The sequence below is a fragment of the Acomys russatus genome, chromosome 25 (genome assembly GCF_903995435.1).
Source record: "Acomys russatus chromosome 25, mAcoRus1.1, whole genome shotgun sequence".
In the NCBI taxonomy this organism is placed as follows: Eukaryota; Metazoa; Chordata; class Mammalia; order Rodentia; family Muridae; genus Acomys; species Acomys russatus.
This window is the reverse complement of record NC_067161.1, coordinates 40,221,499-40,359,662: the sequence shown is the minus strand read 5'-3', so window position 1 is coordinate 40,359,662 and position 138,164 is coordinate 40,221,499. Positions and strand designations below refer to the sequence as shown.

Genomic DNA, 138,164 nt, shown 5'->3' with positions numbered 1-138,164 from the left:
TTGGGTGCTTTCTCTGCCTATATGAACTAAGTTTTTAACCCAGCATCTGGCTCCTGAGTCTTTGTTGGTAAAATCAAATGATTTGGGATTTTAATTCTTTATAACAGCATTGACTTTATAATGTGAACATGTCTCAATGCCTTTCCTCTTCACTGGCTAAGCAAGTAACCACCTTAAGAATAAGGATGGGGAGGCCGGGCGTGGTGGCACACGCCTTTAATCCCAGCACTAGGGAGTCAGAGGCAGGTGGATCACTGTGAGTTCCAGGCCAGCCTGGTCTACAAAAGCGAGTCTAGGACAGCCAAGGTTACACAGAGAAACCCTGTCTCAAAAAAACCAAAACCAAAACCAAAACAAGAAAAAATGAGTATGGGAGCCGGGCCTGTGGTGGCACATGCTTTAATCCCAGCCCTTGAGAGGCAGAGGCAGGTGGATTGCTGTGAGCCTGGTCTACAAAGTGAGTATAGGACAGTCAAGGCTACACAGAGAAACCCTGTCTCAAGAAAAAAAATAATAAGTATTGGTCTCCACAGTTGTGGGGAGAGTGGGAACTGCCTCAGACAAGAACTCTGGGGCCCCATTTGATCATTCCCCCTTCGTGGGAAGGCCCAGAGGCACACACAGAAGGGGAAGCAGGCAATGGGAGGTGGGGGTCAGAAGACCAGACATTCAAGATAATTTGGGGGAGGTCAGCCTAAACTACATGAGACCTGCTCAAACAAACACACAAACAAGAAAGCAAGTCTGTGTAATCTATGACCTTCACCAAGTAGTCAAAGAATATTCACACATAATGACCCGTGGCCCAAGGAGCTACTCGCCTATCCAAGGGTCAGCATTTTCTTATACACATACTCAAAATGAAGGCCGGTTGCTATTCAACCTTTGATTTGGAAAAAGTCTTGCCATCTTTTAAGTCTTAAAAACAGAGCTCATTCCAAAGAGCCTGCTAAGACCCCTTGGCCTGTCTGCCAAAATGCACTTGGAATTAATTAATACTGCCCACACTGAAAAGACATCCAACAGCTACTAGGCCTGCAGACAAAGAAATCACAGCGCTAGCCCTCCAAGCAATAATACCTCGAGAATATTGGTAGCCCCTTTTCTTTAAGAGAGGGATTGAAGTAATTAAACAGCACTGCACACATTCCATACAACAGGATGGAAAGAATGGAGCTCGTGAAGTCTGGCCAGGCATTAAAAACAGTTGTTCCCTCTGTGGCCCGGGATGACAAGCTGTCTAGTCATCAGCACATAATGCTGCCAGCCTCTGACATACACGGGCCCCTTGATGAGCCCTCCCTGGCTGTGAGGCAGAGACCTGGCTCCAGTGGATGTTCCCACAAGTCCTGCATAGGCAACAGGCAGCAGAGTATCCAGACAGCTTCACCTGTGGGGACTCCCTACCCGGAAATGCTCAGCCCATGTTGGACAGGCATGACACATGAACACGTGCAGCCATGTGCCCAGGAAGGTCTGGGAAACCGAGGGCTCTCCTGCTAGGGAAGGTACGGATGCACCACAACATGGCAGCAAGTGCCACACTGTCCCTGAGTCACAGCAGCTCCTTGCAGTGCCTGAGGGAGGAGGAGGGAACAGTTTAGTTGGCTCAACAGGAAGTAAAGAGGAGCAGGGAACTTCACAGAAGGAAACAGACAAGGGACCCTTCAAATCTGTGTCCTCAGGGCAGCACTAACACAACTTTACAAGAGGCCATTCCCTGGGAATCCTTGGCCCCAAGGCTGCTCTGGACAAGAACTCACAGGTAGGTGGTAGGTGACGTGTGGTCTATCTGCACAAAACTGCCTGGACTGGAGACAACCACCAACACAGTCCTGGCTGCAGCCATGTCACACCAGGCACACCAGAAGAGCAAATACAGAGACCCCCGCCTCCTCGCCATTTCTACACCGTCCTTAATGTCAGCGCATTATGGAACCAGCACGGACTACAGCAGTTTAGATGCGCTGACCACGTGGCTGAGTCTCCACACGCACACTCAAGGGCTCTTGGCCTCGTGATGGTGGTGATGGACAGCTGTGCTGTCAAGACACCTAGCTTGGGACACACTCTGTGTGCCCACTCGTGTTGCACCGCACTGGCTGCTGTCTTCATACAGATCTGAGAAAAGACGATGCTGCGCGGCACGCGGTCATATGACCCCGGGATCTGGGGTGGACACGGGAATATGAGCACTTACAGTCAGTATGAGCAAGGCTGTGTGCTCTGAACTCGTCTTACACTGACTCACCCAGAAACTGCGAATTTTCCTACAGTGAGAAATTAGCAACCACTTCAGAGCAGAGCTGGGATAAATCAAGCTGTCTGCGACTTTGAACAGTTCCTCAGGCTGAGCCATTAACATGCTGCGGAGAAGGTAAAGGGGAAAGTTGGCTTTACAACAGCGATGCTCTGGGGGCCGCAGGAGCATGCTCGGCTGCAATCCATCACACGCAGAGCTCACAGACCACCCTAGTCTCAGGGCCCAGTTGCTGCATTCCTAGGGGCTCCCAGTGGTCTGGGGCTGGCAGGGAGGGTGTGTGTGAGACTCTGGTCTCATGGTCCACACACACTGTGGTGTGCATGGGCTTGCTTGTGTCACTTCTGAGGCAACTTAAGGGTAACTGAGCCAGGTTCTCAGGTATCTGTGGGCCTTGAACTACATCTGGCAGCTAGCTGCTGGTGACAAATGGCTGTCCTCAGTTGAGGGCTAACACTGGTGCTTGACTACACAGGTCCAAGGCTGGCCCAGGACTCTGCTGCACAGCTCAGTCACAGGTGACCACAAAGTGAGGCAAATGTTGGAGGCAGATGGATCTTCACGACACACGGAGGAGACAGAGGGAGGATGTGCTGAGGACATGGCTCCCAGTCTCAGCTGCCATGTGAGAGTCACATGCTGCTTCTCAAGCCACCATCTATTCCAATGCAACCTTAAGTACAACCCTGCTGTGTGACGGGGGACAGTAACAATCGCACTACTAGACACCATGACTAACATGGTAAGGATGTAGCATGTGCCACCTTCATGCTACACACAAACAACAGACAGACAGAAGGACAGGCAGCCCCTAGGCTGACTCTCTTATTCCTCTGACATGATCCAAGGGCACCAGCTTCCCAGCCGAGACCGAAGCTACTTCATACTTGCTTCCCACTATGACAAGGTAATAAAGGTGCACTGTGGAAGACACTGTCTGGAGAGATCACTTAAGGAAGGGCAGGGCTGCAGCCAACTATACCTGGCCTGAGAACACGGGAAGAAGAGCACAGCCTCACTGTACCAACAACACCCTCGTCACACCAGGAGTCTGGGGCCCTCTCCCCACCAGCAAGCAATCAGTTCCTCTGCAGGGAGTCCTCTGATTCAGCTCAGCTCTGATGTCTACTGCCCTGAGACTGTCAGATCCCAAGGATGGGGGCTCAGTCCTCAGGTGTGTCCACTTCAGTGCCAGACATAAGGCCCCTCCTGGTGACCAGCTGTGCCACCTTCCCGGTGACAGCAGTTATGTCAGGTTCCTACACCTCCCCTGTGGGTTCTATGGTTTGCTCAAGTACTTCCAGGAACATAGGGAACACTAAGTGGTGGTGACTGGGTCATCCTGGGGATAATTACCAAGGATACAGACACAGAGACACAAGAAGAGGTCAGGTATGGGCCCAGGGGCTTCCATGGCATCTGTGGGCACCCATCCCTGGGAGCCTCCAACGCTTCATCTCTCAGCAAGCTACTTGAAAATGTCCCTAGGGTTTTATGGGTTCTTCATTAACGTGGGAGCAGTGATTAAACCACTGGCCATCGGTGATCCATTCACCCTCCACCCTTCCTCTGATGAGAGGCTAATGGTCCTCACATTCCGGTTTTGCCCTGGCTCTTCAGTAACCAGCACCACCTGAAGCTATGTTAGTGGCCGTGGCTACTGGCCACAGAGGCACTTGGGGAATCGCTTCATTGTGGGATTCCCAGGGTTGGAAGAGTGAAGCAAATGCCCTGTGCCTCAGTGACTTTCTCCAGCATACATCATAAGCCAGGGAACGAAGCTCATTAAATGCACAGTGACTGAAATAACAGTTTCTCTCTGACCACAGTGGAGTCAGAATAGAAATGTGGAAATCCACAACATTCACAGATGTATACAAATTTATCAGCACGCTCTGAAACAACCAATGAAAGGGGATTAGTAAATTCTTAGAGACAAAAAGAATGAAAACACTACACAGGAAACAAACTGAATCCCCATGGGACAGATCCCAGAGTCTAGGTGTTTACATGAGATCAGGGACTTGTCATGTTAGGAACACAGTCAGAAGATCGACCCCTGACACAGCAAGGGCATAGGCCAAGTCCATCATGCCCTCATGATCAAATGCTCAGAAATAAAAGAGAGAACCTTCTTTAAACAGGCAACCCAGTTCATAGGATACACACAGCACCTAACAACAGGGCACCCATATCACGGAGGCCATAATAGTGAAGGAAGGGGCTGCAGAGATGGTGCAGTGGTTAAGAGCACTGGCTGCTCTTCCAGAAGATGTAGGATGGATTCTCAGAACACACAGGCTGGCTCACAACTGTCTGTAGCTCCAGCTTCAGGGTATCAGATCCCCTCTTCTGTCCTTGAGGGAATAGGCCATGCACACGGCTCCACAGACATACAAGTGCCTAAACACTCATAAACATAAAATAAAATTTAAAGAAATATTTAATAGAGAAGGCAGGAAAGGAAAGAAATGCAACCGTCTTGGAAAGGATACACTGAAATGACTCCTGCATGCTGAGGATGTTACCTGACAGCAGAAACCTGAGACTGAGCTAATCAAGTGGGCAGGTCTGAGCCCTGAATGCAGCGCAGCTGAGCAACCAACATGACAAAACCCTGTAGCTCTCTATAGCAGCAGCAAAGGCCTGCAAGAGGAAGCTGAGAAAACCATCCTGTTTATGACTGCATCCGAGACAAGGAAACAGCAGCCTACCAAAAGAGGTGACACGGAAAATGCAGTGTTTGCCTGAATGAATTAGAGACTGAAATACACAGAAAGATTCCCTAGGTGCCAGGTCAAAAGGCTTCCAGCTGTCCTGGTCACAGAACCTCCCAAAGGGACGCAGAGCCAGTGTAGGCTCGGTCAAATGCAAGCTGTGGTTGGTAAACAAAACGCACAATCTTCAGTCCTTATGGAAGGGACCCTGAACACCCAAAGCGGTTGTCCCTCACACTGGGAGCTCGGGGTGGTGGTGTACACCTGGGATGCCAGCACCTGAGAAGACGGACGCTCAGGAGCCCATATTGGCTACTCATTGAGCTTGCTGGCAGCCTGGGCTACCTGCGCAGAAACTTAAAAACTGAACAACTGTGGTATGTCACACTTACCAACTTCACAGCTTACTATGGAGCTACAGTAATGAAAACACAGACCTATAGACGAGAAGAAACAAGAAAAAAGAGAGAAACCGAGACCTCCTTGGCTAATGGAGGCTTGACAGGGCTTCAAGAAGACCCAAAGGTGGAAAACAGTCGGTTTACTCGCCGTGTGGAAGCCACCTCATTTCGCATGCAAAGTGCACTCAAAATGCACTAACTACGTAAGATGTAAAAGGCAGAAGCGTAAGAAGAAAAGCAGAGCTAAATCTTCAGGCCCTGCGTTTGCTGATTTTTGTTGTTGTTCGTTTGGCTTTTTTGTTGTCTTTTTTCTTCGAGACAGGGTTTCTCTGTGTAGCCCTGGCTGGCCTGGGACTCGCTATTTACGTCAAGTTGTTCTCAGTCTCGTAGAGATTCTCTTGCCTCTGCCTCCTGATTTCTGGAGATTAAAAACACAAACCACCATTGCTGGCCTAGGACAGTGTGAGCCTTAGTTCTCTCCTTCTACCAGGTCGTCGCGAGGATCCAACTCAGGCCGTCAGGCTTGGTGGCAAGTGACATTACACACTGTGCCACTTCAAGACCAACATGGCTGCAGGCCGCAGCTGTGCAGTGTGAGGAGCTGCACCAGCCTTCAGAGCAGGACATCACATCTTACACACAGCAGTCTCCATTCTCCACCACAGTGTGTGTTAGGGCCAGCTGTGCCTTCCTGCACACAGTCCGCCAGACCTGATCGCCTGGATTTCCACCGCTAGCTTCCCAGTAAAAGGCAACGTGGAATGAAGAGCCTCCCACCTCAGGTCAGGACACAGAAACACAGACAGGAAGAAACCCTGTATGGACCCAGCATACCTTGCTTTCAGACAGCAATCTGCACTTCCTGTTTTATCCTGTCAAACCTTTACCACCAACAATGTGTGCTGTGAAGATCCCATGAGCCAAGTGCAGCCACAGTTTTGAGGGAGCAGACACCATCCCAGTTGTCAGTTGAGAGCCTTGCCAATCTGCCAGGGGACTGGTTTCCTTCAGCCTTCTGGGCTTTCTTCCCCTAGCCGCAGTGACGCGGCAGCTGGTGGCCACAGACTGAGCACCCACTCAGCTCACTCCCACCCCTGTGGATTCCTGGCCACTCCCCATTAGCATCCCCAACTGCAATTCACATCACCAGGACACAGCTCAACATAATGGCTTTAATAGCGTCTGCAACCAAAACCACAGTGGGATGGAAGAGGATTTCTTGCATTTTTGTTTTCCTCAGAATTTAACTCGTTCCTACTTGGGCTAGAGCTTCAACTGCACAGCCAGGGACTCTTCTCTAAATAGGAAGCGTGTGTTTTCCCTTGAAACCACCGTTGCATGTAATCTAGGCTGCACCTCCTGACCAGAGCTGAGTCCCCACCTGCCCTCAGGCCCTGCTGGCTTCACAGACTCCGTTCCAGCACCTCTGCCCTCAGTGTCCCAATGCCAAAACTTCCACATGAGGTTCTCAGTGTTGCCATCATGGACCACTCCAGGACGTCTAGGGACTGTCAAAGACAGGCACTGTGCAGCCCTACCACGTTCTTGGCTTGAACTGTGTTCAGCCTGACATCGATGCTCTGGCCTTTTGGCCTTTAGCTGAGGGACGACAGAGATTCACAAACAGGAGGTGCCTCTCGGACTACACGAGCATCTTTGCAACTAACAAGAGAAATTCACCTAAGTACAACTGGGGGGCTCAGACATTGTCATAAAGGTGGGCATGGATAGCCCGCAGACCCAGCCTCCCAAGGCCAATGCACTCTTGTCCCAGTGCTCAGGAGGGTACTAAGAGGAAACTCAGGGATGTGAGCCTTGATGAACTAGGCTTTCTCAAAATCATACAGGAATAAGACCACAGCTGGAACATCTTGAGAACACTGTGACCAGTGACCTGCAGAAGACGTTGCTCACAGCTGGCAGTGTGCTTAGGTCATGCTCACCAAAAATGTTGGACCATGAAGAAAAAGGAAAAGGAGTCTATGTTTAAAGTATCTCATAGAAAGGATGGTTGGCCGTTCATATCTACCTCCCAGTGCAGACAGATAGTCCTGTGCTTGAGGCCTGTCCCCCACAAATAGAACCCCACAGATGAGGAGCAGAGCTGTCCCATTTCTGAATATGGATACAGGTCCTGGTTAGAACAGACAGGCATTATGGGAGGTCCAGGGCAGTGTGAAATAGACTTGACATTTTATTTTGTTTCTTGGGTTTTGTTTTTTGTTTTTTGGTTTTTTTTTTTTTTTTTTTTTTTTGAGACAGGATTTCTCTGTGTAGCCTTAGCTATCCTGGAATTCTCTTTGCAGACCAAGCTGGCCTAGAACTCACAAAGACCCACCTGCTTTTGCCTCCCGAGTGCTGGGAATAAAGCCGTGCGCCACCACTGCCTAGCAGACTTGACATTTTAATGTTTTAATTTTTAAAAGAATTAATTAGCTTCATGTTATTTGTATGACTTCTTTGTCTATGTGTGTGCATGTGCATGTGTGCATGCAGTACCCCTAGAGACCAAAAGAAGGCGCTCCAGATGATTGTGAATCACCATGTGGTTCCTGGAAACCAGCCCAGGCCACAAGGAGGAGAGCAAGGGCTCTAACTGTCACGCTGTCTCTCCAGTGCCCACTTCTCATTTCCTGAATTATTAACTACTCTTGTCTGGGTGTTACTTTTGTTGTTGTTTTGTTTTTAGGGTCTCTCTCTCTTCAATCCAGTCTGGCCTTGAACCTGTGGCAGGCAGTTTTGCCTCAGCTTCCAGAGTGCTGTGATGACAGAGACAAGCCATCTCATCCTACAGGTACTCTTATCTTCCAAGAGAGCAGACTGAAATATCTGCAAGGAAAGTGACACACTGCTGAGGTGCTTCTTCCCCAACGAAAAGAAAGGCACCGGCACTGTCGTGCAATACTATGGAGAGGCGAGTGGAAAATATGTGTGTGGAATATTTCAATTTTCTCAGGAAAAGTAGAAAACTTCTTTCAGAATCTGATGTTGAACATGAGAGATCTGAGCAAAATAGTTTACCCTTAACTGTATAGTGTACATACATATTTGCAGAGCAGAACATGTGTTCATGTACAGCTCCACAACATACAGTAGCTGTATAACACACAACGCATGGACACAGACAACATGCATACTGCACAGAATAGACACCTAGTGTACAGAAGAGACATAGCCCATGCAGTGCACACACACACACACACACACACACAGCACACACACACACACAGTGCAAACTCACATGCACACATGCATATTCAATGGGTGGAGGTGGCTAACAAGGCAATTGCATTGCAGAGGGTGCGCACACTATGAGTCTATATGCTATGAAACTAGGGAGCTGGGATGTGCACAGCAAACCCCAGGACCAAGAGGCTCCTTTTAGCACAGTGGTTCTTAACCTTCCTAAAGGTACGACCTTTAATACAGTTCCTCAGGTTGTGATGATCCCAACCATAAAATTCTTCTCTCTGCTACTTCCTAACTGTAACACTGATACTGTTATGAGTCATAATGTAAATGTCTGATAGGCAGACTATCTGACAGACAAGCCCCAGATGGGCCGTGACCTACAGGTTGAGAACCACTATTTACTGGTAGGCACTGCAATCCAATGGGACCTGTCTTCAGGCAAGACAAGGATGAGACTCGGGCGGAGAGGACAGAGATGCTGAGCTGGACTGCTGACACGGTGAGGACCTGTGTCAGCTCCTGGGCTTCCCCCTCAGACAGTAGTGGCCAGTTCCTCTGCAGCTGCAGCTGCTCGCCTTCCGGGCCTCCCGTGGGCAGCTCTTGGGGTGATATGAAGCCCATCAGTCTGGAAGCTGGAACGGAAAGCTGAGGTCAGTGATGAAAGCTTTCGGAAGGCGCAAACCACACACAAGCCTTCAGAGCATCAGAGGGGCAATTGAAGTAGGCCACCGGCTTTGGCCTGAGGTGCATGTCCCAGTGACCATACGGGTATGAATGGGCCTTGGTACCTGGGCCCCAATTGAGCTGAATGGCCCACATCAAGGTGAGTTTGCAATGCTGCAAGCATTCAGGGCTAATTCTCTAAGTATCCCTTGAGAGAAGGGCCTTTAATCCTCAAGTGATCTATTTCTTAAAGATGTGGCAGACAAAACGCAAGAACGGGTGAACCCTGGTGAGCCACACAGCACCAGGAAATGTAGGGACACTGGAGCTTGTCCACAAAACACTGTGGTTCCAGAGAGCACAGGAAATGGCCAGTTCCTGGAGCCATGTGGAGCTACATGGACAAGCCTGCCCTAGTCTTCGTGAGTCAGAACCACCCACCCTGTGGTCAGGCAGGACTCAGCTCAGTGGGGCAGCTCTGCACCTCTCCCAGACCACAACACCTGCATGCTGGGGACTCCCTGTGCCCAAGGTAGGACAGCTAGCAGCAATGGTGCAACTGGCCCAATGGACTGGCTCCTGGAGGCTGCCAGGTGTCACCTGTTCTTTATGTACAGAGCAACTCCAGCCACAAACCCTGAACTTCATAGCCCAGGTAAGGTCTGCTACTGAAGTCTGAGCTTTGCCCCTCCCTACAATTAGGGGCACCTGGAGATACAGCAGCAGCCAAGTGCATTTACCAGGCTGGGAGGACACGGGAAGAGCAGAGTGTGACAAGCAGCCCCTCCTATGGCTTTCATGCCTCTCTTAGCTAGATAAGATAGAGCAGCCTGGGGGTCGCTGCAGCAGGACAGAAGAGGAGAGGAAAGGAGGCACACCAAGCAGAGCTCTCACTGGGCCTGAGGGGCGGAACCAAAAGGAGCAGTGACTAGGACATGCCTGTGGGCCCCAGGAAGGAGTCAGGTGCTTCTAGCACAGCACCGCTTCCTTCTCTCCGAATCTCTTCCAACAGCCTTAAAGGAACCTACTGAGAGAGCAGGGATGGCTGAGAACTGACTACTCTCTGAGGAGGAGAGCAGGCAGGGTGAGGTCAGGCCCACAGGCTTGGTGGATGAACTAAGGTAAACATCCTCTACACACACACACACACACACACACACACACACACACATACATACACACACACACACATACATACACACACACACACACACATACACACACACACACACTGCACACTTCAGTGTGTAAACCAAGTCTACCAATTAGCAGCATCAGGACCCATCACTGGGACAGTGGTTTTCCTAACATTCTAAACAAAACTGGCTGCAACAGCCAAACTTACAGGATTATAAACCTGCACTTGCCAGGTGCTGACATGGTGCTGGTGGGTATCAGCCTGCCCAGCCACAGCCCCCAGGGCTCATTGCTGAGCTCCTCTTCCATGGGAGATCCCGCTGGTATAGCACTTCCTTATAGCGAGTGCACACAGCTAGCTGGGCTGGACGCTACAAAGGGCAGAAAAGGCAGCTCATCCATCCTCAACCTCAGGAGCTTATGGTAGGCAGGCTTGGGGCGAGCACTAAGCCCAGTACGAAGAGGGCTCTTCCAGGTGGGTGAGAGGGCAGAGCATACCCAACCAAGGGCCCAAAGAACCCCACCGTGTGCACTTGGGTTCCTGTGCCCTGTGCCGTCTGGCTCCGTTATCTGGGGCACAGTGCTCCTCTCAGCCTGTTAGCTGTGTACACCGTCTGTGGTGGTCACACTGCACACAGTGGCCCTGTGCTGCTGAGGCCTTCCTCATAGCGTCCTGGGATTCTCAGCTGCAGCATGGACAGAGGAAACAGAACTCCAGAGCTGCTGACTATGGCTACCACACTTTTAAGTTACAGGGACTTTGACTGAAGCTACAGGAGGCACCCAGACTGACTGACTGACTGATGCAACAGGAGACCCGGGCTGACTGAAGCTACAGGAGACTCTGATTGACTGAAGCTACATAAGACAGCCAGACTGACTGAAGTATTCCCAGTGACTGAATCCTCAGGACAGATCCTGCCTGATGCTGCAAAGATTCTGCCTGAGAGGACTCAAGAGCTTCAGTAACTGGGACTTTGCTTCACCAAACAGAAAGCTGAAGCAAGCCTCTCCTCATCGATGTGACTGAAGCCCCCACAGACACACGGGGTCTGGGATGTTCTCCATGAGCTGTGGGATCAGCTGGAACCCATCTAAGGCACACAGCTCAGCCACCTCAGGCTGGTTCCTGACTCACTGTGGATTCGTGTTTTGATACATCTGAGAAGAATTTCTGTGGCTCTGGACAGCATGGTTTCTGTCTCTTTAGTCTAAGGATCTGTTTATTAACAGCAGCAAGAATGGTTCCTGCTGAAAGGATGTGAGACTGTACGTACCAGGAGGCATTAGATGGTCTCAAGGGAAGTCAGTTGGCAGTGGGGACAGACACTGCTCCACAGACAGCCCTAGGGCACACAGCTCAGAGTAACAGTACCAAGCCCGACCCAGGCAGATCTCTCCTGTGGGGCCCACCTGGCCTCACATTCCACATCTGCACTTGGAGAGCCGCTCCTCTGACAGGGCTGCAGGCTCTATGAGGCCTGAAAAGCTAGTCCACAGGTCAGAAAACAAAATGCACATTAGAAGTTGATGACTGAGCAGATTTGGGGTTGGGGCAGCATAGCACTCTAATGCTAAAATCCAGAGTTCATATGCTGCACACTCCAGACACTCTGAAACTGTCTGTGACAAAATCATTGAAGAAAATGTATAAAATCACCCTTGGCGTTTGTGCATCAGACAGGCGTGAAGAGCAGTGACTCTCACGTGTAGACTTGTGCTCCATGATTTCAATACTATTCACAAATATTCCATGATCTGAAACTCAGAGTCTGAGGCGCCTGTTACCACGTGACTACAAACAAGAGACCCTGGCCTGCACCATCCTCAGACCTTCATCACTGCAAATCTGAAGAGACTCTAAGCTCACATGTCTTTAGATGCAGTAATCGAGCTGTGTCTCCTTGTGACAAATGGCCAATCTTCCTGCTCTCCTGGCCTGGACCCTTGATACAGGCAGCCTCTGGGGGCTACAGGAAGCATTCACTACAGAGCCTCTGGGGAGCTTCCCTTTGTAAAGTTTAACTCCCAGCAGCAAGAGATTGCCATGCACCAACACTGCCCCCGTGTGGCCGCATGCACACAGCACACTTTCAGAAAAGCTGGGGCCAGGGGCCTCAGCCAAGGCTGCCTTCCACCTACACAGTTTCCCCCTCCCAGTGGTAAGATAGAAGCTAGCTGAGTGCTGCAGCACATGAAGGTGTGGGCAAGGTGCCCACCCTCCCACCAAGCTGTGGCAAAGAAAACCACTGAGTTCCCACCTACTTGGAAGCCATCTTCCCCGCTAAACCTCAGAACTTGTGAGCTTCCTGCCCAGACCAGCCAGCTGGAAGGCACACCCGTGCACTAGAAATGAGGTAGTGTTTCCCACCAAGCACACTCAGACACTTCCGGGAGTCCCAGGAGACATCCAACAGCATGGACTGTCATGCTCCAAGGGCTCCATTCATCCCACATTGTGTCCTGTGATGCCACTTACCTGTGCCCCTCACAAACGACAGCCCCCAGTAACTCAATCAAATCCCAGCACGCTTTTGCTAAGACTGTGGATACAAAGTCATCCCTGATGCCAACGTATATAATAAGGGGGGCTGGCCTGCTGGAATAGGGTACTGATCAGGAGAGAGAACAGGAAGCACACCGTTGCCTTCCTAAAGATGATGGTCTCTGGACAGCGAAACACGGGCAGCTTGTGCACCAGCCTAGGCCTTCTGGCACGGGGTGCTCAGCAGAACTCTCATCAAACAAGACCCACTCGATGCGTGTCTATCTCTCAGTGAGCCTATGACTTCAGGAGTTATGGAAAACACCTACCCAGTGAAGTCATGAAAACCCCCAGGAATCTCTTTAGAAAGTTACCTCACTTGTAGGCCCGTGTCACCTCCTCAGTCCTCCCTCTACTTGGATAGCTGCCACCTGTGGTGGCGGACACCTTTAATCCCAGCACTTGGGAGGCAGAGGCAGGCGGACCGCGGTCTACAGCCTAGTCTACAAAGTGAGTCCAGGACAGCCAGGACCACACAAAGAAACCCTGTCTTGAGAAAACAAAACAAACAAACAAACAAAAGACATTATAATGTCTCCTACCTACAGCCCACATACATACACATACATGGATACATTTACACACACAACATTTGCTTCCTCCACTGGATAGCTGCCATATTCCCATGATATTATAATCTCCTCTAACCGAAGCCGGCCCCTCCAAACCCAGCAGGCACGTGTGTAGACACATCATTTCCCCCTCACTGATCCTCCCACTGGACAGCTACCACGTGGCCACCATATCACAAGCCTCCTCCTCAACATCGTGTACGGCTACATGCGTCATCTCCTCACTCTGCCTCCACTAGGAGAGATCCCACTTCTTGCTTCTCCTCTGCCTGTGCGCACTGGACACTCTAGTCTTGAGCGCCTCCCTTGAAGGGCAGTTTGGTCGCACACTGACAGATTTCCTGCTTCATATTGTATTATGAGAAAAACAACCCGCTGAACTAAAACAGTCGTTTTATTTTAAGGGTGTCTTAAAATAAACAGAAAAAAAAAGCTATGGATTCCTTCAAAATTAATAAAGATTAGATATGACCAAGGGAGACCTCCTGAAGAACTAGGCTGCAGACGTAAGGAAACCAAGAAAAACAACCAAGCAGGTAACGGAAACTGCTGATTCTCCTCATGGGAACGGCTCTGAGGCTGCTTGAGACGTGGGAAAGTTCCTGCACAGCCAATACATCTTGTTGATTACAGAATCCTCAGAATTTACCATACCATCCTTTCACATGGCATGGATGAAAACTTATCATAGTTTGATTATACAGTCCAAACTAACTGATAAAGTGAAGACCAAAACTCAACAAATGGAAGTGGGGAGAAAAAACTGGTCTGGGAAGATGGCTCTGTGGAAGACAGCCACCAAGCAGGAAGATCTGAGTTTGATCCTGGGAACCAATGTGGTGGTGCACACGTTTAATCCCAGCATTCGGGAGACAGAGACAGGCTGATCGCTGTGAGTTCAGGGCCAGCCTGGTCTACAAAGTGAGTCTAGCACAGTCGAGGCTACACAGAGAAACCCTGTCTCAAAACAAAACAAAACAAAACAAAACAAACAAACAAAAAACCAAAAAGGAAAAAAGAAAAAGAAAAAAAGAAAGAAATGATCAGAGATACCTCAAAGTTGCAGAGCCCTAGCCAGGCCTCTTAGCAACCAACCTGTCCTTGCTCACACCAAGGGGAACCCCCTCATTAAAAATAAAACACCTCACACTTATACCTCTGGAAAGCTCCACAAGAAACAGCCAGGAAGTTTACAGCCTGATGTCACTGGAAAAGTGAGGGAGATTTTCTCAGCTGCAGGAGACACTTCCTTCTGTACAGAAGGCTGCTTTGTCTTTCTCAGGGAGGGCTTCAGCAGGACAGTCTGCGTTAGGAGCCCCTCCCTGGCACGCCAGGGCCATCCCAGGGGCAGTGTCTTCTACTTGGATAAACCACAGTGGGGCATAAGCAACAAGTTCCTGAACTCTAGCCAATGATGAGCCTTCCACCATAACGCCAGGAGACACAGGAGCAGGTACTGATCCCTCCATGACTCAAAAGACCCACCTATACCCCAGTAAGACTAGAGTCACAGGCTAGAGCAGCTCCAAGCCATGCATGTGACCTCTGAACCCTGGAAAGTCACAGGTGGGGCTGGAACATGGGCTCAGCTGTCTAAGAACACTGGACCCAGGGGACTCAGGTTGTGTTCTCACCACCCATATCATGGCTCACAACTGTCTAGAACTCCTGTGCCAGGGGATGTGATGCCCTCTTCAGGCCAACAAGGGCGCTGCATTCATGAATTGCACAAACATGCAGGAAAACACACATACACAAAGCAATATCTTTAAAAGCTCTTGTCTTGTACCTCTCAGAATTAGAGGAACCCCTCAGCCCAGCCATGGTTTCTAAGGTGACAGTTACAGTCAGGGAGTCATACAGAGCACTACTCAACTCTGAGGACGGCCGTGTCTCGTCCTCCTGGACAGAAGGGGCTTCCTATGACTCAGCTACAACCTGACCTGCTCAAGTGACAATAGTTTGTTCAATGCCTGGGTCCATGTAAGGAAAAACCCAACCCCAGTTTCTCCTATAGTCCTGTCACACGCAAACGCATTTGTGTATGTGGACACTAGCTAGGTGTCTCTGGTCCACTTACACTGCAACCTTATCTACTTGAAGACAGTCAGTTCCTAAGACGCCTTCACTTCAGATGCCAACCCCAAGCCCAGGCTACACATGACCCATTGCCCAGAGGTCAGGGGTCACCATCTTCTCAGACTGGATTCATTTTCTTAACCTGCTTACAGAACTCAGGGAAACACCTATGTTTACTATTTGATTATAAAGGGTCTTTGAGGGCTGGAGAGATGGCTCAGAGGTTAAGAGATTTCAGAAATCATATATGAGGCAACAGGGTAACACACGACTGCATTGCGAGACTCCACAAAAAGTCTGTGTCATCAGTCACCTGCTCCACAAGGTTGTTCTCTGAGCAGAGCACTGGCAGGTACTCCATGAGTGGGCAGCGAAATTGTCCCCACATTCCCCAGAAAGTCCCCACGCCTAGCAGCCCAGAAGCAAAGAAAGAAGCTGCCATGGTTCCAGCAGCTGCTCCTTCAGCTCCACCACAGCTTTACCTCACCTCCTGGACCTCTGTGTACCTGCTGGTGAAATAACAGACCTCAGATCAGTACCAGCTCTAACTCATTCTACCATACAAAGAGACTAGGACAGAAAACCAAAAGCTGAGGGAAGGAACAGCAAGCACTTGTCACCATGACACCACAGACGATAAGTACAAGAAGTGTGCCCGTGTTTGACAAATTCAAAGGAGGAACATATGGCCACATCTGTTCCCACACAGATTTCCAGGATGTCTTTTACAGAAAGCCAAAATAAACAGATATTAAGCGGAAGGGCAGAAAGGAGAAAACCGTTCCCGCCCATGCAGCAGAAGCTGCCCGTTCAGGGTTGGCCCCCATGGCCTTCCCACCTGCTTAGACGGATACTGTTCCCAATGAGTCCTAAGGAGGGGCTCTTGCTCCTTGAAGCCAGACCCTCCACAGGGACTCCACCCATCCCCATCCTCAGCATCACTGACTTCACTCTTTTCTGCACCAGGCACACGCACCTGGTGTGAGGGCCATATGGTGACTGCTTCAGGCCTAGGGCTGTAGGTCTTTGTCACTGTCACTAACAACCACAGATAACTCATAACCAGCGTGAGTGAACTTCACCTACAAAATTCTGTCAACTGGGCAAAGGCTACAGTTTGTAGCCAATCCCATTAACTTTGTCAACAAGCACATGGGAGGCTCGGGTTCTGGGAGAGTGGGAAAGGACACTGCAAAACAAATCATAAGCAGCAGACCCTTCCACATAATCAGAGCAAATCCCAGCCACGCCCACTCCAGTGCCTCATTCTGAGGCTCCTCGCTGTCCTGATCTGAACTGCTTCACCACCTTAAACCGTCTACTTACAAGCTCCTTTACCTTCCCAAATGCTGGCCACCCCAGCTCTCTGGAGAGCCTCCCGAAGCCAACTCAACCTGTGTACCAAGGTGGCCTTCCCAGAAGTGAGCCTTGTGCCCGCCATGGACACACAGTGCACACACAGAAAATGAGCCTGACTGATGCACGGCTTCTGAGTTCTCTGTGTGGCGTCTGCCTTTGTCAGGCTGTAACTGGCCTCCACTAGGTCAGGTAATAGAGTAGTAGCCCCGAGGGGACCCTACAAGTAACAGGCACAGTTGCTTTGGGAAGGCATGGCAGACACCCCTGCCTGTCAAGCTCATTCACATAAATGACGTTCTCCGGGAATAGGCCCACGTCACTGACTGTGACTCCTAACACACTGGGGTTGACATAATGGCTCTCTTTCAGCATTTCCATCACGCATGTGCCCTTGAGAAAAACTCAACAGCAAGTAAACAGCCTCCTTTTAGTTAATTTCCAAGGTAACACAACACGTGACGCTGCACACCTTCCACTACAGGGCTGAGAAGGGAACAGTGGGGCAGTGTGTGCGAGCGGGGGCGGCAGGACTGGCTTTTTCCAGCACCTGCCCCTGCTCTGGAGCAGACCCTCTTTCCACTCCCTCACAAGTTCCCATTCCTTCCCTGGGAGGCGCAGCCATGCTGTCTGAGGGGGTTTCAACCAAACACCACAGCTAGCTTCAGGGCAGGCTCTAGAGAGAAGTAAGACCGTCCTCTGTTTCCACCTCATCTCCTCCACAGTGCCAACTCCAGCCTTTCCTGTTTGCTTCTGGGGTGGTTCTGCCCAGGATGCGCAGTTTCCATAGGTCTGTGTGTGGCTGAGGATCTGCATCACCTCACTTCCCAGTTGGGGAACTCCATGGACACACACCTTGTTTCAGGCCTCTTCCCAGGCCTCATATATCTGACGCTCTTAATAACACCCAGAGGCCAGCCATCATGTGAAGAAGAGAGTTAAGCACTCATTCAAACAGGGCACCGGAGGTCATGTTCTCGTGACTGTATCAGGGGCAGGGTTGCCCCAGTGATCTTGAGAGCATATGTCCCTGCTGACCCTGACCCGTTTCTTAGGGACACCAAGTAAAGAAGAAATTGCTGCGAGGGAGTGTGGGACTGGGAAGAGAAGTGGGCGGTATGCTTAGGATATAAAATAAATAAATAAATAATAATAATAATAAGAGAAGCAATCACTGTTTGGGTTTCATACTTTTATGGAATGACAAACTACCTCTATTCTCACATTAAAGCACAGAATTCTGGGACCCTAAAAAGTCCTCAGCAGTGGACAGAAGAAGAACATCCTTTAATCCATTCAGTCTGATAATGTCAGCCTTAAGATCACCTCTCATCCCAAGGTTGGGGTTCAATCTCTCAACATATTCCTACTTCAGTGCAGATGCAAGCCCAGGTTGTGTCACCCCTCTTTCTGATGACCAGCAACTATAAATCAGGGTCCCAGGGATCTTCCTGGACTTGGGTTTCCCCTAGAAGCTCATGTTACTCAGAGAAGCACCAACTGATATTTACTATTTTATTATAAATGGCATTGAATGGGGTCTAGAAAGACCCAGCCATCGCTCTCCCTAGGCACCACCTCCAGGATCCCCTGAATGAGTCTTCTACGAATGTTATGGACATTCTCTTCTATAGACACGACTGATTAGACACTGGTCATTGATGACCCACTCAGCCTTCAGTCTAGAAGCTGAGGGCTAGGCTGAAAGTCCCCAGCCTCTGGTCCTGATCATGCCTTTCAGTGACCAGCTCCACCAGGAATCTACCCTAGAGGTTGTTGGAATGGTGCTGGGCTCATAAGCATGGAAAATAGCATTTATCACATAGACAAATAATTTTAAGAATTGTTGTTTTTTTTCCGCCCGCTCCGCCCTCCCCCCGAGCGCCGCTCCGGCTGCACCGCGCTCGCTCCGCGCTGTCAGGCTAGTGCTGCTGTCCCCTGCCGCCACCATGATCATCTACCGGGTCCTCATCAGCCATGACGAGCTGTTCTCCGACATCTACAAGATCCGGGAGATCGCGGACGGGCTGTGCCTGGAGGTGGAGGGCAAGATGGTCAGTAGAACAGAGGGTAACATCGATGTCGCGCTCATTGGTGGAAACGCTTCCGCCAAAGGCCCGGAGGGCGAAGGTACCGAAAGCACAGTAGTCACCGGTGTTGATATTGTCATGAACTATCACTTACAAGAAACCAACTTCACAAAAGAGGCCTACAAAAAGTACATCAAAGATTACATGAAATCACTCAAAGGTAAACTTGAAGAACAGAAACCAGAAAGAGTAAAGCCTTTTATGACTGGGGCTGCGGAGCAAATCAAGCACATCCTTGCTAATTTCAATAACTACCAGTTTTTTATTGGTGAAACCATGAACCCAGATGGTATGGTTGCTCTCCTGGACTACCGTGAAGATGGTGTGACTCCCTTCATGATTTTTTTTAAGGATGGCTTAGAGATGGAAAAATGTTAACAAACTGGACCCGTCACCATGACTGGCTGCTGCTTACCATCTGTACCATACCAGGACTAGGACAAATGCGACTGATGGCATCTTGAGCTTTTATTTTGACCATGATTTATTCGGAGTGGAGGCATTGTTTTTATAAGGAAAAAAAAACATGGCTTGTAGGTTGTCTAAAAATAAAGTGCATTTAAATTGAAAAAAAATTTTAAGAATTGTATGTCAGGTAGTAGATAAAGTTCTAAAAAGATGTTTCCATATATAGCATAGTCAATGTAGGAAGAGAAGGCAGAGAGCCCTAGAGAGAGGGAGGACGGAGCAGCAATAACATGCACAAATGAACATGTACCTGGGAAAACAGGCTCAAAAACAGATCTGGTGATTACATGGACATGGAACTTTCGATGAGTTTGGGTTTTACTTTTGTAACTCAACTTCTTTTCTTTTTTCAGACAAGTCTTGCTTTGTGGTTCATGTTTGCCTATAACCTCCGCTCTTTCTGCCTCAACATCCCCAATGCTGAAATTACAGGTGTGCACCATGAGTCCAGGCGTGAGTAAGAGATTGTCTCCATTTAAATTTCTCCATGAGCTGTCATCTCTACTGTGACCTAGCCTCAACAGAGTTTCATACTTCGACCACAAGAGTCATAGTGAGGTCCACCATGGGTGGCTTAGATCAAACAACCCTCCGACTCCTGTTTCTACCCCGCCCCTCTTCCCAATGCATACTCTCTATGTGGACCTCAGAATTTCCCAAAACTCATTTTGCTCCCTTTTAATTTGACCCGTGGTTATTTCTAGGTAAGCACCATAACCCTAGAAACGTGCCTCCTATTATTATTATGTCTGGGTGGCACAATGAGGTAAGATAGAGATGACTGGCCAGGAACTGGAACTGCTCTCAGACAGAACCCCACAGTCCACAGGTGTGTTTCCCCTTGATCAGGAAGAAAAGGTGGATTATTGTATTTCCTTTTAGAAGTATTTTTATTGGTTTGAATTTTTGAATATTGATAGAAATTTTAAAAAAGATTTTAAAAAAGATTTTAAAAAATAAGAAATATTTAAAAAATATTTTATTAAAAAATGATAGAAATATTTAAAAAATAAAATTAAAAAAATTTTAATTTCTGTGCATTGGTGTGAGGGTGTCAGATCTTGGAGTTACAGACAGTTATGAGATGTCATGTGGGTGCTGGGGATTTAAGGTTATATTTTGCTACCACATACTGTGTATGTTTTTTTTTTTTTTTTTTTTTTTTTTCGGTTTTTCGAGACAGGGTTTCTCTGTGTAGCCTTGGCCATCCTGGACTCACTTTGTAGACCAGGCTGGCCTCGAACTCACAGCAATCCGCCTGCCTCTGCCTCCCGAGTGCTGGGATTAAAGGCGTGCGCCACCACGCCCGGCCTATACTGTGTATGTTTTAACTCTGGTTTAAGCTATTGTATATATGCATGTCATTTTAAATGCAATGTGAAGTTCTGGTCCTTAAAAGCTACTATTGCAAACTGTTTAGGACAACTAAAAGATGCAACTTAGTTGTCAGTCACCTATAAATAATCACACTTGTAGTCATGTTAGGTACTAGTTTAATTAATTACAGAAATAAGCTCTATTTAGCCTCCTGTATGTTTTCAAAGTTAAGCTAGAAACAAATAGCTAGAAAAAAGCAACATTTTTCTATTTGGATATCCTGAAATAGAGAGGTGGTCTTCAAACACTTTAGAGATCTGCAGACCTTAGCGTTTAAGATGTGTTAGTAACAAAAGGCTTTCCTGACAGAGACGCATGAGCTCCTGGCAGCACTTCATCCTATTCCAAAAACGATGATGGGCACCAAAGAACGACCACATGGAGGTGGCTTCAAATACAGCAACAACACTGGACCAAACTGTCTTTTACCGCGACTGCTCACAGCACGCTGCCTAAACCTAGTCAAGCAAGACACTGGAAAGTGCATCGCTCCACTTTGGCAAGACAAGGTACGACAGTTCTTCAAAATTCCTGCTTCAGAGAAAAGTCTGTCAGATCTTCTTGCTTGGCAGCTGAAGACACAGGAACCTGGGCTGACTGACCAGGTAACCACCAATCATTTCTTCAGTTTTGGAAGAGGCTTGCTCTGCACTTCCTGTTTACTCAGGTAGAGTTTATCCTTCTCAGGTCTCTGATAGTGATGAAGACTACAGAATTACGATCTTTTTAAAAAAAAAAATTTTTTTTTAAATGGAGGTGGGGTATGTTTATTATAAAAGAACAAAACTCCATTTTTGTTGTTGCTGTTTGAGACAGGGTTTCTCTGTGTAGCCTTGGCTGTCTTGTACTCACTTTGTAGACCAGGCTGGCCTCGGACTCACAGTGATCCGCCAGCCTCTGCCTCCCAAGTGCTGGGATTACAGACGTGTGCCATTATGCCTGGCCCCTTCCATAGGATTTTTAAGGAGGAAAAGTATTATTCTGCTGGGAGAGAAGATACTAGGTCACAAAATGACAAGTTTAAACTCCAGGTCTGTCCTCATTTCCTCCAGAAGAACACACTGAAGCAAGCAAACAGGCAATTCTGTAATGTTAGAAACCCTATGGAGTTGATTAAAATCTAAACCTGTTTTGCTTTTTAAAATTGAACATATCAAAAATTACCTACTAGGCTGGGTGTGGTGACTCATGCCTTTAATCCCAGTAGTCGGGAGGCAGAGACAGGAGGATCTCTGTGAGTTCAAGGCCACCCTGGACTACAAAGTGAGTCTAGGACAGCCAAGGCTACACAGAGAAACCCTGTCCCAAAAAAGGAAGAGTGACCTGCTTTAGTGACATGCTAGTCCCACCAAAAAATAACCCCAATAACAACCCCCCAACCCCAATCAGTAACCATGTTCAAGTTGACCAGCCAACTCATACTTGCCACTCATCTTGTGTGTGGTTAAGTATGAAACTTCTAAACCTACGCCCAGGGACAGGTGGCAGGAAGCTGTGCCATCCCACCTGCTACCTGCCCAGAACCTGCGGAGTGGGCAGGAGAACCCTAAGTAGTAATGAAGAAACTGAGCCCCAGATAACCAACACTCCCTCCTCAAGAAAGCCTCGCCAAGCTCCTCACTCCTGCTTGGCACTCAGTGGCTAGGATGGTTTTCTCAATTAGAAACACATATATCAGGCTGGAGAGATGGCTCAGAGGTTAAGAGCAACAACTGCTCTTCTAGAGGTCAGTTCCCAGCAACCACATGGTGGCTCACAACCATCTATAATGTGATCTGATGTCCTCTTCTGGACTGCAGGTGTACATGCAGGCAGAGCACTGTATACATTAAAAAAAGAACACACACACACACACACACACACACACACACACACACACACACATCTTTTTTTTTTTTTTTTTTCGAGACAGGGTTTCTCTGTGTAGCCCTGGCTGTCCTGGACTCACTTTGTAGACCAGGCTGGCCTCGAACTCACAGCGATCCGCCTGCCTCTGCCTCCCGAGTGCTGGGATTAAAGGCATGCGCCACCACGCCCAGCTACACACATCTTTTTTAAAAGTTTTTTTTTTTTTTTTGATACAGGGTTTCTCTATGTGTACCCTTGGCTGTCCTGGTATCACTCTGTAGACCAAACTAGCCTCCAACTCACAGAGATCTGCCTGCCTCTACCTCCTGAGTGCTGGGATTAAAGGCAGGCACCATTACCGCCTGGCAACTTTTTTGTTTTTACATTTAAATATAAAAATACTACTTACTCTGCTTTGTGTTATAAATGGAGGACCAGGAAATAGAAACCTTTTCTTCCTTTATGATAGGGCCATCATCTACCAAGTGATACACTGAGCTGTGTTCATGGAGGGGAGCAACTCCCCTCCCCCAGGCAAGGGAAGCATGGAACAAGGGACGAACCTCCAACTCCTTCTCACAGAACTTCCATTTGGAATAGAAAGTTGGTTTCACCTTAAGAAATAACAGCTCTCAAGTCTCATCTTGGTGTGAAAGCAGGAGAGAGGAATGGAAGGATACAAGTGATGGGATAACAATTGAGTTGTAATCCAAATAAATTAATAAAATTAAAAATTAAAAAGAAAAAGAACTAACAGCTCTCTACCAATGGGGGAAATGTCAATCTGAGCGGTTGGACATATCCTTTCAACTCTCCTGAAGAAAGAAGTCCTCTACCTCACAAATGCACCTGTTTTATGACAGCTATGCCTACCGGACGTGCATTCCTGATGAGATGAAGTTGTGTGTTACCTTTCCCTACCCGCCTCCCTTAGAACACTAGATAAGAAAACAACAACAACAACAACACAACAACAACAACGCAAAACAAAAAACAAAGGGTTGGATGACCCCTCTACTCTGACCAATAAAAGCAAGATTAACTGGGCATGAGGAGTAAAACGAGCTTGATATTCCATCCTTTGAGTTACAAGGGGGACAACTGGGAGAGGGAAGGGTACAGTGGGTGAACTAGGAAAGGCTCAAGTTCACTAGAAGTCTAATCTACTTAGTGTTTTTACTGGAAGGGCTTGTCACCAGTCTCTTTAAGAAGACACGTACAAACGATGGCTTCTGTCACCGCAAAGGGGTCACAATTGGCAGAAGGGCGGGAGTCTTCAAAGTAACCCTCTTCTCCTGCTGACAGTCTGAGGAATATGGATGCTGGCACTGCAGTTGGCAATGCCAGCAGAAAAGCCATTGGCGTTGGAGGTTTTGTGGAATCAGTCAGACGCAGGGCATTGCCCAGGCCTCCCTTGGGATCGTAGGCGCGAATGTGGTTCTGGTGCCGCTTGCTTAGTTTGTCAATGGCTCCCTCAGTATACTTGAGATCATTTTCTTCCCGCATGACCTTGGTGCTAAAAAGTTGGTATGGCAGCCTGCACCATTCCAGTTCCCAGGAATGGGCTTGAGGTTAGTAGTTGCTGTCATCCCGAAGTCTCCTCACACACAATTCAAGATGAAGCAGGCCGCCCAGAGATGCTCTCCCACGCGGACTCCTTCACAGGGTCCCATTTGACATTCCTACTGGGCAGGCATGACCTCAGTATTTGTCCCTGTGATCCTACTCCTGCACACAAGCAAGCCGGGTAGTGAGCCTTGGGGCCCAGGGAAGCCATTGGAAGGCCATCTGTTCCCATGAGAGTATATTCCTGTTCCACTCCAAACCAGGGATGCTGGTTACGCACCATGTCCATTATCCACTCAGGTGTGCCTTAAATTGGTCTCTGCAGGCTTCCGGTTATACCTGAAAACTTCACAGACCACCACCTTGTTGGGTTCCTTGCTGAAGGGGCCCCTAAACATGGCAACAGGGCTGAGATACATGTCACTGTTAGAACCTTCAGACTGAAAGGTGCTAGAGATGTCAAAATCCCACTCAGGTAAACTCTTCTACACACTTGGGCGCAGAGTCGAGGGTGCGGTCTGGCAGTGCAGTCCTCCTGTTTCATCAACCCAGATATACATGGCGTGGACTTTCTCACCCTGAGGCAGGGACATGTACACTTGCTTGATGTCTTTGTTCAGTGGGAACTTGCTGAGGTGGCCATGGTGGAAGGTGTTCTGTGCAGTGGCCAGCAGGATGATGGGCGTGTGGACAGGCAGCAAGAGGGAGGTGACGAGAGGAGATTGGTGAGGTAGGTGTTCAGAAGGTCCCCTCTACTCCCATTCTTGATGCTCTAGATAATTATAGTCCTACAGTTTTCCTTGTTATTAGATTCAGAAAAGAAAAGCTGATAAAAGTGAAGAGTGCAGACACACATGCGGACAAAGCATCCCCATCCATTAGCTAAACAAACCTTTAATATATATATTTTTTTAATGAAGAATTTTTCTGAGTTAAAAAACAAACAAACAAACAACAACAACAAAAACAGAAAGAGCCAAGCAGTGGTGGCACATGCCTTAACCCCAGTTCTCAGGAGGCAGAGGAAGGCTGATCTCTGAGCTCCAGGATGGCCAGGGCTACACTGAGAAGCCCTATATCAAAAAACCAAACCAATTAATCAATCGAACAAAAAGCCCAAACCAAAAAGGATTGTGGTGGTTCTTTTTTCCTTTCTTTTTTCTTTTCTCTCATACACCTGTCTTTTCTGCAGGGCTCCCTGCACTTCTGCTTTGGGTCTGGCACTATGCCCTCTCAGGCCGCAGATGGGTTAGCACAGCAAGCCAGGCCTTGAAGGAAGGCTGTGGGGAAGAAGACGACTTGGCCCTCAACCTGCAGCAGCCATCTCCATCCTGGACCAGTGCCTGGGTTTTCAGCCACTGAGCACTGTGTTTCCAGCCACAGGGGAACAGCACCCATTTTAGGAAGTCCCTGGTTCACTCCTTCTAGTACAGTTGGAGTCTGGAGCTCCCAGGACAAAAGTAGAAGACAGAGAGGCTTGGAGTGTGACTGCAAATGTACATATATATTTATGTCCCAGGTCACACAGGGACACCTCCAAGGTAAGCAGATCGGATGTCCATCACTCAGGAGTCCTAGAAACACTAGGAGAGACAGGAACGGTCCAAGGAAACCTGGTTTCATGATCACTACTCAATTCAAGTTCTTGGCAGGCTTGCTATATGCCAGACAGATGAACATCCCTCTAGCCACCATTTTGTCTGGACCATCCTCAAGATTCAGGGCCTAGATACTGGGAAACAGCATAGGATGGGCAAGACTATGTCTGCCCACCCTGCTGAGGTGCACCTACAGGCTTGAGGCCCATCCTAGGCCTGAGGGGAGCGCACCCTGCATTTCCTGGGGCAAGAGGCTGCCCTCTGCTACCTTTCTTCATCTTGATCTGCAGCTACTAAAAAGCCTCGGCAGCAGCCACAGCATCCTCGAGTTGCTGCAGCAGCTCCTTGGGCTGTGGTGAGAATGCGCTGGTGTCCACCCTCTGAAAGTCAGGATGTGCAACCACAGAGGCCAGCACATCTGCAAGGCGGCCAACATCAAACGCAGCCTGCTGTAGGCCCAGTCCTAGGCTTGTGCTGTCCCCTGTCCCCTCCTTCACTCCTTGCCTCAGGACCAGGAACCTCTTCTCAGCGATGACCTTGAGGAAATGGTAAAACTCTTCAAAACTGATCCCGGTGCAGGACTTCATGATGACCTGGGCCAAGAGGAAAGGGCAGGTAAGGCCTGGGGCACATCCACTCGGACTGCTCTGTGTACACGCTCCCTCCCACACACCCGCGGGTCAGGGGCTGAGACGGACCCAGAGACAACGGTACTAAGCCAGGACAGCGGCCAGGAGGACCTGAGTCCTGAAGCCTGGCCCTGGCACCTGTACCGGACTTAAAGCTGACTCAGCGTGAGCCAGCTGCTTCCCACCTGGCAGTGTTGGTGCCAATCAGGCATGGTGTCTTTCCACTCTGCAACCTCATGCTGCACTGCCTGGAGCTCTTGCTGCAGGAAGTGCCACATGTTTGCCACGTTGCAGCCATTGACCCAGTTGTGGTTGATAGAGATGGTGTCGTCCTGGAGGGCAGAAGACAAGCTGAGCTGAGGCAGTAGCAGGCCTCCCCTTGGGTGAGCAAATCAAATCCCATGCCATGCTCACGGATGGGAGTGAGCACTCTGGCAGCGGGACATCATCTAGAATGATCTGAGAAGATAATCACTGAGGAACTGTCTACAGTGGATAGGCCTGTGGGGAGACTGTTTTAATTGATGAGGGAAGAAGACCCAGCTCATGGCGTAGCACCATTCCCTAGGCAGAGGGAACTGAACTGTGTAAGAGTAGGGAAACTGAGCCGAGCAGTAAGAAAGGAAATGTGTGTATTCTTTCTCTATTCTTCACTGTGCATGGGATATGGTTTGTCGTTTCAAGTGCCTGCCTTTACTTCCCCTGTGATAGGCTGTAATCTGGATGGAGTAAACCCTTTTTCTCCTAAGTTGTTCTTCACCAGAATATTTTATCACAGCAATGACATAGTAGGCAAAGGCAGAAAGCAGACACTCAGCCACTGTAGCCAGGAAATGTGGATCACAAGTTGTGATAGCCTAACACATTGTATGAGAGCTAGACCCTCATAGACCCATGGCAGGAAGCAGGTTTGAATAGGGCAAGGGGATAAGTTCTCGTTAGGCTTGAGAGGCCTAAAATATTTTTTTGTTTTGTTTTGGTTTTTTTTGAGACAGGATTTCTCTGTGTAGCCTTGGCTGTCCTATATTTGCTTTGTGGATCAGGATGGCCTTGAACTCAGTGATCCGCCTGCTTCTGCCTCCCAAGTGGTGGGATTAAAGGTGTGCGCCACCACCACTGGCCTAAAAGATTTTTAAAATTGGCTAAACTCTCGATATAAGAGACAAGCAGTTAGACAGACCCAGGGAGTGACCGGGGCTGCATTCCCTCCTGAGCTCTCACGATAGGGTTCCCTAGCAACCCATCCAGATGGCCACTGAAACTACAGTCAAAGGCCACATAGCTGGATGGGCCGCCACTACATATGATCTCAGTGCCTATGTCAGGGTCATAATGCTCTTTGAAGAAACAGACTTAAAAGGTAGGAAAACTGCTGTAAGAAGATTTGAACTCACAGCTGCAAAGAAGAGCCCCCTGAGATATCACCACCTAGTGACCGATGCTAAGAGACTCGTTTTATGGTAACATTCCTTGCTACCCACCTGAGACAGAGTTACTAAGAAACCAGACACTTACCTGGACAAAGTGGTGAATAAAGAGAACAAAGAAAGCTAAGCCATGGGTGGTCTTGGTGCCTTCTTTCTATAGCCTGTCACTTTTGGACATTAGACCCCCTTATATCAGTCAACCATTAGAAGACTTCCAAGCTAGGTCTCCCTGCGTTAGGGGCTTTGGGAGTAAAGGCACTTATAAAAGGCCCCAGATCAACGGCCCTGTGGTTGCTTCTCGATACTATTGAATTTGGTGTCAGGTGCGGCCCAGCACTAACTGAAACTTTAAAGATTCCTCTTGCAATTACAGTGCTTTTGAGTCTTAGTGGTCTTTTGGGGGTCTCAAGATCTGGGCAGAAGAGGCTCATTGCGGCTCTCCCACCCTATCCTAGCCTAGCAACAGAGAGGGAGGGAGCCTGGCAGAGGAGGGTCATGTGCACTGCCTTACCAGGTTGTACACTTGATGGTGCCACCCGCTGGGCACAAACACCATCTCACCAGCCTCCTGTATGACTTCAAGGGGTAGGCTGTCGTGTTGGATCCTGGGATACAGGCGCGTGTCCAGGAGCTCAGGGGAAGTCACATCATAAGGCAGGCCACCATGGCAGTCCCGAAGGGCTTCCTCATGCCCTGGCGGGAAGAACAACCATTTCTTCCTCCCACAGATGTTGACTGACCAGCTATAGGAGCGGAAGATGTCTGCATGGAACGGAGACCTACAGCGAAGGCTTTTGGTTTGTGTCTTGTGGAATGCTGCATGGACCCTGGGTTTTTTGTTTTGCTTGTTTGTTTGTTTGTTTGTTTGAATATGACTTTAGGCAATGCCCCAGGTGGTCACACCTCCCACCTCCCCTTCACCCGGTGCCCAATTCCCTTCGGTCATTACCAGGTGCCTCTGGGGCCCGCATAGACAAAGCGGTAGTCATCCACATTGAGGACGTCCCAGAACTCATTCAGCCAGTCTGAAGAGAAGTACACAGGCAGCGTGAATATGTCTTCCAAGTCATCCACCAAAGAGTCTCTGAAGAAAGCACAGGAACTACAGCACTAACCCACCCTGTGCCCCACCCGAACAGACCCACCCACATTTAATGTGGCCACCTAACATCACCCAGAAGTTGTGGGCTTCTTGACAGCTGCAGATCCTGAGCTGACCTTCAAATTGTTCAGATCAGAATGCTGAAGGCAAAATGACTCAGAGGCACCCTGATAAACACTCCACTCAGGCAGTGGTACTGGGCCTCTGACACCTGGTGAACAGCATCCTAGTTCATACGCACGCGTCTCCTGCTTTTCTTCACTAATACGAGAGAGTCTAGAGGTGCCTGGCAACTCCAGGCTGCAGCCCCAGGTGTGAGAGCCCTAAGACCCATCAATGCGCCCCCAAACACTGGATCATATTAATACCACCCTCAGGGAAGGCAGAACTCAATCAACATCATGCTGGAAACACTTCTAGTCTCATGTGCCCATAACTCCCAACAAGAGACAGAGAAAGCAACAAGTTATCTGCAGCTCCCCAAACATGAGGACCCCCTGCCATGGAGACTCTGCTCAGGCTTTGCTCCCCCTGTGGCCTCCTGATTATGCCACTCCAGACATTCTGCCCTTTTTGGTTCCAGGGTATTCCAGAGAAAAGTACAGTCAAACACTGGGTTTCGAATGAATAATTTCCTAGCATAAATGTGCCAGTGTAATATTTGGGGAATACTCATACCAACATAAAAAGAACAAACAAACAAACAAAAAGGACGAAAGAAATGTTTACCTAAAATTCCAAACTACTACACACAACAGAGTGGACCCATCAGTCTGTTTCTGCCATGTCCAAAACCAGGACCACTGTCTGGTCACACTTCACCCAGCTCTTGCTTAAGTCAGCTCTAGGCCCAAGGAAGGAGTACGGCGGCGTAGCTGGAGGCTGGTGGAGCTCTTGCACCTGGTCAGTTGTGGGAACCACAGGGGCCTGAATCCCATCCCACTCTACAGTTCTGGGCCTTATTTTGCACCCAAGCGATACAAGAACTCAACTGTTCACGGCTCACTCAGTGTTACACTGTGCCTTCTGCTGGGGGTCTAAATACAACTGTCTGTGTTGGGAAAGCAGACCAGGCAGAGGAAACTCACACACCTAGGGTGAGCATCACGTGAGCCAGGTGGTAAGCGCAGGCAAAACCCTTGAGATGTAGGAGGTTGCCTGTTTATGATGGGCTTATGTACGGACATGTTCAAGTGGAAAATACACATTTTAAAAAGTATAAACAGCACGTGTTTGGATGCTCAAGGCCTTAGCATTCCCAGTTCCAAAAAGAAAAGAGCAGCAGTGTGCCCAAGTGCATGACAACCCTTTCTTAGTACACCAGCAGAGCACACTGTACAGGTGTGATCATGTCAGTAGATCCATGGGTTGGATGGGGGTTAATGGCTTCATGACGCTGTCCATCACTAAGACAGAAGACAAATCACATATGGCTAGCCTGGGAAAACAAAATTCAAATTTCCAAGTATTTCTGACCAACTAAATGAGCCATTTCAAGCCAAACTAGAGTATAAATTCAGGTTTATTGAGGGCATCTCTTAGGAGGGTTCACCCACCTCACAGGAGGGGGTCAGTGAAGTCGACATGCAGTGAGAGACAGAGAGATAGGAAATGCAGAGACAGAGGGGAGGCAGAGTAGGAGAGGAAGAGAGAGAGAGAACACCAAAGCCATACACCCGCCTGCCCTATTACCTGCACAGGTGCCAGTCCTTGAGGTAGAGGCAGCCCCGCGGAGAAGAGCAGCCTCCACGGTTGTACTCTTTCCAGTAACTGACATAGTCACGGAAGGACATGTGCTCCTTGGGGTTTGAATTGTATTCCCGCACTCCACAGTTAGCAACCGGTACAACGACATCGCCTGCACCGACAAGTTAAACACAGAAGTGGCAGGGTCTTACGTAGAGTTCACCCTCTTGGGCTCCGACCACCCTCTCGACGAATTACCCAGATGCCACTCGTCTGTCCGGCCCTGGCCGCCCTCCCATGCCGGGTTTAAGCTTCCTGTCTGCGCCCTCCTACCATACTTCTGCAGCAGGTAGTCGAAGTCAGGCTTTCCCTCCGACGTCACCCAGCGCCGCCGGCTGCCCCAGTCCTCGGTGAAGGAGCTGGAAAACACGCAGGGCAGGTTAGGCAGCAGGAAGCCCTTCACGAAGTCGGCGTAGGAGAAGGCAGCCGGCGCCTGAATGAAGGTCACACTACTGGGAGCGGGCCCACCAACGCCAGGAACTCGGCCTCCGAGGTCCCGGTAATGCTGCTCCGCAAAGGTGCGCGTCTTCCGATCCATGCACGGGGGAACCTGACCCCGGACGTCAAGTCCCGCTTCTCACTCCGCTCCAAATGGGGTGGGGTGGAGGACGAGAAATCCCCTAAAACCAGGTCGGAGCAGAAACCACGGTGAGGGAGCCCGGAACCAGAAACCCAAAGGAGCGACATTCCAGCAGGAACTCAAGCCTTGGCGCTCCCAGGATGTGCGCGTGCGCCCTACGTGTGCCCGCCCTTCTGCACAGGCGCAGTGGCGCTCGCTGAGTGGCGGAGAGGCTTTCCAGCTTCTGGCGTCAGTGTTTGGTGGTCCCGTGGCGCGTGGCAGTGCGTCTTCTGCGCGCTCCTCCTGCCTCAGGTGAGCGGTAGTGCTAACGCGCTCTTAGGCAGTACGCCACACCAACCCGGAATGAGGAGGTGGACGTGAGTCCGAAACCTCAAAAGATGACAGGGTTCTGAGGGATGGTGGGGGATAAGGGTCCGCGGGAAGTGGTGAGATTCCGGAGTCTCAGGGATAGGTTGAGGAGGAACCTTTACAAGGATTATGGTGTTAACCTAGAAATATCACGGGGCAAAATAAAAGGGAGCAAAGTGAGTTTCGGGATATTCTGAAGCTCATATAGAGAGTATTGAATTAGAAGCTGGGCGTGGTGGCGCACGCCTTTAATTCCAGCACTTGAGAGGCAGAGGCAGACGGATCGTTGTGAGTTCGAGACTAGCCTGCTTTGCAAAGCGAGTCCAGGACAGCCAAGGCTAAGAGAGAGACCCTGTCTCGAAAAACCAAAACCAACCAAACAAACAAAAGTATGCATTGGGAAGAGGGGAGGGGTAGAAACAGGAGGCAGAGGGTTGTTTGATCTAACTTCCCCATGGTGGACCTCACTGTGACTCTTGTGATCAAAGCATGGAACTCTGTTGAGGCGAGGTCACGGTAGAGATGACAGCTCATGGAGAAATTTAAGTGGAGACAGTCCCTTACTCACACCTGGACTCATGGTGCACACCTGTAATTTCAGCGTTGGGGATGATGAGGCAGAAAGAGCGGAGGTTATAGGCAAACCTGAACCACAAAGCAAGACTTGTTGAAAAGAGAAAAAAGCCAGGTTACAAAACCAATAAGACCTCAACTGATCCAAAATTCCATGTACAGTTAATCACTAAATCTGGTTTTGAGCCTGTTTGCCCAGGTATGCTAGGTCTTACCATTTTATTCCTGTTGCCTCCTCCTTCTCTCTGGGGTTCTTTTCCTACCTTGACAGTATGCTATATTTGGAACAAGGTTTTAGATGTTTAATCTTCCTGGCATGTAATTCTTAAATATCTTTGACTGTTTGAGCTTGTAAGTGCCATTTTCCATTCTAATGAGGCCAGAGCCATTCAACAACCACTACGGTTAATTCCAGGTGGAGGTGGTCACTAAAAGACATGATCAGGACCAGAGGGTGGGGACTGTCAGCCCAGCCCTCAGCTTCTAGACTGAAGGTTGAGTGGGTCATCAATGGCCAGTGTCTAATCAGTCATGCCCACAGAATGGAATGTCCACAACATCCCCAGAAAACTCATTCAGGGGACCCTGGAGGTGGTGCCTAGGGAGAGCGATGGCTGGGTCTTTCTAGACCCCATACAATGCCTTTTATAATAAAATAGTAAACATAAGTTGGTGCTTCTCTGAGTAACATGAGCTTCTAGGGGAAATCCAAGTCCAGAAAGATCCCTGGGACCTTGATTTATAGTTGCTGGTCATCAGAAAGAGGGGCTTGCATCTGCACTGAAGTAGGAACATGTTGGGAGATTGAACCCCAACCTTGGGATGAGAGGTAATCTTAAGGCTGACATTATCAGACTGAATGGATTAAAGGATGTTCTTCTGTCCACTGCTGAGGACTTTTTAGGGTCCTAGAATTCTGTGCTTTGATGTGAGAATGGAGGTAGTTTGTCATTCCATAAAAGTATGAAACCCAAACAGTGATTGCTTCTCTTATTATTATTATTTATTTATTTATTTATTTTATATCCTAAGCATACCGCCCACTTCTCTTCCCAGTCCCACCCTCCCTCGAGCAATTTCTTCTTTACTTGGTGTCCCTAAGAAACGGGTCAGGGTCAGCAGGGACATATGCTCTCAAGATCACTGGGGCAACCCTGCCCCTGATACAGTCACGAGAACATGACCTCCGGTGCCCTGTTTGAATGAGTGCTTAACTCTCTTCTTCACATGATGGCTGGCCTCTGGGTGTTATTAAGAGCGTCAGATATATGAGGCCTGGGAAGAGGCCTGAAACAAGGTGTGTGTCCATGGAGTTCCCCAACTGGGAAGTGAGGTGATGCAGATCCTCAGCCACACACAGACCTATGGAAACTACGCATCCTGGGCAGAGCCACCCCAGAAGCAAACAGGAAAGGCTGGAGTTGGCACTGTGGAGGAGATGAGGTGGAAACAGAGGACGGTCTCACTTCTCTGGAGAGCCTGCCCTGAAGCTAGCTGTGGTGTTTGGTTGAAACCCCCTCAGACAGCATGGCTGCGCCTCCCAGGGAAGGAATGGGAACTTGTGAGGGAGTGGAAAGAGGGTCTGCTCCAGAGCAGGGGCAGGTGCTGGAAAAAGCCAGTCCTGCCGCCCCCACTCGCACACACTGCCCCACTGTTCCCCTCTCAGCCCTGTAGTGGAAGGTGTGCAGCGTCACATGTTGTGTTACCTTGGAAATTAACTAAAAGGAGGCTGTTTACTTGCTGTTGAGTTTTTCTCAAGGGCACATGGGTGATGGAAATGCTGAAAGAGAGCCATTCTGTCAACCCCAGTGTGTTAGGAGTCACAGTCAGTGACGTGGGCCTATTCCCGGAGAACGTCATTTATGTGAATGAGCTTGACAGGCAGGGGTGTCTGCCATGGCTTCCCAAAGCAACTGTGCCTGTTACTTGTAGGGTCCCCTCGGGGCTACTACTCTATTCCCTGACCTGGTGGAGGCCAGTTACAGCCTGACAAAGGCAGACGCCACACAGAGAACTCAGAAGCTGTGCATCAGTCAGGCTCATTCTCTGTGTGTGCACTGTGTGTCTATGAGGGGCACAAGGCTCACTTCTGGGAAGGCCACCTTGGTGCACAGGTTGAGTTGGCTTCGGGAGGCTCTCCAGAGAGCTGTGGTGGCCAGCATTTGGGAAGGTAAAGGAGCTTGTAAGTAGACAGTTTAAGGTGGAGAAGCAGTTCAGATCAGGACAGCGAGGAGCCTAAGAATGAGGCATTGGAGTGGGCGTGGCTGGGATTTGCTCTGATTATGTGGAAGGGTCTGCTGCTTATGATTTGTTTTGCAGTGTCTTTTCCCACTCTCCCAGAACCCGAGCATCCCATGTGCTTGTTGACAAAGTTAATGGGATTGGCTATAAACTGTAACCTTTGCCCAGTTGACAGAATTTTGTAGATGACGTTCACACACCCTGGTTGAGTTATCTGTGGTTGTTAGTGACAGTGACAAAGACCTACAGCCCTAGGCCTGAAGCAGTCACCACATGGCCCTCACACCAGGTGCGTGTGCCTGGTGCAGAGAAGTGTGAAGCCAGTGATGCTGAGGATGGGGATGGGTGGAGTCCCTGTGGAGGGTCTGGCTTCAAGGAGCAAGAGCCCCTCCTTAGGACTCAGTGGGAACAGTGTCCATCTAGGCAGGTGGGAAGGCCATGGGGGCTAACCCTGAATGGGCAGCTTCTGCTGCATGGGCGGGAACAGTTTTCTCCTTTCTGCCCTTCCGCTTAATATCTGTTTATTTTGGCTTTCTGTAAAAGACATCCTGGAAATCTGTGTGGGAACAGATGTGGCCATATGTTTCTCCTTTGAATTTGTCAAACACGGGCACACTTCTTGTACTTATCGTCTGTGGTGTCATGGTGACAAGTGCTTGCTGTTCCTTCCCTCAGCTTTTGGTTTTCTGTCCTAGTCTCTTTGTATGGTAGAATGAGTTAGAGCTGGTATTGATCTGAGGTCTGTTATTTCACTAGCGGGTACACAGAGGTCCAGGAGGTGAGGTAAAGCTGTGGAGGAGCTGGAGGAGCAGCTGCTGGAACCATGGCAGCTTCTTCCTTTGCTTCTGGGCTGCTAGGCGTGGGGACTTTCTGGGGAATGTGGGGACAATTTCGCTGCCCACTCATGGAGTACCTGCCAGTGCTCTGCTCAGAGAACAACCCTGTGGAGCAGGTGACTGATGACACAGACTTTTTGTGGAGACTCGCAATGCAGTCGTGTGTTACCCTGTTTCCTCATATATGATTTCTGAAATCTCTTAACCTCTGAGCCATCTCTCCAGCCCTCAAAGACCCTTTATAATCAAATAGTAAACATAGGTGTTTCCCTGAGTTCTGTAAGCAGGTTAAGAAAATGAATCCAGTCTGAGAAGATGGTGACCCCTGACCTCTGGGCAATGGGTCATGTGTAGCCTGGGCTTGAGGTTGGCATCTGAAGTGAAGGCGTCTTAGGAACTGACTGTCTTCAAGTAGATAAGGTTGCAGTGTAAGTGGACCAGAGACACCTAGCTAGTGTCCACATACACAAATGTGTTTGCGTGTGACAGGACTATAGGAGAAACTGGGGTTGGGTTTTTCCTTACATGGACCCAGGCATTGAACAAACTATTGTCACTTGAGCAGGTCAGGTTGTAGCTGAGTCATAAGAAGCCCCTTCTGTCCAGGAGGACGAGACACGGCCGTCCTCAGAGTTGAGTAGTGCTCTGTATGACTCCCTGCCTGTAACTGTCACCTTAGAAACCATGGCTGCGCTGAAGGGGTTCCTCTAATTCTGAGAGGTACAAGACAAGAGCTTTTAAAGATATTGCTTTGTCTATGTGTGTTTTCCTGCATGTTTGTGCAATTCATGAATGCAGCGCCCTTGTTGGCCTGAAGAGGGCATCACATCCCCTGGCACAGGAGTTCTAGACAGTTGTGAGCCATGATATGGGTGGTGAGAACACAGCCTGAGTCCCCTGGGTCCAGTGTTCTTAGACAGCTGAGCCCATGTTCCAGCCCCACCTGTGACTTTCCAGGGTTCAGAGGTCACATGCATGGCTTGGAGCTGCTCTAGCCTGTGACTCTAGTCTTACTGGGGTCTAGGTGGGTCTTTTGAGTCATGGAGGGATCAGTACCTGCTCCTGTGTCTCCTGGCGTTATGGTGGAAGGCTCATCATTGGCTAGAGTTCAGGAACTTGTTGCTTATGCCCCACTGTGGTTTATCCAAGTAGAAGACACTGCCCCTGGGATGGCCCTGGCGTGCCAGGGAGGGGCTCCTAACGCAGACTGTCCTGCTGAAGCCCTCCCTGAGAAAGACAAAGCAGCCTTCTGTACAGAAGGAAGTGTCTCCTGCAGCTGAGAAAATCCCCCTCACTTTTCCAGTGACATCAGGCTGTAAACTTCCTGGCTGTTTCTCATGGAGCTTTCCTGAGTTAAAAGGGAGATGTGTTTTATTTTTAATGCGGGGGATCCTCTTGGTGTGGGCAAGGACAGGTTGGTTGCTAGGAGGTCTGGCTCGGACTCTGCATAGGACCTGGATGTTCTGCAACTTGGATCCTTTCTAAAAATAACTTTTCCGTATCTTCTTTTACCTGTGATGATGACAGAGTTCTCGTAGCTGGTCAGGCAGCTGTCTTTAAGAATGCCTGACCTTCAGTCCTGGAGCTGCTGGACCTGAGATTTGCTGGTTTGGGAGCTGGTGTATGACTTGTGAGAGCCATAGACATATACTGGGAGATGTGGGTCTGCTCTTGAGGCTGTGGTGGAGTAAAGCTCTAAGGTGTGTTTGTGAGGAACCTCAGCTTTGTTTTTACCTAGCATGTCCATGTTGTGTATATTAAGGATTGCACAAATAAGTTTCCTTGTATATAGTAAGCGTGACACACATAAGTTTCTTGTTTACATTTAGTGTGACACAAATAACTTCCTTTCTGTATATTAAGTGTGACATAACTAAATTTCCTTGTGTATATTAAGTGTGACACAAATAAGCTTCCTTCTGTAAATAAGGGTGACTCAAATAAGCTTCTTGTGTATATTTAGTGTGATACACAAGTTTCCTTTCTTCCTTGGCTTCTCCTGCCTGTTATGTCTGCTGGTTTCTACCTCTGCTTCTAACCAGGTGCTAAAAGCTAAAGCCAGAGAACGTTTTAGGTGTGGATTCCCTTGAGCAGTGTCCTCAACCTTCCCAATGCTGTGACCCTTTAATACCGTTCCTCTGTTGCAATGCCCCCCATCACTATTGTGTCTGCTATTTCTCTTGTTATTCCATAACTGTGATTTTGCTACTGCTGTGAATCCTAATATAAATATCTGATATACAGGATATTGGTTATGTGACCAAGGGCCTGTTGACCCACAGGCTGTGAACCAGTGACTTAGAAACCCTAGGAAAGGTGGACTCGAGTCACAGCAGCAGACTTCTCACATCCCTGATGGGTGAGCTTCCATGTCACTGTGGTCTACTCAGCGTCTTTCATAAGTGTTTGATGAAGGTTGCCATCAATAGGACTCCATGTGGGATGGGCCCTCCGCCATGTCCACTGTGTCCAAGCTGAACAAAAACGTAGGAGTGTATCTTACAAGGAAGCTGCTGTGTGTCAGAACCTTGAATGGAATGTAGTTTCTTGTCCTCCAAGAGCCTCAGTCAAACAAACAAGATGTGTCATACTGTGTCCTTGTCATCAGCTAGCCAGAAATTGTGACTAGGAAGGAGAAGTCCTTCTAGTCCTGAGCCTGCAGTGCCCAGGGTCTAGAGGGCTGCACTGCAGGGCACATCAGAGATGTTTAGTTCCGAGCTCTGGGAAGAGGGGCCTGTTGCCCTATTAGAAGCCAGGCTTGTGGCTCTGCATATTCAAGTTGAAGGCTTGCTGCTCTGAGCTTTACTTGGCAGCTCTTGTAGCCTGTGGCCTCTGCTGCTCATGGTCAGATCTTGAATAGGCCTCAGGTCTTGAGATGCTCTGCTCCAACAGCAGCTTGTCATCTCGGTAGAAGGCGTAGAGTGTTGGGGCCCTTGCTTGCCTTTGAGAGGCCAGCATCACAACTTTCCATCCTGCAATTTGGGATCCCTGGCTGCTAAGGCTTGGCAGCTCCCGCACCTCTTCCAGGGACCAAAGCCTTCAGCTGCTCACAGTCTTTGTCATTTTTGCCACCTCTGCTCCCCACCACAGTCCCTTGCTGGTACTCCCTACTTCCCTTCCTGCTGTTGCTGCCTTTGCCATTGTTACCACTTTTCTCTTTATGCTTAGCCCACCTTCACAATAGAGACCAAACATAAGCTAAAATGGGCCAATGAGATGGCTCAACAGAGAAACATGCTTAGTGCTAAGTCTGACGACCTGAATTAATTCCCCAAGGATGCACATGGTGGAAGGACAGAACCAACGCTTACATCTCTCTTTTATCCACCATTCAAACTAAGGACACTTGCTTACTTCATTTGCCTTAGTGGCCTACAGAGGGAACTCTGGGAAGGAACTGCCTTCATGGAAGGCCCTTCTCTTTGTTCCTAGCTGTGTGCTTTTACATTTTCCTCAGCCTGCTGTCCCCTTGGCTTTCTTTTGCCTGCTTGCCTTTTATAAAATAGTCTTCCCTTTTGATGGACTTCTGTTCTAGTGAAATTTGTTGACAGTACCTCTCATGGGATAGCTGTTCATATAGTACTTTTATTTTCAGTTGTATGGTCCTCAGGAAGGCCTGTACTAGTTAGCACTGCCAGCAGTGTGTGTAGGGTTGCCATTTCTCTGCTTGCTCTCCAGCACTCACTCTCCTCAGCCCTCCACCACAGACACTAGGGATTGAACCCAAGCCTCACGTGTGCTTGGCAGTGCTCTGCCCCTGACAGCTGTGCCCTGCTTCTCAAGGATGTTCCTTCCTAGGCTCTTTAGTCTCTCGCTAGCCATTCTTCCTGGGGTGGTGTAGCCAGAGTTCTCTTTCCTGGTCATTCGTATAATTTGTGAAAACATTCATTCACATTTTAGCTCTTGTTAATTTCATTTTTGGTGTTGTAGAATCATTGTATATTTTGATATTAATCTTTATTTAAGAGTTATTTGTTTTATGTGTTTGAATCTTTTCCTGCAAGAGGGTATGCAAGCGTATGCAAGTATTGCCCAAGAAAGCCAGAAGAGGCTGTCGGATGCCCTGGGACTGGAGGTATAGCCCGTTGGTCTGTCATGTGGGTGCTGGGAATTAAACCCAAGGTCTCTGGAAGAGCCATAGAGTCTTCCCTCTAGTTCTGAAGGCTATTGATCTTTTAAAATTTTGTATGCATTGTTGCCAGGTGGTAGTTGTGCACACCTTTAATCCCAGCACTTGGGAGACAGAGGCAGATGGATCTCTGTGAATTTGAGGCCAGCCTGGTCTACAGAGTGAGTCCAGGTCAGCCAAGGCTACACAGAGAAACCCTGTCTCAAACTATAAGAACAACAGCAACATTTGCATACAGAATAAAACACTGAACTTCCTGGTTCTTCTTCATGCATTCATAACATGTATTTTCTTTCTTGATTACGGTCATTTTGACTGTAATGAGATGAATCTCAGTGCAGTTTTATTTGCATCTTTTCCCCTTTCCTTCCACTCCCTTCCCTTCTCTTCTCTCCCCTCCCAGGAAGGTCTCAAACCATGTAGTGAAGGATGATCTTGAACTTCTGGTCTTGGGCTGCCACCTCCTAAGTGCCTGGATTACAGGTGTGTTTGCTGCCAACCTCACTTGATTTGCATTTACTTGGTAGCTAAAGATGGTGGACACTACTATGCATCCCTCGGCCATGCATGTGTTTTATTTTTTGGTACTGTTTGAAACAAGTTCTTTCTATGTATACTAGGCTGAAAGCTCTCCTCCCTCAACTTCCATGTCCTGGGATTGCACCGGCTGTTTTTCACTATATTTAGTTGAAAGTTTTCTTTTGTTGTTATATCTTTGTATGGGTTTGGTATTCCTTGACCTCATAAAAAGAATTTAGCAATATTCTTTCTTTTTTAATGTTACTTAAATTTTGAGAATTGAATCATTCATTCTCTAAATGCTTTGTGAAATTAAGGTAAAAAGTCATCATGCCTTTGATTTTTTTTTTTTTTTTCTTCTAAATACGTGGTTTCACTATCTAACCTTGGGCGGCCTGAAGCTTGCTATGTTTATGGGAGACTTTTAACTTCCATCTTATCTCTTTTTTATTTCTTATTACTGGTATGTTTGGTTCTTTTTATTCTTTTTGGTCAGATTGTATTTGTCTAAAAATTTGTGCATTTCCTTTAGGTTTTCCAGTATGTTAACCAAGTAATTTTTGTAGCAATTTCTTTTTTAAGTAGATTTATTTTTGTTTTGTTTTGTTTTTTTGAGACAGGGTTTCTCTGTTTAACCTGCACAGAGTTTTGACACAGAGTCAGCTTTTGTGGGTCTGTTCCAGATGGTGCCGTGTTTAGTACAGTGCTTATCTCTAAGACTGGCTCCTCAGAGGGGGGTTCAGTGAGCGAGTGAAGGAAATTCCCAATGACTCCACATCACAGGGCCCGGGGTTCCTGCCCCTGCCACCTTAGTATGCCTCCTGCCTATCGTGGCATTTACATATCAGGGACTTATAGACCTGGTCACTGATAGCAGAGCCCCTGTAGCCTACAGCTCAGTTCAGTGTTTCAGGGATCATGCTAAGATATTTCCTAAGGAGTCAACTCATATCATGAGAAAACTGTATTTGAGAGAGACAGACAGGGCTGGGGGAAAGACACACATAGAAAGACAGAGTCAGAGACTCAGCCACAGAGAAATACAAGGGCAGGGAAGGTGTTTTGTACTTCACAGTGCAGAAGACTTTCCTGGGCACTGTCAGGCCTAGCTTTTGCCCAGTCAGTACCATATAGTGTGGAGCCTCCTTTCCTGACTAATACTTGGTATCTGTACAAAGAAGGTTGTGTAGCATATCTGATAAGGGTTCATTTAACCTTGTCATCCATGGCTTATGACTGCCCTGATGAATATAATTATAAATATCAAATTTCCAACAATAGCCAGGTATGATGGCACATGCCAATACTCCTAATACTGGCCAAGAACAGCATGGGAACTTGAGGCCTCCCTGGGCTACATAGCGAGTTCAGAGCTGGTCTGAAGTGCATGTGGACCCTATTACAAAAACAAAACAAATAAGAAACCCAAGGGCCAGGGATACAGCTCAGCAGCAGACCACTTTCCTAGATGCACCTGGGTCTGATCCTCATCCCTCAGGGAACACAGAAGTAGAACAAAATGAAACTACAACAGTCCACTGTTCACGGCCACACAACACCCTCTGTGTATGAATGCCTCCATGTACATGTGACTCTAGGTAGCTCTGAGGTGACTGTCCAGGAGGGGAACATGTGTCTCTAAGACTTTGCTGTAAGCAGTTGGACACACAGAGAGTGAATTCCAAGACAACTCTTAGGAGGTCTGTAGGAGAACTTGTATGCATAGACAGCGATAGGGACATCACAGCCACGTGGCCATGTGCATGGGAAGAGGCCGTGCCTTGTCTACAGCACTGCTCCTCATGGTTTGTGCAGTGGGCATAGGACTGGAGGATCTCATGTTGGGGGTGATGGCACAAGCACAGTGTTTGGTTCTGATCTCAGTCTTCTCTGCCCTTTAGTGGCTGGGCAGGGCCCGGAACTCCCTTGAGGCTCGGCTTTCTGTCTCGACCACCCTCCTACTGTCTGTAATCTAAAAGAAACTGATCCTTCAGCATCCTCTGCCCACTCATTGTTTCCTTTTGCTCACAGACAGATACTACGGCCTCTGTAGCCCAGCTCCCTAGGGGCAGATGAGCAGTGATGTGCATGTCCACTCCTGGCCTTGCTCCTACTACCTGGACGTTGAGAAGCGATGGGTTCCCGGGAAACTGACGTTGACACCTCACTCACTGAAGTTCAGTGCAGACAGAACTGAAGAGGTCCTTGTCGGCCTGCCCCTCTCCAGCATCACTGAGATCAGGAAAGAGGCTTCTCTCTTTCTCTTCAGTGCCATCACCATCCTGGAGAAGGGCCAGGCCAAGCACTGGTTCAGCTCACTGCGGCCCAGTCGCAATGTGGTCTTCAACATCATCGAGCACTTCTGGAGGGAGCTGCTGCTGTCCCAGCCAGGCACTGCTGCCAACACAACCTCCCCCATGAGCAGGGGGCAGGAGCTGATGGGACTGATGGCTACTTCCCAGAGACGCATGGAAGACACAGCGAAGGTCCTTCACCACCAGGGCGAGCAGCTAGACAGCGTGATGAGGGGCCTGGAGAAGATGGAGTCAGATCTAGATGTGGCTGACAGGTGGGCAAACCCCAGGGTCTGCTCTGCCTCTGCTGGGAAGGCAGAGCGTCCTCTGGACAACGTCATGGTTACCTCATTCCCAGCACCTAGCGAAAAGGCTATGTACCGACCATGTGCACTGTACTGTAAATAAAGAACATCCCAGTTGTTTGATTTTACCAGTAAAGACTCAGGAGCGAGATGCTGAGATAAAAACTTGCCACCTCAGAGAGGCAGAGAAAGCACCCAGCTGAGCTTCCTACTCAGCTCACATCCTGAAAGCAAAAGCCAGAAACCAAAAGCTCAAAGCCCAAAAAGCCAAAAGGCAAAGCCCAAGGCCAAAAGCTTGCTAGCTCAGCTGGCAGCCCAGGAGGAAAAGGCCAAAAGCTCTGTCTTAAATACCCTTCAACTCAAAGTCCCTCCTTTCTGTTTAATCTACGCCAAACAAGAAACAGGGTTTTACAGTTTACAATCCCTGCGTTCACAGTGGCATCAAAAATCCTGCAGCAGTGAGCGTGAGACTCATCCTAAAGAGCCGCTGCTGTCATTACCTGGATCCTGTTGGTTCACAAAGAGGAGTGTCCATGCTGTGATGGGCTGCGTGAGGGAGGGTGTTGCTCTGTTACTGCGTGTACTTCCTGTGTGCTGATCAGTCCTGTCCCCAACTCTCAGGTCATGAGTGTGACCTGTGTTCCCTCCTGGTGGTGCTCTGCTTTGATGGGGACAAATAGGCTTTTTGCTTTTGCGTGCTTTTGTGTGTCTTTGAAGTATGTTTGTGATCCCATCATTGTCCTCACTGAGCTTCTCCTACAAGATCGGCTTCTTTCTCACATCACACTTAAAAAATGCGACCCTTTTGGAGCTGCCGCTTTGTGTACCTGTGTCCTTTCCGGGTGGCCTTGTGTTTGCTCTTCCTTTTGCCTTCATTCTGGTCTGTACTCTTGAGCTTTTATTTGGTAGATTTTAATTGACTCATACTGCAATTCTGCTTCCTGTCTGTTGCTCTCATCTCAGCATTTCATGTGCCTTGTTGTTTCATTTTCTTTATTTACTTATTTATTGGTTGTTCAAGACAAGGTTTTACTGTGTAGTGCTGGCTGGCCTGGAACTCAGTTTGTAGACCAGGCTGGCCTTGAACTCACAGAGATCCATCTGTCTCTGCCTCCCTGGTTCCTGCGATTATAGGTGTGCATCACTGCTGCCGAGCCTGCTTGTTTGTTTGTTTGTTTGTTTGTTTGTTTTTATATTGACAGGTCTCTTCTAAGTTTTCTCTTTTTCTGCATTTCTTTATTTTCTGTTTTTGTTCAGACACATTTGTCCCAGGGTCCCTGTGTAGGAGGACTCCAGGACCCATTGTCAATAAAACTTCATCTCGGGTCCCTGCCTCCCTCCTGTAATGTGAGCCCTGTAGGCCTTGCTTGCCTTGGAATGAAGGATCCAGCTCCTTCTCCCCACTCTGCCCCTGCTAAGCAGTGTCTCCTCTCAAGTGCCGAGCCTGGGTGCAAGGTCGCAATGTCTTCCTCCAAGCCAGCATGCCCTGTCACTGACCCATTCCACCCCTGTTCTTAATGGTTGCTGGTACCACCTTTGTGGCTGCACCTAGATTTTCAGCTTCTCCCACCATTAGTTTCCAGGCTCTTATGGCTGTCTCTCCCTGTCCTAAGGAAAGTGATTTCAGCTTGCCATTCGTGTACATCACTCCCTGGCCACTCTTCCCGAGGCCCATCTTTAGGAGTGCCCTTTTTCAGCATACCATGTTCCGACTTGTTTCAAATTTTGGTGCTTATTTCTCAGGAATTAATATGGAAATGTACTCTTTGTGGGTTTTGCAATTATAGCCCTATTATCCACAGTTCTACTTTCCTGTTTCAGTTATCCCACAGAGTTTCTCTGCAAATATTAGGTAGAAAAGTGGACCTCTTTGATAACCTGTAATGCCAGTGTCACTCTGAGTAGCCAGATTGCCCAAGCCTCTTAGGATGGGAGCAGCTCTTTGGCTTATCTGCACTGTTCACTCCCCGTGTCAGTCACTAGCAGCCACTTTGACTGTCAGATGTGTTAGGTGTCTTAGTACTGTGGTCAGCAATGTTAACAATGACCACAGTTAACAACGCAGAAGTAGCCGTACCCACAGTTACATATGCCAAGGAGAGGCCATGGGGCAAAGCACAGGAAGATGTTCTGTAAGGAGACTCACATAATTCCTAGTGCAATGTAGTAATATAACGTGGTCTGTAAATAAGTTCATCCTAAGTGTATGTGTTAGAAAGGCAGCTAATAGAGGGTTTTAAATTGCCCTTTGTTTCTGGTGTTTCTCGGGGCCTGGGACTTATGTGTCTGTGGGTGATGGGCTGGGACTGAAGAGCACGCAGCGTTCCCTAGCCACTGTGTGGTGGCATGTCCAGGCTTTCTCAGTGCTTCTTAGGCGTGATGGCCTTTGCCATAGGCCACAGTTGGTTAGGGACATGCTCAGAGAGGTGCGTGGACACATCCTCCTCTCTTATCAAGAGTAAGTGTGAGGTAGGCGTGGTCCAGGAGCAGAGACAGCAGAATCCACAGTGTTCAGTGCCAGTGTCCTGTTCTCTTTGGCCCCTGCTTAGTTTTGTCCTCAGGATGAACTGGGAGAAAGTGGATATGGAGAGTAAACTCTCTCTGTTCCAGGAATGGGGTTTTTCACAACGTCTCCTCTTCTTGTTGACCATGCCATAGCCTATTTCTGCTCTGTGCACGTGAATACATACTTTACGGGAACTTGGGGATAGTTCTGCATATTTCCTAGTCTGCCAAGTTAAGAGTTCTGTTGTTTACTTTTGGTTCCTGTGGGAAATGAGGCTTAATCTGGACACACTGGATACAGCCAAGCTCCTATCTTCTCCAGGAAAGGTCAGCAGACGACTCAAGGGGAGTGAGATTCTGATGGTTCAGGGCCAGTCCCAGTGGGTGCTGGCTCAGTGCTTGGCTCTTCTCTGAGGTCCATTCAGTGCCCCTCCTGACAGTGCCCACTCTGATAGAGCCATTGCCATCACTATCACCACTCAGCTCCTGCTGGAGAGGCCGCGCCCCTCCCACTGCTCTCTCCTGCACTGTTGCCAGCAGCCCCTGGCTCAGCTCTGAAGGACACCTCAGCAGAACCAGAGCTTTTGTACTTTCAATGTTAAAACAGATGTCATCTCGGTGTGAAGCCCCAAGGTACCAGCCTCTTGTGTTTTCAGTGTTCCCTTGCTTGTCAGTATCACAGAGCCTGTTTCCATGGTAGCCTAGACAGAGGGTGTCTGCCCTGTCTGAGAGCAGTGCTCTGTGGTATGAGGATGTCTGATTACTTTCCCACCATGGTACCGGAAATGCTCCTCACAGAAAGGGGCCTCTAGCTTCAGAACTTACAGGGAGGGACCTGTGCCTAAAGGAAGTACTGCTAATGTTTACGTTTTTGTTTACCAACTTGTTTGCTATGGTATCATTCCTAGTAACCAAACTAGGAAGTGGCCCAAGTGCCCATTAATAGATGGACAAATGAAGGAAATGTGAGAGATACATAGAACACACAGTGGAACATTACTCAACAGTAAAAAAGGATGAATTTTATCATTAGCAGAGGAATAGAGGGCCTGGAGATCAGTGTGCTGTGCTAAGTACCAGAGTCAGAAATACAGAAATGCACTGCATGTTCTTTCATGTGCGGAAGACGGATGTGGGCATGAAAGGCGGCAGTAGGACAGTTTGGAAGAGGAAGGAGACCCAGGGGCCGAGAGTGGAGGGACAAAGGAGTATAATAGTGATGGAGCTGTTGCCTTTCTAGCCATGTGACCAGACACCTAACTAGAAGTAACTCCTGAGAGCATTATGGCTGACAACTTAAGAGGGCACATCCCTTAGTCAGGGAGAGGGCATAACAGTAGTAGCATGGGGCTGTTTGCATTTCCCTTCCAGGACCCGAGCGGGAGCACAGGGGCTCTTTCTATGTCTGGGCAGTTGTGAGTAGAGCTGTGGTGAACACTTGGAATCACTAAGACACAGTGATAATGGTCTCTGAATAAAGAATAATCTAGTCAGAGCAGTCAGTGTCCTTCATAGATAAGTGGATAATGAAAACATGGTATATCTATGCAGTGAAGTGCTGTTCAGCCAAGAATCAAATCCAGCTATTTGTAGCCATACAGGTGAACCTGGAGGCGTGATACTCACTTAAGTAACCGAGACATGAAAAGAAAAATGCTGAATGTTTTTATTTGTGGGAAGTTTAAGAAGTGGGGCTGTGCATGTTTGCAGCTTATGCCTATTGGGTTGATGAGTTCATGGGTGGATTCAGAGTCAGTACTCTCTAGGTCTAGGCACAGTGTGGGAAGAACACTGCAAGTCATGTGCGCATGTTTGCTGTGTCTTCGCTTAGCTGGATCCCCTCTAGACAGGTGTGCTTACCACCCGAAGCCTCAGGTGTCCACCCTTTGCTCTTTGTGTTCGTGAGTGCTTATTGGGAAAGATCGACTATCAAGTGGCAATATGTCTACAAAGAGCACAGCAGTCTTCTGAAAAACAAAGGCAGTATTCCTTAAAACTAACTGTTGCTGCTTTCTGTGTTTTCTCTCCTCTTTTAGATTACTGACAGAATTGGAGACTCCTTCCTGGTGGCCTTTTAGCTATAAGCTTTGGAAGACGCCAGCAGAAGCGAAGTCCAAGGAAGTTGTGTCTGAGGCTGCATGTGAGCCTTTCGGAAAGGACAGGGTTGTGATCAGAGTCCCGGCTGTTGTTTCTCAGAGAACAGAGTCTCATTCCAAGCCAGGAAAGCTCACCGTCCTGGTTTCCGGTTTGGAAATCCATGACTCCAGTTTATTGCTCCTGCACAGGTTTGAGAGGGAGGATGTGGACGATATCAAGGTTCACTCTCCCTATGAGGTCAGCATACGCCAGCGCTTCATTGGGAAGCCAGACGTGGCTTATCGGGTGATATCTGCCAAGATGCCGGAGGTCATTCCCATTTTAGAAGTGCAGTTCAGCAAGAAGATTGAGCTCCTGGGAGACGCCCTAGTGCTCAGGAGCAGAGGCAGGGCTTCTCCTGCAGAGAGTAGCTGCTCCCTTGGGCATGCAGGTGAGCGGCCAGCAGGGCAGAGCGTGTACAGACTTCGAAAATTAGAGCCTCACTCAGCACGCTGTGGTCTGTGTTCAACATGCCCATCAGTCAGCAGCTGCTGGCTCCAGCGCGCAGGCAGTCACGGGCTTGTTCAGCCCTTCCACACTGCCAACTTACACCTGCCCTTGACAGTTAATTGAGTTTCAGAGTAGGACAGTGCCAGCGCTCGGTTCTTGAATGTCTCCCAAAGGCTTTCCTCTCAGGGTGGCACTGTTGGGGGACAATGTGGCCTTCAGAAGGAAAAGCCTTCTTGGAGGGGCCTTGGGTCTTTGGAGGCTTGCCCGCTCTTCCTGTATGCTAGTGATACAGTGAGCAGTTCTGTTCTTGTGGTGTCCAAAACATGAGGGACTACTTGACCTTGGACTTGGACCCTCTAGAACCATGGCTTAGGGTAAATCTTTCCTCTTGATAAGTGGATGGCTGAGGTAGTTCCCTGTGGTCTAGAAAACTGACTAGTAGAGCCAGAAAGTATTATGAGCCCATTTGGTGTTGCTTTAATAAAATATGAGAAGCTGGGTGTTATATAAAGAAGATATTAGGGAGCTCACCCTTCTGAAAGCTTAAAGTCCAAAGGGACAGCTCCATTTGTTTGGCCTGTGGCGAGGGCCACAGGGCAGATAGCACAATGGTGAGAGCACTTGATAAGACAAGATGTTGAGAAATTCATGGTCCAGGCTTGCTCCTTTACAACACCTAGCTCTCTCAGAAACTTACTAGGATCCCATAAGCTCTTCCTAAGACAGTCTCTTGTGAGCTGATGGCCTCTGCCTAGGCTCTACCCCTCAAAGACAGCACCCCTTCTCACTGTCAGCACCCACACCCATGAGCCCTTGGGATACGCAGAGCATATCTGAACAACAGCAAAGGGTTTTGGGTAAGTCAGCCAAAGGAAGCTTCAAGTCCTCAGCCTTTGCCTCTCCTCAGCCTAATTTAGGGAGTGCACTCTGAGATAGATTCTGGTGTGACCCACATCTACCCTGACCTGTTCCCCACCAGCCTAGCACCATCCTTTGGCATGGATTTGAGTCTTTCCAAGCACTAGCCTGGGGTGCACTGTAGGGGTCTGCATCCTTGAATTCTTGGACACAGAGCTGAGTTTTCAGGTTCAGGGACTGTGCTCCGGGGCCAGGATAGGGTACTACGTTTGGGCTTGATGCACGTGCATTCTTCAGTTGGGTTCAACTTCCTTGCACTAGGATTCGCAAAGGGAGGACCAAAGTGTAAAAGATGAGATGCTGCGATGTGAAGCAGGAAATCTGTCAGTGTGCGACCAAACTGCCCTTCAAGGGAGGCGCTCAAGACTAGAGTGTCCAGTGGGCACAGGCAGAGGAGAAGCAAGAAGTGGGATCTCTCCTAGTGGAGGCAGAGTGAGGAGATGACGCATGTAGCCGTACACGATGTTGAGGAGGAGGCTTGTGATATGGTGGCCACGTGGTAGCTGTCCAGTGGGAGGATCAGTGAGGGGGAAATGATGTGTCTACACACGTGCCTGCTGGGTTTGGAGGGGCCGGCTTCGGTTAGAGGAGATTATAATATCATGGGAATATGGCAGCTATCCAGTGGAGGAAGCAAATGTTGTGTGTGTAAATGTATCCATGTATGTGTATGTATGTGGGCTGTAGGTAGGAGACATTATAATGTCTTTTGTTTGTTTGTTTGTTTTGTTTTCTCAAGACAGGGTTTCTTTGTGTGGTCCTGGCTGTCCTGGACTCACTTTGTAGACTAGGCTGTAGACCTCGGTCCGCCTGCCTCTGCCTCCCAAGTGCTGGGATTAAAGGTGTCCGCCACCACAGGTGGCAGCTATCCAAGTAGAGGGAGGACTGAGGAGGTGACACGGGCCTACAAGTAAGGTAACTTTCTAAAGAGATTCCTGGGGGTTTTCATGACTTCACTGGGTAGGTGTTTTCCATAACTCCTGAAGTCATAGGCTCACTGAGAGATAGACACACATCCAGTGGGTCTTGTTTGATGGGAGTTCTGCTGAGCACCCCGTGCCAGAAGGCCTAGGCTGGTGCACAAGCTGCCCGTGTTTCGCTGTCCAGAGACCATCATCTTTAGGAAGGCAACGGTGTGCTTCCTGTTCTCTCTCCTGATCAGTACCCCATCCCAGCAGGCCAGCCCCCCTTATTATATACGTTGGCATCAGGGATGACTTTGTATCCACAGTCTTAGCAAAAGCGTGCTGGGATTTGATTGAGTTACTGGGGGCTGTCGTTTGTGAGGGGCACAGGTAAGTGGCATCACAGGACACTATGTGGGATGAATGGAGCCCTCGGAGCATGACAGTCCATGCTGTTGGATGTCTCCTGGGACTCCCGGAAGTGTCTGAGTGTGCTTGGTGCGAAACACTACCTCATTTCTAGTGCATGGGTGTGCCTTCCAGCTGGCTGGTCTGGGCAGGAAGCTCACAAGTTCTGAGGTTTAGCGGGGAAGATGGCTTCCAAGTAGGTGGGAACTCAGTGGTTTTCTTTGCCACAGCTTGGTGGGAGGGTGGGCACCTTGCCCACACCTTCATGTGCTGCAGCACTCAGCTAGCTTCTATCTTACCACTGGGAGGGGGAAACTGTGTAGGTGGAAGGCAGCCTTGGCTGAGGCCCCTGGCCCCAGCTTTTCTGAAAGTGTGCTGTGTGCATGCGGCCACACGGGGGCAGTGTTGGTGCATGGCAATCTCTTGCTGCTGGGAGTTAAACTTTACAAAGGGAAGCTCCCCAGAGACTCTGTAGTGAATGCTTCCTGTAGCCCCCAGAGGCTGCCTGTATCAAGGGTCCAGGCCAGGAGAGCAGGAAGATTGGCCATTTGTCACAAGGAGACACAGCTCGATTACTGCATCTAAAGACACGTGAGCTTAGAGTCTCTTCAGATTTGCAGTGATGAAGGTCTGAGGATGGTGCAGGTCAGGGTCTCTTGTTTGTAGTCACGTGGTAACAGGCGCCTCAGACTCTGAGTTTCAGATCATGGAATATTTGTGAATAGTATTGAAATCATGGAGCACAAGTCTACACGTGAGAGTCACTGCTCTTCATGCCTGTCTGATGCACAAAGGCCAAGGGCGACTTTATACATTTTCTTCAACGATTTTGTCACAGGCAGTTTCAGAGTGTCTGGAGTGTGCAGCATATGAACTCTGGATTTTAGCGTTAGAGTGCTATGCTGCCCCAACCCCACATCTGCTCAGTCATCAACTTCTAATGTTATTGTGCCTCCCTGTAACGTGCAGGAAACACCCATGCCGGGTGCCTAGTCTCCTGCCTCACCTTACCTCCACTGGCCTCCTCTGTCCCCGGAGCCCCAGGGTCCTGTGATTGTGGCTCCTGGGCTCCATGGCTCTGACAGTGCCCTGAGAGGCCTGGAGGAGCACTCCCTGCTGGAGGACACGCCATGTGTGTTCATGCTTTGTCTGGGTGGAATCAGCAACGAGGCGCCTCACTTCTGTGACCAAAGCATGCACAGCGTTGTCTCAGCCATTTGTTTGCTAACTGTCCTTGCTGCTTGCTGTTGTCACGTGCCCAGCAGGGCTATCCACCTCAGGCACTGGGAGCCACCCCCAGAGCGCTGCTACTGACCCGCCCTCAGCACTTGTGCCTGAAGCCACTCACTACATTCCCAGCCTAGAGCACAAGGCACAGTGGAGGACAGGTGATGGCATCTGACCAACCTGGTCCAAACAGTCTTTTAAGACAGAGCTTGGAAGCCCTTGAGGGTCCTAGGATACAGGCACCCATCGTAGTCAGGGTTTCTCCTGCTGTGATGAGACCCTGTGAGCAAAGGTGAGTTGGGGAGGACAGGGCTTCTTTTGTGTCCACTCCCATAGAAGAGTTCATCATCAAAGGCGGCCAGGACAGGAATCAAACGGGGCAGGGTCCTGGAGGCAGGAGCCATGCAGAGGCCATGGAGGGTGCTGCTTCCTGGTTCTTCCTGTGCTTGCTTAGACTTCTTTCTTTCTTCTATAACCCTGAACCACCAGCCCAGGGTGGCCCCACCCACAATGGGCTGGGCCCTCCTTCATCCATCACTAATTAAGAAAATGTCCTAGAGGCTGCCTCCAGACCAATCTTCTGGAGGTGTTTTCTCAATTGAGGTTTTCTCCTCTCCAATGACTCTAACATGGCAATTTGATATAAAAACTAGCCAGGATGGCACCTCAAGGATACAGTCACTGTGCTGTTTGACTGAGCTCTCACAAGGGGTCGCTGGTCACACAGACCCTGCATTCTTCCTGATGGTGATGTCTGGGCCCAAGGGCAGCATTTGTGGGGATACAGATGTGGGTGGCACAGTGAAGGATGATGCTCCTGGGGTGCAAAGACGGGTCCTCTAGGTTGCACTGTGCTGATCTGGGTTGGCCTGGAAGCTGGTTAGGGAGAGTGGCTTGGCCCTCAGGCACCTCTGGTCTTCATTCCTGAGTGTGCCATGTGCTACAACGTCACTGTGGAAGTATAGGTGTCTGCGGAAGCACAGTATGGCCTCCTGTTTCCCCTTCCTCCCGCGTCCTGCCCTTGTGGACGAATGTGCATTTTGTTTTCTGACCTGTGGACTAGCTTCTCAGGCCTCATAGAGCCTGCAGCCCTGTCAGAGGAGCGGCTCTCCAAGTGCAGATGTGGAATGTGAGGCCAGGTGGTCCCCGCAGGAGAGATCTGCCTGGGTGGGCTTGGTACTGTTCCTCTGAGCTGTGGGCCTGAGGGCTGTCTGTGGAGCTAGTGCCTGTCCCCTCTGCCAGCTGACGTCCCTTGAGACCATCTAATGCCTCCTGGTTGGTACAGTCTGACATCCTTTCAGCAGGAACCATTCTTGCTGCTGTTAATAAACAAATCTTTAGACTAAAGAGATAGAAACCATGCTGTCCAGAGCCACAGAAATTCTTCTCAGATGTGTCAAAACACGGATCCACAGCGAGTCAGCAACCAGCCTGGGATGGCAGAGCTCTGTGCCTTAGATGTGTCCCAGCTGGCCCCACAGCTCGTGAAGAACATCCCAGACCCCATGTGTCTGTGGGGGCTTCGGTCACATCCATGAGGAGAGGCTTGCCTCAGCTTTCTGTTTGATGAAGCAAAGTCCTAGTTACTGAAGCTCTTGAGTCTTGTCAGGCAGGGTCTTTTTAGCTTCAGCCAGGATCTGTCCTGAGGTTTCAATCACTAGGAATTCTTCCGTCAGTCTGGCTGTCTTATGTAGCATCAGTCAGCCTGGGTCTCCTGTAGCATCAGTCAGTCAGTCCGGGTGCCTCCTATAGCTTCAGTCAAAGCCCCGGTAGCTTAAAGTGTGGTAGCCATAGTCAGCAGCTCTGGAGTTCTGTTTCCTCTGTCCATGCTGCAGCTGAGTATCCCAGGACGCTGTGGGGAAGGCCTCAGCAGCACAGGGCCACCCTGTGCAGTGTTACCATCACAGACGGTGTACACAGCTAACAGGCTGAGAGGAGCACTGTGCCCCAGATAACGGAGCCAGACAGCCCAGGGCACAGAAACCCCAAATGCACACAGTGGGGTTCTTTGGGCCCTTGGTTGGGTATGCTCTGCCCTCTCACCCACCTGGAAGAGCCCTCTTCGTACTGGGCTTAGTGCTCGCCCCAAGCCTGCCTACCATAAGCTCCTGAGGTTGAGGATGGATGAGCTGCCTTTTCTGCCCTTTGTAGCGTCCAGCCCAGCTAGCTGTGTGCACTCGCTATAAGGAAGTGCTATACCAGCGGGATCTCCCATGGAAGAGGAGCTCAGCAATGAGCCCTGGGGTCTGTGGCTGGGCAGGCTGATACCCAGCAGCACCATGTCAGCACCTGGCAAGTGCAGGTTTATAATCCTGTAAGTTTGGCTGTTGCAGCCAGTTTTGTTTAGAATGTTAGGAAAACCACTGTCCCAGTGATGGGTCCTGATGCTGCTAATTGGTAGACTTGGTTTACACACTGAAGTGTGCAGTGTGTGTGTGTGTGTGTGTGTGTGTGTGTGTGTGTGTGTGTGTGTAGAGGATGTTTACCTTAGTTCATCCACCAAGCCTGTGGGCCTGACCTCACCCTGCCTGCTCTCCTCCTCAGAGAGTAGTCAGTTCTCAGCTGTCCCTGCTCTCTCAGGAGGTTCCTTTAAGGCTGTTGGAAGAGATTCGGAGAGAAGGAAGCGGTGCTGTGCTAGAAGCACCTGTCTCCTTCCTGGGGCCCACAGGCATGTCCTAGTCACTGCTCCTTTTGGTTCCGCCCCTCAGGCCCAGTGAGAGCTCCCCTGGGTGTGCCTCCTTTCCTCTCCTCTTCTGTCCTGCTGCAGCGACCTCCAGGCTGCTCTACCTTATCTAGCTAAGAGAGGCATGAAAGCCACAGAAGGGGCTGCTTGTCACACTCTGCTCTTCCCGTGTCCTCCCAGCCTTGCAAATGCACTTGGCTGCTGCTCTATCTCCAGGTGCCCCTAATTGTAGGGAGGGGCAAAGCTCAGACTTCAGTAGCAGACCTTACCTGGGCTATGAAGTTCAGGGTTTGTGGCTGGAGTTGTTTTGTACATAAAGAACAGGTGACACCTGGCAGCCTCCAGGAGCCATTCCATTGGGCCAGTTGCACCATTGCTGCTAGCTGTCCTACCATGGGCACAAGGAATCCCCAGCATGCAGGTGTGTGGGAGAGGTGCAGAGCTGCCCCACTGAGCTGAGTCCTGCCTGACCACAGGGTGGGTGGTTCTGACTCACGAAGACTAGGGCAGGCTTGTCCATGTAGCTCCACATGGCTCCAGGAACTGCCCATTTCCTGTGCTCTCTGGAACCACAGTGTTTTGTGGACAAGCTCCAGTGTCCCTACATTTCCTGGTGCTGTGCGGCTCACCAGGGTTCACCCGTTCTTGTGTTTTGTCTGCCACATCTTTAAGAAATAGATCACTTGAGGATTAAAGGCCCTTCTCTCAAGGGATACTTAGAGAATTAGCCCTGAATGCTTGCAGCATTGCAAACTCACCTTGATGTGGGCCATTCAGCTCAATTGGGGCCCAGGTACCAAGGCCCATTCATACCCGTATGGTCACTGGGACATGCACCTCAGGCCAAAGCCTGTGGCCTACTTCAATTGCCCCTCTGATGCTCTGAAGGCTTGTGTGTGGTTTGCGCCTTCCTAAAGCTTTCACCACTGACCTCAGCTTTCCGTTCCAGCTTCCAGACTGATGGGCTTCATATCACCCCAAGAGCTGCCCACGGGAGGCCCGGAAGGCGAGCAGCTGCAGCTGCAGAAGAACTGGCCACTACTGTCTGAGGGGGAAGCCCAGGAGCTGACACAGGTAGAGGGTCCTCACCGTGTCAGCAGGCCAGCTCAGCATCTCTGTCCTCTCCGCCCGAGTCTCATCCTTGTCTTGCCTGAAGACAGGTCCCATTGGATTGCAGTGCCTACCAGTAAATAGTGGTTCTCAACCTGTAGGTCACGGCCCATCTGGGGCTTGTCTGTCAGATAGTCTGCCTATCAGACATTTACATTATGACTCATAACAGTGTCAGTGTTACAGTTAGGAAGTAGCAGAGAGAAGAATTTTATGGTTGGGATCATCACAACCTGAGGAACTGCATTAAAGGTCGTACCTTTAGGAAGGTTAAGAACCACTGTGCTAAAAGGAGCCTCTTGGTCCTGGGGTTTGCTGTGCACATCCCAGCTCCCTAGTTTCATAGCATATAGACTCATAGTGTGCGCACCCTCTGCAATGCAATTGCCTTGTTATCCACCTCCACCAATTGAATATGCGTGTGTGTGTGTACTGTGTGTGTGTGTGCATGCGTGTCTGTGCACTTCGTGGGCTATGCCTGTTCTTCACAGTATGTGTCTATTCTGTGCAGTATGCATGTTGTCTGTGTCCATGCGTTGTGTGTTATACAGCTACTGTATGTTGTGGAGCTGTACATGAAACAAATATTCTGCTCTGCAAATATGTATGTACACTATACAGTTAAGGGTAAACTATTTTGCTCAGATCTCTCATGTTCAACATCAGATTCTGAAAGAAGTTTTCTACTTTTCCTGAGAAAATTGAAATATTCCACACACATATTTTCCACTCGCGTCTCTATAGTATTGCAGGACAGTGCCCGTGCCTTTCTTTTCGTTGGGGAAGAACTACCTCAGCAGTGTGTCACTTTCCTTGCAGATATTTCAGTCTGCTCTCTTGGAAGATAAGAGTACCTGTAGCATGAGATGGCTTGTCTCTGTCATCACAGCACTCTGGAAGCTGAGGCAAAACTGCCTGCCACAGGTTCAAGGCCAGCCTGGATTGAAGAGAGAGAGACCCTAAAAACAAAACAACAACAAAAGTACCACCCAGACAAGAGTAGTTAATAATTCAGGAGATGAGAAGTGGGCACTGGAGGGACAGCGTGACAGTTAGAGCCCTTGCTCTCCTTCTAGGGGCCTGGGCTGGTTTCCAGGAACCACATGGTGATTCACAATCATCTGCAGCATCTTCTTCTGGTCTCTGTGGGTACTGCATGCACACATGCACATGCACACATATAGACAAAGAACTCATACGCATAACATGAAGCTAAGTAATTCTTTTAAAAAGTAAAACATTAAAATGTTGAATCAGTTTCACACTGCCCTGGACCTCCCATAATGCCTGTCCGTTCTAACCAGGGCCTGTATCCACATTCAGAAATGGGACAGCTCTGCTCCTTGTCTGTGGGGTTCTATTTGTGGAGGACAGGCCTCAAGCACAGGACTATCTGTCTGCACTGGGAGGTAGATATGAACGGCCAACCATCCTTTCTATGAGATACTTTAAACATAGACCCCTGTCCCTTTTTTTTCATGGTCCAGCATTTTTGGTGAGCATGACCTAAGCACACTGCCAGCTGTCAGCAACGTCTTCTGCAGGTCACTGGTCACAGTGTTCCCAAGACGTTCCAGCTGTGGTCTTATTCCTGTATGATTCTGAGAAAGCCTAGTTAGTCAAAGCTCTCATCCCTGAGTTTCCTCTTAGTACCCTCCTGAGCACTGCGACAAGAGTGCATTGGCCTTGGGAGGCTGGGTCTGCGGGCTATCCATGCCCACCTTTATGACAATGTCTGAGCCCCCCAGTTGTACTTAGGTGAATTTCTCTTCTTAGTTGCAGTGATGCTCGTGTAGTCCGAGAGGCACCTCCTGTTTGTGAATCTCTGTCGTCCCTCAGCTAAAGGCCAAAAGGCCAGAGCATCGATGTCAGGCTGAACACAGTTCAAGCCAAGAACGTGGTAGGGCTGCACAGTGCCTGTCTGTGACAGTCCCTAGAAGTCCTGGAGTGGTCCATGGTGGCAACACTGAGAACCTTGTGTGGAGGTCTTAGCATTGGGACACTGAGGGCAGAGGTGCTGGAACGGAGCCTATGAAGCCAGCTGGGCCTGAGGGAGGTGGGGACTCATCTCTGGTCAGGAGGTGCAGCCTAGATTACATGCAACGGTGGTTTCAAGGGAAAACACATGCTTCCTATTTAGAGAAGAGTCCCTGGCTGTGCAGTTGAAGCTCTAGCCCAAGTAGGAACGAGTTAAATTTTGAGGAAAACAAAAATGCAAGAAATCCTCTTCCATCCCGCTGTGGTTTTGGTTGCAGACGCTATTAAAGCCATTATGTTGAGCTGTGTCCTGGTGATGTGAATTGCAGTAGGGGGTTCTAATGGGGAGTGGCCAGGAATCCACGGGGGTGGGAGTGAGCTGAGTGGGTGCTCGGTCTGTGGCCACCAGCTGCCGCGTCACTGCGGCTAGGGGAGGAAAGCCCAGGAGGCTGAAGGAAACCAGTGTAGGCCACCACCCCCAGCTCCCAGTGTGAGGGACAACCGCTTTGGGTGTTCAGGGTCCCTTCCATAAGGACTGAAGATTGGGCGTTGCGTTTTGTTTACCAACCACAGCTTGCATTTAACCGTGCCTACACTGGCTCTGCATCCCTTTGGGAGGTTCTGTGGCCAGGACAGCCGGAAGCCTTCTGACCTGGCACCTAGGGAATCTTTCTGTGTGTTTCAGTCTCTAATTCATTCAGGCAAACACTGCATTTTCCGTGTCACCTCTTTTGGTAGGCTGCTGTTTCCTTGTCTCGGATGCAGTCATAAACAGGATGATTTTCTCAGCTTCCTCTTCCAGGCCTTTGCTGCTGCTATAGAGAGCTACAGGGTTTTGTCATGTTGGTTGCTCAGCTGCGCTGCATTCAGGGCTCAGACCTGCCCACTTGATTAGCTCAGTCTCAGGTTTCTGCTGTCAGGTAACATCCTCGGCACGCAGGAGTCATTTCAGCGTATCCTTTCCAAGACGGTTGCGTTTCTTTCCTTTCGTGCTCCACTATTTAAGATTTAAAAATTTTTTACTTCATGTTTATGAGTGTTTAGGCTCTTGTACGTCTGTGGAACCGTGTGCATGGCCTATTCCCTCAAGGACAGAAGAGGGCATCTGATACCCTGAAGCTGGAGTTACAGACAGTTGTGAGCCAGCCCGTGTGTTCTGAGAATCCATCCTACATCTTCTGGAAGAGCAGCCAGTGCTCTTAACCACTGCACCATCTCTGCAGCCCCTTCCTTCACTATTATGGCCTCCGTGATATGGGTGCCCTGTTGTTAGGGGCTGTGTGTATCCTATGAACTGGGTTGCCTGTTTAAAGAAGGTTCTCTCTTTTATTTCTGAGCATTTGATCATGAGGGCATGATGGACTTGGCCTATGCCCTTGCTGTGTCAGGGGTCGATCTTCTGACTGTGTTCCTAACATGACGAGTCCCTGATCTCATGTAAACACCTAGACTCTGGGATCTGTCCCATGGGGATTCAGTTTGTTTCCTGTGTAGTGTTTTCATTCTTTTTGTCTCTAAGAATTTACTAATCCCCTTTCATTGGTTGTTTCAGAGCGTGCTGATAAATTTGTATACATCTGTGAATGTTGTGGATTTCCACATTTCTATTCTGACTCCACTGTGGTCAGAGAGAAACTGTTATTTCAGTCACTGTGCATTTAATGAGCTTCGTTCCCTGGCTTATGACGTATGCTGGAGAAAGTCACTGAGGCACGGGGCATTCGCTTCACTCCTCCAACCCTGGGAATCCCAAAGTGAAGCGATTCCCCGAGTGCCTCTGTGGCCAGTAGCCACGGCCACTAACATAGCTTCAGGTGGTGCTGGTTACTGAAGAGCCAGGGCAAAACCGGAATGTGAGGACCATCAGCCTCACGTCAGAGGAAGGGTGGATGGCCAGTGGTTTAATCACTGCTCCCACGTTAATGAAGAACCCATAAAACCCTAGGGACATTTTCAGGTAGCTTGCTGAAAGGCGAAGAGTTGGAGGCTCCCAGGGATGGGTGCCCACAGATGCCATGGAAGCCCCTGTGCCCATACCTGACCTCTTCTTGTGTCTCTGTGTCTGTGTCCTTGGTAATTATCCTCAGGATGAACCAGTCACCACCACTTAGTGTTCCCTAAGTTCCTGGAAGTACTTGAGCAAACCATAGAACCCACAGGGGAGGTGTAGGAACCTGACATAACTGCTGTCACCAGGAAGGTGGCACAGCTGGTCACCAGGAGGGGCCTTATGTCTGGCACTGAAGTGGACACACCTGAGGACTGAGCCCCCATCCTTGGGATCTGACAGTCTCAGGGCAGTAGACATCAGAGCTGAGCTGAATCAGAGGACTCCCTGCAGAGGAACTGATTGCTTGCTGGTGGGGAGAGGCCCCCAGACTCCTGGTGTGACGAGGGTGTTGTTGGTACAGTGAGGCTGCGCTCTTCTTCCCGTGTTCTCAGGCCGGGTATAGTTGTCTGCAGCCCTGCCCTTCCTTAAATGATCTCTCCAGACAGTGTCTTCCACAGATCACCTTTATTACCTTGTCATAGTGGGAAGCAAGTAGGAAGTAGCTTTGGTCTCAGCTGGGAAGCTGGTGCCTTTGGATCATGTCAGAGGAATAAGAGGGTCAGCCTAGGGGCTGCCTGTCCTTCTGTCTGTCTGTGTGCAGCGTGAAGGTGGCACATGCCTTACCATGTAAGTCATGGTGTCTAGTAGAGCAAGTGTTACTGTCTCCCGTCACACAGCAGGGTTGTACTTAAGGTTGCATAGGAATAGATGGTGTCTTGAGAAGCAGCATGTGACTCTCACATGGCAGCTGAGACTGGGAGCCAGGCGTCAGCACATCCTCCCTCTGTCTCCTCTGTGTGTCGTGAAAATCTGTCTCCAACATTTGCCTCACTTTGCAGTCACCTGTGACTGAGCGGTGCAGCAGTGTCCTGGGCCAGCCTTGGACCTGTGTAGTCAAGCACCAGTGTTAGCCCTCAATTGAGGACAGCCATTTGTCACCAGCAGCTAGCTGCCAGATGTAGTTCAAGGCCCACAGATACCTGAGAACCTGGCTCAGTTACCCTTAAGTTGCCTCAGAAGTGACACAAGCAAGCCCATGCACACCACAGTGTGTGTGGACCATGAGACCAGAGTCTCACACATACCCTCCCTGCCAGCCCCAGACCACTGGGAGCCCCTAGGAATGCAGCAACTGGGCCCTGAGACTAGGGTGGTCTGTGAGCTCTGCGTGTGATGGATTGCAGCCGAGCATGCTCCTGCGGCCCCCAGAGCATCGCTGTTGTAAAGCCAACTTTCCCCTTTACCTTCTCTGCAGCATGTTAATGGCTCAGCCTGAGGAACTGTGCAAAGTCGCAGACAGCTTGATTTATCCCAGCTCTGCTCTGAAGTGGTTGCTAATTTCTCACTGTAGGAAAATTCGCAGTTTTTGGGTGAGTCAGTGTAAGACGAGTTCAGAGCACACAGCCTTGCTCATACTGACTGTAGGTGCTCATATTCCTGTGTCCACCCCAGATCCCGGGGTCATATGACCGCGTGCCGCGCAGCATCGTCTTTTCTCAGATCTGTATGAAGACAGCAGCCAGTGCGGTGCAACACGAGTGGGCACACAGAGTGTGTCCCAAGCTAGGTGTCTTGACAGCACAGCTGTCCATCACCATCACGAGGCCAAGAGCCCTTGAGTGTGTGTGTGGAGACTCAGCCACGTGGTCAGCGCATCTAAACTGCTGTAGTCCGTGCTGGTTCCATAATGCGCTGACAGTAAGGATGGTGTAGAAATGGCGAGGAGGTGGGGGTCTCTGTATTTGCTCTTCTGGTGTGACATGGCTGCAGCCAGGACTCTGTTGGTGGTTGTCTCCAGTCCAGGCAGTTTTGTGCAGATAGACCACACGTCACCTACCACCTACCTGTGAGTTCTTGTCCAGAGCAGCCTTGGGGCCTATGAGAGTTCCTAGGCCATCAAGATGCCCTGGGAATGGCATCTTGGCATCTTGGCATCCAATGGTATCTTGGACAGTTGTGTTAGTGCTGCCCTGAGGACACAAATGTGTGACCCCCTTGTCTGCTTCCTTCCCTGAACTTCCCTGCTCCCCGCTACTTCCTGCTGAGCCACCTAAACTGTTCCCTCCTCCTACCTCAGGCACTGCGAGGAGCTGCTGTGACTCAGGGACAGTGTGGCACTTGCTGCCATGTTGTGGTGCACCCATACTTTCCCTAGCAGGAGAGCCCTCGGTTTCCCAGACCTTCCTGGACACATGGCTGCACGTGTTCATGTGTCGTGCCCGTCCAACATGGGCTGAGCATTTCCAGGTAGGGAGTCCCCACAGGTGAAGCTGCCTGGATACTCGGCTGCCTGTTGCATCTGAGGGACTTGTGGGAACATCCACTGGAGCCAGGTCTCTGCCTCACAGCCAGGGAGGGCTCATCAAGGGCCCGTGTATGTCAGAGGCTGGCAGCATTATGTGCTGATGACTAGACAGCTTGTCATCCGGGCCGCAGAGGGAACAACTGTTTTTAAGGTCTGGCCAGACTTCACGAGCTCCATTCTTTCCATCCTGTTGTATGGAATGTGCGCAGTGCTGTTTAATTACTTCAATCCCTCTCTTAAAGAAAAGGGGCTACCAATATTCTCGAGGTATTAGTGCTTGGAGGGTTAGCGCTGTGATTTCTTTGTCTGCAGGCCTAGTAGCTGTTGGATGTCTTTTCAGTGTGGGCAGTATTAGTTAATTCCAAGTGCATTTTGGCAGACAGGCCAAGGGGTCTTAGCAGGCTCTTTGGAATGAGCTCTGTTTTTAGGACTTAGAAGATGGTGAGACTTTTTCCAAATCAAAGGTTGAATAGCAACCGGCCTTCATTTTGAGTATGTGTATAAGAAAATGCTGACCTTTGAATAGGCAAGTAGCTCCTTGGGCCACAGGTCATTATGTATGACTGACTATTCTTTGACTACTTGGTGAAGGTCACAGATTGCACAGACTTGCTTTCTTGTTTGTGTGCTTGTTTTTTGTTTGAGCAGGTCTCATGTAGTTTAGGCTGTCCTGCCCAAAATGACCTTAAATCTCTGATCTTCTGACCTCTACCTCCCATCGCTGAGAGTACAGGCAGACAGCAGCACACCTGGTTTATGTAGTTCTTGGATCTGAGCTCCAATGAGCTACCTCCTCAGCCCCCACAAAGTCTTTTGCTACGCATTCACTGTGTACAAGGGAGAGGCTATTGATTTGTTTTTTCAAGAAAATGGCAATGGAAAATGTATGTTTCACAGAGTCTGCCATGGAGGTGGTCTTTGGGGACAGAAGATCTGTGGCCCCTTGATCCTGTTTTCATGGCTAATATTCATGTTTGTCCTGGCTGAGGTGTTTGTTAAGGCTAAAGTTCGCACTGACATATTAGCACTTCTGAATTGTGTACTTAACCAACCATGACTTTTGTTCATGTAGTTTTTGAAGTATATTTTCGATATATTCACATTTCACTCCTCAGTATTGGTTGCTTAAAAATTCCTTGTTTCTTCCTGACCTGCAGCTTTATGGCCACTCCAGGCAGTGAGAGCTGGTGTGGGTCCTGCAGCCCAGCATCCAGGATGTGATGGTGCCTCCTCCAGGCCTGGAGGACATGTTTTCAGGGACATGCGATTTCTCACAGTGCCCTGGTGCTGTGACTGAGTCATCCTCCTGTGGTTGTTAGTGTCAGGCCAGTGGTTGTATCTCTAGTCAGCTGACTCAGTCTGGATCCAGTGAGGCCCAGAGCTCATGGCCTGTGCTCAGCTTTCTGGACCTTATTTAAAAAAGAGTTTGAGGTAAAAAGTGACAAATTCCTAAACTTAAGTTCCGTGTGTTGCATGAAGTGTGTGTGTAGGCAGGGGGTGGATCGTCCTATAACTCAAGCTTTTGTTTAGGATAACCAGGGAATGGAAAAGTAAACAACAGGAAACAAAACTGGAAGTGTCCTTTAATCATGTATTTTTAGTTATTATGCAAGCATGTGGATGTAGTAATAAAATCCAGCTCACATGAGGGAAATGTGAATATATCACAAACACACTTCCAAAGCTACAGCAACAAAAGCCATGATTGGTTATGTACACAATCCAGAAGTCCTAATATGTCAGTGTGAATGCATCTGTTTTATGAATCACTTGGTACCCTACTGGTTTTCAATTGTTATGGGTTTAGAAATATTTCTCAGACATGAAGTAGCCTCAGGCTAGCTCCCAGTCTAAACATGAAATTCCCTCATTTCATGTGCACCTTTGACACATACCTGAAGATGATCTCAGACAGTAGTTACAGCGTACCTGCATTGTGGAGATGATTGTTTTCATTTTTGTTGTTTTGAGATAGGGTTTTGTCTAATCCAGGCTGGACTCAAACTCTTTATGTTGCTTAGCCTGGCCTTGAACTGCTGGTCTTCTGGCCTCTACCTTCTAAGTCCTGGGGGTGCAGGTGCGCCCCTGGATGCCTGACTAGTGTGCCTGCAGTTTGGCATGGCCTGTCCTGGGGCTCAGATGGGCTGGTTCTGCACTGTTGTCACATCAGCTCAGAGAGTCTGAGGGTTGGGATTTGGGGGTAAAAACGCCACCTTCCTTAATGCGATGCATAATGGTTTGAGTCGTGGACAGCTCTTGTGTTCTTTTTGAATTCTCTTCTTTCCTATAAGCATGGGTCTTCTTAAACATGAACAAGACAAACAGTTGTATCTACTAAGTGGGCTAGTGGCCAAGCGGCTACAGGACCCACCTGTGGCTTGGCTGGAAACTCGTGCCCAAGTTCTGGCAAGACCTGGCCCCCAGCTTCCAAAGAGATCACAGTAAAAGGCATGTGTATTTCAGACAGTCACGTATAGCTTAGAGACGAGGGTGTTGGCTGAGAATTGCAGTGTCAATGCAGCACAGTATACTCACACTCCTGGAGAGACATGTGCTTTTACAGGACCCCTGTGTACACACATCAAGAGACTGTAGAGAGGGCCTGTGTGTGGCCTGACTGTGGGAGGCTAAGGGGCCTTGTCAGATGTGACAGGCAAGTGGGTGGCACAGTCCGATAACCTTCCTACCACACCAGGCAGGTGAGAGAAGATACTGACCAGAGAGAGGGGTGGGACTGGGTATCATGGGGCTCAGTTCCTTGTTTGACTCTGCTGTCTGCTGTCCACTATGTGAGGTCAGAAGTATAGGACATGGGAAAGACCTACTGTGTGATGTCATCACTCATCTCCAGGGCCCACTACCCACAGTATGCTTTCCAGAGCTCCAGCCAGATTCGGGGGAACAGATCTAGAAGTGCAGGCAGTGTGCTGTCTTGTGATGTCAGTGTTCATGGGGAGACTCAGGCTATGTCTAAAGAGGAACCCCTGAGCCCCGTTGGTGGCCCCAGCACAGGCCTTCAGTTTGCAGTTTATCATGTGATGGTTCATGTGACTGTGGCTGTTGGGAAAGAATTTAGTCCCTACAGTCCTGGCTTCTACTGCTTGTGTTTTCTCTTGTCAGTCAGACGCAGAGCTCTTGGCCAGGTATCCAAGCTGGTGGAACTGCCAGCCTGTGAGCACGGTGCCTCTGTGAATTAGAGCTGAGCACTTAGTGTGTGCCCGGGGGCACCAGCTGGGCCACCTGAGGTGTGTGGTAGTAGCTTTGCCCAGGCCCTCACAGGACACTTCTGTGTGTGTCAGGGAGTAGGGTCAGGGATCATCTTGGGATGGGATGCAGTCACCAGACAGGCTTTGGGGCCCTCCGAAGTCTCCACTCAGCCCATCCCTGCCATAAGCAGCTGTGGGAAGGCAGTGGTCATGGCCAACGCATCCTGATGACTGAGATTCCGCAATTCCTCTTCCTTGGTCCCACTGGGATGTGAGGCTCTCCCTGAAAGGTGTGCACAGTTCTCGAAAGTCGTTCCAGGTTTCTTTTAGTTTGCTTTCCTTCTTGTTGTCTGCTGGAAAATGTAAAAATATTAGCTGCTTAAACCAGCTTCATGAAAATATAGTTAGATCCACCACAGTGTGAAGAGCTCAGAACTTCAAGAAAATAAAACTGCCTTAAATACAGCATGCACCACAGATCTGAGTAGAAGAGATGCTAAAAGAGATGGGCCTCCCCAGCCTGTCTGTCTGCAGTGACCTGTTGCGCTCTCCCCTGGCCCTGCACACACATACCTGTCACTCAGCCCTCAGTACTCTGCACCACCCACCCTAAGCAAGTATGGCCAGCCATAGCTGGGCACGGTGGTGCATGCCTTTAATCCCAGCACTCTGGGAGGCAGAGGCAGGTGTATCTCTGTGAGTTCAAGGCCAGCTAGGTCTACAGATAGAGTCCAGGACAGCCAAGGCTACACAGAGAAATCCTTTCTCTAAGAGAGAGAGAGAGAGAGAGAGAGAGAGAGAGAGAGAGAGAGAGAGAAATTACAAAACTGGTCACTTAATAATGAGGAGACATTTCAAGAGGGGCTCCTTGTGAGGTGACAGGTCTGAATCTTTGGATCCCCTGCTGGTATGAGAGTCGTGAGCACAGACCCACACAGCTGCTGCAGCATGACATGCAGACTGCTGTTCTAAGCATGAGGTTCACTCCAGTATTTGTCTAACAGTGTGAACCATGTAGCCTAGTGACTTCAGCCCAGCCTCACTGTCATCAAGGACTTAGTGCATGTGTGATTATATGTACTATGGTTTGTGTAAGTGGCCACATAGTGAGTGTGTTCAGACAAGGTCACTGTACAGAACATGTGAGGCTGTGTCAGTGGGGTCTGTTCATACCTGGGTCACTGTACAGAACTTGTGAGGCTGTGTCAGTGGGGTCTGTTCACACCTGGCTCATCATACAGAATATGTGAGGCTGTGTCAGTGGGGTCTGTTCACACCTAGGTCACTGTACAGAACATGTGAGGCAGTGATACTGTGTCGTGATTATCACTAGGCAGTTGGCATTTTTCAGCTCATGGAAGTCAGAGATACCTGCTTGGCAGAGCTTTGCTCTATGGCAAATACTAGTGTTTTGCTATATGTTTGTGGTTGAGGGTGATGCCTTCTGCATGTGTGAAAGAGAAATGACTCTGTTCTTTTCAGTGTTATGCTTGTGTCTGGATGGCATAATGGGGTGAGATACAGATGACTGGCCAGGAAGTGGTACCCCCGTCACAACGTTTCCACAGTCTGTGGGTGTGTTCCTGGCCAGGTCCACATGGGTTTCACCTTGCACCTTCCAGGGGATGGTCATGCGCACTTACTGCTGGAGGCAGCTTCATCCTGGAACTCCAGCGTCAACCCTAGTGCTGAGGCCAAGGCCAGGCAGCAGCAGTAGGTGTATCATCCCCACTCAGAAAACCATCTCCCTTAGGCTACTCAGCCTTGTGATACTGTGATAAGGATGCAAACAGCGCATGCTTCTCATTTGTGCTTCTCCCAGATCCTGAGCAAACTGAAGGGACTGGCCCTGGATACCGAGGCAGAGCTCGAACGTCAGGATGAGGCTCTGGATGGCATCACGGGAGCTGTGGACCGGGCAACCCTGACTGTGGACAAGCAGAACCGGCGTATGAGAAAGCTGATGTAGTGGGGCAAGCAGTGGAGCAACCACCCCCCGCATGGCTCTCCTGATTCTGCTGTTGCTACCTTTGTGTCCTGTGTACGGGAACCTGGGACGCCATTTGTGGTGCTGCGATGCCCTATTGGGAGCTACACCTTCCTAGCATGGGCCCAGAGGAGCCATGACATGCATGAGCATGATGTGTTTTCTTGGTAGCCCTAGCATGTGGGCCAAGTTCTGTTCAGACGAGGGTGGCCACCACGTCATGACCACCCTCCTGTCCACATAGACACCCGAGCTTTCTGCTGCCACTGCAGGGCCAGAGCTCCAGTTACCTTACACAAGTCACATTATATGGTCATCCTTTCACCATTTTAGCCCAACAGTAAACAAAATGTCAGTCATTCTGAGGAAGATGTGAGTACTTGGTCTAGCTCCACCATTCACTTGCGACAGCCTTTGGTTTCCCCTCAGAAGCTGCTGTAGCCTCTGCCATCCTATCCTTGTCATCAGTTAGAGTTCTAAGAGGAACAGGACCAGGAGCCTCTATGTGTGTCTAATAAAAGAATATTTATTAGATCGCTTGCATCACAGGGACTGGGTCCACCTATAGCCACTGCACACTGGAGAGACAGAGAACACTGCAGCTGCCCAGTCCAAGAATCTGAACCCTCAGCAGCCCCAGTGCTGAAGGCCTCAAAGCTCCTGGAATCGCTGCTTCTGGTGCCAGCAGAGGATGTTGGCAGCCATGGCTCTCACTCAAAGAGAGGGGGCCTACCCACTTAGCACACACAGCCTTCCTCCACCTCCCATTCAGTCTGTCCACAACAGGACAGCCCCTTTTCCTTAGTCACTGTCCCTCTGGAAGCGCCCCATAGACACACAGGCATGTCTCACCACTCTTCAACATCTCTTCGTGTAGTAGATTGATAGCCAAGACCAGTCATTCCTAGCGGCCTGGCGGTGGCAGACAGCCCTTTGTCTCTACATGCTTGGTGACTGCCTGAAGTCAGGATGCAGCCCACTCCAGCGCAAGTGCCTCAGCAGCAGAGGTCTCTGCTCTCACCTGAATACAAATGAGGTACCCATTTCCTAGTTTCCTGACCCTGTTCAGAATGTGACTAGGTGCATGGTCAGAAGTGCCCCAAGCCATGCCTTGCTGTTGCCCTTGGCTTAGTCTTGTGTGTTTTCAGTGAGGACTCTCAATGTTCTGGTCAGAGCTACGTCCCAAGCTCCTGTACACTGGGCCACTAGGACTCACTCATGGGCTTGCTTAGTTGGGGGCAAGGGTCCCGTGGGTTGTTTGTTTTGTTTTGTTTTTTGAGACAGTTTCTCATTCTGGTCCAAGCTGGCCTCAGACTTGCAATAATCCTCCTGCCTCAGCCTTCCAAGTGCTAGGATTATAGGTGTTTGTCACCTCACATAACCTACTCCTGTATTTATATACTGGCTACAGGATCCCTGCCGTGTGGAGATGGCTGTCCGTAGAGTGTAGCGATGTCCATGTCCTGGCGCTTCAGTGTTGGCTGTGCTGCACTGTGTGGCTTCAGCAATTACTTCTATCTTGGACCTTTTGCTTCTGTGTTTATAATATGGAGCTGTCTCTATTCCATATGAACAGTGACGGAGTCAGGCATCCCAGCCAGGTAAAACTCTTGACCTAGGCCCAGTGCATGCAGCCTTGAACTCTCTGCAATCCCTCCCTGTCCTCATCTGTGAAGCACTTGGTGTTGCCTCCTATTGCTGCTCCTATTCAGGGACTCCAGTTCCATGTAATACCTAACTGAGACAGAAAGGACACAGTGATGCTATGGGGAGAGAGACCTCTCTCTCCTTATCTTCAGTCCTTCCCACAAGATAACCAGCACCTGTCATCCCCATGGGCTCCTTTCAGCATAAACATCTCAGCAGGGTAATGGCAGCTTGGCATCCAGCTTCCAAACCCAGGGAAGGGCCTGGGTGAAACAGCCACAGCAGCTGCCACACCCAGGGGGATGGAAGGCGTTTTGTTTTTGCTTTGTTGACTGACAGTGTAAAGGCTGGGTGTAGGCATAGCCCATTCACAGAGCTGTTGGGATTTGTTCTACATGTGAGATGTGATTTTTATTTAATGGTTTATATTGTGGTGGATGGTGTTTACAGCAGTGAAGTCAGTGAGAGATGGAAGCACTGTGGGCCCTGAAATCTTGTTTGGCACACAGGCTAGTGAGAGAGCATATCGTGTCTGGCTTAATGGTCATAGGTACAGGTCACCTGGGGGGGCATAGACCTGTACTAAGGGAGAAAAAGCCAAGAGACAGAGGGGCTGGGCTCTTTGCTCTCACTGGTCTCCACCTTAGAAGCCCTCAGCCTTCACCAGGTGCAGGAATCAAGACAGTTGGTCTGTAGCTAGCCCCAGTTCTACACACTGTGCTGTGCAACTGGGCACCATGAGGAAAGAGAGATTCCAAGAGTCAAGAGGAACTCAAGAAGATCGCCTCGATCCTGTGGGGAGATGAGCAGGGTGTCCTGGATCCTTTGTAACACTGCGGTCCAAAATCCTGTGTTCCTAGTCCCATGTACCATTAGCCCTGCCCTCCAAGAAGACAGCAGAAGAATCTGGCTCTCCTGGCTGTGGCATCATTCAACAACCCCTGGTCCCAAGGAAGGAGAGCTTCCTGGAGGCTGGAGCCAAAGAGGGAAGGAACAAATCAGCACAGCAGAAAAAGACAGGGTTGTTTGTGGGCAGGGCCTCAGTTTTTTCTGGGAGAGGGAAAGATGGCCGGGAAAGGGAATGTTACACGTGGTGTGTGCAGTTGAACGGGTGTGGGGGCGAGAAGTGACAATATAGTTGGCACTGTACCCTCATATCTAGAGGGAATGCCTTATAAGGGGCCAGTGGTTGCCTGAAGCCTCACACAGTATCTGGCTTGACTACTGTTCTTTTGTCTATGATTTTATAAGGTAAAGTCCAATGTCTTTAGATTGTGCTTGCCTAAAGTCAGGTATCAGACTGGGGAGACTGCAGCTCTTCATCCATTTCTGTCGGTGAGTACCCACCCAGGCATCTGGCCTGGTAGGTGGATTGACTGATTGCACTCTGGACCAGGGCTCCATCTCTCACCAAAAGCAGATGTTCATCTCTGGATCCCTGTCCCAGCTCGCAGCCTGAACAAATACAAGAATGACCACAGGTTCAGAAGAAAGAGGGGCGGCATCACCTTTCCCAGCTTTTCAGAGGAGAGGCTTCCAAAACAAGACTCTTTAGATTTGGAATCGTACCTCCTAAGAAGCTAATTCTTTCCTTATGTCTGGAGCTTGATAAAAACAAGCTCCTTTGAACACAGTCCCGTGGCGCTACATGTGTGACGGGAAACAGTTCCCAGAAAAAGTTCCCAGGGTCGTTTGTGGGCAGTGCCTGTTGTGAACTCACTGGTGCAGCTCTTGCTCATGACACCCAGACAGGGTTGAGTGGTTTGGGGGAGTGTGGTGGGAAGGAACAGAGAGAGGGTGACACCCTCAAATCCTGAGGGTGACAGTGAGGCCCTGAGGGGCAAGGGGCATTTGTGAAAGTGGGAAACAGGGTGTGCAGGGGAGGGGTGGATAGAGTCGAGGCTTTGGCTCCTAGAAACAGAGAAAACCTGGGTAGGGGTGGGGAGATAAGGGCCCCCTGGGAGGAGGTAATCAGAGGGAGTGTGGGGGTGATTAGAGGTGGGCAGGGCAGGGGTGAGGGGCAGGGCGGGGAGACCCAGGGTATAGGGCATCAAAGGGAAGGATGGTAGGAAGATGGGGCTCTGAGTATCAACAGAGACAAGGTAGGAAAAGCCCTATCTCAAAAAACCAAACGAATCAAACAAAAAAGCCCAAACGAAAAAAGATTATGGTGGTGGTTCTTTTCTTTCATTTCCTCCCTCCCTCCCTTTTTTCCTCCCTTTCCTTCCTTCCTCCCTCCCTTCCTCCTTCCCTCCTTCCCTTCCTCCCTTCCTTTAGTGGTGTTTTGAAGACTTGAGAGGTCTGAGAGATGCACTTGCCATGTGGCTGCCCAGGGAAGGAGGGGTTTACAACACCTGGAATGTATCTGGTACTGAGGAATTCAGAAATATTAAAATGCAGAGTAAATTTCAAAGAAATTAGCAACAAATAAGTAGATGCTGTCTTAATTAGGGTTTCATTTGTGAAGAGACATGACCAAGGCAGCTCTTATAAAGGAAAACATTTAACTGGGGCCGGCTTACACTTTCAGAGGTCTAGTCCATTATGGTCTTCTCAACCAAGGAAGATTATGATATCTAAAGTTTAAAAACAAGGGCTGTGGCTCAGTTGGCAGAGTCCTCACCTAGCATGTAGGAAGGTCTTAGCTGGATCCCTAGTGGTGCATAACCTGCAAAGTGGCACAAGTGTCCTGGCATTCAAAAGGTGGAGGAAGGCAGATCAGGGGTTCAAGGTTGGCCTGAACTGTATTTAAGGCAAGCTACATGAATCCCTGTCTCAAAGTATTCAAAATAAAAAATTTAAAATAATTGTCATATTAGGAATTTTCAGTTGTGAATAGCATGTATACATAAAACCCATGGATATGTCTTCTGCAGAATAAATGCAAGTGCTTCCTGGCAGGGCCATTGCTGAAGTGCAGACAAAACTTGTCCCTTAGGTCTCTCTCATTCAGTGATTGGATTACTTATCAAGGCTGTGGGGGCGTGATTTAGCGCCTGTCTATCATAGTGAAATTGTCCAATCGGGCTGCAGCTGGAGCTGCTTTACTCTCGCGGTGTTTGGTTCTTTTCAGTGTTCTGTTCCATTGCTTCAGTATACAGTTGTTTATGGTGGCTTCGCTGTAGTTAGTGTCCCTGTGAGGTGCTGACGACGCAGGACAACAGAAATTCGGAAATGGTGAGCGTTCTGGCCGATGCTGGCCACATCCAACCAAGACCAGGCACGGGGAAGGGCTCCGTAGCTGGCGTCTGCAGCCCGATCCCAATGCTGTCCCTCTGTCCTGTGTGGCCTGCGCGGCGGGTCCCCGCAGCGCCCCATCGGCCCCCGCGGTGTCCTGGCTAACCCACCTCAGACTTGGGGCGCTGGCTGGCTTCTCGTTGTGCATTCCCGCCGGTCAGCCCGGCTGAGCTTTCCTGAGGCATGCGAAGCGGGGTCTCACTCCAGTTTCTCTCGATCTGGGTGCTCCCAGGGTTCACAGTGAATCCCCCAAATTCCAGGCTTTTCTAGAGTCTTTAGGGCAAACTCCCAGCTACTCTGTGGCCACCCGACTCAGTGTGCCAGTTAGATGAGATGGGTAGTGGGGAAAAGCCGAGTGGAGATTTCGTCAATGTGGGCACAGTGGAAGAGGGACAGATAAAGAGTCCAGTGACACCTCCGACCATTGTTCATCTTCGGACAGACGTTTTAGGCTTAAAAAGAGAAAGGCCGGACCAGAAACAAGCTTAAACAGCAGCCTCCTGCAAAGAGGGCCCCCGCCCATCATTGTGTCAGCTCTTTAAGACCTGGAGGGGACTAGGTGGCTCACTAGGTAACTTCTGCTTCTGTGAAGGTCTGTTTTTCTGACTCCCGGGTGCCTGCGTGTCTGCGTTGTATACACACGTGGAGGTGTCCATGGAGGTCAGAAGAGGGTGTCGTATTCCCCGGAGCTAAAGGGATAGACAGTTATGAGCCACCCCAAAGTGGCTACTGGAAACTGAACTCCAGGTCTCTCCAAGAGCAGCAAATGCTCTTATCCAGCGAGCACCCCACCCCCACACAAAGCCGCTTCTCAGTGCCAGCTTCACTCCCAGGATTTTCAAATGCCAGTTTCTCGTCTGAAAGGTTTAAAAACTCAAAATTGTCAGTTTGTTTTCCTTGCTAAATAAGTAGAAATGGACACAATGTTTTTCATCTCCTCTGAGTATGGTCACAGGTTTCAGAACTGCCAGGTGCTGACAAGTTTCTTATAGCAGCATACGTTAATTTGTGGCTGCTGCTTAGACACCAGTGTGAGGTCTTGGGTGAATGCTCTCCGGGGAGCAGCAGGGTGGGGGAATCTGCTGGAACAGTCCCCTTCTCAAGAGTTAAATCCTAGGGCCATTAAGTGCCCCCAGCTTAGCTCCTAGGAATCTTGTTTAGTGAGATGCTGAGTGAGGGACTGAGGAGGAGGGCTTGTCTTTCACTCATTAGGGAGAAAACCAAAACTCCGCTACAGCACAGTGGGCCAGAAACCTGACAGGAAAAGTCATGAGCTGGAGTCCACAGCCTAGTGTCTCCTGAGGTGATGATTGTTGAGTCTTTCAGCAGCACTAGGGTGAGAGGATAGCTTTGTTTGACTTGATCCCGACAGGTCGGTGTTCTCTTCAGAACTGCCCCGTTCTATATTCATCACCTTGAAATGTTTGCTCATTTATTTGAACCTCAGCTTTTCATTAAGTATGAAATGTGCTCCGAGCTGAATAAAGTAAAATGTTCTTTTAAGACAGGGTTTCTGTGTAGCCCTGGCTGTCTTGGGACTCCTCTTGTAGATCAGGCTGGCCTCGAACTCAGAGATCAATCTGCCTCTGTGTCCCGAGTGCTAAGATTAAAGGCATGTGCCACCATTGCCTAGCAATGTAAAATATTCTTGAAGATAGAAATAGGTTTCAACAAAAAAGTAGAGTTTCATTTCCACTGATTGATTTTTTTTTTTTTTTTAATTCTGTGCTTCCCTGGAGCATATATAAAAAAATTTCTGAGATGTCATCTTTTCTTTTTACTGATTTCAAATAGGCCTAGACCCAAATGTTAAGAAAACCTTAGTTTTCCATTATTGCTATAGAAAATGAATACACTTCCACAAAGTATGATAGATGAACATGTGAATTAATGGATTAGCTTTGTTGTTGTTGAGACAGGGTCTTGCTATGTAGCGTTGGCAGACCTGGAATTCACTATGTAGACCAGGTTGGCCTCCAACTCAGAACCACCTATCTCTGCCTTGAGAATGCTGGGATTAGAGGTCCAGCTGAAACTAGAATTCCTGAAGACAAAAGTTCCTCTCCTTTACAGAGCAGTTTGTGAGATGTATGCTACTTCTGTTTTGTTTCCTGTTAGTTACAGCTCTGTCATCTGAAAAGGTCTGATACCCATCTCTTCATAAGAATACTAATCCTGCTGGGTGAGTGCTGTAATCCCAGCACTCTGGGAGGCAGAGGCAGGCAGAGCTCTGTGAGTTCAAGGCCAGCCTGGTCTAAAACCACGAGTCCAGGACAACCAAGGGTACACAGAAAAATCCTATCTCAAAAAACAAAAAAACTAGTCCCATAATAATAGATATAAATGGGTTGGATGGAGGAATGCTGGAGAGATGTCTCAGCAACAAAAAGCACTTGCAGCTCTTCCAAAGGATCTGAGTTTGATTACCAGCACCTACAATAGATATCTCACAACTGTGTGTACACACACACAGAGTCCTATCTAAAGAAGTGGCCCACTGGCTAGGATGGCTTGCTCATCTCACACAACCATATGCGGCTTCAGTCCCAGAAGGCCTTCTTCTGACCTTCAAGGGCATTAGGCTTATATAGGTGACATTGTACATGTGGGCGAAACACATGCATAAAATATTATCTTTAGACAAGATCTTACTATGTAGCCCTGGCTGGCTTGGCACTCTTTGTGTAAAACAGTGCTGGCCTCAAATTCAGAGATCCTCCTCCTCCTGCCTACCCAAGCGCTGGGATTAAAGATGTGTGTCACCACACCCAGCCCTAAAATTTTAGAAATAGTAATAATAGCAATATTGTTGTTGTTGTTGTTGTTGTTGTTGTTATAGAAACGAAATACTAACCGCAGGCCTGGGGGCAGCACAGCTAGTAGGTGGAGCCCTGGGTGGATTATCATCAGCACATGGAGTGGGTGCAGTGGCAGGTGCCTGCTGTCCCAGCAGGTGGCAGGATGAGGAAGGGGTTGAGCCTACACAGGACATGGGAGAACCTAGTCAGAGTCCCTAAACCCCGTGGGAGACTTTGACTCTCTGATCTCCACACACGTCTGCCTTCGTATAATGTACACACACACAGACAAAAGTAAATAGTAGACAAAGTTCAAGGTCATCCTTGTCCACACAGGGCTTTTGGGTCTGACCTGGGCTGTGTGAAATCCTGCACTCACAACAAAAAGAAGGAATCCTATTTGTGAACATTCACTCATGATCTCAGCTAATTCCATTTGGTTCTCAGAGATTCCACCCCTTAATCCTATGCCATTGGGATTTGGCATTTCAGCATGTGAATTGTGGGGGCAGTGCCTTTTGTATATGATATCACCTAACTTCTTTCTGTACAGCATGTTGCTATTTTAAAACACTTGTCTACTATTTCCTCTTTTAGGAAAAAGTAGCCTTTTCTTCTTCTTCTTCTTCTTCTTCTTCTATTTTTTTATTTTTCTTTTTTTTTTTTTTTTTTTTTTTTTTTTAAGTTTTAAAGGCCAGGAATATGTAGGCTTGATGGTAGAATGCATGTCTCTAGCATGTTATCTCTCCAGCCCCTCATTTGATTGACTGCAAATTCATTGTTGCTGCCTTAGTTTCTCTGAGTCCATACAGCGCTACCTTGCTCTTCATGAAGTTCCTGGAAGTGAATTTGATGCTTTAACCTTCCCCTATGTACTGCTTGTGCTATATTCCACAAAGTTCCATATGATAAACTTGTTTCTTTCTTTCTTTCTTTTTTTTCTAAGACAGGGTTTCTCTGTGTAGCCTTGGTTGGTCTGGACTCTCTTTGTAGACCAGGCTGGCCTTGAACTCATGAAGATCCTTTACCTCTGCCTCCTGAGTGCTGGGATTAAAAGCGTGCACCACCACACCCGGCCGAACTTAAGTTTCATTCCCTTGATTATTTAAGTTCCTTCAGATGACTGTCTTTGATCCACAAGTGGTTTTGCATGTTGTGATTTAATTTCCAGGTGTTTGGAGGTTTTCTAACTACATGTCTGTTCTGATTTGTCCGTCATGCTTACATGCTCTTGGAGTGTACTTTGCAGACTTGCTTATTGTGGTCACTCAGAACATGGTTGTTGATTGAAGTGTTCTGGGAATATCACTGAAGTCTTCTGGTTGCCGTTGCTGATAACACTATTAGCATTACTGCTTTTCTGGCTACTGGATCTGTCAGTTACTCATGAGGAGTATTTCTAACTGTAATTATGAATTTCTCCATTTTTCATTTCTAGAAGTTTTTTCCTATGTAATTTGACCTTCTGTTTTATGTTACACATATTAAAGACAGTTGATCATTTAAAAAGACCTACTTAGTGAGTAGTCACTTCCAACAACATGAACAACAGTTCAGGAGTAACGCCATCTGTAGAGCAGACAGTAGGATCTGGCTAGTGACATGGACTGGAGATGTAACGCCATCTGTAGAGCAGACAGTAGGATCTGGCTAGTGACATGGACTGGAGATGTAACGCCATCTGTAGAGCAGACAGTAGGATCTGGCTAGTGACATGGACTGGAGATGTAACGCCATCTGTAGAGCAGACAGTAGGATCTGGCTAGTGACATGGACTGGAGATGTAACGCCATCTGTAGAGCAGACAGTAGGATCTGGCTAGTGACATGGACTGGAGATGTACTCTGCAATGATCAATTACAGGTAACCAGGAAGGACATCTTACTCCCTGGATTTACTAGTGAGAAGGGTGTTTTTACTCTGCTCTTAGCTTTCCTGAGTGCCTCAGTTCAATTATTATTAATACACTGTATGTGATAACAAACTGAATACATAAGAAAGTAAACTTCAAGATGACCAAATCCTGGAACAAATATTTGGAAATCACTAAATCATGTGAACATCTACATGCAGAGTAGAGGTTCCTAGTGGTGTCAGTCTTTCCCAGCCGCCAATACACATTGTGGGATATTTTAGAACTCAGTGGCCTTTGACGATGTGGCTATAAACTTCACCCAGGAAGAGTGGGCTTTGCTGGATCCTTCCCAGAAGAATCTCTACATGGATGTGATGCAGGAAGTCTTTAGGAACCTGACTTCTATAGGTAAGAATGATAACATTTTATTTACTTAATTAAAACAAAACAAAACCACCCTGGGTTGTTTTGTTTGTTTCTTGTCAATTTGAAATGTGGAAAAGGACTACTTTTATGAGTATATGGGTAGGGCTGGGGATTTAGCTCAGTGGTAGAGGCCCCGGTTTCAGTCCTCAGCTCTGAGGGGCGGAAGTGACAAAATGAATGAATGGGTATGATTTTTAGTGTACAGTGAATCTCAAAGCTGCTATTAAGTTTTTGAAGTTCATAATTAATAGTGCTTTTCCTTAATCTGTATTTTAGAGAGCATGTGGGAAGACCAGAACACTGAGGATGAGGACAATAATCCTGAGACAAATCCAAGGTAATTTGTATTCATAAAAGGTATGATATGCCTTGAGGGAAGCCTAGCATGTCATGTGAACTTTGGCAAACAAACCAAACAGATAAGCACAACTTTAAACATTTGTTACTAATTTATTTGCTTTCTAATCTTTCTCTCTCTCTCGCCACAGTAATAGACTTCTGTGTTTTTAAGGGACCAGTAGTTAGTTGACTTCTACTAAGAAACTCTGAACGTCACTGTTTTGATAATAGATTTGGGGAAGCCATGTTTCACAGAGATCATTCCATTTACTTTCTAATAATTAAGACATGCTAATGCCAGGCGTGGCGGCACATGCCTTTAATACCAGTACTTGGGAGGCAGTGGCTGGTGGATCTTTTTGAGTTCTATGCTAGCCTGGTCTACAAAGTGAATCTAAGACAGCCAAGGCTACACAGAGAAACTCTGTCTCAAACATCCCCCCCTCCCCCCAAAAGAAGACATGCCAAGACACTTGGACTTTCTCTGATATTGGTGATAATGTAAGTCCAAGACATTAGAATAGAAAATCAGCAATAAACCAACTGTTGGCCTTCCTGATTGGGTAGGAAGGTGTCTAGCAAACCCATAACTCCAAGGCGGGAGGGAAGGTATCCCAGCTCTGAGGTAGGACAGTGTCCGGAGAGGAGCCCAGAAACCACACAGCTCTGAGAGGAGGTAGGAGGAAGCCTCCTCAATGGAGTTGTTGCAGCTCCCAGGGGGGCCTATTAACTCATGCCCTAAGGGGTTTACAGATGCTTGACCTCTAAACTAAACAAAACAACTTTCCTTTACTAAACTATGAACTTATAGTAAGGGGTCAGACTTTTAGTTCTGGTCCCTGGCTGGCAGTGCCAGACCACGTAAAGCTCCCTGCCTTGGAAGAATGGCTAGTGTATACTTTGTTGCCACAGAGATGGCGGGAGCTTACAGACTAGCTCCAGTTGAACACACCTCCCTCCCTCTGAATTCCCTGTCAGCAGCAGCCATAACTGAGGCCTCAAGTGCTGCTGCTTTCTCTGCCGTGTCAGCGTCTCAGTATCTCCGGGCTTCTGATCTCAGGTTCCAGGGCTGTGGAGATTTAGCCTCAGCTGCTGTGGAGCCCTGAGGTGTTGCTGCCCAGAGGTGTAGAGAGGCCAGCAGCTCAGCCTGAAGATCTGTGCACCCCTTTGAGGGACCACAGGCGGTTGCACCCAGGGGAGCTGAAGAGCTGAAGGGGGTGGGGTAACCAGGGAAAGATGTAGGGGGAGCCCAGAGGTGAAACGTGAAGCATCTCAGCCTGGAGGCTGGAGCTCCTCGGCCTGGACACTTCCCTGCAAAGTACACAAAGATTACAAAGTTTGCAAAGTAAACACAGGGAGTCTGGCAGGGAAGGCTTTCCCTGTGAACAGCTAACACTAACCATCCGTAACATGCTTGCCTTTTTGTACAGAAGCCATGAGGTAGATTCTGTAGACGTAAAGATTATCAAGTCAGTGGGGGCAAGCTTTCAGTGAGATTCCAGATCTTAACCTGAAAATAATAATAATAATAATAATAAGTTCTTAGTTGAGTAAAGCTATGTAAGTGTGACTTGCCTGGAAAAGTCTTCATCTGTTGTTCATTCCTTAGTAGGCACATCCTAACCAACTCTGGATACAACCTATACGAAAGTGAAGAATATTCTGAGAAGCCACAGAAACACTATGGGAACTCCTTCATTTCTCTTATGAGCATTCAAAGACACATGATAATGGAAACCGGAAGTAAACCTTATAAGTGTATGCTATGTGGGAAAGCCTTTCACTTCCCCAGTGAATTTAGAATACATTTAAGAACTCATACAGGAGAGAAACCTTATGAATGTAAAGAATGTGGGAAAGCTTTCAGTCATTCCAGCTCCTTTCGAAAACATGAGAGGACTCATACAGGAGAGAGGCCCTATGTGTGTAAACAGTGCGGGAAGGCCTTTAACTGCTCTGGTTCCATCCGAAAACATGAACGAACTCACACTGGAGAGAAGCCCTATGAGTGTAAACAGTGTGGAAAGGCCTTCAATTGTCCCAGTTATGTTCAAATTCATGAGAGAAGTCACACTGGGGAGAAGCCCTATGAGTGTAAACAGTGTGATAAAACATTCAGCTGTTCCAGTTCCCTTCGAAAACATGAGAGAACTCACACTGGGGAGAAGCCCTATGAGTGTAAACAGTGCGGGAAGGCCTTTAGCTGTTCCAGTTCATTTCGAAAACATGAACGAACTCACACTGGGGAGAAGCCCTATGAGTGTAAACAGTGTGGGAAGGCCTTCTTTTCTCTCACAAGTGTTCGAACACACATGATAAAGCACACTGGCAATGGGCCTTTTAAATGCAATGTGTGTGAGGAAGTGTTTGCTTTCTCCAGTGTGTTTAGAAGACATCAAACCTCGCATGCTGGAGAGAAACCCCATGAGTGTAAACAGTGCAGCAAATGGTTTAGTTCTCCCACTTCACTTCAAATACACGAAAGAACTCATAACGGGGAACAGCCCTACACATGTACACAATGTGGTAAAGCATTCCGTTGTCCCAGTTACATTCGAAAACATGAACGAACTCACACCGGGGAGAAATCCTATTCATGTAAACAGTGTGGGAAGTGGTTCAGTGCTTCCAGTTCCCTTCAAAAACATGAGCGAATCCACACTGGAGAAAAGCCCTATAAGTGTAAACAATGTGGTAGAGCGTTCCGTCGGCCCGCTTCCATTCGAAAACATGAAGAAACTCACAGTGGGGAGAAACCCTGTGACTACAGTGTGGGAAAGCCTTCACTTCAGGCTGATATTGATTGCTAGATAGTCTTATGAATCTAAGTTCTGGTAAATCCTTATTTTCTCTCACATATTTTTGAATAAAATTATGAAGCACACTGGAAGTGGACCTTGAACGTGAGGCATGTTAAAAAGCCTTTCACGGTGCCAGTATATTTAGAGCACATCAACTAACTCAGGCAGGAAAGAAACCATGTGAATGTAAACAATGTGGAAATCCTTCACTTCTTCCAGGGATCCTCAGCACTGTAAGCGAATTCATGTTGGAGAGTATCCTTACTAACGAAAGCATGGAGAATCATTATGATCGCCTTTGTAGGGCTGGAGAGATGGCTCAGAGCTTAAGAGCACGGACTGCTCTTTTGGAGGTCCTGAGTTCAATTCTCAGCAATCACATGGTAGCTCGCAACCATCTATAATATGATCTGATATCTTCTTCTGGCTTACAGGTGTACATGCAAATAGAGTGCTCATGTACATAAAATAAGTCTTAATAAGAATTGCCTTTGTACACATGAATGAGCTTGTACTGGAGAAATGTCCTTAAGTACAAATAAATATAGTAAATGTCACATTTTCCCATTTGCCTTCAAAGAAAGTAAATACTCCTGGGACAACAAATCATCTGAACGTGATTGTAAAGAATATGAAAAAGGTTTTCTTGATTCTTTTCATGGACACAGAAAGATTCACACTGGATGATAATTCTATGTATATGAGAAAAATGATAAAGGCCTCAGATACTGCAGTTCTCTTAGATTATATGAAAGAATACACACCAGGGAAAACACTGAATAGGAATGTGGGGAAAACATCTGATTTTCCACTTTTCTTCAAACACTTAAAAAGGACTGAGAGGGAAAAAATGCCTATATTTGTAAGTAATGTGGTTAGGCTTACAAATTTTACGGTTCTTTTTGAAAAGCATAGAACAACTCGAGAAAAATCTGAGTGTAAGAAATGTCAGAAAAGCCAGGCGTGGTGGTGCACGCCTTTAATCCCAGCACTCGGGAGGCAGAGGCTGGCGGATCTCTGTGAGTTCAAAGCCAGCCTGGTCTACAAAGTGAGTCCAGGACAGCCAAGGCTACACAGAGAAATCCTGTCTCAAAAAAACAAAAACCAACCAAACAACCAAACAAACAAAAAACAGAAAGAAATGTCAGAAGACCTTCAGGGTTTTTTTTTTCATTTTCATTTCAAAGACATGAAAGAACTCATTTAGAAAAAGACAGTTGGTTACACAGAAAGTCTACTGACTTCATTTCTCATTGAAAGGTACATGATAATGCACACTGGACATGGACATGCATTACATTGACTTTACAATGTGAAATACTGCTTTTCTGGGTTAAAGCATGGAATGTGTCTTTTATATTAGATACAGTTTTGTAGTATTTTGTTGAGACTTTTTACAACTGTATTCAGAGAGATTTGTGTATCTTGGTATAATATTATAACATAGCATTATTTAGTACATACAGTGTATGCACGTGTGTATGTGTATCTGTAGGATACAGCATAGTTTGTACATGAGCAGTATATATTATATAACTAGTTTATATGGTATGTAATTAAAATATATGTAACCACTATTTTACTACATGGTATACTACATTGGCTATGCTATAGAAGTCTTATCAATGTGTATGTAGAATAAAGTATTGCAGTTACCCAACCCACCCCTCACCTCCAGCTACTTCTTGCTTCAGGAGCATGCCTACCAGGGTCCCACTATTCAGCATCAACTGTTTTCACCAGGTGGAACCCAGAGATGATTTCCTTACCAACCCCAAGTCCCAAGATTTGGGACTGCAGCTGATATCAAAATCCTCAGCAGCATCTGGGTGTGGTGGTATACGCTTTTAATCCCCCAAATAGGGAGGCAGAGACAGGAGGGTCTCCGTTAGTTTGAGGCCAGCCTGGTCTACATAGATCCAGGACAGCCAGGGATATATACAAGGAGGTCTTGTTTAAACAAAGAAACAACAAAAAACCTACAAAATCTTCAGCATCACCCATTCTTGCCCCTGCGGACTAAGGTCCTATTTTGCCACTCTAGGAATGTGGCTATTCAAAGCTTTAGACCAGGTACCCGCAAAACTATCAATATGTGATGTGCGGACATCCTTTCCCACATCCCATAGGATTGCACATACCAAAATTACAAGGCTTAGCACCTTCTTTATAGGTCAGTCTCATTTTACAACTGCAAGAGATTGGACACCAGAACTGTAAATCCAAATGTTACCTCTAAATATACATACTTCTTAGGGAAGGTTTTTAGAGCAAATCAGCTTCAGAGGTTGCCGGAGTCCAGCTCTGGATGAGGGTCGGGCCCCGAAGAAGGGTGTATGTATGAGTGACAAGGGAAGAAATAATAAGACACAGGACACCATTCAATTCTTTTGATGAGAGATGGGACAGAGAGGAAGGCTTTACCTGCTCTGACAACTTGTGTCTCTTGTAAGTTTTATTTATACACAAAATCATTTCCTTAAAAACTTTAATCATTGATGACGCAGCTTGAAATCTTTTTGGTTACATAAGTGTATAGGAACAAGGGGAACAAAGCAAGCAAACAGCAAATTTCCTGAGAACTCAAAATTAGCTTTAGGATAAAATCAGCTTTCTTTTAACTTAAAACTTTCTTCCTTGTGATTGGTATCATAAAGCCTTGTGGTTACAAAAGGTATTAAACAAAGTGACTCTATTTGATTTTGTTTTAAGGTGGCATATCCTTAATAGATCAAAGATCAATCCCTCTACTTGGTACCCTAAACTTGTCTTCCTGACCCTTAATTAATCCTTTCTTTTCCTATTTCATATTTAAAATAAATCTATCATTTAAAAATATTATATAGCCTTTTTACTTGGAAACAGCTTGTTCTTTTGTCTTTCCATAACATCAGGAAAGTCCTGGCCTGTCAATGCTTACTCAGAAGTTCACTGAGACAACATGCCTGGAACTTGCTCTGTAGACCAGGCTGGCCTCACATCCAGAGATTCCCCCTGCCTTTGCCTTCCACAAGTGATGGGATTGAAGGTGTGTGCCTCCACCACCACCTGGCTAAAATTACTTTTAATTATGTGTATGTGTGTGTCTACGTAAGCACATGTACCCTTTGTGGCCAGAGGCCAGGGGACTAAGGTCCCCTAGAACTGGATCTACAGTCAGTTGTGAGCCACTGTGTGAGTGCTAGGAATCCAACTTGGGCCTTCTAGAAAAGCAGAACGTGCTCTTAGTCACTAACTCACCTTTCTAGCCCCTGCCAAGTGTTTTTTTAAATATGTGCCTTTAAAAAACAAACTATAGTCATTGATGTGTTAATAACACAAATGGATTTTACAGTAACATTTCCATCCACACATCATGAATTGATCTTGTCATCTCACCCTTCTAACCTCTCTTCCGGCACACTTTCCAGTCCCTAAGAATCTTGCTTTCGGGTCATTTTTTTGTTCTACTGCCCATTTATGAGAGAAAGCATGAGATGCCATTTGGTTTAATGTATGGCTTTTTTCTTTTCACTTAACTGTCTTCTGGGTTACATTTACTTTCCCCCAAATGAGAGGATCTTAGCCTTGTCTACACCGAACAGTACTCTGTTGTTTACCTGTACCTCTCCTGCAGAGGCCCGACTTTCTCCCTTTCTCTTGTCCATCTCCCTTCTGGCAGCTGCTGAGAGTTACACTTTGATCATCCATCCATCCATCCATCCATTCATTCATTTATGCTTTTTCAAGTTGGAAATTGTCACTCCTGTCAGAGAAACTGAACAAATTAAAAATGAACAATTTCCCTGAGATTCTTCCTCTCACTCAGTGAACTGTGGTCTATACCATCATAGACACAGGTAAGAACACCACCTGCACGTCAAGACGAAGCCCAAGAGAAGGGCCCCAAATACAAAGTAAGGCGCCTAGCCTGACTCTGACTCATGACAACTCATGCAAACAAACGGGAGATGCAAAAATTACAGCGCTCACCTCAAAGGAAGAGATCATTCACCCTGCAGCTAAGTGAGTGATTGTGGCCCGAACAAATGGACTCAGGTCACCCAGAATGCCATGTTCCAGTGTGGTGTCAGCGAGTTTTTATAGCAACAGCACAAAGGGAACCACACACCAAGACTCTTCATAAATAAGTCTGGGAGAGTACAGAGTTCCACATAAATATAACTGATAATGAGAGCTATTTAGGAAAGGCTACGAGGACTACCACCCTGCAGAGGCCACAGCAGCCTTACACAAAATGCAGGTGCCACAAAAGGGCTTGCTCCAACTTTTTAATCTTTGACTCACACTAATCATATTAATCCTTATAGCCATGAATTGTTTTTACAAACTGTCATACATTAATTCTTACCCTTTTGTCTTTAAAAAATGCATTGTCTTGGGAAAGCAAGTCCTCAATAGTTCCTGCTTCACAAATATGTCGGTCAGAGTGAGAAGGCCAAAGATGATGTGCAAAAACATTTTAGAGTTATGGGTGACTCTCCAAGCAGCAAACTGTCTTTTTTTTTTTTTTTTTTAATTTGGAAGCTGTTAACCTGCACTTCCTGTTCACTCGGGTAATTAATTTTACTCCTTCTCAAGTCTCTGATGGGGTTGAAGACCAAATAGTTTAGTTTCACAATTAAACTTAGTTGTTTAGGGCTTATGATGTTTTTAGGTCTGGATAGATGTTTCAAGTTGATAGAGATGAGATGTGATAGATATTGAGCTACATTCAGAATTTTAGACTCACAGAGACAGGAAAATGTTTTCTTCAAGGTTGCCAAATACAAACAGTCAAAACACTATGAATGTAACATGAATACAATTCCTGGTTGTTCTGTGGTTCTTGCTGCGTGTAGTTTATTTTATATATGTGTAATGTATATGTAAAAAAAGAAATAACTAATAAAAAGTAATTTTTAAAAAGTGCCTCGTCTCACATGCACACCTAGCTTACATGGCAGGATCAGTCCTCTGGCAAGTCTCTGGTAGTCCCATGTACTTGTTATTCTTTGGAGAATGTCTGTTATTTAGGCTGACAGCTGTTTACGAGCCCAGCATTCCTGAAGGAGCCCGACTTTGATCGTGGAGTATTTCCTTATTCTCTATTCGCATGGCTCTGCAATCTCAGCAACTGGTAGAATGAGTTGGGCAGTGACTTTAGCTCTGGTTTCTTGAGTTCAAGTTAAGATATCTCTGAAAGTTTGGTATAAATTACTGGCATCTTCAGAAGCTTTATATAAATTACCAGTAGTTTCTAAATATGAGCTTCTGTGTACAGATGTTTTATTTTAAGCAGTTTTACTTGCAGGTCATTTTACCCTATCTTCCTCTGGTCAGCTTTGATAACAGATATGATCCTCCACGTTTGCTGACTTCATGTCAGTTGTCTGCTCGGCACTGCTCACAGGACTGTCTTCTAAGCTGATGGCGATGACCTCTCTTTACTTTCTGATACGGTTTCTTTCATTTTTAAAAATCTCAGCCAGCCTAACTGTAAGTTTTCAATTTTGCTGCTCTTAGGAAAGAGGCAGTAGGACAGGAGTGCCTAAGATAGGCAGACTAAGCCTATTTTCTGCAAAAAGGCCAAAACCATAAAGACTCTGCTGTGGCTTGAGTGTGTTGGGCCTAACTACTGATCTAAGGGAGTGCTGGCTACTAAGAGACATTTCAACTGGAGTAAGAAGGGAGAAAGCAGCCCAGTGTGGTGGTACATGCCTGTAATCTCAACACTCAGGGAGATCTCTGTGAGTTCGAGGCCAGCCTGGTCTACAACATGAGTCCAGGACAGCCAAGGCTACTATCTTGAAATGAAAAACCATCTCAAAAGAACAAATCAAGGACTAGGAGGGGAAAGCGGGGTGGGGAAGAAAGAGCCAAGTGACTCACTTCTAAGCTGATTGTTACAGACACAGCCCATGGACATTCACTACAATAACTAATTACATTTTCCTTGAGATAGGCTTACAGAGCCTAGCTTGTGCTAGTATCCTCCCCCTGCCCAAAGTGCCAGGGTTACAGATGTGTGCCAGTGTTGACAGCTCATTGGGTTTTTATAAACCAACCTTTGGCTTTACTGTTATTCTCTATTGCCTTTTATTTCAAAGATTTCTGCTGGTTACTTCTTTCTTACTGTGTAGATTCTGTTTCTTGCTTACTGATTGAAGACCTGTTCTTTCTGAAGTACTGCCAGCTTGTCATTTTCCCCTAGGTACTGCTGCAGCTGCCTTACTAACAGTTCCTATATTGTCTCTTCATTTTCAGTACTCTCTGGCGTATTTTTTAAAAATATTTATTTACAGCAGCTGGAGAGCTGGCTCAGCAGTTAAGAGAACTTGTTGTACAGGGCCCAGCTTCAATTCCCAACACCCACAAGGAGGCTCACCACTTCCTTAAGCACCAGCACATGTAGTGTACAGACACACATACAGGCAAAACACACATACACATAAAATAATAAAATCGAAAATAAGTTTTAAAAGATGTATTTACTATGTATACAATGCTTTACCTACATGTATGCCTGCACACTAGATCTCATTGTGATCCACCTTGTGTTTGCTGGAATTGAACTCAGGACCTCTGGGAGAATAGTCAGGGCTCTTAATCTCTGAGCCATCTCTCCAGCCCCAAAGGTTTACTACTACCACCACCACTACCACCACTATTATTATTATTATTAGGTTTTTTGAGACAGGGTTTCTCTGTGTAGCCTTGGCTATCATAGACTTGCTTTGTAGATCAGGCTGGCCTAGAACTCACAGTGATCGCCTGCCTCTGCCTCCCAAGTAAAGTGTATTTTTTATATTTTACATATACATTTATATCATTACACTTTTATACCCTTAGATGTTTGTTCTAATGTCTGTCTTGATTTATTATTTTACCCTCACATAACTGGGGTGTTCATCTACACGTGAGTTCTACAAATATCTGTTATCTAGTTGCAGGCTTAGCTAAGGATTGTGCCATGTGGCGATCATCCTACCATGTGGGAGAATGAGGTGTGAGGATTCCTTCAATGCAGAGTTGAGGCCTTTCTTGGGCTCAGATTAGGATGCTTTCCTGTCATAAATGCTTTACAAGTGTTGGGATAACTAGGTGGAGGATACTTAACTGTCAATCCAAATCATCTTTCAAAAGATGCTATTTGTTGCGAACAGCAGTGTCACAATGGGCACACATGTGTCAGTAAACTAAGGCTGTGCCCATGGCAGCTCAGGAAACAGGAAGTTGCAAAGATAAAATAAGGAGATGATAGAAGATATCAAGAAACACTAATTTTTGGTTACAAGGATTAGCAACAAGAGCAGCACCAACCCAAGGCTGGACAGCCAGCTGCCTTAAAACGTGGCAGCCCTGGTACAAGCTAGGGTTTTGGCACTCTGTGAGGTACTCACGCAGCCTGGAGAAGTTCCTCCACTTTGACATGGATTCCAGGGTTCAAGCTTGTGAACAGATTTGCACAGCAAGCACCTTTACCTGCAGAGCCTGTTAGCACGGGCCCTCTGTTTTGTTAATCTGGCTGGGGACTGTATTGTTTTTTTCTAATTATGATGGTCACAGGACTATAGTAGCTAGTGTCTGTCACACATGGACCAGGGTGTTAACTTTTCTGAATCCTCTCTGGAGTAAAGGAGGTACATTAAGTTGCTGGGCCACTTGAGTGAAATGTCTCCACATAGATAAACCAGGGCCCCAGATACTACACCCCTGGCCAGGAGCTCAGAGGAGCCTGGGCAAGCTTATCTGCTTGGCCATGTTTGAGGACTCCTTGGGATGATGCTGGTATAGATCTGAAATACCAGGTGCTATCACTATTTAGCTGGCAAATGGCTTGAAGGTATTCATAAATAAATACTTTTCTTTCCATTGAGTCTACGTCTAACACCAAGAGCTTTCCTCCTGGCCACTGAGCTCCAACAACTCCCCAGGAGTCCCAACCAAGAGCAGACCTGCTCCTTGTGGCAGGCAGGGCAGAAAGATAGGTGTCTCTGCCCCAACCCAAGTACTTACACTTACCTAGCCTGTGTAGAACCTGCAGCTCACAGGGTAAATTAGCATTAGTGCCACTCTGCAGATCACCACCAGTTGTGTCTTGAAAAGTGTCAGCACTCTAAGCCTCAAGTGGCTCCTCTGGAAACATTTACAGGCCGTACCCAGAGGGATTTCTTATGAGTGACAGGGTGTGTCACTGGCACCAGGCCCTGCATAAAAGCAAGGCTGTGGCCAATTCTGTTTATAATCTCTTTCTCCCAGAGTCCTCACCTCAGACCATGAAGGCTGCAGGTTTAGGCTAATCTTTCTACAAGGATGTCTACAAGTCCAGTGCTACTTACAGCTGTGCCTCATCGTGGTGGTCTATCCTGGGGCCCGGAGCAAGCAGCTGGCTCTCACACAGGCTGCACACCCGTGCCCTCATCTGCAACTAAAAACAGCACAGAGAACACGGTGACATGCTGGCCCCAGAAGTACAGGGGATCATGTGGACTCACGCAGCCCATTGAGCAATGGCTAGTCTCCATCTCAGACTCAGAGCACATTCAGGGGCAGTGAGTGCAGCCATAGGAGGCACTGATTAGCCAGGGCCTGCAGGCGACTGTGTACACCTGTCTTTTCTGCAGGGCTCCCTGCACTTCTGCTTTGGGTCTGGCACTATGCCCACTCAGGCCGCAGATTGGCTAGAATAGGAGGCCAGGCCTTGAAGGAAGGCTGTGGGGAAGAAGACGACTTGGCCTTCAACCTGCAGCAGCCATCTCCATCCTGGACCAGTGCCTCAGTTTTTCAGCCACTGAGCACTGTGTTTCCAGCCACAGGGGGATAGTACCCATTTTAGGAAGTCCCTGGTTCACTCCTTCTAGTACAGTTGGAGTCTGGAGCTCCCAGGACAAAAGTAGAAGACAGAGAGGCTTGGAGTGTGACTGCAAATGTACATATATATTTATGTCCCAGGTCACACAGGGACACCTCCAAGGTAAGCAGATCGGATGTCCATCACTCAGGAGTCCTAGAAACACTAGGAGAGACAGGAACGGTCCAAGGAAACCTGGTTTCATGATCACTACTCAATTCAAGTTCTTGGCAGGCTTGCTATATGCCAGACAGATGAACATCCCTCTAGCCACCATTTTGTCTGGACCATCCTCAAGATTCAGGGCCTAGATACTGGGAAACAGCATAGGATGGGCAAGACTATGTCTGCCCACCCTGCTGAGGTGCACCTACAGGCTTGAGGCCCATCCTAGGCCTGAGGGGAGCGCACCCTGCATTTCCTGGGGCAAGAGGCTGCCCTCTGCTACCTTTCTTCATCTTGATCTGCAGCTACTAAAAAGCCTCGGCAGCAGCCACAGCATCCTCGAGTTGCTGCAGCAGCTCCTTGGGCTGTGGTGAGAATGTGCTGGTGTCCACCCTCTGAAAGTCAGGATGTGCAACCACAGAGGCCAGCACATCTGCAAGGCGGCCAACATCAAACGCGGCCTGCTGTAGGCCCAGTCCTAGGCTTGTGCTGTTTCCTGTCCCCTCCTTCACTCCTTGCCTCAGGACCAGGAACCTCTTCTCAGCGATGACCTTGAGGAAATGGTAAAACTCTTCAAAATTGATCCCGGTGCAGGACTTCATGATGACCTGGGCCAAGAGGAAAGGGCAGGTAAGGCCTGGGGCACATCCACTCGGACTGCTCTGTGTACACGCTCCCTCCCACACACCCGCGGGTCAGGGGCTGAGACGGACCCAGAGACAACGGTACCAAGCCAGGACAGCGGCCAGGAGGGCCTGAGTCCTGAAGCCTGGCCCTGGCACCTGTACCGGACTTAAAGCTGACTCAGCGTGAGCCAGCTGCTTCCCACCTGGCAGTGTTGGTGCCAGTCAGGCATGGTGTCTTTCCACTCTGCAACCTCATGTTGCACTGCCTGGAGCTCTTGCTGCAGGAAGTGCCACATGTTTGCCACGTTGCAGCCATTGACCCAGTTGTGGTTGATAGAGATGGTGTCGTCCTGGAGGGCAGAAGACAAGCTGAGCTGAGGCAGTAGCAGGCCTCCCCTTGGGTGAGCAAATCAAATCCCATGCCATGCTCACGGATGGGAGTGAGCGCTCTGGCAGCGGGACATCATCTAGAATGATCTGAGAAGATAATCACTGAGGAACTGTCTACAGTGGATAGGCCTGTGGGGAGACTGTTTTAATTGATGAGGGAAGAAGACCCAGCTCATGGCGTAGCACCATTCCCTAGGCAGAGGGAACTGAACTGTGTAAGAGTAGGGAAACTGAGCCGAGCAGTAAGAAAGGAAATGTGTGTATTCTTTCTCTATTCTTCACTGTGCATGAGATATGGTTTGTCATTTCAAGTGCCTGCCTTTACTTCCCCTGTGATAGGCTGTAATCTGGATGGAGTAAACCCTTTCTCTCCTAAGTTGCTTTTCACCAGAATATTTTATCACAGCAATGACATAGTAGGCAAAACCAGAAAGCAGACACTCAGCCACTGTAGCCAGGAAATGTGGATCCCATCATGTGATGGCCTAGCACATTGGGATGAGAGCTAGAACCTCATAGACCCATGGCAGGAAGCAGGTTTGAATAGGGAAAAGGGTTAAGTTCTCATTAGGCTCATATGCAGCTCTCCCACCCTATCCTAGCCTTTACAGGAGAATTTTATTGCCTCTTTCTAGAGGCAGCTGGAATGGGAAGGGAGGCAACGGAGAGGGAAGGAGCCTGGCAGAGGAGGGTCATGTGCACTGCCTTACCAGGTTGTATACTTGATGGTGCCACCCGCTGGGCACAAACACCATCTCACCAGCCTCCTGTATGACTTCAAGGGGTAGGCTGTCATGTTGGATCCTGGGATACAGGCGGGTGTCCAGAAGCTCAGGGGAAGTCACATCATAAGGCAGGCCACCATGGCAGTCCCGAAGGGCTTCCTCGTGCCCTGGTGGGAAGAACAACCATTTCTTCCTCCCACAGATGTTGACTGACCAGCTATAGGAGCGGAAGATGTCTGCATGGAACGGAGACCTACAGCGAAGGCTTTTGGTTTGTGTCTTGTGGAATGCTGCATGGACCCTGGGTTTTTTGTTTTGCTTGTTTGTTTGTTTGTTTGAATATGACTTTAGGCAATGCCCCAGATGGTCACACCTCCCACCTCCCCTTCACCAGGTGCCCAATTCCCTTCGGTCATTACCAGGTGCCTCTGGGGCCCATATAGACAAAGCGGTAGTCATCCACATTGAGGACGTCCCAGAACTCATTCAGCCAGTCTGAAGAGAAGTACACAGGCAGCGTGAATATGTCTTCCAAGTCATCCACCAAAGAGTCTCTGAGGAAAGCACAGGAACTACAGCACTAACCCACCCTGTGCCCCACCCTAGCAGACCCACCCACATTTAATGTGGCCACCTAACATCACCCAGACTTCTTGTGGGCTTCTTGACAGCTGCACATCCAGAGGACCTGAGCTGAACCTCAAATTGCTCAAAGAGAATGCTAAAGGTAAGATGACTCGGGGGCACCCTGCATAACTACTCCCCTCAGGCAGTGGTACTGGGCCTCTGACACCTGGCGAACAGCATCCTAGTTCATACGCACGCGTCTCCTGCTTTTCTTCACTAATACGAGAGAGTCTAGAGGTGCCTGGCAACTCCAGGCTGCAGCCCCAGGTGTGAGAGCCCTAAGACCCATCAATGGGCCCCCAAACACTGGATCATATTAATACCACCCTCAGGGAAGGCAGAACTCAATCAACATCATGCTGGAAACACTTCTAGTCTCATGTGCCCATAACTCCCAACAAGAGACAGAGAAAGCAACAAGTTATCTGCAGCTCCCCAAACATGAGGACCCCCTGCCATGGAGACTCTGCTCAGGCTTTGCTCCCCCTGTGGCCTCCTGATTATGCCACTCCAGACATTCTGCCCTTTTTGGTTCCAGGGTATTCCAGAGAAAAGTACAGTCAAACACTGGGTTTCGAATGAATAATTTCCTAGCATAAATGTGCCAGTGTAATATTTGAGGACTATTCATACCAGAATAAACAAAACAAAACAAAACAAAAACGACCAAAGAAATGTTTATCTAAAATTCCAAACTAATACACACAACAGAGTGGACCCATCAGTCTGTTTCTGCCATGTCCAAAACCAGGACCACTGTCTGGTCACACTTCACCAGCTCTTGCTTAAGTCAGCTCTAGGCCCAAGGAAGGAGTACGGCGGCGTAGCTGGAGGCTGGTGGAGCTCTTGTACCTGGTCAGTTGTGGGAACCACAGGGGCCTGAATCCCATCCCACTCTACAGTTCTGGGCCTTATTTTGCACCCAAGCGATACAGGAACTCAACTGTTCACGGCTCACTCAGTGTTACACTGTGCCTTCTGCTGGGGGTCTAAATACAACTGTCTGTGTTGGGAAAGCAGACCAGGCAGAGGAAACTCACACACCTAGGGTGAGCATCGTGGTAGCCAGGTGGTAGATGCAGCCAAAACCCCTGAGATGTAGGAGGTTGCCTGTTCATGATGGGCTTATATACTGACATGTCCAAGGGCAAAATACATATTTTTAAAAGTATGAACAGCAAGTGTTTGGATGTTCAAGGCCTTAGCATTCCCAGTTCCAAAAAGAAAAGAGCAGCAGTGTGCCCAAGTGCATGACCACCCGAGATTAGCACACCAGCAGAGCACACTGTACAGGTGTGATCATGTCAGTAGATCTATGGGTTGGATGGGGGTTAATGGCTTCATGACGCTGTCCATCACTGCGACAGAAGACAGGTCACATATAGCTACCCTGGGAAAACAAAAGTCAAATTTACAAGTAGTTTCTGATAAATTATGTGTGCCAACTACATGAGCCAATTGAAGCCAAACTAAAGTATGAATTCAGGTTTATTGGGGGCATCTCTTAGGTGGGTTCACCCACCTCACAGGAGGGGGGTCAGTGAAGTGGACATGCAGTGGGAGACAGAAAAGCTGGAGGGGGAATATGCAGAGAGATAGGAGAGAGGAAATGCTGAGACAGGGGAGGGGGAGAAGGAGAGGGGGAGAAAGAGATCACCAAAGCTCAATGGCTATACACCTGCCTGCCCTATTACCTGCACAGGTGCCAGTCCTTGAGGTAGAGGCAGCCCCGCGGAGAAGAACAGCCTCCACGGTTGTACTCTTTCCAGTAACTGACATAGTCACGGAAGGACATGTGCTCCTTGGGGTTTGAATTGTATTCCCGCACTCCACAGTTAGCAACCGGTACAACGACATCGCCTGCACCGAGAAGTTAAACACAGAAGTGGCAGGGTCTTACGTAGAGTTCACCCTCTTGGGCTCCGACCACCCTCTCGACGAATTACCCAGATGCCACTCGTCTGTCCGGCCCTGGCCGCCCTCCCATGCCGGGTTTAAGCTTCCTGTCTGCGCCCTCCTACCATACTTCTGCAGCAGGTAGTCGAAGTCAGGCTTTCCCTCCGACGTCACCCAGCGCCGCCGGCTGCCCCAGTCCTCGGTGAAGGAGCCGGAAAACACGCAGGGCAGGTTAGGCAGCAGGAAGCCCTTCACGAAGTCGGCGTAGGAGAAGGCAGCCGGCGCCTGAATGAAGGTCACACTACTGGGAGCGGGCCCACCAACGCCAGGAACTCGGCCTCCGAGGTCCCGGTAATGCTGCTCCGCAAAGGTGCGCGTCTTCCGATCCATGCACGGGGGAACCTGACCCCGGACGTCAAGTCCCGCTTCTCACTCCGCTCCAAATGGGGTGGGGTGGAGGACGAGAAATCCCCTAAAAGCAGGTCGGAGCAGAAACCACGGTGAGGGAGCCCGGAACCAGAAACCCAAAGGAGCGACATTCCAGCAGGAACTCAAGCCTTGGCGCTCCCAGGATTTGCCAGTGCGCATGCGCCACACCTGGGCCGGCCCTTCCACGCAAGCGCAGAAGCTCTCTACCCCGGGGGGCGGCGGGGCACCGGCTTTCCAGCTTCTGGCGTCAGTGTTTGGTGGTCCCGTGGCGCGTGCCAGTGAGTCTTCTGCCTGCTCCTCTTGCCTCAGGTGAGCGGTAGTGCTAAACGCGCTGTTAGGCAGTACTCGACATCGTCCGGGAGAGGAGGTGGACATTAATCCCAAACCTCAAAGGATGACAGGGTCCTGAGAGTTGGTGGGGCGCCAAGCGGAAGATAAGGGTCCGCGAGGCGTGGTGAGGTTCCGGAGTCTCCAGGAGGAGGAACTTTTCCAAGGATTATGGTGTTTACTTAGATATATTACAGGGCAAAATAAAAGGGAGCAAAGTGAGTTTTGGGAAATTCTGAGGTTCACAGAGAGAGTATGCATTGGGAAAAGGGGCGGGGTAGAAACAGGAGGCTGAGGGTTGTTCTAACTCGCCCATTGTGGACCTCACTGTGACCCTTGTGGTCAAAGTATGGAACTCTGTTGAGGAGGTCAGGGTAGAGATGACAGCTCATGGAGCAATTTGAGTGGAGACAGTCCCTTACTCACACCTGGACTCATGGTGCACACCTGTAATTTCAGCGTTGGGGATGTTGAGGCAGAAAGAGCGGAGGTTATAGGCAAACCTGAACCACAAAGCAAGACTTGTGATAAAAAGGAAAAAAAACAAAACAAAACAAAACAAAACAGGTTACAATAGCAGCAACAATAAAACCTCAACTCATCCAAAATTCCATGTACTGTTAATCACTAGATCTGGTATTGGGCCTGTTTGTCCAGGTATACCTGGGGATATACATTTTATTCCTGTTGCCTCCTCCTTCTCCCTGGGGTTCTTTTCCTACCTTGACAGTATGCTATATTTGGAACAAGTTTTTAAATCTTTAATCTTCCTGGCATGTAATTCTTAAAATTGTTTGGCTGTTTAAGCTAGTAAATGCCATTTTCCACTCTAATGAGCCTAGCACCATCCAACAACGTCTAGGGTAAATTCCAAGTGGAGCTGGTCACTGAAAGACCCGATCAGGACCAGAGGGTGGGGACTGTCAGCCCAGCCCTCAGCTTCTAGACTGAAGGTTGAGTGGGTCATCAATGGCCAGTGTCTAATCAGTCATGCCTATAGAAGGGAATGTCCATAACATCCCTAGAAGACTCATTCAGGGGATCCTGGAGGTTGTGCCTAGGGAGAGCAATGGCTGGGTTGTTGTATACTCAACTTCTTGGGTCTTTCTGTATATACCCCATGCAGTGTCATTTATAATAAAATAGTAAACATAAGTTGGTGCTTCTCATGAGCTTCTAGGGGAAATCCAAGTTCAGGAAGATCCCTGGGACCTTGATTTATAGTTGCTGGTCATCAGAAAGAGGGGTGACACAACCTGGGCTTGCATCTGCATTGAAGTAGGGACATGTTGGGAGATGGAACCCCAACCTTGGGATGAGAGGTAATCTTAAGGCTGACATTATCAGACTGAATGGATTAAAGGATGTTCTTCTTCTGTCCGCTGCTGAGGACTTTGTAGGGTCCTAGAATTCTGTGCTTTAATGTGAGAATAGAGGTAGTTTGTCATTCCATAAAAGTATGAAACCCAAACAGTGATTGCTTCTCTTATTATTGATTTTATTTACTTTATATCCTAAGCGTGCCCCCCACTTCTCCTTCCAGTCCCACCCTCCCTCATAGCAATTTCTCCTTTACTTGATGTCCTTGAGAAACGGGTCAGGGTCAGCAGGGATATACGCTGTCAAGATCACTGGGGCAGCCCTGCCCCTGATACAGTCACCAGAACATGACCTCCGGTGCCCTATTTCAATTAGTGCTGTAACTTTCATCCTCACATGATGGCTGGCCTCTGGGTGTTAGTAAGAGCGTCAGATATGTGAGGCCTGGAGAGAGGCCTGAAACAAGGTGTGTGTCCATGGAGTTCCCCAACTGGGAAGTGAGGTGATGCAGATCCTCAGCCACACACAGACCTATGGAAACTGCGCATCCTGGGCAGAGCCACCCCAGAAGCAAACAGGAAAGGCTGGAGTTGGCACTGTGGAGGAGATGAGGTGGAAACAGAGGACAGTCTTACTTCTCTCTAGAGCCTGCCCTGCTCTAGCTGTGGTGTTTGGTTGAAACCCCCTCAGACAGCATGGCTGCGCCTCCCAGGGAAGGAATGGGAACTTGTGAGGGAGTGGAAAGAGGGTCTGCTCCAGAGTAGGGGCAGGTGCTGGAAAAAGCCAGTCCTGCCGCCCCCGCTCACACACACTGCCCCACTGTTCCCCTCTCAGCCCTGGAGTGGAAGGTGTGCAGCGTCACGTGTTATGTTACCTTGGAAATTAACTAAAAGGAGGCTGTTTACTTGCTGTTGAGCTTTTCTCAAGGGCACATGCGTGATGGAAATGCTGAAAGAGAGCCATTCTGTCAACCCCAGTGTGTTAGGAGTCACAGTCAGTGACGTGGGCCTATTCCCGGAGAACGTCATTTATGTGAATGAGCTTGACACCCAGGGATGTCTGCCATGCCTTCCCAAAGCAACTGTGCCTGTTACTTGTAGGGTCCCCTCGGGGCTACTACTCTATTACCTGACCTGGTGGAGGCCGATTATAGCCTTACAAAGGCAAACGTCACACGGAGAACTCAGAAGCCGTGCATCAGTCAGGCTCATTTACTGTGTGTGCACTGTGTGTCCATGGCGGGCACAAGGCTCACTTCTGGGAAGGCCACCTTGGTGCACAGGTTGAGTTGGCTTCGGGAGGCTCTCCAGAGAGCTGGGGTGGCCAGCATTTGGGAAGGGTAAAGGAGCTTGTAAGTAGACGGTTTAAGGTGGGGAAGCAGTTCAGATCAGGACAGCGAGGAGCCTCAGAATGAGGCATTGGAGTGGGCGTGGCTGGGATTTGCTCTGATTATGTGGAAGGGTCTGCTGCTTATGATTTGTTTTGCAGTGTCCTTTCCCACTCTCCCAGAACCCGAGCCTCCCATGTGCTTGTTGACAAAGTTAATGGGATTGGCTACAAACTGTAGCCTTTGCCCAGTTGACAGAATTTTGTAGATGAAGTTCACTCACGCTGGTTATGAGTTATCTGTGGTTGTTAGTGACAGTGACAAAGACCTACAGCCCCAGGCCTGAAGCACTCACCACGTGGCCCTCACACCAGGTCTGTGTGCCTGGTGCAGAGAAGAGTGAAGTCAGTGATGCTGAGGATAGGGATGGGTGGAGTCCCTGTGGAGGGTCTGGCTTCAAGGAGCAAGAGCCCCTCCTTAGGACTCAGTGGGAACAGTGTCCATCTAGGCAGGTGGGAAGGCCATGGGGGCTAACCCTGAATGGGCAGCTTCTGCTGCATGGGCGGGAACGGTTTTCTCCTTCTGCCCTTCCACTTAATATCTGTTTATTTTGGCTTTCTGTAAAAGACATCCTGGAAATCTGTGTGGGAACAGATGTGGCCACATGTTTCTCCTTTGAATTTGTGAAACATGGCACACTTCTTGTACTTATCGTCTGTGGTGTCATGGTGACAAGTGCTTGCTGTTCCTCCCCTCCGCTTTTGGTTTTCTGTCCTAGTCTCTTTGTACGGTAGAATGAGTTAGAGCTGGTACTGATCTGAGGTCTGTTAGTTATTTCACCAGCGGGTACACAGAGGTCCAGGAGGTGAGGTAACTTTTCCCACGTCGTAAAGCTGTGGTGGAGCTGGAGGAGCAGCTGCCGGAACCATGGCAGCTTCTTCCTTTGCTTCTGGGCTGCTAGGTGTGGGGACTTTCTGGGGAATGTGGGGACAATTTTGCTGCCCACTCATGGAGTACCTGCCAGTGCTCTGCTCAGAGAACAACCTTGTGGAGCAGGTGACTGATGACACAAAGTTTCTATGGTGTCTCACAATGCAGTTGTGTGTTACCCTGTTTCCTCATATATGATTTCTGAAATCTTGTGTCTTCTGTTGTTCAGCAGCCCCTGGGTAGCTTCAGGGTGGAGTTGGTCATTGAAAAACTAGGGCAGGATGAGAGGATGGAGAGTTCAGTACTATCTGTCTATCTATCTATCTATAATTTATTTATTCAGTATTGTGCCTGCATGAGTGCCTCCACATCAGAAGAGGGCACCAGATCTCATGTGTAGATGGTTATGAGCCACTATGTGGTTGCTGGGAATTGAAGTACTCTTAACCTCTGAGCCATCACACCAGCCTGGGGAGTTCAGTCTTATTCTCAGGCTCCAAGCAAGGAAGAGGGCAGAAGGCTGAGCGGATTCCAATGGTGTAGTGGTTGAGTCCGTCACTCCATGTAATGAAGCCTCCATGGGCCGATGTCACCTAGCCAGCCAGGCGTCCTCGTTCCAGGGAGGCCAAGAAAGCCTCATCCCTCTTCATCCCTGGCCCTGGGTATTTCTTCAATTACGTAATACCTTTTATTATTTTTAAAAAATAATTATTTGTTGTGTATATTGTGTTCTGCCTGCATGTATACCTGCACACCCGAAGAGGGAACCAGATCTCATTATAGATGGTTGTGAGCCACAATATGCTTTCTGGGAATTGAACTCAGGATCTTTGGAAGAACAGCCAGTGCTCTTAACCTCTGAGCCATCTCTCCAGCCCTGAAAGACCCTTTATATTCAAATTGTAAACGTAGGTGTTTCCCTGAGTTCTGTAAGCAGGTTAAGAAAATGAATCCAGTCTGAGAAGATGGTGACCCCTAACCTCTGGGCAGTGGGTCATGTGTAGCCTGGGCTTGAGGTTGGCATCTGGAGTGAAGGCGTCTTAGGAGTAAATAAGGTTGCAATGTAAGTGGACCAGAGATACCTAGCTAGTGTCCACATACACAAATGCATTTGCATGTGACAGTACTTTAAGAGAAACTGAGGTTGGGTTTTTCCTTACATGGACCCAGGCATTGAACAAATTATTGTCACTTCAGCAGGTCAGGTTGTAGCTGAGTCATGGGAAGCCTCTTCTGTCCAGGAGGCCGAGACATGGCTGTCCTCAGAGTTGAGTAGTGCTCTGTGTGACTCCCTGCCTGTAACTGTCACCTTAGAAACCATAGCTAGGGGATGGAGAGATGGCTCAGCGGTTAAGAGCACTGACTGCTCTTCGGGAGGTCTTGAGTTCAATTCCCAGCAACCACAACTATCTATAATGTGATCTGATGCCTTCTTCTGGCCTGCAGGTGTACTGGCAGGCATAGCACTGTATACATAATAAATAAATAAATATTTTTTAAAAAGAAAAAAGATCCATGTCTGAACTGAAGGGGTTCCCCTAATTCTGAGAGGTAAAGGCCAGGAACGTTTAAAGCTTTTTGTGTGTGTATGGTGTTTTCCTGCATGTTTGTGCAATTCATGAGTGCAGCACCCTTGGAGGCCTGAAGAGGGCATCACATCCCCTGGCACAGGAGTTCTAGACGGTTGTGAGCTATATTATGGGTGCTGAGAACACAACCTGAGTCCCTTGGGTCCAGTGTTCTTAGACAGCTGAGCCCATGCTCCAGCCCCACCTGTGACTTTCCAGGGTTCAGAGGTCACATGCATGGCTTGGAGCTGCTCTAGCCTGTGACTCTAGTCTTACTGGGGTATAGGTGGGTCTTTTGAGTCATGGAGGGATCAGTACCTGCTCCCTGTGTCTCCTGGCGTTATGGTGGAAGGCTCATCATTGGCTAGAGTTCAGGAACTTGCTGCTTATGCCCCACTGTGGTTTATCCAAGTAGAAGACACTGCCCCTGGTGTGGCCCTGGTGTGCCAGGGAGGGGCTCCTAACGCAGACTGTCCTGCTGAAGCTCTTCCTGAGAAAGACAAAGCAGCCTTCTGTACAGAAGGAAGTATCTCCTGCAGCTGAGAAAATCCCCCTCACTTTTCCAGTGACATCAGGCTGTAAACTTCCTGGCTGTTTCTCATGGAGCTTTCCTGAAGTAAAAGCATGAGGTATTTTATTTTTAATGTGGGGGTTCCCCTTGGTGTGGGCAAGGACAGGTTGGTTGCTAGAAGGCTGGCTCGGGCTCTGCATAGGACATGGCTGTTCTCTGCACCTTGAAGTTATCTGTGATCCTTTCTAAAGAATAACTTTTCCGTATCTTCTTTTACCTGTGATGATGACAGAGTTCTCGTAGCTGGTCAGGCAGCTGTCTTTAAGAATGCCTGACCTTCAGTCCTGGAGCTGCTGGACCTGAGATTTGCTGGTTTGGGAGCTGGTGTATGACTTGTGAGAGCCATAGACATATACTGGGAGATGTGGGTCTGCTCTTGCGGCTGTGGTGGAGTAAAGCTCTAAGGTGTGTTTGTGAGGAACCTCAGCTAGGATATTAGAGAATTCAGTCCCCATTTTGTTTTTACCTAGCATGTCCATGTTGTGTATATTAAGGGTTGCACAAATAAGTTTCTTTGTATATAGTAAGCGTGACACACATAAGTTTCTTGTTTACATTTAGTGTGACACAAATAACTTCCTTTCTGTATATTAAGTGTGACATAACTAAATTTCCTTGTGTATACTAAGTGTGACACAAATAAGCTTCCTTCTGTATATAAGGGTGACTCAAATAAGTTCCTTGTGTATATTTAGTGTGACACACAAGTTTCCTTTCTTCCTTGGCTTCTCCTGCCTGTTATGTCTGCTGGTTTCTACCTCTGCTCCTAACCAGGTGCTAAAAGCTAAAGCCAGAGAACGTTTTAGGTGTGGATTCCCTTGAGCAGTGTCCTCAACCTTCCCAATGCTGTGACCCTTTAATACCGTTCCTCTGTTGCAATGCCCCCCATCACTATTGTGTCTGCTATTTCTCTTGTTATTCCATAGCTGTGATTTTGCTACTGCTGTGAATCCTAATATAAATATCTGATATACAGGATATTGGTTATGTGACCAAGGGCCTGTTGACTCACAGGCTGTGAACCAGTGACTTAGAAACCCTAGGAAAGGTGGACTCGAGTCACAGCAGCAGACTCCTCACATCCCTGATGGGTGAGCTTCCATGTCACTGTGGTCTACTCAGCGTCTTTCATAAGTGTTTGATGAAGGCTGCCATCAATAGGACTCCATGTGGGATGGGCTCTCCGCCATGTCCACTGTGTCCAAGCTGAACAAAAACCTAGGAATGTATCTTACAAGGAAGCTGCTGTGTCAGAACCTTGAATGGAATGTAGTTTCTTGTCCTCCAAGAGCCTCAGTCAAACAAACAAGATGTGTCATACTGTGTCCTTGTCATCAGCTAGCCAGAAATTGTGACTAGGGAGGATAAGTCCTTCTAGTCCTGAGCCTGCAGTGCCCAGGGTCTAGAGGGCTGCACTGCAGGGCACATCAGAGATGTTTAGTTCCGAGCTCTGGGAAGAGGGGCCTGTTGCCCTATTAGAAGCCAGGCTTGTGGCTCTGCATATTCAAGTTGAAGGCTTGCTGCTCTGAGCTTTACCAGTGGGCCCTGTACTTGGCAGCTCTTGTAGCCTGTGGCCTCTGCTGCTCATGGTCAGATCTTGAATAGGCCTCAGGTCTTGAGATGCTCTGCTCCAACAGCAGCTTGTCATCTCAGTCTAAGGCGTAGAGTGTTGGGGCCCTTGCTTGCCTTTGAGAGGCCAGCATCACAACTTTCCATCCTGCAATTTGGGATCCCTGGCTGCTAAGGCTTGGCAGCTCCCGCACCTCTTCCAGTGACTAAAGCCTTCAGCTGCTCACAATCTTTGTCATTTTTGCCACCTCTGCTCCCCACCACAGTCCCTTGCTGGTACTCCCTACTTCCCTTCCTGCTGTTGCTGCCTTTGCCATTGTTACCACTTTTCTCTTTATGCTTAGCCCACCTTCACAATAGAGACTAAACATAAGCTAAAATGGGCCAGTGAGATGGCTCAAAAGAGAAACATGCTTAGTGCTAAGTCTGACAACCTGAATTAATTCCCCAAGGATGCACATGGTGGAAGGACAGAACCAACGCTTACATCTATCTCTCTTTTATCCACCATTCAAACTAAGGACACTTGCTTATTTCATTTGCCTTAGTAGCCTACAGAGGGAACTCTGGGAAGGAACTGCCTTCATGGAAGGCCCTTCTCTTTGTTCCTAGCTATGTGCTTTTACATTTTCCTCAGCCTGCTGTCCCCTTGGCTTTCTTTTGCCTGCTTGCCTTTTATAAAATAGTCTTCCCTTTTGATGGACTTCTGTTCTAGTGAAATTTGTTGACAGTACCCCTCATGGGATAGCTGTTCATATAGTACTTTTATTTTCAGTTGTATGGTCCTCAGGAAGGCCTGTACTAGTTAGCACTGCCAGCAGTGTGTGTAGGGTCGCCATTTCTCTGCTTGCTCGCCAGCACTCACTCTCCTCAGCCCTCCACCACAGACACTAGGGATTGAACCCAAGCCTCACGTGTGCTTGGCAGTGCTCTGCTCCTGACAGCTGTGCCCTGCTTCTCAAGGATGTTCCTTCCTAGGCTCTTTAGTCTCTCGCTAGCCATTCTTCCTGGGGTGGTGTAGCCAGAGTTCTCTTTCCTGGTCATTCGTATAATTTGTGAAAACATTCATTCACATTTAGCTCTTGTTAATTTCATTTTTGGTGTTGTAGAATCATTGTATATTTTGATATTAATCTTTATTTAAGAGTTGTTTGTTTTATGTGTTTGAATCTTTTCCTGCAAGAGGGTATGCAAGCGTGTGCAAGTATTGCCCAAGAAAGCCAGAAGAGGCTGTCGGATGCCCTGGGACTGGAGGTATAGCCCGTTGGTCTGTCATGTGGGTGCTGGGAATTAAATCCAAGGTCTCTGGAAGAGCCATAGAGTCTTCCCTCTAGTTCTGAAGGCTATTGATCTTTTAAAATTTTGTATGCATTGTTGCCAGGTGGTAGTTGTGCACACCTTTAATCCCAGCACTTGGGAGACAGAGGCAGATGGATCTCTGTGAGTTTGAGGCCAGCCTGGTCTACAGAGTGAGTCCAGGTCAGCCAAGGCTACACAGAGAAACCCTGTCTCAAACTATAAGAACAACAGCAACATTTGCATACAGAATAAAACACTGAACTTCCTGGTTCTTCTTCATGCATTCGTAACATGTATTTTCTTTCTTGATTACGGTCATTTTGACTGTAATGAGATGAATCTCAGTGCAGTTTTATTTGCATCTTTTCCCCTTTCCTTCCACTCCCTTTCCTTCCTTCTCTCCCCTCCCAGGAAGGTCTCAAACCATGTAGCGAAGGATGATCCTGAGCTTCTGGTCTTGGGCTGCCACCTCCTAAGTGCCTGGATTACAGGTGTGTTTGCTGCCAATCTCACTTGATTTGCATTTACTTAGTAGCTAAAGATGGTGGACACCATTATGCATTTATTGGCCATGCATACTTTTTTTAAAATTAAGATTATTAGTCTCGTGTGTTTTATTTTTTGGTACTGTTTGAAACAAGTTCTTTCTATGTGTACTAGGCTGAAAACCCTTCTCCCTCAACTTCCATGTCCTGGGATTGCAGGTGTGTGTCTGTGCACCAGCCTGTTGTTCACTATATTTAGGGTGCCAGGGAACTTAGAGGTGAACTTGGAAGCGTGGTCTGTGTAGTGTCTCCAACTGTCGTCAGTGTCACCAGTGCTGCGTGGTCCTTCATAGCCCAGTCTGCAGCAGTGTGGGCATAGGTGTACAACTTTGCAGTGGGCACGGGATTCTAAATGTGTGTTTCCTTATGCCCTGCAGACTTGAGTGGCCGTGACTCTGGGGCTATGGTGATGGCAGTTGAAGTCTTAATGCTGTCACTGTGTGTGTGGCAAGGGTGTGGCACTGGTCGCTGTAGTCTTTGAGCTACATGACATGGATAGAATCTTCCCCAGGTCCCACTGGTCTATCTCTGTGGACCACAGATAGAATTTTCTCCAGGCTTTGGGGGGACATGCACAGGTGATGTAGCACTTTTGGGACCAGTAGCTGTGAGACTTCTAACCCCTATTAGGTGAATGCATGTGAGGCCAGGGCTGTGGTGTTGCAGCAACAGGATACCAAGAGGACTGTTCACTGCCCAGTGAGACACACACCGGCTCAAGCCTTCCTCGGGTAGCGTCTGGAGTTGGCCCCTGGCCCTACGACAGAATGAGATCTAGCAGTGGCTTTTGTAGCAGCTTGTGTGCTGAGGGATGAGGAGGGACAATCAATGTGAGGTCATTCTTTGGAGCCATTGAGTGCTGTGGAATCTTGCAGTTATTGCTGCAGGTCTGGTGCTTGCCAGCAGTCCCAGGGAAGGGGCTGGATGGACTGTGCAATAGGGCTTGTTCCTGCCTGAGGGCTCTGCCCTGCTGTGACTGTCCATTTCCGTGAGCTTCTAGTTTCCCCTCCGTCACTTTCCTCTGCTTCTCTGGTAGACCCACCTCTGTCTCTTCCCTGCCTCGGTGGACATTCTGAGGAACTAAGCTGTTAGCAGAGCTCCTGACCTGGTGGTCTGTGTAGACAGGTCTTCTGATCAGGGGAGCTGGTGGCCAAGTGCAGCAGGAGTGAAGGTAACTGGCAGGCCAAAGCCTCTTAGCTTTCTGCACCCACTGCTGTTCACCGACTCCACAGCACTCCTTACGACTTAAGAGGGACTGACCCTTCAGCCTTCAGCATCCATGCCGGCACACTCCTAGACACCATATGAAACATAACGGAGGGCAAAGTAGCAGCCCAGCCCAAACCTCTCAGGGAGACATCACGCTTAGTGGAGGGGATCCCATCGCCAGGCTGCAGTCTGCTCTTTAGCGGAGTTTTGACAGAGTCAGCTTTTGTGGGTCTGTTCCAGATCATGCCATGCTTAGTACAGTGCTTATCTCTAAGACTGGCTCCTCAGAGGGGGGTTCAGTGAGCGAGTGAAGGAAATTCCCAATGACTCCACATCACAGGGCCCGGGGTTCCTGCCCCTGCCACCTTAGTATGCCTCCTGCCTGTCGTGGCATTTACATATCAGGGACTTATAGACCTGGTCACTGATAGCAGAGCCCCTGTAGCCTACAGCTCAGTTCAGTGTTTCAGGGATCATGCTAAGATATTTCCTAAGGAGTCAACTCATATAATAAGAAAACTGTATTTGAGAGAGACAGACAGGGGTGGGGGAAAGACACACATAGAAAGACAGAGTCAGAGACTCGGCCACAGAGAAATACAAGGGCAGGGAAGGTGTTTTGTACTTCACAGTGCAGAAGACTTTCCTGGGCACTGTCAGGCCTAGCTTTTGCCCAGTCAGTACCATATAGTGTGGAGCCTCCTTTCCTGACTAATACTTGGTATCTGTACAAAGAAGGTTGTGTAGCATATCTGATAAGGGTTCATTTAACCTTGTCATCCATGGCTTATGACTGCCCTGATGAATATAATTATAAATATCAAATTTCCAACAATAGCCAGGTATGATGGCACATGCCAATACTCCTAATACTGGCCAAGAACAGCATGGGAACTTGAGGCCTCCCTGGGCTACATAGCGAGTTCAGAGCTGGTCTGAAGTGCATGTGGACCCTATTACAAAAACAAAACAAATAAGAAACCCAAGGGCCAGGGATACAGCTCAGCAGCAGACCACTTTCCTAGATGCACCTGGGTCTGATCCTCATCCCTCAGGGAACACAGAAGTAGAACAAAATGAAACTACAACAGTCCACTGTTCACGGCCACACAACACCCTCTGTGTATGAATGCCTCCATGTACATGTGACTCTAGGTAGCTCTGAGGTGACTGTCCAGGAGGGGAACATGTGTCTCTAAGACTTTGCTGTAAGCAGTTGGACACACAGAGAGTGAATTCCAAGACAACTCTTAGGAGGTCTGTAGGAGAACTTGTATGCATAGACAGCGATAGGGACATCACAGCCACGTGGCCATGTGCATGGGAAGAGGCCGTGCCTTGTCTACAGCACTGCTCCTCATGGTTTGTGCAGTGGCCATAGGACTGGAGGATCTCATGTTGGGGGTGATGGCACAAGCACAGTGTTTGGTTCTGATCTCAGCCTTCTCTGCCCTTTAATTGCTGGGCAGGGCCCGGAACTCCCTTGAGGCTCTGCCTTCTGTCTCGACCACCCTCCTACTGTCTGTAATCTAAAAGAAACTGATCCTTCAGCATCCTCTGCCCACTCATTGTTTCCTTTTGCTCACAGACAGATACTACGGCCTCTGTAGCCCAGCTCCCTAGGGGCAGATGAGCAGTGATGTGCATGTCCACTCCTGGCCTTGCTCCTACTACCTGGACGTTGAGAAGCGATGGGTTCCCGGGAAACTGACGTTGACACCTCACTCACTGAAGTTCAGTGCAGACAGAACTGAAGAGGTCCTTGTCGGCCTGCCCCTCTCCAGCATCACTGAGATCAGGAAAGAGGCTTCTCTCTTTCTCTTCAGTGCCATCACCATCCTGGAGAAGGGCCAGGCCAAGCACTGGTTCAGCTCACTGCGGCCCAGTCGCAATGTGGTCTTCAACATCATCGAGCACTTCTGGAGGGAGCTGCTGCTGTCCCAGCCAGGCACTGCTGCCAACACAACCTCCCCCATGAGCAGGGGGCAGGAGCTGATGGGACTGATGGCTACTTCCCAGAGACGCATGGAAGACACAGCGAAGGTCCTTCACCACCAGGGCGAGCAGCTAGACAGCGTGATGAGGGGCCTGGAGAAGATGGAGTCAGATCTAGATGTGGCTGACAGGTGGGCAAACCCCAGGGTCTGCTCTGCCTCTGCTGGGAAGGCAGAGCGTCCTCTGGACAACGTCATGGTTACCTCATTCCCAGCACCTAGCGAAAAGGCTATGTACCATGTACACTGTACTGTAAATAAAGAACATCCCAGTTGTTTGATTTTACCAGTAAAGACTCAGGAGCGAGATGCTGAGATAAAAACTTGCCACCTCAGAGAGGCAGAGAAAGCACCCAGCTGACCGTCCTACTCAGCTCACATCCTGAAAGCAAAAGCCAGAAACCAAAAGCTCAAAGCCCAAAAAGCCAAAAGGCAAAGCCCAAGGCCAAAAGCTTGCTAGCTCAGCTGGCAGCCCAGGAGGAAAAGGCCAAAAGCTCTGTCTTAAATACCCTTCAACTCAAAGTCCCTCCTTTCTGTTTAATCTACGCCAAACAAGAAACAGGGTTTTACAGTTTACAATCTCTGCGTTCACAGTGGCATCAAAAATCCTGCAGCAGTGAGCGTGAGACTCATCCTAAAGAGCCGCTGCTGTCATTACCTGGATCCTGTTGGTTCACAAAGAGGAGTGTCCATGCTGTGATGGGCTGCGTGAGGGAGGGTGTTGCTCTGTTACTGCGTGTACTTCCTGTGTGCTGATCAGTCCTGTCCCCAACTCTCAGGTCATGAGTGTGACCTGTGTTCCCTCCTGGTGGTGCTCTGCTTTGATGGGGACAAATAGGCTTTTTGCTTTTGCGTGCTTTTGTGTGTCTTTAAAGTATGTTTGTGATCCCATCATTGTCCTCACTGAGCTTCTCCTACAAGATCGGCTTTTTTCTCACATCACACTTAAAAAATGCGACCCTTTTGGAGCTGCTGCTTTGTGTACCTGTGTCCTTTCCGGGTGGCCTTGTGTTTGCTCTTCCTTTTGCCTTCATTCTGGTCTGTACTCTTGAGCTTTTATTTGTTAGATTTTAATTGACTCATACTGCAATTCTGCTTCCTGTCTGTTGCTCTCATCTCAGCATTTCATGTGCCTTGTTGTTTCATTTTCTTTATTTATTTATTTATTGGTTGTTCAAGACAAGGTTTTACTGTGTAGTGCTGGCTGGCCTGGAACTCAGTTTGTAGACCAGGCTGGCCTTGAACTCACAGAGATCCATCTGTCTCTGCCTCCCTGGTTCCTGCGATTATAGGTGTGCATCACTGCTGCCGAGCCTGCTTGTTTGTTTGTTTGTTTGTTTGTTTGTTTGTTTTTATACTGACAGGTCTCTTCTAAGTTTTCTCTTTTTCTGCATTTCTTTATTTTCTGTTTTTGTTCAGACACATTTGTCCCAGGGTCCCTGTGTAGGAGGACTCCAGGACCCATTGTCAATAAAACTTCATCTCGGGTCCCTGCCTCCCTCCTGTAATGTGAGCCCTGTAGGCCTTGCTTGCCTTGGAATGAAGGATCCAGCTCCTTCCCCCCACTCTGCCCCTGCTAAGCAGTGTCTCCTCTCAAGTGCCGAGCCTGGGTGCAAGGTCGCAATGTCTTCCTCCAAGCCAGCATGCCCTGTCACTGACCCATTCCACCCCTGTTCTTAGTGGTTGCTGGTACCACCTTTGTGGCTGCACCTAGATTTTCAGCTTCTCCCACCATTAGTTTCCAGGCTCTTATGGCTGTCTCTCCCTGTCCTAAGGAAAGTGACTTCAGCTTGCCATCCGTGTACAACACTCCCTGGCCACTCTTCCCGAGGCCCATCTTTAGGAGTGCCCTTTTTCAGCATACCATGTTCCGACTTGTTTCAAATTTTGGTGCTTATTTCTCAGGAATTAATATGGAAATGTACTCTTTGTGGGTTTTGCAATTATAGCCCTATTATCCACAGTTCTACTTTCCTGTTTCAGTTATCCCACAGAGTTCCTCTGCAAATATTAGGTAGAAAAGTGGACCTCTTTGATAACCTGTAATGCCAGTGTCACTCTGAGTAGCCAGATTGCCCAAGCCTCTTAGGATGGGAGCAGCTCTTTGGCTTATCTGCACTGTTCACTCCCCGTGTCAGTCACTAGCAGCCACTTTGACTGTCAGATGTGTTAGGTGTCTTAGTACTGTGGTCAGCAATGTTAACAATGACCACAGTTAACAACGCAGAAGTAGCCGTACCCACAGTTACATATGCCAAGGAGAGGCTATGGAGCAAAGCACAGGAAGATGTTCTGTAAGGAGACTCACATAATTCCTAGTGCAATGTAGTAATATAACGTGGTCTGTAAATAAGTTCATCCTAAGTGTATGTGTTAGAAAGGCAGCTAATAGAGGGTTTTAAATTACCCTTTGTTTCTGGTGTTCCTCGGGGCCTGGGACTTATGTGTCTGTGGGTGATGGGCTGGGACTGTGAAGAGCGCGCAGCGTTCCCTAGCCACTGTGTGGTGGCATGTCCAGGCTCTCTCAGTGCTTCTTAGGCGTGATGGCCTTTGCCATAGGCCACAGTTGGTTAGGGACATGCTCAGAGAGGTGCGTGGACACATCCTCCTCTCTTATCAAGAGTAAGTGTGAGGCAGGCGTAGTCCAGGAGCAGAGACAGCAGAATCCACAGTGTTCAGTGCCGGTGTCCTGTTCTCTCTGGCCCCTGCTTAGTTTTGTCCTCAGGATGAACTGGGAGAAAATGGATATGGAGAGTAAACTCTCTCTGTTCCAGGAATGGGGTTTTTCATAACGTCTCCTCTTCTGGTTGACCATGCCATAGCCTGTTTCTGCTCTGTGCACGTGAATACATACTTTACGGGAACTTGGGGATAGTTCGGCATATTTCCTAGTCTGCCAAGTTAAGAGTTCTGTTGTTTACTTTTGGTTCCTGTGGGAAATGAGGCTTAATCTGGACACACTGGATACAGCCAAGCTCCTATCTTCTCCAGGAAAGGTCAGCAGACGACTCAAGGGGAGTGAGATTCTGATGGTTCAGGGCCAGTCCCAGTGGGTGCTGGCTCAGTGCTTGGCTCTTCTCTGAGGTCCATTCAGTGCCCCTCCTGACAGTGCTCACCCTGACAGAGCCATTGCCATCACTATCACCACTCAGCTCCTGCTGGAGAGGCCGCGCCCCTCCCACTGCTCTCTCCTGCACTGCTGCCATCGGCCCCTGGCTCAGCTCTGAAGGACACCTCAGCAGAACCAGAGCTTTTGTACTTTCAGTGTTAAAACAGATGTCATCTTGGTGTGAAGCCCCAAGGTACCAGCCTCTTGTGTTTTCAGTGTATGCTTGGTATCACAGAGCCTGTTTCCATGGTAGCCTAGACAGAGGGTGTCTGCCCTGTCTGAGAGCAGTGCTCTGTGGTATGAGGATGTCTGATTACTTTCCCACCATGGTACGGGATATGCTCCTCACAGAAAGGGGCCTCTAGCTTCAGAACTTACAGGGAGGGACCTGTGCCTAAAGGAAGTACTGCTAATGTTAACGTTTTTGTTTACCAACTTGTTTGCTATGGTATCGTTCATAGTAACCAAACTAGGAAGTGGCCCAAGTGTCCATTAATAGATGGACAAATGAAGGAAATGTGAGAGATACATAGAACACACAGTGGAACATTACTCAACAGTAAAAAAGGATGAATTTTATCATTAGCAGAGGAATAGAGGGCCTGGAGATCAGTGTGCTGTGCTAAGTACCAGAGTCAGAAATACAGAAATGCACTGCATGTTCTTTCATGTGCGGAAGATGGATGTGGGCATGAAAGGCGGCAGTAGGACAGTTTGGAAGAGGAAGGAGACCCAGGGGCAGAGAGTGGAGTATAATAGTGATGGAGCTGTTGCCTTTCTAGCCATGTGACCAGACACCTAACTAGAAGTAACTCCTGATAGCATTATGGCTGACAACTTAAGAGGGCACATCCCTTAGTCAGGGAGAGGGCATAACAGTAGTAGCATGGGGCTGTTTGCATTTCCCTTCCAGGACCCGAGCGGGAGCACAGGGGCTCTTTCTATGTCTGGGCAGTTGTGAGTAGAGCTGTGGTGAACACTTGGAATCACTAAGACACAGTGATAATGGTCTCTGAATAAAGAATGATCTAAGTGGATAATGAAAACATGGTATATCTATGCAGTGAAGTGCTGTTCAGCCATGAATCAAATCCAGCTATTTGTAGCCATACAGATGAACCTGGAGGTTGTGATACTCACTTAAGTAACTGAGACATGAAAAGACAAATGCTGCATGTTTTCATTTGTGGGAAGCTTAAGAAGTGGGGCTGTGCATGTTTGCAGCTCACGCCTGGTTCAGAGGTCCCCTTGCCTACCTTGTTATCGCTCTAGTTGTGTAATACATAAGTACAGTGGACGTAGTCAGGAGTGAACATAGCCCTTTGGGTCCCTGGCCTGTGTTGAGAGAGCCATTTTGTGGTATACAGTAAAACGAAGCCCCCAGGACATCTCCTGTCTAGGAAAATAGTAAGCCGGTTGCTTTGTACCTTCCTTTGTCTTTGAAGAGTTCGCAGAGAGGGTGCCACAATAGATGCCTGTCAGTTAGTTTCCTTGGCCCATCCTTGGATTGTACTGATTTGCTCAGGCAGCTCTCAGGACTTGCGTTGATTGGTAAATCATTAGAATAATAACCAAGGATACCAGGCTGTAAGAGGCCAGGTATGTGGAAGAGAAGAGGCTTCCATGCCCTCCCTGAGCACAGCCCTCAGGACCTGCCACAGGTTCAGCTCCTGGGAAGCTCTGAACCTGACTCTAGGGGATTTATGGGGGCTTCGTTACATGGGGGTAATTGATTAAATGACTGGCCATTGGGGATTCATGAACCTCAAGCCCTTCTCCCTTCCCTGGGGACTGAGATGAGGCTGAGGGTCCCCAACTTCTGATCCAGCTCTTGTCTTGCAGTGACCAGCCCTATGTGGTAGCTCCCCAGGGGCTGCTGGCCATCAGAGGGCTTATCAGTATGTAGAAGGGACCTTGCAGATCCATAGGAAACAGGATGAGGAATAATTGTATTTCAGAAAATCACACTTGAGAAATGCCCACAACACTTCGAGATTTAGGAATCTGCTTACTTTTTATTACATTCTGGAAAAAAAAAATAGGCATGTTAATTTAAGTCTTTGGTAGTGTCCTTTGTCAGACTGAGAAAGTTGTGTTCCTAGCGTGTTGACTCTTCAACACAAGAAGTGACAGAATGCTGTCTCACTGTCAGTCTGGTGAATCACACCAATTAATTTTCAATGTTAAGCCAGCCTCGTCTTCCTGGAATGGATAGCTCTTATTTGTGGCTAGTAATGTTTATGTCATCAGGGTTACTTGCTGATTTTTATATGGAATTTTGCTGTGTTGGGGTTTATGGGTTTGATGTGAGTCAGGCAGCCTATGCACTGGAGGAGTGAGTGGTGCTGTCCTAGCAGCGTTCTGGATGGGGCTGTGGACAGACACTGTCGACTCTTCTGTTTGGCAGAATTCACCAGTGAAACTACTCAGGGCTACGTGTTCTCTCTGCCACCTTCTTTACAGATTGAGTTTCTCTCTAAAGTTATTCATACTGTTTTCCTTGCCCGCGTTTCAGAAGTTGGGCTTTCTAGTGTTAAACATTTCAGGTAAGTCATTAGATTTATTGGCACTGAGAATAATGTCCATAAGAAAAATGTCTGTACGACTTACTGTCACAGTCCTATGTCAGTAATTTATTATTTCTCTGTTGTTTGCTGGATCATTTCTTGTTAGTAATCTGTATTTTGTACTTAAATCACATCAAAGAACTAACTTTTGGCTTTCTCTTTTTTTTTTTAAAGACATGGTCTCACTCAGTATCCCTAGCTAGTCGGGAATTCACTTTGTAAACTGCCCTGGCCTCTAACTCACAGAGATCTTTGTTGCTTTTGCCTTGGAACCCTGGAATTACAGTCACAGTTCCCCTGTGTTTATCTATCTTCTCTGTGTGTGCACAGGCACCTCCGTGCCATAACATTTGTATGTTGAAGTCAGTTTTCTTCTTCCACCATGTGGGTTCCAAGGATCAAACTCAGATCTTCAAGCTTGGTGGCAAGTTCCTTTACCCACTGAGCGTCTCAGACCAGTTTCCACCCACTGCTTCCAATTTCATTGATTTCTACATTTTGGCTTTTCTACTTTCTTTGTGTATATTTTAGTTTTTATTTTTAAACAATTTGTTTATTTTAAACAATTTGAAATAGACACTTAGATAACTAATTTTAAACTATTTATTTATTTATTTGGTTGTGTTTGTTTGTTTGTTTTTTGAGACAGCCCTGGCTGTCTGGGAACTCACTCTGTAGACCACGCTGGCCTTGACCTTAGAGATCGAGCTGCCTCTGGCTCCTGGGTGCTGAGATTCAAGATGTGGGCCACCATCACCCAATTTAAAACCTTTGTAATATACACATATATATGTTTAAAACTCAATTTTCTTGAATGGGATCATGTTTGCTTCTCATGTATATTGTATTTTCACTGTTATTCACTTAAATGTTTTCTTTTTTAAGATTTGTTTCTATAAGTAGCAGTGTTTTGCCTGAATCTGTGTCTATGTATGTATCACTTGTGCTCTTGGAGGTCAGAAGAAGATCTCTTGAACTTAGTTACAGATGGTTGTAAACCACCATGCAGGTTCTGGCAAAGGAACCCAGGTCATCTGCAAGAGCAGCAAGTTTTCTTAACCTCAGAGCCACTGCTCCAGCCCCTTTAAATGTTTGCTGGTTTCTCTTTTGCGTTTTTTGTACATGTGCTTAAGTATGCATTAACCTGCAAATATTTTCACACTTGTATTTGCCCTTTGGACATAGCTGCATCCTCTGGTGAGTATTCTGCGTCCAGCTGAAAGCAGTGTGCACTCAGCAGATGGTGGGTGATGGCTACTATCAGTCAGACTGAGCTGCCGTCATACTCCTCAAAACTATAAATTCTCACTACTTTTTTGTCATATTGTCCTATCAGTCATTGAAAGAAATGTAACTGATGAAGTCTACAAGTGTGATTGTGTGTTTTTTCCTTTTTATTCATCTTCCAGACAGGGTTTCTCTGTGTAGCCTTGACTATCCTGGACTCACTTTGTAGACCAGGCTGGACTCAAACTCACAGCGATCCGCCTGCCTCTGCCTCCCAAGTGCTGGGATTACAGGTATGTGCCACCACACGCGGCTTCCTTTTCCTTTTGTGAATTTTTTGCTCAATACATTTTGAAGTGGTGTTGTTTGGTGTGCAGATGCTTACTGCTGGGTCTTCTGTTAGAGAGGCTCTCTCACTATACAGTGCCCCTGGGAGCACCCACTTACTGTTAGCATCCTGTGTACGATGTGTGCGTTTCAGTTCTTTGTTTCCTCTGTACCTGGTCATTTATGTTTAATAATGTTTTTGTAAACAAGATATAGCTGTCTCTTGTTTCTTTCAAGATGATAATGTGTCTTTTAAGTTGGTCCATTTGCATTAGTCTGAATGTTTACCTGGCTTGATTTAACCCGTTTAATTCTGCCATATGTTTGTTTGTTATTTGTTCTCTTTGCTATTTGCTTTTTCTTTCTTGCCTCCATTTTTCTTCTGCTGATGCACTGGATGAATTTCTTGGTGTTGCAGTTGTGCTGTGCAATCTGTAGACACTAACTATACTAAAATTGAATTATATTGGTCTGGGAAGTGGCTTAGAAATAGATCTCTTGCCAAGCATATTGAGGCCCTCAATTTGATTCCTAAGCTCTATAATCAATTAATTAAATTAAGAATTGAGTGTCCTAGTTGCCATAGCTATATGTAAAGTATTTGGTAGCTACGTGCACTTCTTCTAGTTGTTTTGGGCAGTGTAGACAGCATTTCTATGCTGCAGAAAGCTTTAGCAAACAGCTCTGTACAGATTGGTGGTTTGATGAGTTCATGGGTGGATTCAGAGTCAGTACTCTCTAGGTCTAGGCACAGTGTGGGAAGAACACTGCAAGTCATGTGCACATGTTTGCTGTGTCTTCGCTTAGCTGGATCCCCTCTAGACAGGTGTGCTTACCACCCGAAGCCTCAGGTGTCCACCCTTTGCTCTTTGTGTTCGTGAGTGCTTATTGGGAAAGATCGACTATCAAGTGGCAATATGTCTACAAAGAGCACAGCAGTCTTCTGAAAAACAAAGGCAGTATTCCTTAAAACTAACTGTTGCTGCTTTCTGTGTTTTCTCTCCTCTTTTAGATTACTGACAGAATTGGAGACTCCTTCCTGGTGGCCTTTTAGCTATAAGCTTTGGAAGACGCCAGCAGAAGCAAAGCCCAAGGAAGTTGTGTCTGAGGCTGCATGTGAGCCTTTTGGAAAGGACAGGATTGTGATCAGAGTCCCGGCTGTTGTTTCTAAGAGAACAGAGTCTCATTCCAAGCCAGGAAAGCTCACCGTCCTGGTTTCCGGTTTGGAAATCCATGACTCCAGTTTATTGCTCCTGCACAGGTTTGAGAGGGAGGATGTGGACGACATCAAGGTTCACTCTCCCTATGAGGTCAGCATACGCCAGCGCTTCATTGGGAAGCCAGACGTGGCTTATCGGGTGATATCTGCCAAGATGCCGGAGGTCATTCCCATTTTAGAAGTGCAGTTCAGCAAGAAGATTGAGCTCCTGGGAGACGCCCTAGTGCTCAGGAGCAGAGGCAGGGCTTCTCCTGCAGAGAGTAGCTGCTCCCTTGGGCATGCAGGTGAGCGGCCAGCAGGGCAGAGCGTGTACAGACTTCGAAAATTAGAGCCTCACTCAGCACGCTGTGGTCTGTGTTCAACATGCCCATCAGTCAGCAGCTGCTGGCTCCAGCGCGCAGGCAGTCACGGGCTTGTTCAGCCCTTCCACACTGCCAACTTACACCTGCCCTTGACAGTTAATTGAGTTTCAGAGTAGGACAGTGCCAGCGCTCGGTTCTTGAATGTCTCCCAAAGGCTTTCCTCTCAGGGTGGCACTGTTGGGGGACAATGTGGCCTTCAGAAGGAAAAGCCTTCTTGGAGGGGCCTTGGTTCTTTGGAGGCTTGCCCGCTCTTCCTGTATGCTAGTGATACAGTGAGCAGTTTTGTTCTTGTGGTGTCCAAAACATGAGGAACTACTTGACCTTGGACTTGGACCCTCTAGAACCATGGCTTAGGGTAAATCTTTCCTCTTGATAAGTGGATGGCTGAGGTAGTTCCCTGTGGTCTAGAAAACTGACTAGTAGAGCCAGAAAGTATTATGAGCCCATTTGGTGTTGCTTTAATAAAATATGAGAAGCTGGGTGTTATATAAAGAAGATATTAGGGAGCTCACCCTTCTGAAAGCTTAAAGTCCAAAGGGACAGCTCCATTTGTTTGGCCTGTGGCGAGGGCCACAGGGCAGATAGCACAATGGTGAGAGCACTTGATAAGACAAGATGTTGAGAAATTCATGGTCCAGGCTTGCTCCTTTACAACACCTAGCTCTCTCAGAAACTTACTAGGATCCCATAAGCTCTTCCTAAGACAGTCTCTTGTGAGCTGATGGCCTCTGCCTAGGCTCTACCCCTCAAAGACAGCACCCCTTCTCACTGTCAGCACCCACACCATGAGCCCTTGGGATATGCAGAGCATATCTGAACAACAGCAAAGGGTTTTGGGTAAGTCAGCCAAAGGAAGCTTCAAGTCCTCAGCCTTTGCCTCTCCTCAGCCTAATTTAGGGAGTGCACTCTGAGATAGATTCTGGTGTGACCCACATCTACCCTGACCTGTTCCCCACCAGCCTAGCACCATCCTTTGGCATGGATTTGAGTCTTTCCAAGCACTAGCCTGGGGTGCACTGTAGGGGTCTGCATCCTTGAATTCTTGGACACAGAGCTGAGTTTTCAGGTTCAGGGACTGTGCTCCGGGGCCAGGATAGGGTACTACGTTTGGGCTTGATGCACGTGCATTCTTCAGTTGGGTTCAACTTCCTTGCACTAGGATTCGCAAAGGGAGGACCAAAGTGTAAAAGATGAGATGCTGCGATGTGAAGCAGGAAATCTGTCAGTGTGCGACCAAACTGCCCTTCAAGGGAGGCGCTCAAGACTAGAGTGTCCAGTGGGCACAGGCAGAGGAGAAGCAAGAAGTGGGATCTCTCCTAGTGGAGGCAGAGTGAGGAGATGACGCATGTAGCCGTACACGATGTTGAGGAGGAGGCTTGTGATATGGTGTCCACGTGGTAGCTGTCCAGTGGGAGGATCAGTGAGGGGGAAATGATGTGTCTACACACGTGCCTGCTGGGTTTGGAGGGGCCGGCTTTGGTTAGAGGAGACTATAATATCATGGGAATATGGCAGCTATCCAGTGGAGGAAGCAAATGTTGTGTGTGTAAATGTATCCATGTATGTGTATGTATGTGGGCTGTAGGTAGGAGACATTATAATGTCTTTTGTTTGTTTGTTTGTTTTGTTTTCTCAAGACAGGGTTTCTTTGTGTGGTCCTGGCTGTCCTGGACTCACTTTGTAGACTAGGCTGTAGACCGCGGTCCGCCTGCCTCTGCCTCCCAAGTGCTGGGATTAAAGGTGTCCGCCACCACAGGTGGCAGCTATCCAAGTAGAGGGAGGACTGAGGAGGTGACACGGGCCTACAAGTAAGGTAACTTTCTAAAGAGATTCCTGGGGGTTTTCATGACTTCACTGGGTAGGTGTTTTCCATAACTCCTGAAGTCATAGGCTCACTGAGAGATAGACACACATCCAGTGGGTCTTGTTTGATGGGAGTTCTGCTGAGCACCCCGTGCCAGAAGGCCTAGGCTGGTGCACAAGCTGCCCGTGTTTCGCTGTCCAGAGACCATCATCTTTAGGAAGGCAACGGTGTGCTACCTGTTTCTGTTGGAGGGCCCTGCTGCTGAAGGTTGCAGCCTCCATGACCGGACAGCTCTCAGTTCAGTGTAAGATGGAGGACCCCTGTCTCCCAGGGCGGCTTCCTACTCTCTGCTGGTCCTTATTTGGAGGGTGTGCCTGCGCTAGATCCCTGGGCTATCATACAAGTAGCCTCTGACAGCTTCCTGTAGAATGCCCCCAATATGATAATTAGGTAGTGTGCCCCTGCACAGGCCATAGGACCCTGCTGTTTAATGCAAATGAAGTACACTGTGAGCACCTATTAAAGCGCCTCCTGGCTGCTTTTTTTTTCTACATATTCCCCTCACCCTTGGAATAAAGTTGATCTGCCTCACTGCAGCTGGTCCAGGATGTCTTTGCATCCTGCAAGGCCTTGCAAGCCCTGTGCTCTGCCTCTGCTGGTCCTGTTCTCCTGGGCTGGTGGCTAAAGTCCCCAGAGTAAAGAGGAGACCCGCAGGTTCCCTCTCCTGATCAGTACCCCATCCCAGCAGGCCAGCCCCCCTTATTATATACGTTGGCATCAGGGATGACTTTGTATCCACAGTCTTAGCAAAAGCGTGCTGGGATTTGATTGAGTTACTGGGGGCTGTCGTTTGTGAGGGGCACAGGTAAGTGGCATCACAGGACACTATGTGGGATGAATGGAGCCCTTGGAGCATGACAGTCCATGCTGTTGGATGTCTCCTGGGACTCCCGGAAGTGTCTGAGTGTGCTTGGTGCGAAACACTACCTCATTTCTAGTGCATGGGTGTGCCTTCCAGCTGGCTGGTCTGGGCAGGAAGCTCACAAGTTCTGAGGTTTAGCGGGGAAGATGGCTTCCAAGTAGGTGGGAACTCAGTGGTTTTCTTTGCCACAGCTTGGTGGGAGGGTGGGCACCTTGCCCACACCTTCATGTGCTGCAGCACTCAGCTAGCTTCTATCTTACCACTGGGAGGGGGAAACTGTGTAGGTGGAAGGCAGCCTTGGCTGAGGCCCCTGGCCCCAGCTTTTCTGAAAGTGTGCTGTGTGCATGCGGCCACACGGGGGCACTGTTGGTGCATGGCAATCTCTTGCTGCTGGGAGTTAAACTTTACATAGGGAAGCTCCCCAGAGACTCTGTAGTGAATGCTTCCTGTAGCCCCCAGAGGCTACCTGTATCAAGGGTCCAGGCCAGGAGAGCAGGAAGATTGGCCATTTGTCACAAGGAGACACAGCTCGATTACTGCATCTAAAGACATGTGAGCTTAGAGTCTCTTCAGATTTGCAGTGATGAAGGTCTGAGGATGGTGCAGGTCAGGGTCTCTTGTTTGTAGTCACGTGGTAACAGGCGCCTCAGACTCTGAGTTTCAGATCATGGAATATTTGTGAATAGTATTGAAATCATGGAGCACAAGTCTACACGTGAGAGTCACTGCTCTTCATGCCTGTCTGATGCACAAAGGCCAAGGGCGACTTTATACATTTTCAATGATTTTGTCACAGGCAGTTTCAGAGTGTCTGGAGTGTGCAGCATATGAACTCTGGATTTTAGCGTTAGAGTGCTATGCTGCCCCAACCCCACATCTGCTCAGTCATCAACTTCTAATGTTATTGTGCCTCCCTGTAACGTGCAGGAAACACCCATGCCGGGTGCCTAGTCTCCTGCCTCACCTTACCTCCGCTGGCCTCCTCTGTCCCCGGAGCCCCAGGGTCCTGTGATTGTGGCTCCTGGGCTCCATGGCTCTGACAGTGCCCTGAGAGGCCTGGAGGAGCACTCCCTGCTGGAGGACACGCCATGTGTGTTCATGCTTTGTCTGGGTGGAATCAGCAACGAGGCTCCTCACTTCTGTGACCAAAGCATGCACAGCGTTGTCTCAGCCATTTGTTTGCTAACTGTCCTTGCTGCTTGCTGTTGTCACGTGCCCAGCAGGACTGTCCACCTCAGGCACTGGGAGCCACCCCCAGAGCCCTGCTACTGACCCGCCCTCAGCACTTGTGCCTGAAGCCACTCACTACATTCCCAGCCTAGAGCACAAGGCACAGTGGAAGACAGATGATGGCATCTGACCAACCTGGTCCAAACAGTCTTTTAAGACAGAGCTTGGAAGCCCTTGAGGGTCCTAGGATACAGGCACCCATCGTAGTCAGGGTTTCTCCTGCTGTGATGAGACCCTGTGAGCAAAGGTGAGTTGGGGAGGACAGGGCTTCTTTTGTGTCCACTCCCATAGAAGAGTTCATCATCAAAGGCGGCCAGGACAGGAATCAAACGGGGCAGGGTCCTGGAGGCAGGAGCCATGCAGAGGCCATGGAGGGTGCTGCTTCCTGGTTCTTCCTGTGCTTGCTTAGACTTCTTTCTTTCTTCTATAACCCTGAACCACCAGCCCAGGGTGGCCCCACCCACAATGGGCTGGGCCCTCCTTCATCCATCACTAATTAAGAAAATGTCCTAGAGGCTGCCTCCAGACCAATCTTCTGGAGGTGTTTTCTCAATTGAGGTTTTCTCCTCTCCAATGACTCTAACATGGCAATTTGATATAAAAACTAGCCAGGATGGCACCTCAAGGATACAGTCACTGTGCTGTTTGACTGAGCTCTCACAAGGGGTCGCTGGTCACACAGACCCTGCATTCTTCCTGATGGTGATGTCTGGGCCCAAGGGCAGCATTTGTGGGGATACAGATGTGGGTGGCACAGTGAAGGATGATGCTCCTGGGGTGCAAAGACGGGTCCTCTAGGTTGCACTGTGCTGATCTGGGTTGGCCTGGAAGCTGGTTAGGGAGAGTGGCTTGGCCCTCAGGCACCTCTGGTCTTCATTCCTGAGTGTGCCATGTGCTACAACGTCACTGTGGAAGTATAGGTGTCTGCGGAAGCACAGCATGGCCTCCTCTTTGCCCTCCCCCCTCCCCCGTCCTGCCCTTGTGGACGAATGTGCATTTTGTTTTCTGACCTGTGGACTAGCTTCTCAGGCCTCATAGAGCCTGCAGCCCTGTCAGAGGAGTGGCTCTCCAAGTGCAGATGCGGAATGTGAGGCCAGGTGGGCCCCACAGTAGAGATCTGTCTGGGTTGGGCTTAGTACTGTTACTCTTAGCTGTGTACCCAAGGGCTGTCTGTGAAGCAGTGTCTGTCCCCTCTGCCAGCTGACCTCCCTTGAGACCATCTTAAGCATCCTTGCCCCTCCACTGTCACTTCTATTGTATAAATATACATAAAAGGCTAATGTTTTTCTTTCAATGCCTAAATTACGGTGGTATATCTAAACCCCTCTGATAGTAAAAGACAATGACAACTGTTGTACTTTACAGTAAGCCTTATTTTTACCTGGACTGGGCAGATATTAACCCTCTAAACTGCCTCCCGTATCTCCCAGCCCCATCCCATGCCATCTGCTTTAATCATTTCTGTCAGGGCAACTTCCCATCCATAATCCCAAAACACTCACTTCCTCTGTTCACCTGGGCTGTTTCTCTCCCTGAGGAACTTCAAAGTTCCCCCTCCAGGCCCATGTGCTGCTTACCTGTCCCATGGGGATTCTGTTCTCTCTCTCTCTCTCTCTCTCTCTCTCTCTCCCTACCCCTTCTTTTTCCCTCCCTCTCCCCAAGTCCCCCCGGTACCTCTCTCCTCCTACCCACAATCCCGCTGTCCCCAAAGCGCTTGAGCCTAAGCTGTACCCAGGTGTAGGTCTTTTATTTAGCCAATCAGGAATAATTTCTCTTTTTCTCTTTCTTTTTTATAATTCATTAAACATTTTTATTTTTTACATATACATTAATATTATTATACATGTATACAATAAATTACCCATAGCAAGAAGAACAGTGACATAATCTGGAATTATATAAGTGTTACATTCTTAGTGTTTTGAGTATTTGTGTTTGACAGCCTTGAAGAACATGTCTTTCCTGTCTTGCTGTGTCTAAAATTCTGAATGTAAATGATTATCTATCATATCTTGTCATTATCAACTTAAAACAACTATTTAGACCTAAAAACATCTTAACCCCTAAACAACTAAGCTTCATTGTAAAGCTAAACTACCTGGTGTTCAACCCCATCAGAGACTTGAGAAGAAATAAACTTGATTACCTGAGTATACAGGAAGTGCAGGTTAGCAGCTTTCCAAATGAGAATATAACAGAGATCGTTTGCTACCTGAATAGTCACCCAAAACGCTCTATAACATTGGAGCATCTTCTTCAGCCTTCTGTCCCATTATATCTGACAGACATATTTGTGAGGGAGGAACTATTGAGGACTTGCTTATCTTGTCTTGGCAGAGTTTGGCCATCGACTGCCTGCATCCAAGCTTTCCCTTTTATAGACAGAATTCTGTCTGTGGTAGAAATGAATACATTTTCCCCAGTGGTTTGTTTGCCATGTGTGAAGTTATCTCCATAGGGTTCTTTAATGCTTATCATCTCTTTGAGGTAGGCTGGGTGTTGCCAGGAGTTAACCTATCTCATAGTCAGTGAATCTTTAAAATAATAAAAAACATTTTTAAATTCCATGTTATGCCTGTCTCTGAGGTTTTTGAAGACCTTATCTACCTATCCTACTTTATTTTTCTATAGAATCATATCTATCTGCTACATGTATACTCTTGTGATAAAAGTAGACTACTAATTGACATGACCGTGATTTGATCAATCAACAGTTAGCTTGTATAACTTATTTATCCTAAACAGCCTGCAATAGCACTTTCAAAGGAATAATTTCTTAGGCAAGGTTACAAACATCATTTTTGGGGGTATTTGAATGTCTGCTGCTGAAAGACAGCAAAATAATTAACATTAGAATGCATAGCACCAGACCAACCCCCAACACTCTTTTCTGCAGGAGCCATTTTTGCTGCTATAATAAGCAGATCCTTAGACTAAAGAGATAGAAACCATGCTGCCCAGAGCCACATTCTTCTCAGATATTTCAAAACACCGATCCACAGCGAGTCAGCAACCAGCCTGGGGTGGCAGAGCTCTGTGCCTTAGATGGGTCCCAGCTGACCCCACAGCTCGTGGAAAACATCCCAGTCTGTGGGGGCTTCAGTCACATCCATGAGGAGAGGCTTGCTTCAGCTTTCTGTTTGGTGAAGCAAAGTCCCAGTTAGTGAAGCTCTTGAGTCCTGTCAGGCAGAATCTTTGCAGCATCAGGCAGGATCTGTCCTGAGGTTTCAGTCACTGGGAATACTTCAGTCAGTCTGGCTGTCTTCTGTCTCTTCAGTCAATCACGGTCTCCTGTAGCTTCACTAAGCCCAGGTCTCCTGTAGCATCAGTCAGTCAGTCAGTCTGGGTGCCTCCTGTAGCTTCAGTCAAAGTCCCTGTGACTTAAAAGTGTGGTAGCCATAGTCAGCAGCTCTAGAGTTCTGTTTCCTCTGTCCATGCTGCAGCTGAGAATCCCAGGACGCTGTGAGGAAGGCCTCAGCAGCACAGGGCCACTGTGTCTGTGCAGTGTGACCACCACAGACGGTGTGCATAGCTAACAGGCTGAGAGGAGCACTGTGCCCCAGATAACGGAGCAAGACAGCCCAGGGCACAGGAACCCCAAATGCACACAGTGGGGTTCTTTGGGCCCATGGTTGGATATGCTCTGCCCTCTCACCCACCTGGAAGAGCCCTCTTCGTACTGGGCTTAGTGCTCGCCCCAAGCCTGCCTACCATAAGCTCCTGAGGCTGAGGACGGATGAGCTGCCTTTTCTGCCCTTTGTAGCGTCCAGCCCAGCTAGCTGTGTGCACTCACTATAAGGAAGTGCTATACCAGCGGGATCTCCCATGGAAGAGGAGCTCAGCAATGAGCCCTGGGGGCCGTGGCTGGGCAGGCTGATACCCAGCAGCACCATGTCAGCACCTGGCAAGTGCAGGTTTATAATCCTGTAAGTTTGGCTGTTGCAGCCAGTTTTGTTTAGAATGTTAGGAAAACCACTGTCCTAGTGATGGGTCCTAATGCTTCTAGTTGGTAGACTTGGTTTACACACTCAAGTATGGGGTGTGTGTGTGTCGGTGTGTGTAGAAGGGTATTTACCTGAGTTCATCCACCAAGCCTGTGGGCCTGACCTCACCCTGCCTGCTCTCCTCCTCAGAGAGTAGTCAGTTCTCAGCTATCCCTGCTCTCTCAGTAGGTTCCTTTAAGGCTGTTGGAAGAGATTCGGAGAGAAGGAAGCGGTGCTGTGCTAGAAGCACCTGTCTCCTTCCTGGGGCCCACAGGCATGTCCTAGTCACTGCTCCTTTTGGTTCCGCCCCTCAGGCCCAGTGAGAGCTCCCCTGGGTGTGCCTCCTTTCCTCTCCTCTTCTGTCCTGCTGCAGCGACCCCCAGGCTGCTCTACCTTGTCTAGCTAAGAGAGGCATGAAAGCCACAGGAGGGGCTGCTTGTCACACTCTGCTCTTCCTGTGTCCACCCAGCCTGGCAAATGCTCTTGGCCGCTGCTCTATCTCCAGGTGCCCCTAATTGTAGAGAGGGGCAAAGCTCAGACTTCAGTAGCAGACCTTACCTGGGCTATGAAGTTCAGGGTTTGTGGCTGGAGTTGCTCTGTACATAAAGAACAGGTGACACCTGGCAGCCTCCAGGAGCCAGTCCATTGGGCCAGTTGCACCATTGCTGCTGGCTGTCCTACCATGGGCACAGGGAGTCCCCAGCATGCAGGTGTTGTGGTCTGGGAGATGTGCAGAGCTGCCCCACTGAGCTGAGTCCTGCCTGACCACAGGGTGGGTGGTTCTCACTCACGAAGACTGGGGCAGGCTTGTCCATGTAGCTCCACATGGAGCTGGCCATTTCCTGTGCTCTCTGGAACCACAGTGTTCTGTGGACAAGCTCCAGTGTCCCTACATTTCCTGGTGCTGTGTGGCTCACCAGGGTTCACCCATTCTTGCGTTTTGTCTGCCACATCTTTAAGAAATAGATCACTTGAGGATTAAAGGCCCTTCTCTCAAGGGATACTTAGAGAATTAGCCCTGAGTGTCCGAGTGTTTGCAGCATTGCAAACTCACCTTGATGTGGGCCATTCAGCTCAATAGGGCCCAGGCACCAAGGCCCGTTCATACCCGTATGGTCACTGGGACATGCACCTCAGGCCAAAGCCTGTGGCCTACTTCAATTGCCCCTCTGATGCTCTGAAGGCTTGTGTGTGGTTTGCGCCTTCCTAAAGCTTTCACCACTGACCTCAGCTTTCCGTTCCAGCTTCCAGACTGATGGGCTTCATGTCACCCCAAGAGCTGCCCATGGGAGGCCCAGAAGACGAGCAGCTGCAGCTGCAGAAGAACTGGCCACTACTGTCTGAGGGGGAAGCCCAGGAGCTGACACAGGTAGAGGGTCCTCGCCACGTCAGCAGGCCAGCTCAGCATCTCTGTCCTCTCCACCCGAGTCTCATCCCTGTCCTGCCTGAAGACAGGTCCCATTGGCTTGCAGTGCCTTTCAGTAAATAGTGGTTCTCAACCTGTAGGTCACGACCCATTTGGGGCTTGTTTGTCAGATAGTCTGCCTATCAGATATTTACACTGTGACTCATAACAGTGTCAGTATTACAGTTAGGAAGTAGCAGAGAGAAGAATTTTATGGTTGGGATCACCACAACCTGAGGAACTGTATTAAAGGATGTACCTTTAGGAAGGTTAAGAACCACTGTGCTAAAAGGAGCCTCTTGGTCCTGGGGTTTGCTGTGCACATCCCAGCTCCCTAGTTTCATAGCATACAGACTCATAGTGTGCGCACCCTCTGCAATGCAATTGCCTTGTTAGCCACCTCCACCAATTGAATATGCATGTGTGCATGTGTGTGTGCAGTGAGTTTGTGTGTGTGTGTGCACTGCGTGGGCTATGCCTGTTCTGCACAGTATGTATATTCTGTGCAGTATGCATGTTGTCTGTGTCCATGCGTTGTGTGTTATACAGCTACTGTATGTTGTGGAGCTGTACATGAACACATGTTCTGCTCTGCAAATATGTATGTACACTATACAGTTATGGGTAAACTAATGTGCTCAGATCTCTCATGTTCAACATCAGATTCTGAAAGAAGTTTTCTACTTTTTCTGAGATAATTGAAATATTCCACACACGTATTTTCCACTCGCCTCTCTATAGTATTGCAGGACAGTGCCCGTGCCTTTTCTTCTAGTTGGTGAAGAAGCACCTCAGCAGTGTGTCACTTTTCTTGCAGATATTTCAGTCTGCTCTCTTGGAAGATAAGAGTACCTGTAGGATGAGATGGCTTGTCTCTGTCATCACAGCACTCTGGAAGCTGAGGCAAAACTGCCTGCCACAGGTTCAAGGCCAGCCTGGATTGAAGAGAGAGAGACCCTAAAAACAAAACAACAACATCAAAAGTACCACCCAGACAAGAGTAGTTAATAATTAAGGAAATGAGAAGTGGGCACTGGAGAGACAGCGTGACAGTTAGAGCCCTTGCTCTCCTTCTAGGGGCCTGGGCTGGTTTCCAGGAACCACATGGTGATTCACAATCATCTGGAGCGCCTTCTTTTGGTCTCTGTGGGTACTGCATGCACACATGCACATGCACACATATAGACAAAGAACTCATACGCATAACATGAAGCTAAGTGATTCTTTTAAAAAGTAAAACATTAAAATGTTGAGTCAGTTTCGCATTGCCCTAGAACTCCCATAATGCCTGTCTGTTCTAACCACATTCAGTAATGGGACAGCTCTGCCCCTCATCTGTGGGATTCTGTTTGTGGAGGACAGGCCTCAAGCACAGGACTATTTGTCTGCACTGGGAGGTAGTTATGAACGGCCAACCATCCTTTCTATGAGATAGTTTAAACATAGACCCCTGGCTCTTTTTTTTCATGGTCCAATATTTTTGGTGAGCATGACCCAAGCACACAGCCATCTGTGAGCAACATCTACTGCAAGTTACTGGTCACAGTGTTCTCAAGATGTTCCAGCTGTGGTCTTATTCCCTGTATGATTTTGAAAAAGCCTAGTTTGTCAAGGCTCACATCCCTCAGCTAAAGGCCAGTGCAGTGATGTCAGACTGAACACAATTCAAGCCAAGAACGTGGTAGGGCTCCACAGTGCCTGTCTGTGACAGTCCCTAGAAGTCCTGGAGTGGTCCATGGTGGCAACACTGAGAACCTCGTGTGGAGGTCTTAGCATTGGGACACTGAGGGCAGAGGTGCTGGAACGGAGTCTATGAAGCCAGCTGGGCCTGAGGGCAGGTGGGGACTCAGCTCTGGTCAGGAGGTGCAGCCTAGATTACATGCAACGGTGGTTTCAAGGGAAAACACATGCTTCCTATTTAGAGAAGAGTCCCTGGCTGTGCAGTTGAAGCTCTAGCCCACGTAGGAACGAGTTAAATTTTGAGGAAAACAAAAATGCAAGAAATCCTCCTCCATCCCGCTGTGGTTTTGGTTGCAGACGCTATTAAAGCCATTATGTTGAGCTGTGTCCTGGTGATGTGAATTGCAGTTGGGGATGCTAATGGGGAGTGGCCAGGAATCCACAGGGGTGGGAGTGAGCTGAGTGGGTGCTCGGTCTGTGGCCACCAGCTGCCGCGTCACTGCGGCTAGGGGAGGAAAGCCCAGGGGGCTGAGGAAACCAGTCCCCTGGCAGATTGGCAAAGCTCTCAACTGACAACTGGGATGGTGTCTGCTCCCTCAAAACTGTGGCTGCACTTGGCTCATGGGATCTTCAGAGCACACATTGTTGGTGGTAAAGGTTTGACAGGATAAAACAGGAAGTGCAGATTGCTGTCCCAAAGCAAGGTATGCTGGGTCCATACAGGGTTTCTTCCTGTCTGTGTTTCTGTGTCCTGACCTGAGGTGGGAGCCTCTTCATCCCACGTTGCCTTTTACTGGGAAGCTAGCAGTGGAAATCCAGGCGATCAGGTCTGGCGGACTGTGTGCAGGAAGGCACAGCTGGCCCTAATACACACTGTGGTGAAGAATGGAGACTGCTGTGTGTGAGATGTGATGTCCTGCTCTGAAGGCTGGTGCAGCTCCTCACACTGCGCAGCTGCGGCCTGCAGGCATGCTGGTCTTGAAGTGGCACAGTGTAATGTCACTTGCCACCAAGCCTGACGGCCTGAGTTGGATCCTCGCGACGACCTGGTAGAAGGAGAGAACTAAGGCTCACACTGTCCTAGGCCAGCAATGGTGGTTTGTGTTTTTAATCTCCAGAAATCAGGAGGCAGAGGCAAGAGAATCTCTACGAGACTGAGAACAACTTGACGTAAATAGCGAGTCCCAGGCCAGCCAGGGCTACACAGAGAAACCCTGTCTCGAAGAAAAAAGACAACAAAAAAGCCAAACGAACAACAACAAAAATCAGCAAACGCAGGGCCTGAAGATTTAGCTCTGCTTTTCTTCTTACGCTTCTGCCTTTTACATCTTACGTAGTTAGTGCGTTTTGAGTGCACTTTGCATGCGAAATGAGGTGGCTTCCACACGGCGAGTAAACCGACTGTTTTCCACCTTTGGGTCTTCTTGAAGCCCTGTCAAGCCTCCATTAGCCTAGGAGGTCTCGGTTTCTCTCTTTTTTCTTGTTTCTTCTCGTCTATTGGTCTGTGTTTTCATTACTGTAGCTCCATAGTAAGCTGTGAAGTTGGTAAGTGTGACATACCACAGTTGCTCAGTTTTTAAGTTTCTGCGCAGGTAGCCCAGGCTGCCAGCAAGCTCAATGCATAGCCAATATGGGCTCCTGAGCGTCCGTCTTCTCAGGTGCTGGCATCCCAGGTGTACGCCACCACCCCCAGCTCCCAGTGTGAGGGACAACCCCTTTCGGTGTTCAGGGTCCCTTCCATAAGGACTGAAGATTGGGCATTGTGTTTTGTTTACCAACCACAGCTTGCATTTGACCGAGCCTACACTGGCTCTGCGTCCCTTTGGGAGGTTCTGTGGCCAGGACAGCCGGAAGCCTTTTGACCTGGCACCTAGGGAATCTTTCTGTGTGTTTCAGTCTCTAATTCATTCAGGCAAACACTGCATTTTCCGTGTCACCTCTTTTGGTAGGCTGCGGTTTCCTTGTCTCGGATGCAGTCATAAACAGGATGATTTTCTCACCTTCCTCTTCCAGGCCTTTGCTGCTGCTATAGAGAGCTACAGGGTTTTGTCATGTTGGTTGCTCAGCTGCGCTGCATTCAGGGCTCAGACCTGACCACTTGATTAGCTCAGTCTCAGGTTTCTGCTGTCAGGTAACATCCTCAGCACGCAGGAGTCGTTTCAGCGTATCCTTTCCAAGACGGTTGTGTTTCTTTCCTTTCCTGCCTTCTCTATTAAATATTTTTTTTTTAATTTTATTTTATGTTTATGAGTGTTTACGCACTTGTATGTCTGTGGAACTGTGTGCATGGCCTATTCCCTCAAGGACAGAAGAGGGGATCTGATACCCTGAAGCTGAAGTTACAGACAGTTGTGAGCCAGCCTGTGTGTTCTGAGAATCCATCCTACATCTTCTAGAAGAGCAGCCAGTGCTCTTAACCACTGCACCATCTCTGCAGCCCCTTCCTTCACTATTATGGCCTCCGTGATATGGGTGCCCTGTTGTTAGGGGCTGTGTGTATCCTATGAACTGGGTTGCCTGTTTAAAGAAGGTTCTCTCTTTTATTTCTGAGCATTTGATCATGAGGGCATGATGGACTTGGCCTATGCCCTTGCTGTGTCAGGGGGCGATCTTCTGACTGTGTTCCTAACATGACGAGTCCCTGATCTCATGTAAACACCTAGACTCTGGAATCTGTCCCATGGGGATTCAGTTTGTTTCCTGTGTAGTGTTTTCATTCTCTTTGTCTCTAAGAAATTACTAATCCCCTTTCATTGGTTGTTTCAGAGCGTGCTGATAAATTTGTATACATCTGTGAATGTTGTGGATTTCCACATTTCTATTCTGACTCCACTGTGGTCAGAGAGAAACTGTTATTTCGGTCACTGTGCATTTAATGAGCTTCGTTCCCTGGCTTATGACGTATGCTGGAGAAAGTCACTGAGGCACGGGGCATTCGCTTCACTCCTCCAACCCTGGGAATCCCAAAGTGAAGCGATTCCCCGAGTGCCTCTGTGGCCAGTAGCCACGGCCACTAACATAGCTTCAGGTGGTGCTGGTTACTGAAGAGCCAGGGCAAAACCGGAATGTGAGGAGCATCAGCCTCTCGTCAGAGGAAGGGTGGAGGGTGAGTGGATCACCGATGGCCAGTGGTTTAATCACTGCTCCCACGTTAATGAAGAACCCATAAAACCCTAGGGACATTTTCAGGTAGCTTGCTGAAAGGCGAAGAGTTGGAGGCTCCCAGGGATGGGTGCCCACAGATGCCATGGAAGCCCCTGCTCCCATACCTGACCTCTTCTTGTGTCTCTGTGTCTGTGTCCTTGGTAATTATCCCCAGGATGAAGCAGTCACCACCACTTAGTGTTCCCTAAGTTCCTGGAAGTACTTGAGCAAACCATACAACCCACAGGGGAGGTGTAGGAACCTGACATAACTGCTGTCACCGGGAAGGTGGCACAGCTGGTCACCAGGAGGGGCCTTATACCTAGCACTGAAGTGGACACACCTGAGGACTGAGCCCCCATCCTTGGGATCTGACAGTCTCAGGGCAGTAGACATCAGAGCTGAGCTGAATCAGAGGACTCCCTGCAGAGGAACTGATTGCTTGCTGGTGGGGAGAGGCCCCCAGACTCCTGGTGTGACGAGGGTGTTGTTGGTACAGTGAGGCTGCACTCTTCTTCCCGTGTTCTCAGGCCGGGTATAGTTGTCTGCAGCCCTGCCCTTCCTTAAATGATCTCTCCAGACAGTGTCTTCCACAGATCACCTTTATTACCTTGTCATAGTGGGAAGCAAGTAGGAAGTAGCTTTGATCTCGGCTGGGAAGCTGGTGCCTTGGATAATGTCAGAGGAATAAGAGGGTCAGCCTAGGGGCTGCCTGTCCTTCTGTCTGTCTGTGTGCAGCGTGAAGGTGGCACATGCCTTACCATGTAAGTCATGGTGTCTAGTAGAGCCAGTGTTACTGTCCCCCGTCACACAACAGGGTTGTACTTAAGGTTGCGTAGAAATAGATGGTGTCTTGAGAAACAGCGTGTGACTCTCACATGGCAGCTGAGACTGGGAGCCAGGCCTCAGCACATCCTCCCTCTGTCTCCTCTGTGTGTCATGAAGATCCATCTGCCTCCAACATTTGCCTCACTTTGCAGTCACCTGTGACTGAGCTGTGCAGCAGTGTCCTGGGCCAGCCTTGGACCTGTGTAGTCAAGCACCAGTGTTAGCCCTCAATTGAGGACAGCCATTTGTCACCAGCAGCTAGCTGCCAGATGTAGTTCAAGGCCCACAGATACCTGAGAACCTGGCTCAGTTACCCTTAAGTTGCCTCAGAAGTGACACAAGCAAGCCCATGCACACCACAGAGACCAGAGTCTCGCACACACCCTCCCTGCCAGCCCCAGACCACTGGGAGCCCCTAGGAATGCAGCAACTGGGCCCTGAGACTAGGGTGGTCTGTGAGCTCTGCGTGTGATGGATTGCAGCCGAGCATGCTCCTGTGGCCCCCAGAGCATCGCTGTTGTAAAGCCAACTTTCCCCTTTACCTTCTCTGCAGCATGTTAATGGCTCAGCCTGAGGAACTGTGCAAAGTCGCAGACAGCTTGATTTATCCCAGCTCTGCTCTGAAGTGGTTGCTAATTTCTCACTGTAGGAAAATTCGCAGTTTCTGGGTGAGTCAGTGTAAGACGAGTTCAGAGCACACAGCCTTGCTCATACTGACTGTAGGTGCTCATATTCCTGTGTCCACCCCAGATCCCGGGATTATATGACCGCGTGCCGCGTGGTCTTTTCTCAGATCTGTATGAAGACAGCAGCCAGTGCGGTGCAACACGAGTGGGCACACAGAGTGTGTCCCAAGCTAGGTGTCTTGATAGCACAGCTGTCCATCACCATCACGAGGCCAAGAGCCCTTGAGTGTGTGTGTGGAGACTCAGCCACGTGGTCAGCGCATCTAAACTGCTGTAGTCCGTGCTGGTTCCATAATGCGCTGACATTAAGGACGGTGTAGAAATGGCGAGGAGGCGGGGGTCTCTGTATTTGCTCTTCTGGAGTGCCTGGTGTGACATGGCTGCAGCCAGGACTCTGTTGGTGGTTGTCTCCAGTCCAGGCAGTATGTGCAGATAGACCACATGTCACCTACCACCTACCTGTGAGTTCTTGTCCAGAGCCGCCTTGGGGCCTATGAGAGTTCCTAGGCCATCAAGAGCCCTGGGAATGGCCCCTTGGAAAGTTGTGTTAGTGCTGCCCTGAGGACACAGATGTGTGGCCTCCTTGTCTGCTTCCTTCCCTGAACTTCCTTGCTCCTGGCTACTTCCTGCTGAGCCACCTAAATGTTCCCTCTTCCTACCTCAGGCACTGCGAGGAGCTGCTGTGACTCAGGAACAGTGTGGCACTTGCTGCCATGTTGTGGTGCATCCATACCTTCCCTAGCAGGAGAGCCCTCGGTTTCCCAGACCTTCCTGGACACATGGCTGCACGTGTTCATGTGTCGTGCCCGTCCAACATGGGCTGAGCATTTCCGGGTAGGGAGTCCCCACAGGTGAAGCTGTCTGGATACTCTGCTGCCTGTTGCCTCTGAGGGACTTGTGGGAACATCCACTGGAGCCAGGTCTCTGCCTCACAGCCAGGGAGGGCTCATCAAGGGGCCCGTGTATGTCAGAGGCTGGCAGCATTATGTGCTGATGACTAGACAGCTTGTCATCCCGGGCCACAGAGGGAACAACTGTTTTTAAGGTCTGGCCAGACTTCATGAGCTCCATTCTTTCCATCTTGTTGTATGGAATGTGTGCAGTGCTGTTTAATTACTTCAATCCCTCTCTTAAAGAAAAGGGGCTACCAATATTCTCGAGGTATTAGTGCTTGGAGGGTTAGCGCTGTGATTTCTTTGTCTGCAGGCCTAGTAGCTGTTGGATGTCTTTTCAGTGTGGGCAGTATTAATTAATTCCAAGTGCATTTTGGCAGACAGGCCAAGGGGTCTTAGCAGGCTCTGTGGAATGAGCTCTGTTTTTAGGACTTAAAAGATGGTGAGACTTTTTCCAAATCATAGGCTGAATAGCAACCGGCCTTCATTTTGAGTATGTGTATAAGAAAATGCTGACCCTTGGATAGGCGAGTAGCTCCTTGGGCCACAGGTCATTATGTATGACTGACTATTCTTTGACTACTTGGTGAAGGTCACAGATTGCACAGACTTGCTTTCTTGTTTGTGTGTTTGTTTTTTGTTTGAGCAGGTCTCATGTAGTTTAGGCTGTCCTGCCCAAAATGACCTTAAATCTCTGATCTTCTGACCTCTACCTCCCATCTCTGAGAGTACAGGCAGACAGCAGCACACCTGGTTTATGTAGTTCTGGGATCTGAGCTCCAATGAGCTACCTCCTCAGCCCCCACAAAGTCTTTTGCTACGCATGAACTGTGTACAAGGAAGAGGCTATTGATTTTTTTTTTTTTCAAGAAGATGGCAATGGAAAATGTATGTTTCACAGAGTCTGCCATGGAGGTGGTCTTTGGGGACAGAAGATCTGTGGCCCCTTGATCCTGTTTTCATGGCTAATATTCATGTTTGTCCTGGCTGAGGTGTTTGTTAAGGCTAAAGTTCGCACTGACATATTAGCACTTCTGAATTGTGTACTTAACCAACCATGACTTTTGTTCATGTAGTTTTTGAAGTATATTTTCGATATATTCACATTTCACTCCTCAGTATTGGTTGCTTAAAAATTCCTTGTTTCTTCCTGACCTGCAGCTTTATGGCCACTCCAGGCAGTGAGAGCTGGTGTGGGTCCTGCAGCCCAGCATCCAGGATGTGATGGTGCCTCCTCCAGGCCTGGAGGACATGTTTTCAGGGACATGCGATTTCTCACAGTGCCCTGGTGCTGTGACTGAGTCATCCTCCTGTGGTTGTTAGTGTCAGGCCAGTGGTTGTATCTCTAGTCAGCTGACTCAGTCTGGATCCAGTGAGGCCCAGAGCTCATGGCCTGTGCTCAGCTTTCTGGACCTTATTTAAAAAAGAGTTTGAGGTAGAAAGTGACAAATTCCTAAACTTAAGTTCTGTGTGTTGCATGAAGTGTGTGTGTAGGCAGGGGGTGGATTGTCCCATAACTCAAGCTTTTGTTTAGGATAACCAGGGAATGGAAAAGTAAACAACAGGAAACAAAACTGGAAGTGTCCTTTAATCATGTATTTTTAGTTATTATGCAAGCATGTGGATGTAGTAATAAAATCCAGCTCACATGAGGGAAATGTGAATATATCACAAACACACTTCCAAAGCTACAGCAACAAAAGCCATGATTGGTTATGTACACAATCCAGAAGTCCTAATATGTCAGTGTGAATGCATCTGTTTTATGAATCGCTTGGTACCCTACTGGTTTTCAATTGTTATGGGTTTAGAAATATTTCTCAGACATGAAGTAGCCTCAGGCTAGCTCCCAGTCTAAACATGAAATTCCCTCATTTCATGTGCACCTTTGACACATACCTGAAGATGATCTCAGACAGTAGTTACAGCGTACCTGCATTGTGGAGATGATTGTTTTCATTTTTGTTGTTTTGAGATAGGGTTTTGTCTAATCCAGGCTGGACTCAAACTCTTTATGTTGCTTAGCCTGGCCTTGAACTGCTGGTCTTCTGGCCTCTACCTTCTAAGTCCTGGGGGTGCAGGTGCGCCCCTGGTTGCCTGACTAGTGTGCCTGCAGTTTGGCATGGCCTGTCCTGGGGCTCAGATGGGCTGGTTCTGCACTGTTGTCACATCAGCTCAGAGAGTCTGAGGGTTGGGATTTGGGGGTAAAAACGCCACCTTCCTTACTGCGATGCATATTGGTTTGAGTCATGGACAGCTCTCGTGTTCTTTTTGAATTCTTTTCTTTCCTATAAGCATGGGTCTTCTTAAACATAAACAAGACAAACAGTTGTATCTACTAAGTGGGCTAGTGGCCAAGCGGCTACAGGACCCACCTGTGGCTTGGCTGGAAACTTGTGCCCAAGTTCTGGCAAGACCTGGCCCCCAGCTTCCAAAGAGATCACAGTAAAAGGCATGTGTATTTCAGACAGTCACGTATAGCTTAGAGACGAGGGTGTTGGCTGAGAATTGCAGTGTCAGTGCAGCACAGTATACTCACACTCCTGGAGAGACATGTGCTTTTACAGGACCCCTGTGTACACACATCAAGAGACTGTAGAGAGGGCCTGTGTGTGGCCTGACTGTGGGAGGCTAAGGGGCCTTGTCAGATGTGACAGGCAAGTGGGTGGCACAGTCCGATAACCTTCCTACCACACCAGGCAGGTGAGAGAAGATACTGACCAGAGAGAGGGGTGGGACTGGGTATCATGGGGCTCAGTTCCTTGTTTGACTCTGCTGTCTGCTGTCCACTATGTGAGGTCAGAAGTATAGGACATGGGAAAGACCTACTGTGTGATGTCATCACTCATCTCCAGAGCCCACTACCCACAGTATGCTTTCCAGAGCTCCAGCTAGATTCGGGGGAACAGATCTAGAAGTGCAGGCAGTGTGCTGTCTTGTGATGTCAGTGTTCATGGGGAGGCTCAGGCTATGTCTAAAGAGGAACCCCTGAGCCCCGTTGGTGGCCCCAGCACAGGCCTTCAGTTTGCAGTTTATCATGTGATGGTTCATGTGACTGTGGCTGTTGGGAAAGAATTTAGTCCCTACAGTCCTGGCTTCTACTGCTTGTGTTTTCTCTTGTCAGTCAGACGCAGAGCTCTTGGCCAGGTGTCCAAGCTGGTGGAACTGCCAGCCTGTGAGCACGGGTGCCTCTGTGAATTAGAGCTGAGCACTTAGTGTGTGCCCGGGGGCACCAGCTGGGCCACCTGAGGTGTGTGGTAGTAGCTTTGCCCAGGCCCTCACAGGACACTTCTGTGTGTGTCAGTGAGTAGGGTCAGGGATCATCTTGGGATGGGATGCAGTCACCAGACAGGCTTTGGGGCCCTCCGAAGTCTCCACTCAGCCCATCCCTGCCATAAGCAGCTGTGGGAAGGCAGTGGTCATGGCCAATGCATCCTGATGACTGAGATTCCGCAATTCCTCTTCCTTGGCCCCACTGGGATGTGAGGCTCTCCCTGAAAGGTGTGCACAGTCCTCGAAAGTGGTTCCTGGTTTCTTTTAGTTTGCTTTCCTTCTTGTTGTCTGCTGGAAAATGTAAAAATATTAGCTGCTTAAACCAGCTTCATGAAAATATAGTTAGATCCACCACAGTGTGAAGAGCTCAGAACTTCAAGAAAATAAAACTGCCTTAAATACAGCATGCGCCACAGATCTGAGTAGAAGAGATGCTAAAAGAGATGGGCCTCCCCAGCCTGTCTGTCTGCAGTGACCTGTTGCGCTCTCCCCTGGCCCTGCACACACATACCTGTCACTCAGCCCTCAGTACTCTGCACCACCCACCCTAAGCAAGTATGGCCAGCCATAGCTGGGCACGGTGGTGCATGCCTTTAATCCCAGCACTCTGGGAGGCAGAGGCAGGTGTATCTCTGTGAGTTCAAGGCCAGCTTGGTCTACAGATAGAGTCCAGGACAGCCAAGGCTACACAGAGAAATCGAGAGAGAGAGAGAGAGAGAGAGAGAGAGAGAGAGAGAGAGAGAGAGAGAGAGAGAGAGAGAGAGAGAGAAATTACAAAACTTGTCACTTAATAATGAGACATTTCAAGAGGGGCTCCTTGTGAGGTGACAGGTCTGAATCTTTGGATCCCCTGCTGGTATGAGAGTCGTGAGCACAGACCCACACAGCTGCTGCAGCATGACATGCAGACTGCTGTTCTAAGCATGAGGTTCACTCCAGTATTTGTCTAACAGTGTGAACCATGTAGCCTAGTGACTTCAGCCCAGCCCCACTGTCATCAAGGACTTAGTGCATGTGTGATTATATGTACTATGGTTTGTGTAAGTGGCCACATAGTGAGTGTGTTCAGACAAGGTCACTGTACAGAACCTGTGAGGCTGTGTCAGTGGGGTCTGTTCACACCTGGCTCATCATACAGAATATGTGAGGCTGTGTCAGTGGGGTCTTTTCACACCCAGGTCACTGTACAGAACATGTGAGGCAGTGATACTGTGACGTGATTATCACTAGGCAGTTGGCATTTTCAGCTCATGGAAGTCAGAGGAAACTGCTTGGCAGAGCTTTGCTCTATGGCAAATACTAGTGTTTTGCTATATGTTTGTGGTTGAGGGTGATGCCTTCTGCATGTGTGAAAGAGAAATGGGTTTGTTCTCTTTAGTCTTATGCTTGTGTCTGGATGGCATAATGGGGTGAGATACAGATGACTGGCCAGGAAGTGGTGCCCCCGTCACAACGAATCCACAGTCTGTGGGTGTGTTCCTGGCCAGGTCCACATGGGTTTCACCTTGCACCTTCCAGGGGATGGTCATGCACACTTACTGCTGGAGGCAGCTTCATCCTGGAACTCCAGCGTCAACCCTAGTGCTGAGGCCAAGGCCAGGCAGCAGCAGTAGGTGTGTCCTCCTCACTCAGAAAACCATCTCCCTTAGGCTACTCAGCCTTGTGATACTGTGATAAGGATGCAAACAGCACGTGCTTGTCATTTGTGCTTCTCCCAGATCCTGAGCAAACTGAAGGGACTGGCCCTGGATACCGAGGCAGAGCTCGAACATCAGGATGAGGCTCTGGATGGCATCACGGGAGCTGTGGACCGGGCAACCCTGACTGTGGACAAGCAGAACCGGCGTATGAGAAAGCTGATGTAGTGGGGCAAGCAGTGGAGCAACCACCCCCCGCATGGCTCTCCTGATTCTGCTGTTGCTACCTTTGTGTCCTGTGTACGGGAACCTGGGACGCCATTTGTGGTGCTGCGATGCCCTATTGGGAGCTACACCTTCCTAGCATGGGCCCAGAGGAGCCACGACATGCATGAGCATGATGTGTTTTCTTGGTAGCCCTAGCATGTGGGCCAAGTTCTGTTCAGACGAGGGTGGCCACCACGTCATGACCACCCTCCTGTCCACATAGACACCCGAGCTTTCTGCTGCCACTGCAGGGCCAGAGCTCCAGTTACCTTACACAAGTCACATTATATGGTCATCCTTTCACCATTTTAGCCCAACAGTAAACAAAATGTCAGTCATTCTGAGGAAGATGTGAGTACTTGGTCTAGCTCCACCATTCACTTGCGACAGCCTTTGGTTTCCCCTCAGAAGCTGCTGTAGCCTCTGCCATCCTATCCTTGTCATCAGTTAGAGTTCTAAGAGGAACAGGACCAGGAGCCTCTATGTGTGTCTAATAAAAGAATATTTATTAGATCGCTTGCATCACAGGGACTGGGTCCACCTATAGCCACTGCACACTGGAGAGACAGAGAACACTGCAGCTGCCCAGTCCAAGAATCTGAACCCTCAGCAGCCCCAGTGCTGAAGGCCTCAAAGCTCCTGGAATCGCTGCTTCTGGTGCCAGCAGAGGATGTTGGCAGCCATGGCTCTCACTCAAAGAGAGGGGGCCTACCCACTTAGCATATGTCTCACCACTCTTCAACATCTCTTCGTGTAGTAGATTGATAGCCAAGACCAGTCATTCCTAGCGGCCTGGCGGTGGCAGACAGCCCTTTGTCTCTACATGCTTGGTGACTGCCTGAAGTCAGGATGCAGCCCACTCCAGCGCAAGTGCCTCAGCAGCAGAGGTCTCTGCTCTCACCTGAATACAAATGAGGTACCCATTTCCTAGTTTCCTGACCCTGTTCAGAAGGTGACTAGGTGCCTGGTCAGAAGTGCCCCAAGCCATGCCTTGCTGTTGCCCTTGGCTTAGTCTTGTGTGTTTTCAGTGAGGACTCTCAATGTTCTGGTCAGAGCTACGTCCCAAGCTCCTGTACACTGGGCCACTAGGACTCACTCATGGGCTTGCTTAGTTGGGGGCAAGGGTCCCGTGGGTTGTTTGTTTTGTTTTGTTTTTTGAGACAGTTTCTCATTCTGGTCCAAGCTGGCCTCAGACTTGCAATAATCCTCCTGCCTCAGCCTTCCAAGTGCTAGGATTATAGGTGTTTGTCACCTCACATAACCTACTCCTGTATTTTTATACTGGCTACAGGATCCCTGCCGTGTGGAGATGGCTGTCCGCAGAGTGTAGCGATGTCCATGTCCTGGCGCTTCAGTGTTGGCTGTGCTGCACTGTCTGTGTGGCTTCAGCAATTACTTCTATCTTGGACCTTTTGCTTCTGTGTTTATAATATGGAGCTATCTCTATTCCATATGAACAGTGACGGAGTCCAGCATCCCAGCCAGGTAAAACCCTTGACCTAGGCCCAATGCATGCAGCCTTGAACTCTCTGCAGTCCCTCCCTCTCCTCATCTGTGAAGCACCTGGTGTTGCCTCCTATTGCTGCTCCTATTCAGGGACTCCAGTTCCATGTAATACCTAACTGAGACAGAAAGGACACAGTGATGCTATGGAGAGAGAGACTACTTTCTCCTTATCTTCAG

The 138,164-nt window shown here is 48.5% G+C and overlaps 6 protein-coding genes and 1 pseudogene across 11 annotated transcripts; 4 read left to right on the top strand and 3 right to left on the bottom strand.

The window, feature by feature from the left end:
* Positions 1-18,781: 18,781 nt before the first annotated feature.
* LOC127208384 (translationally-controlled tumor protein-like) lies at positions 18,782-19,587 on the top strand. Its single transcript, XM_051167824.1, has one exon. The coding sequence runs from the start codon at positions 18,872-18,874 to the stop codon at positions 19,388-19,390; it is 519 nt and encodes a 172-aa protein (XP_051023781.1). The 5' UTR covers positions 18,782-18,871; the 3' UTR covers positions 19,391-19,587.
* Positions 19,588-23,872: 4,285 nt separating this feature from the next.
* LOC127208378 (glutamine synthetase-like) lies at positions 23,873-25,146 on the bottom strand (annotated as a pseudogene).
* Positions 25,147-25,447: 301 nt separating this feature from the next.
* LOC127208377 (2-oxoglutarate and iron-dependent oxygenase JMJD4) lies at positions 25,448-31,475 on the bottom strand. Of its 4 annotated transcripts, none has more exons than XM_051167816.1 (6): positions 31,047-31,475; positions 30,720-30,885; positions 28,875-29,009; positions 28,437-28,704; positions 26,684-26,830; positions 25,448-26,462 (listed from the first exon to the last, which is right to left on the bottom strand). In XM_051167816.1, the coding sequence occupies exons 1-6, from the start codon at positions 31,309-31,311 to the stop codon at positions 26,163-26,165; spliced, it is 1,281 nt and encodes a 426-aa protein (XP_051023773.1). In that variant the 5' UTR covers positions 31,312-31,475; the 3' UTR covers positions 25,448-26,162. The 4 variants fall into 4 exon arrangements, with proteins under 4 accessions (XP_051023773.1, XP_051023775.1, XP_051023771.1 ...); XM_051167818.1 differs by having other exon boundaries at positions 28,437-28,668; XM_051167814.1 differs by lacking the exon at positions 26,684-26,830.
* Positions 31,476-31,558: 83 nt separating this feature from the next.
* Positions 31,559-66,562, top strand: LOC127208375 (synaptosomal-associated protein 47). 2 transcript variants are annotated; one of them, XM_051167811.1, is made up of 5 exons: positions 31,559-31,644; positions 42,031-42,568; positions 47,140-47,630; positions 54,780-54,904; positions 66,301-66,562. In XM_051167811.1, exons 2-5 carry the CDS (start codon positions 42,072-42,074, stop codon positions 66,445-66,447), a joined length of 1,260 nt encoding a protein of 419 aa, XP_051023768.1. In that variant the 5' UTR covers positions 31,559-31,644; positions 42,031-42,071; the 3' UTR covers positions 66,448-66,562. The 2 variants fall into 2 exon arrangements, with proteins under 2 accessions (XP_051023768.1, XP_051023769.1); XM_051167812.1 differs by lacking the exon at positions 54,780-54,904 and having other exon boundaries at positions 66,301-66,503.
* On the top strand, positions 31,559-136,557 carry LOC127208376 (synaptosomal-associated protein 47-like). Its single transcript, XM_051167813.1, has 5 exons — positions 31,559-31,644; positions 105,513-106,050; positions 114,161-114,651; positions 123,913-124,037; positions 136,296-136,557. The coding sequence occupies exons 2-5, from the start codon at positions 105,554-105,556 to the stop codon at positions 136,440-136,442; spliced, it is 1,260 nt and encodes a 419-aa protein (XP_051023770.1). The 5' UTR covers positions 31,559-31,644; positions 105,513-105,553; the 3' UTR covers positions 136,443-136,557.
* On the top strand, positions 71,127-79,660 carry LOC127208373 (zinc finger protein 709-like). Of its 2 annotated transcripts, none has more exons than XM_051167806.1 (4): positions 71,127-71,289; positions 76,326-76,410; positions 76,705-76,765; positions 78,377-79,660. In XM_051167806.1, the coding sequence occupies exons 1-4, from the start codon at positions 71,287-71,289 to the stop codon at positions 79,575-79,577; spliced, it is 1,350 nt and encodes a 449-aa protein (XP_051023763.1). In that variant the 5' UTR covers positions 71,127-71,286; the 3' UTR covers positions 79,578-79,660. The 2 variants fall into 2 exon arrangements, with proteins under 2 accessions (XP_051023763.1, XP_051023762.1); XM_051167805.1 differs by having other exon boundaries at positions 71,134-71,289; positions 76,284-76,410.
* On the bottom strand, positions 88,382-93,302 carry Jmjd4 (jumonji domain containing 4). Its single transcript, XM_051167827.1, has 6 exons — positions 92,956-93,302; positions 92,629-92,794; positions 90,727-90,861; positions 90,293-90,560; positions 89,396-89,542; positions 88,382-89,174 (listed from the first exon to the last, which is right to left on the bottom strand). Exons 1-6 carry the CDS (start codon positions 93,218-93,220, stop codon positions 88,875-88,877), a joined length of 1,281 nt encoding a protein of 426 aa, XP_051023784.1. The 5' UTR covers positions 93,221-93,302; the 3' UTR covers positions 88,382-88,874.
* Positions 136,558-138,164: the final 1,607 nt, after the last annotated feature.

Excerpts from the sequence above, each read along its gene's own strand:
- LOC127208373 (XM_051167805.1), top strand. Across the intron at positions 76,411-76,704 it reads TAGGAACCTGACTTCTATAG|AGAGCATGTGGGAAGACCAG; the intron begins GTAAGAATGATA and ends TCTGTATTTTAG. Across the intron at positions 76,766-78,376 it reads AATCCTGAGACAAATCCAAG|TAGGCACATCCTAACCAACT; the intron begins GTAATTTGTATT and ends TTCATTCCTTAG.
- LOC127208384 (XM_051167824.1), top strand. The coding sequence starts at position 18,872 with ATGATCATCTACCGGGTCCTCATCAGCCATGACGAGCTGTTCTCCGAC.
- Jmjd4 (XM_051167827.1), bottom strand. The coding sequence starts at position 93,220 with ATGGATCGGAAGACGCGCACCTTTGCGGAGCAGCATTACCGGGACCTC. Across the intron at positions 92,795-92,955 it reads CTACCTGCTGCAGAAGTATG|GCGATGTCGTTGTACCGGTT; the intron begins GTAGGAGGGCGC and ends TTCTCGGTGCAG. Across the intron at positions 90,862-92,628 it reads AAGGACTGGCACCTGTGCAG|AGACTCTTTGGTGGATGACT; the intron begins GTAATAGGGCAG and ends TGCTTTCCTCAG.
- LOC127208377 (XM_051167816.1), bottom strand. The coding sequence starts at position 31,311 with ATGGATCGGAAGACGCGCACCTTTGCGGAGCAGCATTACCGGGACCTC. Across the intron at positions 30,886-31,046 it reads CTACCTGCTGCAGAAGTATG|GCGATGTCGTTGTACCGGTT; the intron begins GTAGGAGGGCGC and ends TTGTCGGTGCAG. Across the intron at positions 29,010-30,719 it reads AAGGACTGGCACCTGTGCAG|AGACTCTTTGGTGGATGACT; the intron begins GTAATAGGGCAG and ends TGCTTTCTTCAG.
- LOC127208376 (XM_051167813.1), top strand. The coding sequence starts at position 105,554 with ATGAGCAGTGATGTGCATGTCCACTCCTGGCCTTGCTCCTACTACCTG. Across the intron at positions 114,652-123,912 it reads CTGCTCCCTTGGGCATGCAG|CTTCCAGACTGATGGGCTTC; the intron begins GTGAGCGGCCAG and ends TTTCCGTTCCAG. Across the intron at positions 124,038-136,295 it reads AAGCCCAGGAGCTGACACAG|ATCCTGAGCAAACTGAAGGG; the intron begins GTAGAGGGTCCT and ends TGCTTCTCCCAG.
- LOC127208375 (XM_051167811.1), top strand. The coding sequence starts at position 42,072 with ATGAGCAGTGATGTGCATGTCCACTCCTGGCCTTGCTCCTACTACCTG. Across the intron at positions 47,631-54,779 it reads CTGCTCCCTTGGGCATGCAG|CTTCCAGACTGATGGGCTTC; the intron begins GTGAGCGGCCAG and ends TTTCCGTTCCAG. Across the intron at positions 54,905-66,300 it reads AAGCCCAGGAGCTGACACAG|ATCCTGAGCAAACTGAAGGG; the intron begins GTAGAGGGTCCT and ends TGCTTCTCCCAG.